At 40.4% G+C, this 144,179-nt stretch overlaps 1 protein-coding gene and 1 non-coding gene across 4 annotated transcripts; one reads left to right on the forward strand and one right to left on the reverse strand.

The window, feature by feature from the left end:
• Positions 1–713: 713 nt before the first annotated feature.
• EPSTI1 (epithelial stromal interaction 1) lies at positions 714–101,403 on the forward strand. 3 transcript variants are annotated; one of them, XM_032611036.1, is made up of 10 exons: positions 719–1,038; positions 17,626–17,684; positions 20,282–20,365; positions 24,273–24,346; positions 32,350–32,433; positions 49,552–49,625; positions 64,380–64,473; positions 89,435–89,508; positions 93,660–93,759; positions 100,649–101,403. In XM_032611036.1, exons 1-10 carry the CDS (start codon positions 860–862, stop codon positions 100,655–100,657), a joined length of 831 nt encoding a protein of 276 aa, XP_032466927.1. In that variant the 5' UTR covers positions 719–859; the 3' UTR covers positions 100,658–101,403. The 3 variants fall into 3 exon arrangements, with proteins under 3 accessions (XP_032466928.1, XP_032466927.1, XP_032466929.1); XM_032611038.1 differs by lacking the exon at positions 719–1,038 and adding an exon at positions 15,773–16,198; XM_032611037.1 differs by lacking the exons at positions 89,435–89,508; positions 93,660–93,759; positions 100,649–101,403 and adding an exon at positions 75,462–75,628 and having other exon boundaries at positions 714–1,038.
• A 26,406-nt stretch (positions 101,404–127,809) lies between these two features.
• LOC116743361 lies at positions 127,810–127,916 on the reverse strand. Its single transcript, XR_004346749.1, has one exon. It is a non-coding gene; the product is annotated as a U6 spliceosomal RNA (small nuclear RNA).
• Positions 127,917–144,179: the final 16,263 nt, after the last annotated feature.

Genomic DNA, 144,179 nt, shown 5'->3' on the forward strand with positions numbered 1-144,179 from the left:
GCCACGGAGCAACTAAGCCCTGTGCGCCACAACTACTAAGCCTGTGCTCTAGAGCCCGTGAGCCACGACTACTGAGCCTGCGTGCTGCAACTAATGAAGCCCACGCGTCTAGAGCCCATGCTCCACAACAAGATAAAGCTACCACAATGAGAAGCCTGAGCACCGCAACAAAGAGTAGCCCCTGCTTGCTGCAACTAGAGAAAGCCCGCGCGCAGCAACAAAGACCCAACGGCAGCCAAAATAATAATAATAAATAAATAAAATTTTTTTAAAAATTTAAAAAAAGAAAATACTTGGCAAAAACCAAACAGCAGTCAAAACTGATAAAAGGCCAAATTTTGTTTAGATAATTTTAATTATTGACCTAATCTCTGGAATCTGAAGGTTAATATATTGTTCACCGTCTCAAATATCCTGCAGAAACCTCAAATTAGGGTGACCTGTTAAATAGTGCTAAGTTGTCTTTCAGGATTTCAGTTACCTGGTGGCTACTCCCTACTCCCTGCTTGCATGAGGTCTCCGTGATTGATCATAGATAACTTTCTCACCCTTTAAGGTGGCTGTGAGACCTCAAACCAACTCACCTCTAGCTGGCCAGGCGCGCTCCATTCAACATCCCAGGCGGGGCGCGCGGCCGGCGCTGTCATCTGCGATCAGGTCAGAGGGCGCCAGGGAGGAGCAAGGTCGGGGAAGTCCTGGGGGGCGGGGCAGCCCGCGGGTGGTAGCAGGAATCGAAACTCAGCTGCTAAACCCGCCGCTCCCGCTCTTCGGAATCGCATCTCGAGACCCGCGAAGCGTCTCAGCTCGGCCCTCATCCTTCCCGCAGCGGCGGCGGCCCGGGCCCCGCGGGCTCTGGACCATGTACACTCGCAGTGGGGTGCAGGGCTCCCGGTTCGGAGCCCCCGCCGCCTCCCGCCCGGCCCGGGACCCCGCTGCGTGGCGCGGGGAGCTGGGTCCGCCGCAGGGCCCCAGGCGGGGTTTGGAGGAGGCTCCCGAGAGCCCTTCGCGGGAGAGCCCGGAGCACGCGGGCCGGAGGTTGTAAGTATTTAATCACCGGTCCTGCGGGGCGGAAGCCCAGACCCCAAACAGGCGCCCAGGCTCTTCTCAGATCACCTAAGTTTGAACCACAGGGGCCCCATTACAGGGTCTCTAAGAAAATGCAGGCTCGTTTGTCTAAACAATAGCAGACACGAATTACCTTATAAACTGAGTGTGCCGGTCCGGGATCCTTACTGAACATCCGACCGAGCCCGCGTTCCTTTTGAGGACACTACCTTCCTGATTCTTCAAGGCCGGCTACAGGACTAGGCTACTACTGGGTGTGTAGTAACTGGCTAGGCTTCTTAACTAATTTTCCAGATATCTCCAGAACTCATGCGATTTTTTTTTTTTTTTTTTTTTTGGCGGTACGCGGACCTCTCACTGTTGTGGCCTCTCCCGTTGCAGAGCACAGGCTCCAGACGCGCAGGCTCAGGGGTCATAGCTCACGGGCCCAGCCGCTCCACAGCATGTGGGATCTTCCCGGACCGGGGCATGAACCTGTTTCCCCTGCATCGGCAGGCGGACTCTCAACCACTGCGCCACCAGGGAAGCCCCAGAACTCATGCTCTTAAATAGTATGAAAATATTTTCTTCCCTTCCTATCTTTAAAAAAAACTGATGCCCTAAATAGTATCTTCACATCAGCTGGGAGGGTAAGGGTGAAAAGAGAATGTGTTATTGGGTAGAAATGCAAATGATGCCTCTAGGAGCCTGCATTCCAACAAAACTCCCGGATAAAGTAGCCTCTTAGGACCAGAGGACTGAGCCTGAGAGGAAGTGAGTGGGTGTAGTGTTTCTTGCCACGGGTGTTGATAAGTGCTCTACATAGGAACAGGTAGTAGCCTTTATTCCTGGTCTTTGCTTCAGGGACCACAGTTACTATCCTGGAAACATTTATTATGTAAAGTGTCAGTGATCCTTTTCCACCAATGGAATGAGATGCTTTAATCCAACAGTAGGGTTTGTAAAGACATTACTGCTTTTGAAGTGCTGCTTCTGTGAACTGGAACTTTCCAGATGGTTTCATTTTCAGTTCCCCCTTTTCATCAACTTCTAGTTACATGAAAGACAAACGTTGGTTTCTAAGGAACAGTATATAACCTTATGCCCAATAAACAGATTTTCTTTCAGCCCTTAACTTTTGAAAGAATTCATAAGTACCAGGCTTTTAAATATTATTCAGCTTTGGGTTGCCCTTAGGTGGTGTGGGTGATTTCAATTAGAGATTGCTGCATTTCTTTCCTACTCAGAATGGGTGTTGGGGGGGGCGGGGCGGAGCGGAATTCCCCAGCGGTCCAGTGGTTAGGACTCAGCGCGCTCACTGCTAGGGCGGGTTCAAGTTTGATCCATGGTGGGGAACTAAGATACTGCAAGCCGAGCGGTGCGGCCCAAAGAAGAAGGGGGGGGATATCTGGCCATAATGGAAGTCCTTTAATTCTGAGTATATCTCTGTAAGCTGTAGCATTTGATGTAACAGAGGTCACGGATGTATGGTTTCACGTTGATGATGAATACCCTCTATGTGCCTTTTTTTTCTATTTTAAAGATCTACTTAGACATAATCATTTAATTGCAAGCTCATAACATCTCATAAACACTAGCAGTTGCATCTGTCTGTTTTCTTATTTGTAAATTAATTGTAAATTACCCCAGAATCTTGCTGGACTAAATTACTCAGAAAGGGGCAGTTTTCTAATTAATTTTCCAGGCCTCAGTATCTGAAGACCTCACTACATTTTGTGATTTCTAATTTGCCAGTAGACCATGAAAGAATACATGGGTGAGTTCAGTGGTGTTTCACAGAACTCATTATTTTCACGTGAACCAGTTGCAATAAGCAGAACATTATAAGATACCTTTCCTTCTATGTATATAACAAGTAAGATCCTGTTTGGACCACTCTGAATTCTTCTTACATCTCCAGTAGTCACTTACATCTACTGTTTATTCTTGCTTGTCTCCTTTAACGGAAGCAGGAAACCAAGGAAAATTGTTGCATGGCAAATAACATCTCAGTAAAACTGACCAAAAAATGCCGTTAAGATTTATTTTCTTGGAGAGAAATTAGAAGCATTTTCTGATAGAAAATTAAGAAAAAGGAAGGATAGAGTTAAGTGCTTAATAGTGAAACTTCATTTGTTCACTTTCAATATGAGCTTATTTATATGCTAAAGGGTTGAACTTTGACCTTGTTTTGTGCGCATCCTTCCACTTATTCATTAGGGAAGCCCCAACGTGGGAAAAGGAGGAGCTTTGATGCCAGGCAGACTTGGGTTCAAGTTCTGATTCTGCCATTACTTACTCTCTGAACTTCAGCTACTTTATGTCTCAGTGTCCTCACTGGGTGAAGTGAGATAATACCAACCTCTCAGGGTCTGTGTATGTGTGTGTCTGTGTATCCATAAAACAATTTCATGCCTGGCAGAAAACAAGTATCCAGTAAATGTTGGGTGCTGATAGCCTTGAATTCACTTAACAAATGTTTATTGACCAAGTACTGTGCTGTCACCCTGAAGTGTTTATGCCTTGTAAAAACATACTGATTTAAAACGCTGACTTACATGTAAATATAGAGAGACTTTAAGGCAAGTTGTTAGAATGATTCCTGAGGACCTCTAATAGAATCTAAGGCAAGGCTGAGCCCTTAACTATATTTGGATTTAAGTAAAGTGTTTACTAATAAATATTGGATTTCCTAATTCTTTTCAGTTCGTGATTTTATCTTAAATATTGTAAGCTATTTATACAGATTTAAAGAGAAAAAAAGTTTACACAAACTTCTAATCCAAAGTAATCCTTTACCCTTCCCCCAAACTCTAGATAAATATGACTAAGGCATGGGTTTTTCTGGAAGGGAATTTTACCTCATTTTACCCAATTCTGGGCAAAAGGCACTTGCCTATGATAGCAATACAGGCAAGGTTCACTTTGTTCAGATACTTGTCTATAACCGTACCTAAAGGTGGTCCTCTAGCTTGATGCTGTTTGAAGGAAATATAAAGATATTCTGAAAATGAACCCGTAATGTGGAATTTCACTATACAGTTAACTTTAACATAATTTGTATACAAACTCAGTTTACCTTAACGTATTTGTGGCCAACTTTATAGCAAAAACTGTAGAGACTTAAAGATTAGCAATAATAACGGCAAGCACTTATGTATGTATGTTTGTGAAAGTGCATTGCATATGTTAACTCTTTTTTTAAAAAAAGTATTTATTATTTATTTTTGGCTGCATCGGGTCTGTTGCTGTGCGCGGGCTTTCTCTAGTTGCGGCAAGCGGGGGCTGCTCTTTGTTGTGGTGCACGGGCTTCTCATTGTGGTGGCTTCTCTTTTGCGGAGCACGGACTCTAGGCACGCAGGCTTCAGTAGTTGCAGCACGTGGGCTCAGTAGTTGTGGCTCGCGGGCTCTAGAGCGCAGGCTCAGTAGTTGTGGCGCATGGGCTTAGTTGCTCTGAGGCATGTGGGATCTTCCCGGACCAGGGCTCGAACCTGTGTCCTCTGCTGTGGCAGGTGGATTCTTAACCACTGTGCCACCAGGGAAGCCCCGTACATATGTTAACTCTTTGAATCTTCACAACAACCCTATAAAAAGAGGGTTTCTAGCTCTGGATATTTAATTAGAAATACAGGAAAAAATAACTACTCAATGAAAGACAAGCCCTTGTGTAGCTTACAGTCTAATTGATGGGGCAGACAGTTATCAGATAATTACATGAGTAACTCTTTATGTGCACTGTGAAGGAAAGCCAGGGCCTGAGCTAGTCTTGGGAGCAGGAAAAGTGTTCCCAAGAGGTGATGTTTGAACTGTGATCTATAGGATAATTAGGAGTTGTGAGCGTTTTTGGTTTTTGTTTTGTTTTTTTCTGGCAAATTTGTTGTTGCAACACCAGTTATCTCTAATTCAATTCATTTCTGACACTACTCACAGCTGCTGCAGATGCCACAGGTTAAGGGCTCAGTCCCACAGGCCTGCTCCCACTTTAGGAGTAAGCCACAAGGGGGGCCCCAGGCTACCCACATCTCTGACTACAGATTTGGGGGTTCCCATGACCTCCCCCCGTGCCCAGGTTTGATAATTCACTAGAATGACTCCCAGAACTCATGGCAACCACTATACTTACAATTACAGTTTTATTATAAAGGATACGGCCCTGGAACAGCCAAATGGAAGATATGGGGAGGGGGTTTGCACAGAGTCTCCATACCCTTTCTGGGTGGGTCACCCTCCTAGCACCTGGATGTCTTCACTAATTTGGAAGCTCCCCAAACCTCATTGTTTGAGGATTTTTATTTAGGTTTCATCACATAGGCATAATTGATTAAATTGTTGGCCCTTGGTGATTGAACTCAATCTCCAGCCCCTCTCCCCTTCCCAGAGCTGGGGGAGAGGTGGACCTGAAAGTTCTAACCCTCTAATCACATGGTTGTTTTTTATGGCAAACAGCTCCCATCCCGAAGCTATCTACGGCCCCCACCAGGAATCATCTCTTTAGCATATAATTGACATTCTTTTTTTTTTTGGCTGCTTGGGTCTTCGTTGCTGCACGCGGGCTTTCTCTAGTTGCGGTGAGCAGGGGCTACTCTTCGTTGTGGTGCATGGGCTTCTCATTGTGGTGGCTTCTCTTGTTGAGGGAGCGTGGGCTCTAGGCACGGGGGCTTCAGTAGTTGTGGCACGCAGGCTCAGTAGTTGTGGCTCACGGGCGTAGTTGCTCCGTGGCATGTGGCATCTTCCGGAACCAGGGATCAAACCCGTGTCCCCTGCATTAGCAGGTGGATTCTTAACCACTGCGCCACCAGGGAAGTCCTGACATTCTTATAACTTAGAATTCCGAGGATTTTAAGGAGCTCTGAGCCAGGAACCAGGGACAGTGATTGAATACTTAAACTTTATTATACCATGGTAGTTTAAATAGCCTCTATGGCAGCCAGGGAAGCTTGCTATTCAGATCTTCAAAAGACTGTACTGTGGGGGGCATAGTCAACTGACAGCTCTAGTTGCCATCCTTATGAATCCATTGTACCCTTTGCTCTGAGAGCACTTTCATTCTGCACTCTTCCCACCAGTGTCTGAGCATTCCAGGTGGGACTCCTTTATGGGGCAGCTTTTGCCAGAAGACTCCCCACTGACCTATCCAAGATTTTATCAGAACCGTATACCAGTCTGAGGCTCTTCCTACTCAATCCTCCCTCTCTCCCTTCACAGGTGTCAGACCTACTCATGTTCTTAAGGCCTTTCCTGCCTACTGCTGCTTGCTCACCTTTTATCCTTCACAAGCCTTCCTCCCAGTAAATCTCTTGCTTGTCTAATCTCATCTTGGTGTCTACTCCTCCGAGGACCCAAATTGACACAGCCTTTAAGATACACCATACCCCTGACAACAGCAGCTTAGACACCATGGCTGTTGGGAGTGCTCTATGTCCTGGGGAAATCCACTCCTTTTCCTTATTTCGTCCCTTGGGGCTCAGGGGACATTCCCTGGTTTCCTTCCTCTAACTTCAATACTTTGCCCAGTTTGTTGTGCTCCAGGGAAGAAATTAACCCTGGTAACTGATACATTTTTTTCCCCCTTCATCCTCAAACTCTCAAGGGAGAGTGAAGGGAGAATAAAGAATGACTTGGGGGCTTCCCGGGCTTCCCTGGTGGCGCAGTGGTTGAGAATCTGCCTGCCAGTGCAGGGGACACGGGTTCGAGCCCTGGTCTGGGAGGATCCCACATGCCACGGAGCAACTAGGCCCGTGAGCCACAATTACTGAGTCTGCGCATCTGGAGTTTGTGCTCTGAAACAAGAGAGGCCGCGATAGTGAGAGGCCCGCGCGCCGCGATGAAGAGTGGCCCCCGCTTGCCACAACTAGAGAAAGCCCTCGCACAGAAACGAAGACCCAACACAGCCATAAATAAAATAAAATAAATGTATTTAAAAAGAATGGCTTGGTAAGCCCACTTATTAATGGCCAATTCCTGATTTTTCTCTCTTAAAGAACACTGTGTTATTATTATTATTTTTTTTTTGCGGTACACGCGCCTCTCACTGTTGTGGCCTCTCCCGTTGCGGAGCACAGGCTCCGGACGCGCAGGCTCAGCGGCCATGGCTCACGGGCCCAGCCGCTCCGCGGCATGTGGGATCTTCCCGGACCGGGGCACAAACGCGTGTTCCCTGCATCGGCAGGTGGACTCTCAGCCACCGGGCCACCAGGGAAGCCCTACTATGTTATTTTAGTATTAAACATTTTGTAAATGTAAGATGAGATATAAGATGGGAAAAATGATAACATAGTCATTAAGTTATAGCATTAGTTCCATTTTTATAAACATCACTGTTTAATCATTGTTGAGTATACTCTTAATCCTGATGTATAATTTATACCCAAGACAGACCATCAAAAACTTAAGTCATTCTTGACTCAGCTTACTTGAATCTGAACTAGCCACAGAAAATAGTCTTAAATGAAGTGCAAGTTTTTACAAACTTATGAGAGCCTACAGGAACTGCTTTCCCTATTTTTTCTTCACTGCAAATGCCCCAGATTTCTCTTCTGTCTCCTCTTACGGCAGTGAGAAAATAAGCTTTTGCCTGTAGTTGTTAAATGGCATGAAAGCATCAGGCTATTACCCCTCCTTGGAGATGGAGAACTGAATAATGCCTGAGTTCCTTTTAGTGCTCTGAAATAATGGTACCTAGGAAGAGAAAAATCTCTGATTGATTCTAATGAGAAATCTTCTTGATGGCTGAATATAGATAGCTATTCATTAGGGAACTATTTAACTCAGTCTCCAGGCAAGGCTCGTAAGCATTCAGCAAGTTTGTAAAACAACAGACAGTGTTTAACTCAATGATAATTTTATGACTCAGTGAGCTGGGTAGGTGTCTCTATGGCCAGATTCTACTACCAAACTAATCAGTAGAGCTCTCCTTATTTGACTGCTTTTAGGTCTCACGCTCTTTGGAAGCCTCTGTTTGACTGCTTTTAGAATTAAGAAATGTGACAAAGCACTGCAGTACTGTGGTAGCAGAAAGGAAATTAGTTATGACCTAGAATAGTTAAACTGGGTACTCCGAGGGACTAAAACCGAAATAACAGTCAGTACCTTGAACTTTTATGTCTTGAACTTATAACCACGTGCTAGACCCTGTGCTACACGCATCATATAATTCATTTTTCTCTTCATAGTAAACACTTGGCCCCATTATTGTTGAAGAAACTGAGTCTTGAGAGAGTGTATGATTTCCTAAGGTCTCATGGCTTTTTTTTTAGTCACAGAACCAGCCCTCAGACCTGAGTCTATCTACCAAAGTCTGGATCCTGAACATGATGGGGCTGGAGGAGGGAGGGAATTTCCTATCAGTGGTCCTATTTTCACATCAAGAAAATAGAATTCCGGTAGACTGAAGAGAGTGGTGCTATAGAATCAGCAATGTGACATTTATTTACAGTTTTAAAATGATTTGGATAGAGAAGTAGTTTGTAGGAGCAAAGTTTCTGTGGTGATCCTGTTTTCTCTGCTGCTTTTCTTCATGACAGCTTGGTTGGCTTACATTAGAACAGTTTTCTCACTGTCACTGTTTCTGAGCAACCTAAACCACATACGGCCTTCCAGAGATCTTTCACACTCTGACCACAGCCTAAAGTTAGCAGTGCATTTGACATTCATGACCTAGTACATGTATGGGTCTAGGTCATATGTGAGTTTATATATAACTGAAAAAATGTCATTAAACAGTTCTCACCCTTACTATATGTGATGGACTTTGACTTTTTCTATTCTTTTTTTTTTTTTTTTTTGCGGTACGCAGGCCTCTCACTGTTGTAGCCTCTCCCGTTGCAGAGCACAGGCTCCGGATGCGCAGGCTCAGCGGCCATGGCTCATGGGCCCAGCCGCTCCGTGGCATGTGGGATCTTCCCGGACTGGGGCACGAACCCGTGTCCCCTGCAAAGGCAGACGGACTCTCAACCACTGCGCCACCAGGGAAGCCCGACATTTTCTATTCTTATTCATTAAAAATAAACCCATTAAGTTGATTTCATGGCCCATTAGTGGGTTACCACCTACAGTGTGAAAAGCAAAGCATTGTTCTTTGCATGGCAGAAGAGATTGTTGGAATGGATGGAAAGAAAAGACATTTTGGTTTGATTAGGTCAAATTTACCTTCCTGTTCATACAGGAGGGGAGAAATTATGGTCCGGTTAGGGTGAATTTCCAACTTTTCTGCACTAGATTCCACTCCTTAATGTGGTATGCATTTGAATTCTGCTAAGTCTTGGGGAGCAATCATTTTTGTTCAAATACAATATCAAAAATGAGTGGGCATTTCTCAAAAAGTGTGACACCTGAAACAGTGAAGCAATAAATCAACAGGATGATGAAAGCTTGAAAACACATAATACCTATAATAATCGTTTAGAAGCATAGCAGAAATGAGAAAAAAGAAACTTAGCTCAATTACACAGTAAGGTTACTTACTTCAAAGTCAGTAGAGTGCTGTAAGGTTATACTCTTGTTAAGATTAATTGCATCTATTCAGAATGTATTTGAATCTGAAACAAAACCTTAACAGGAAAAATACCATCAAAAGGAGAAGACTGCATTTGAAGGGTCTTCTATATCAGAGAATCAGCCAATGATGGTTCCTTTGTTCTGTAATGTTTGTAATTCACCCTCCCCCCCACTATGAACACTTAAAAGGCAATTTATTAAAGTCCTGTAGAAAAACTGAAGACATTTCCCATCGTTAAAACTCAAGGGCTGGTATTGCCCAGTGTTTGTTTTGCTAGGGGACCAGTGAGAGCAGAAATCCTGTGCTACCTAGTCCTGTAAGAAACTCTGAACCCCTGATTTAAGAAATCTTTATTTTAAATATTTTCTCATTTAATACTCCTTGGAATATTTTTTCATGATTATAAAAGTAAAGTCATATCTGCTTGTTATAAAAATCTAAACATTACATTGGGAATCCCCTGGTGGTCCAGTGGTTAGGACTGAGCACTTACAGTGCCGTAGCCCAGGTTCAATTCCTGGTCGGGGAACTAGGATCCCACAAGCCATGCAGCGCGGCCAAAAACCCCAAAAAACTAAACATTACAAAACTAATACAGAAAGGAAAAGTCCCCTGCAATTCAGATCCTTAGAAATAAACACTTCAAGCTGTTTGATATAAGGACCTCTTTATCTTTAAAGTGTAAGTTGTTCTTTTTGACTTTTAATCCAAGTAGAAAGACTTAGAGCCATTATGCCCTTCAATTTCTACTGCCAATAGAAGGTGACAATAATAATAAGTGTCTTATACATAATATGTTATATATAATTATTATAATAAAATAGATATCTCCAAATAGGTGTCTTAAGCATAGATGGCTTTGTTTCTTTCCTATAAAGTAAGTCTGAAGGTAGGTAGTCTGGGGCTGATATAGTACAAATAATAGGCAATCATAATAGAACATTTGTTATTTCCTAGCCTTGTTCTAAGCACTTCATACTCTGAGAGATAGATATTTGTTATCCCCATTTTACAGGTGAAAGAATGGAAAAACTAATTTGCTCAAAGTTATAGTTAGGAAGTAACAGAATTAGGGTTCAAAGCAGGGCAGTTTGGCAATAGATTACCACTAGTGTGGTAGTCTTACAGATTGCTTCTTTCTGCTCTGCTGTTTCTGATGCATGTCTTACATATTCAAGTTGCCTCACTGACCAAGATGGTTGCTTGAGCACCAGCTTACACTTCAACCTTCCAGGAGGGGGGGAGGGCAACCAAAAAGCTTTTCCTGTCCATCTGTCTGTCTTCATTTAATGGAGCTTTCCTAGAAATCCTTCTCAATGGCTTCCCCTTATATCTCAATTTGCCAAACTTAATCACACAGTCATATTTGGCTATAAAGAAGGTTGGGGACTATAGTCTTAATGGAGCACATTGTTAACCTGAATAATATAGGAGTGCTTTTAGTAAGGAGGTGGTGAGAATGAATGGTTAGGTAGGCCAGCATCTATTCTGGTTTAGGAATTGAGGAGAGTCAAGCATAAGAGCAGAAATTAATCATATGATCAAACTGTCACTGGAGCTTTGGAAATGCAAATGGGATATCTACGGAAGAAAATTTTAAATGTAGTCCACATTCCTGTTCAGAGTATTGATTTTAGAGGACTATTAAGGGTTTTCTTCTGGATACTGTTCTGCGCAATCTTTGTTTTATGCTTTGCACATCCTGCAGGATTGTTTATAATAGTGAACAATTGAAACAACTGAAATGGTTAAGTGAGTGGTTATATTAATGGTGCATTGATGTTGTGAAATATTATGTAGCCATTTAATATTAAGCTTGTTACGTGCATAATTGGGAAAACCACTCATAAGTGAAAGCAGCATATAAAATTGGACTTAATATATGATTGCAACTGTGTAATATGTACAGAATATAGATTGAACTGAAATTCACCCAAATAACACTGTAATTGAGATCTCTGAGGAGTGGGGTTATGAGTGACTTTTAAATGTTTTAAAGATAATTTTCTGCATTTTCTTATGTGAGCATATGTTTATTTCAAAATCAGGATGAATTTCATTTTTAAATATTCTATGTAGATATTTAGATATAAATACCTTATGTCTTGCATTTCTAGTTTTCTCCTTTAAGTTACAGATGGCCTTGAGGAGCAGTGCTTAAGACATGTGGACATATTCAGAGCTTAGCCTAATGATAACAATAATAATAAGAGGAATAATAATAATAATAATAGAAAATGTATAACAATTTGATAAGTGTTTTTATGCAAATGCCAATTTTCTTATCACTAAGCCATTCTTAAATATTCTCTTGTTGGAAAAGATAGTCCTCCTTGGGCCTCTTGCACTCTAGATGTCTTTCTGGGTATGCCAAGATTGCATACCTGACTACTCTAACCTGGACTATTTCTTAGGGTTGTTGTGTAGCTGGGAACCTTGAGAGATGAGGTACATTCTCCCCAGAACAAAGACCAGGCTTGCTTACTATCTGCTATAAAAATGGTGGATTCCACAATTCAGTGTTCCTCAGCTGCAATGCAAACACACTGTGTGTGCAGCATCCATCATGTTGACTTGGGGCCAGAGAGGACAGACATAAATATGCTGATGCCATGCCATGAGTAATAAAGTCTACCAGCATCCATGAGATAGTAACAGCCTAACTATTAGGCTAACTTTAGCTTGCAAGTAGGTTCAAATCACATCCTAGACCTGACATCTTTATGTTCTGAAAATATGAATTCCTTGTAGTTACATTTACTGAGGAAGCAATTTAATCCATTTTGAAAGTATACTTACCAATTGGTCCCCATCTCTACTTCCATCACTGTTTTTTGCCCTCATAAATATGGTGACCCTCTATGATATTATATTTCATATATATTCTTTGTATCTTTGCAGTGAATCTTTCTTGCTGTTTTTTTAATAGATGAACTTATTTTTATTTATTTATTTTTTTAAGGCGATTGTGATCGACACATATACACTATCTTTAATTTATTTAATTTATTTATTTTTGGCTGCGTGGGGTCTTCGTTTCTGCGCACAGGCTTTCTCTAGCTGTGGTGAGCAGCGGCTACGCTTTGTTGCAGTGCACAGGCTTCTCTTTGCGGTGGTTTCTCTTGTTGCGGAGCATGGGCTTTAGGCACTGGGGCTTCACTAGTTGTGGCTCTCAGGCTCTAGAGCGCAGGCTCAGTAGTCGTGGCACACGGGCTTAGTTGCTCCGCGGCATGTGGGATCTTCCTGGACCAGCAGGGCTCGTACCCGTGTCCCCTGCACTGGGAGGCAGATTCTTAACCACTGCACCACCAGGGAAACGCTCTTGCTTCTTTTTTCATAGCTTGTATCATTTACATGTATGTGTTTCAAGTGAAGAAGCACATCTTTCAGGTCTATCCTGTATGATTGTGCCAGTTGGTAACTATACAGACTTTCCTGGCTAAGGTAGTAATTTGAAGCTGAAATACGTACCAAATCATTTGCCTTAGTGTGGGGTTACCTCCACCTGGCAGAAGGGGCACTTTTTTCTAATTTGCATAAATTTACCACCTCTCACTAAACCATGGGCCTATGTGAGGATCCTGGGATGGATGTGTGTGTGTGTGTGTGTGTGTGTGTGTGTGTGTGTGTGTGTGTGTGTATACCTCTTTCTACTTTCCATAAAGGTATCCTATGAACAAAGGCCCTGATGACCTGGTGGTCTCTTGTTTGTCTTTTCCTTCTGGGTGTCTGTTTAGCCCTCTGGGCATCTATTCCGCCCTCCAACAGAAGCTGTGAGTTATAGAACTAACCAGCTTCACATCAGTCTCTTGGGCGTGCAGACTATGTCTGGGGCTCTGCAGGCTCTGAGACCAAAGAGAATTCATTAGTCCTTCCGCACCAGAGATGTGGAATGCAGGATCAGGGCTGCTGTGACGGGCTTAGGGGACAAGGATGATTTACTCAGTCTGATCTTGGTATTTTTTCTCTTAGGAATATGGTCTGTTTATAAAGAAGTTTTGCAAACCTGAGTGCCTCATAAGGTTTGATTCATGTTGGTTAAAAACAGTAAGCTTCAGAGTCCTATGTTGAAGACAGTATTAAAAAAAACAATATAGAAAAACATATCTAGAATCTAAATCTCTATCCAGTGCCTTTGATTAACCAGAAATTTTCCTTTGTTTCAATTACACCCAAGGATAAGATTTTCTTGAACTATGAAAACCTCAAACCAATCTTTTGTAGGACAGTAGACTTTATGTGTCTGCTATTCTGCTTGAAATTATCTGTTTGTCACTTAATCTCTTTCTGAATTTTTGCTCTTGAGTACATTTCTTTTTTACTCAAACCAGGGTTGTTCCTAATTAGAAATTTAAATTACATCTGCTGCAGTTTGTACACACCAGGATGTATTTATGTGATACTTTCAGCCGGCCGAGATATTTTTCATGACTCCACATACCATTTTTTTCATAGAGTGCTTACTGATGAGACCTTATAAAAATGCACAAGAATGTGCACAGAGAGGCAGTTGTGTGGCTCAGGAGAGACCTCACAAGGAAGAGATTTCTTAAATATATATAGTTAAGAAATATATGGTACAGAAAAACACTTCTCCCTCTGTCTTACGCTGTTCTTTATACGTTCTCCCTTAGTGTATCTCATGGATGTGTGCTGTTGGAAAGTGAAAATAATCGTACAAATGGACATATTGCATTAAATTTCAATGAGGTGATTAAGGAAACTCATTTTCAAAGATATACGTTGATTTCGGTGGCTTGCATGTTGCTTAATCAGGAAATGACCAGAATACTAAATACAGGTAGGTTGGGCTTGTTTCCATCAGTAGCTTTGAGAGTCAGGCTGGGGGCTTCCCTGGTGGCGCAGTGGTTGAGAGTCCGCCTGCTGATTCAGGGGACACCGGTTCGTGCCCCGGTCCGGGAAGATCCCACATGCCGCGGAGCGGCTGGCCCCGTGAGCCATGGCCGCTGAGCCTGCGCGTCCGGAGCCTGTGCTCCGCAACGGGAGAGGCCACAGCAGTGAGAGGCCCGTGTACCGGAAAAAAAAAAAAAAGAGAGTCAGGCTGTTGAAAGGAATGACATGGAGGTTAAAACAGCAGAGGCCCTTGCTGTGGGTGGAAACTACTTGGCTGAAAGCATGAATAACAAGTATAACAAGTTATACTTGTTATTCATGTCAAGGGAAAGCTAAGAGAGAAGGGATGAATATTTGTATCTACCCAGGCATTATGTACTGCTACAGGATATTAAAAAATAAAAAGCCGATCCTGAGACTTAAGCTCCTCTTCCTATAGGAAGGAAGAGGAATAGAGGCTCCATTATTTGACAATGCTTTCTTCTGAATATTATATTTCAGATTTGACCTTTTCAGCCAATAAAATATCGCTAAGAAGGTTGCTAGGGAATTCTCTAACATAAAACATTTATTACTGGGACCACTGTCCTTGAGCCTGGGGTTACGTTTAAATGTTTTCGATTAAAAGCCTCTGATTTCAAGGCTAGATAATTCTCCCGCTTTTTTCACGGCCCTGTATTGTCTGGGTACTTGTCGGCTACACATGTTGGCCATAGATTGACCACAGAACTATTCCTAAGAAGAAAGATTCTAGTGTGATATTGTCACACTTAATCAGATTAGATATTGCAGAATAAAATCTTTTACAAACTTTTTTCTTTTCAAACCTTTCCTGATATTTTCGTAAGAGAGATTCATGGAACTTGGAAAATTCTCTGTGAAGCTTCTCTTAGCAAAGTGCTAGCACAGAAACCCTTTTTGCCACTTGAGATCCTATCCTTTAAGCCTCAACTTGCTATTCTCTGAAATTTTCTACTCCTCTGGGGTCTCACTGACTCCCTTCCACCTTGCATCTCTGACTACTTCCATCATCCCACTTTGAGGCTTGTTTGAATATCCTTGTGGTCTGCTCTGGTGGTTTTATGAATTGTTCCTAATTAAAGTGTAAGCTCTGTTAAAGGGGTTGGTGTCTGTTTTTTTGTATCTCCCCTCATGCCTCATAAGCCCCTAACATAACAAGTCCATAATGGGGTGCTTGGCTAAGTAGATTTACTTTGTTTGGAAGTCTGTTAAGAGGCCGAAGTTAAGGACAGTCATATTTTATGTTTTCTACATTGAGCTGAATACTTAGCTCCAGACACCCACCTGGTCTAAGTCAGAAGTGCTTGGTTTGAGTCTCAGCACTATTGCTTAATTAACCTCATGATCTTTGGCATACGATTTAACATCTGTGTCTTTATCAATGATTTATTAATCCCTCAATTCCCTTTTAGTCCAGATGTTTGAAGACAGCTTGATTGATCTACAGCACTGGTTCTCAAAGTGTGGTCCCCAGGTCAAGAGTATCATCATCTGGGAACTGTTAAAAATGCAAGTTAGAGATGCCCCCCGTCCCACACCTACTGAATCAGAAACTCAACATTTTACAAGCCCTCCAAGTGATTCTGATGCGTGCTGAAGTTTAAGAACTACTGATTTGCCGTGTAGTCAAATCCCTGGTATGGTGAGAAGCTCCATACCACAATGTTAATGGACATCGATGATTCTGCAGTCATTTTATGGTTGGCATTTAAATCCAGTGTCTCGTTTCATCTTTAAGCCTCTGAAGAATGGCTCACTATTGCATGATACTCAAGTTTGCAGGTACTACCCACAGAACTGAAGCTCCTAAGCTTCTATAAACTGTGGACAATTGAGGGGTGAAAAATCTTTCTGAGGGTGAACAAAGAATATGCAGTGGACGGGGGATTAATTTCCAGCGGCAGCCTCCTAATTTTGTATTCATCCCGTTGTACGCGTGCTAGGCTACACATGCAAAGTCTGCTGATATACGTTCGGTAATTGGGCATCCAGCAGCCCTGTTTGCATGCAGAGGTGGTCGCACACCTCCCATGTGCAACTTGAAAATCAAAGCCCAGTTTGAAGCTGGCTGAAGGCTTACTGCTAGGAAAATGACATAAGGAAGAAATGGCTTCTGTTAATCAGAGCTTTTGGCCTCTACTGTTCAATCTTTGCTAATTTGTCCTTTGAAACTGTATGTTCCATGTGGGACAAAGACTTCTAAGAGTATCTGGGATTTTTTTAAAAAGACCTACATTTATAAGCTGATTGTATTTATCCGTAACGTTTCCCCTCACACTGTACCTACATGTACGCTGCAGTCTTGCTGTGCTTATGTTTCTGCTCTATGAAGTATTCATACTTCTGTGGGACTACGTGTAACATCACAAAGAGCCACCCCCCAGCACAGACTCATGGACTGGGTCTCTGGCATCATTTCATTTCAATTCAGCCCACATTCATCAAGCAGCTACTTTGTGCCAGGGGCTGGGCATATATGGATCCCTCAAGCACCGTTTCTGCCCTCAAAAGCTCACAATATTGTAACAACTTCTTGAACCTTAGTGGTGAATATTTTTGCTTAAGTGAAGTCTTCCCTGGTCCCCGCTCCCCACCCCCCCCCACCCCAGAGGATTGAAGTGACTCCTTACTTCTCTGAACTCCTGATTATGCTCGACCCGTGTCCCCAGGAGAATGAGGGGCCCAGCAGACCCCTGCCTAGAAGTCAAAGCCCCAAAACACAAGACTGTGGCCATCTGGCCACTCAGATGGGTCATCAGGAGGAGGTGGCTGCATTGCATTGCATTGCAAATGGCCCCTACGCCCAGTGTGTGGGAGCCAAAAATGTGTGAGTGTTTCCTGTACTCCTGTAGTGGGTGACATGGAAGAGAAGGCCAGTCATCTCAAAGGGATGTGCCCATGAGCGCCACCTGGAGGCATAGCGGATCCCTACAAAGACAGTTTACCAAGAGCTGACCCTGAAGAAGTCACTTGTCATTCTCCATCAACTGCTTTATATTTCCATATGTGGCCGTGTGCACTTGTTTTAGTTTACCAGATAGATTGTAAGCTCCTGGAGAACACACCTGGGTCTTAAAAGGAATATTATCTTTCCTAGTACCTATTTGATGGTGATGATCATAAATACAGTATATTATCAGAAAGAATGTATGGTGCTTTATACGCATTAATAATTTCTCAAGATAATCCAATTTTTCTCTTCATTCTAGCACAGGTGCATATACCTTGATAATACCAAACGAAAAACGAAGAAATGAGATGCAACGGAGTATGTATATTATTTACCATTCAAAATACTTCCCATTTTCTTTTTTTTTGTTTTTAAACTACAGTTTTTGTTACTTTATTCATAATTTTTTTTTAAATTTATTTTTGGCTGCGTTGGGTCTTCGTTGCTGCACGTGGGCTTTCTCTAGCTGCAGAGAGCGGGGGTTACGCTTCGTTGCGGTGCGTGGGCTTCTCACTACGGTGGCTTCTCTTGTCACGGAACACGGGCTCTAGGCACGCGGGCTTCAGTAGTTGTGGCTCACGGGCTTAGTTGCTCCCCAGCATGTGGGATCTTCCCAGACCAGGGCTCGAACCCGTGTCCCCTGCATTAGCAGGTGGATTCTTAAGCACTGTGCCACCAGGGAAGCCCAACTTTGGCAGTTTTAATTATACCTTTTAAAATTATTCTATTTTAGTGCTTCTAAATTTGTTTCTCTGTGTTAATAGCAGAGCTCATTGCATGGTTATAACCTGAGGTTTCTGTTGGGCTTAAACAGTTTCACAGCTATCAAGTTCCTGTAAAATTCAGCTCACTGCAGATGTCCTTACAGGACTTGGAACACTTTTGAAAGAGACAAGTCATATATGAAATAGATTATAAAATAATCTGTCTCTTTCTAGACCTGTCCCATTCCTTTTTAATAAATTTTTAGTTTTGGCTGCGTTGAGTCTTTGTTGCTGTGAGTGGGCTTTCTCTACTTGCGGTGAGCTGGGGCTACTCTTTGTTGCGGTTCCTGGGCTTCTCATTGGGTGGCTTCTCTTGTTGCAGAGCATGGGCTCTAGGTGTGGGCTTCAGTAGTTGTGGCACATGGGCTCAGTAGTTGTGGCTCGTGGTCTCTAGAGCTCAGGCTCAGTAGTTGTGGCGCATGGGCTTAGTTGCTCCACAGGATCTTCCTGGACCAGGGCTCGAACCTGTGTCCCTTGCATTGGCAGGCGGATTCTTAACCACTGCGCCACCAGGGAAGTCCCTGTCCCATTCCTTCTTAATGGAATATTTTTTGTCAGTTTCTGTGTTCCCATAATTTTGTAACTATCAGAGTCTACCCTCAGCTGTTTTTATTCGTGACTTCACTTTCCTTCTTTAGATTATAAGCTCTTTGAGGGCAGGGGCTACATCTTACTTGTTTTTGTGCTCCTTGTACCTACTGGGCATATAGCATGCTTAACTGAAGTTGTACAGTAAAATAAATGCTACCCTTTAAAGTTACAGTATTATACCTTAGAGTTGGAAGGAGAACTAAAGTTCATTTAATTCACAAAGAAGTTCTGAGGCTTGTTCAAGTCAACCGTGGGGCTAGCACTGAGATTCTGTGCTCTCCTATCTTGAACTTAATAGGAAATTTAATTTTGTAATGACCAATGGACATAGGGCACAGCAGGAAAGCAGCTCTGTAAAGGTCTCCACTGGACAGGTAGGCCCCTGGGTGGTACATCGGAGTCTGTGCAGAGTATGACAATCACAGCTATGCTAACACAGTGACTGTGGGCGCTGCCTGCAGGTGACCAACGGAATCCCAAAGATTCTGGCATTTTACAAGTTTTTGATTTAAATAGTTAACAGGAATTTAAGCCTCAGTGCAGTCTGGATTTTTGAGATGTTTCAGAAAGTTTTTTTCCCCTCTAATAATTAAAAAATATTATAAATGGACGTTTGAAATAATCACTTCTAATGAGATTCGGGCACACATTGGAAGAACAGAACTAGTATCTCTGGCGCCCCCTGCTGCCAGTCAGTGTGTATTTGGGGAATGAGCACTGCTCTACATGGAGTAGGCTCAGCCTAGTGTTTCCAAGTGCCAGGAATCTGAGAGGCCTCGTTCCTCGTGGTTACATTAAGCTTGGGGAATATTTAAAATAAAGTGAATACGGACATTAGAATTTTATGGGGATTTGTGTTTACTGTGTGTGAAAAGTTCTTATTGACACATGAATGTTTTGCACACACTCTCTATAGGAAACTTTTAACATTAAATGATATAGGGTTTGAAAAATGCCAGAGTGGGAGGAAAAACTGAACTTCTTTATTTAGTAGGAGTTCAGGTTGTTTTCAATTTTTAAAAAAAATTTATTTATTTTTGGCTACGTTGGGTCTTTGCTGCTGCGCGCAGACATTCTTTAGTTGCGGTGAGCGGGGGCTACGAGCGGGGGCTACTCTTCATTGTGGTGTGCGGGCTTCTCATTTCAGTGGCTTCTCTTGTTGCGGAGCACGGGCTCTAGGCGCAAGGGCTCTAGGTGCATGGGCTTCAGTAGTTGTGGCGCACGGACTTAGTTGCTCCGTGGCACGTGGGATCTTCCCGGACCAGGGCTTGAACCCATGTCCCCTGCATTGGCAGGTGGATTCTTAACCCCTGTGCCACCAGGGAAGCCCCTGTTTTCAAATTTGAATCTTCTGTGCAGACTCTTGGAGAGAAAGTGCCTTAGGGTGACTCCAAGGGGTGAGGACTGGGTGGGTGGTGTCTTCCTTTCCTGGATATCTCGTCCACTCATGCTTGCATGTAGTTAATTGTCCATCTGATGGTGGTTTGTTATGCTTTCAAGGGAGCATTTCCCTTTTCATGCTCCAATAATTGATGATTTGATATTTCTCACCTGGCTTAGTGGCTGCAAAAGAGCTGGAGGACCTGAAGAGGTGGAAGGAGCAACAAAGGACGAAGCCCATTAACCTGGCACCCATGCAGCTAGGTAAGCCAGCAAGCCAGTTGCTTGAATGCGGAAGGACAGGGCCACCCAAGGATCCTGTTAGCACCTTGCCCACATCTGTCTTTCAATGTACGTTATAGGTCATTGGACCATTGTGCTGCTTGAAATGGAATGCATTTAATGTCGAAACATGCACTTAAAGTCAAAAGTATGCAGGTATACTGTTGTCTCTGATTTTCTGCAAGTAGCAAACGGATGATGCCACAGTTATGTGGGCGTAGAAGGATGGCTTAATTGCCAAATAATTTAGAGCCTCTTAGTTGATCAGCTCTGAAGAAATCTTACCTGGGGCGCTGCATATGCCCTGTCGTAGCTTTTGTTCCCATCCTGATTAGTGCTATCACAAGCATATAAATCATGGCAGTTAACTGGTTATGGGAAAAAGAATGAATGGAGAGTCAATTCCAACACGTAAGATGCGAGTGGGCTGGGGACACAGGGTGGGTATAAAGAGAACATCGCCTGTGTTTTAATTCGCAAATAGAGACTTTTGGGCCTCTGGAACACGTGGCAGTGTGATGAATTGTCTGTGCTGCCTTTGCCTGGTGTTTGAATAATTCAACAGGGAAGCCCTCTAATGGGAATCATTCACATCTTCTCTTTTCTCTTCCAGTAGCAGCTGAGAGCTTAAAGGGCTAGACACACAGTTCCCACAGATTTAGTTCACACAAATGTGTTACGAGTCAGAGGCCACTTACTCTCACAGTGTTTTTTATCTATTTATTTATTTTTTTGGCTGTACTGTGTGGCATGCGGGATCTTAGTTTCCCTACCAGGAATTGAACCCACACCCCCTGCAGTGGAAGTGCAGAGTCTTAACCACTGGACTGCCAGGGAAGTCCCTCATAGTAGTTGTCAAGAAGTATTTTTTCCAAGATGTAGGTAAAAATAACCTAATTTGGTAATCATTTAGTGAGTGCAAGTAATAGTAGTATCATCACCATCCCACTGTATTTCATTAGAGGGGTTAATCTCGTGTCACCTTTTTGCTGAGTAAGCTGCATTTGAGGGGTGCAACCTGGAGACAGCTTTGTCCTTCCTAACTGGCCCCCTCACATCAGCTATGTGGGTCTACTTTTTCTTATGTTCTTTGGATGAAATTAGATTTTTTTGGTATTTCTCAAACAATAAAGTTGTCCAGCTAATTCTAGGCATAAAAACAGTGTCATTTCAGTAATTAAGTTTAGTCCTAAATACTGATCAAAACTCTGTTACTGATAGAGATTAAAGCTTCTTCCCTGCTCCAGCCCAGGTCTGTTTTGGATAGAAAGTGGGCAAAGGAAATGGGGTGTGGCTGAATTTTTCACTATTGACTCCACTGTTCCCACATTCTGACCCCTCATGGGTGAAAGGGAGAAGGAGAGGTTAGGGTCCATAGTGCACCAATCCAAGTTTCTTCAAGTTTTGGTGTGTGTTTACTGTGCATCTCATCCCTGGGGTTCTTGGAGTTCTTCAGAGTCCCTCCTTGCCCGCCAGCCATCTCTCACCTGGACTTCCTTGATAGATATGATACTTTTTCCTGCTGGCAGTGCTTGGCTTCACCGCTGGCTCTTGGTAGCTGGACCATCTCTGTAGAGCTCCATTGTACCTCTGGGTGGCCCACATGGGCAAGGCCCTTTTTAAGTTTTTTGGCCATGCCGTGCGGCATGCAGGATCTTAGTCCCCCAACCAGGGATCGAACCCGCGCCCCCTGCAGTGGAAGTGCAGAGTCTTAACCACTGGACTGCCGGGAAATCCAGGGCAAGTCCCTTTAAGATGACGTTAGATTGGCATTCTCTTTCATGACAACCAGATTGGGAGTGCAGGAAACACTTGTGCATTCTTCCCACAAACTCTGGGAATACAGGCCACTTGCCCTGCAGCCATCTTTTCTTTATGACCAGTCTGAGTAGCCATATGACAACAGCCGTGTGCCTTTTTGTTCTGACCTTCCTAAGCATGGGTCCACGAGGTCCCTCAGTCTCTTGGGGACACAGATTGAGCCCTTCAAGTGATTTTCATTAAACCTCTCTTACTTACATTGATGTGAAGATTCCTCCTTCCCCAAACACATACACAGAGAAGATGAAATTCACAAAGACATCTTTTCTCTGATTTCTACCTTTCTTTGACGTAGCTAACCTCTTTTATAGACTAAAGGTAGTTGCCAATTAAGGTTCCCCAAACTGGTTTTCAGTTATACCCTTGCAGGTCCTGCCTAGGGAGCCAAGTACTTGCCTTGGGGGTTTGGAGTTGTTGGTGCCTACTGTCTTGGGGCCTTAACCAAAAAAGAGCAGGAGTTCTGCTATATGGTGTACCTAGGAATGGTCAAGGGGGAAGAGGGTAGCAAGTAGAAAAGAATTCTAGAATGTTTTAAACTTTGAGATGAGTTTTAAAGAAAACCTACAAATGCGTATCCATCTTTCTCCATTTTTATTTTTTAATTTAATTTTTAAATTTTTTGGCCACACCACGTGGCATGTGGGATCTTAGTTCCCTGACAAGGGATTGAACCCGTGCCCCCTTCAGTGGAAGCATGGAGTCTTAACCACTGGACCGCCAGGAACGTCCAACTGTCTCCATTTTTAAATTCTCAACTCCTCCTCTATTCCTCTACCCCGTAAAATATTGGAATGGTTCTAGGAGATACTGAAAGTGCCTGTAACATTAGACAAAAGCCTCAATAGCCCTCACTGTTTCTTTCCTTAGGGCCAAGACCAAACAGGTATTATAGAGCTTTTGGGACTCAGAAGTCTCTGTGGTGTCTTTATCTGTTCAATTATAGCAACTATGATGAATGCAGTTGTTTTACTGCATCTTCTGTGCAAGTGAATCTTTCAGAGAACTGACAATTTTAGTGACCAATTCACCGGAGAATTATTTCAAAGGAATCTTTAAAATATGCACGCCAAGCTTGCATAAACACTGAGAAATCCCTAAACAGTAATTCTTAGATGATTGTCAAATTGCAAGGATTTCTGGCCCCCAGTTATTATAGGTTTAAGAGAGAGCAGACGAATGACCTAACATCCATATTTTTCTCTTGAACACCTAAAGAAAAGAACAATAAATAGTATGGATTGACAATCAATTTTAATTAGAATATTCCCATTGTACTTTTAAAAACTGCGTTATAAAGACTGTATACTCGTCTCATGGCAAGACCTCTGAGGCTTTCCTGAGCTTTCGTTACTTGAATACAGGGCAATAGAGTCAGAAGAAGAAAAACATTGGAAGCATCACTGATCATCATCTTTATTAGGTTAAGGAATGGTCATACTCTAGCAGAAAGAATGTTCTGGAATTTCCAGAGCACTATCTCTTATTATTTAGCATGGACCTTCAGGTGTGATTTCAGTCTAAAGAAAAACTGGAATACCTACGTGGTTGAAAAACCTTAGTAGCATTGTCCTCTTCTTGGGGGAATATGGCCTTATCTTTCTGTCCAGCTCTTTCTCTTTTATGCATGGCTGTGTGCTCATGGCCATCACGTGGTTACATCTTCCATTTGATGTTGGTTTTAGCATCTGTAAAACAACTCAGGAAATGTGCATCAGGTACTATTCTCTAGGTACTTCAGGGAGGAGCTAAAGCAGAGGATACAGGAGAGGGGTCTGTCCCGGGAAGAACCCATAGGGTCTTGCTCAGTTACAGTTCCCCCTTTTCTTTGATACTCCTTAACCTTGAGGAGAACAGGTGTTGGACAAGAAAGGGAGTAACGTTTTGGGTGGAGAGGTTAATCATAAACTCAGCAGAGGAACTCGGTTTCAGTTATGTCCTTATTTCCAGGGGTATGACAATGTTAAAGAAACTCATGGTGTAGACTTATCATGTATTTAATTAGTCTTTGATGGCTGACAATTCAGCTTAACGTTCATGTTTCACCTTCATGACTTTTTTTTTCCCTTAGGTGGAAACCAGTCAGAGGTTGAAGTCAGGCAGAGACAACAACTTGAACTGATACAATCTAAATACCAGAAAAAGGTCAGAATCCATCTCTTTTAGCTTAAATTTGGCAAGAAATTAGAGTACCAGCACTTTGAAAGTAACCATGAAATAACACAGTAACTTTACCAAAAGCATAAAACCTTCAAACAAACTGCAAAAGAAAGTCTCAGATATCAAAGAAGTCAGGATGTGAGAAGTGAAGGGATAAATACTGCAAATTCTCACCCAAGCTGTCTATCAGTCAGTGAGACCTTTGGTAAAGGGTTTTTTTTCCCCCCTAGTTTAAGTCTCTACTATGTTTAGAATATTCACTTTCCAAGAACATGGATTTGTTTACTCCATTCCAGTCCTGAAAGTACTACAAAAATTTTTAATATTCCATCAATTTTTTTTTAAACAGTAAACTCTGAGTTTTATAATTAGCAAAAAGTATCTGCCCTTTCTTCTCTTCAACCTGGTGGAGGTGGGTTGGGGACAGAGGAGACAGAAAGACGGAGACCAAGGAAGAAACACAAAAAATTTCATGGGCAGCAAATGTGTCCTGACCATCCGCTGTGATCTAAGTAGCTTGAAGAACAACCTATAATCATGGCGCGCTATAGCACAAAAAATACTGTAATTTGCCTTTCATCATAATTTTTTTTAACATCTTTATTGGAGTATAACTGCTTTACAATGGTGGGTTAGTTTCTGCTTTATAACAAAGTGAATCAGTTATACATATACATATATCCCCATATCTCTTCCCTCTAGCATCTCCCTCCCATTCTCCCTATCCCAACCTCTAGGTGGTCACAAAGCACCAAGCTGATCTCCCTGTGCTATGCGGCTGCTTCCCACTAGCTATCTATTTTACGTTTGGTAGTGTATATATGTTCATGCCACTCTCTCACTTTGTCCCATCTTACCCTTCGCCCTCCCCATATCCTCAAGTCCATTCTCCAGTAGGTTTGTGTCTTTATTCCCATGTTGTACCTAGGTTCTTCATGGCCATTTTTTTTTTTTTTTAGATTCCATATATATGTGTTAGCATGTGGTATTTGTTTTTCTCTTTCTGACTCACTTCACTCTGTATGACAGACTCTAGGTCCATCCACCTCACTACAAATAACTCAATTTTGTTTCTTTTTATGGCTGAGTAATATTCCATTGTATATATGTGCCACATCTTCTTTATCCATTCATCTGCTGATGGACACTTAGGCTGCTTCCATGTCCTGGCTATTGTAAATAGAGCTGCAATGAATATTGTGGTACATGACTCTTTTTGAATTATGGTTTTCTCAGGGTATACGCCCAGTAGTGGGATTGCTGGGTCGTATGGTAGTTTTATTTTTAGTTTTTTTTTTTTTTTTTTGCGGTAAGTGGGCTTCTCACTGGTGTGGCCTCTCCCGCTGCGGAGCACAGGCTCTGGACGTGCAGGCTCAGTGGCCATGGCTTACGGGCCTAGCCGCTCCGTGGCATGTGGGATCTTCCCGGACCGGGGCACGAACCAGTGTCCCCTGCATCTGCAGGCGGACTCTTAACCACTGTGCCACCAGGGAAGCCCTATTTTTAGTTTTTTAAGGAACCTCCATACTGTTCTCCATTGTGGCTGTATCAATTTACATTCCCACCAACAGTGCAACAGGATTCCCTTTTCTCCACACCCTCTCCAGCATTTATTGTTTGTAGATTTTTTGATGATGGCCATTCTGGCTGGTGTGAGATGATATCTCATTGTAGTTTTGATTTGCATTTCTCTAATGATTAGTGATGTTGAGCATTCTTTCATGTGTTCGTTGGCAATCTGTATATCTTCTTTGGAGAAATGTCTATTGAGGTCTTCTGCCCATTTTTGGATTGACTTGTTTGTTTTTTTGATATTGAGCTGCATGAGCTGCTTGTAAACTTTGGAGATTAATCCTTTGTCAGTTGCTTCATTTGCAAATATTTTCTCCCATTCTGAGGGTTGTTTTTTCGTCTTGTTTATGATTTCCTTTGCTGTGCAAGACCTTGTAAGTTTCATTAGGTCCCATTTGTTTATTTTTATTTCCATTTCTCCAGGAGGTGGGTCAAAAAGGATCTTGCTGTGATTTATGTCATAGAGTGTTCTGCCTATGTTTTCCTGTAAGAGTTTGATAGTGTCTGGCCTTACATTTAGGTGTTTAATCCATTTTGAGTGTTAGGGAGTGTTCTAATTTCATTCTTTTACATGTAGCTGTTCAGTTTTCCCAGCACCATTTATTGAAGAGGCTGTCTTTTCTCCATTGTATATTCTTGCCTCCTTTATCAAGGATAAGGTGACCATATGTGCATGGGTTTGTCTCTGGGCTTTCTATCCTGTTCCATTGATCTATATTTCTGTTTTTGTGCCAGTACCACACTGTCTCGATTACTGTAGCTTTGTAATATAGTCTGAAGTCCAGGAGCCTGATTCCTCCAGTTCCATTTTTCTTTCTCAAGATTGCTTTGGCTATTCGGGGTCTTTTGTGTTTCCATATAAATTGTGAATTTTTTTGTTCTAGTTCTGTGAAAAATGCCAGTGGTAGTTTGATAGGGATTGCATTGAATCTGTAGATTGCTTTGGGTAGTATAGTCATTTTCACAATGTTGATTCTTCCAATCTAAGAACATGGTATGTCTCTCCATCTATTTGTATCATCTTTAATTTCTTTCATCAGTGTCTTACAATTTTCTGCATACAGGTCTTTTGTCTCCTTAGGTAGGTTTATTCCTAGGTATTTTATTATTTTTTTGTTGCAATGGTAAATGGGAGTGTTTTCTTGATTTCACTTTCAGATTTTTCATCATTAGTGTATAGGAATGCAGGAGATTTCTGTGCATAAATTTTGTATCCTGCTACTTTACCAAATTCATTGATTAGCTTTAGTAGTTTTCTGGTAGCATCTTTAGGATTCTATATGTGTAGTATCATGTCATCTGCAAACAGTGACAGCGTACTTCTTCTTTTCCAATTTGGATTCCTTTTATTTCTTTTTCTTCTCTGATTGCTGTGGCTAAAACTTCCAAAACTATGTTGAATAATAGTGCTGAGAGTGGGCAACCTTGTCTTGTTCCTGATTTTAGAGGAAATGGTTTCAGTTCTTCACGATTGAGAACGATGTTGCCTGTGGGTTTGTCATATATGGCCTTTATTATGTTGAGGTAAGTTCCCTCTATGACTGCTTTCTGGAGGTTTTCTCATAAATGGGTGTTGAATTTTGTCAAAAGCTTTCTCTGCATGTATTGAGATGATCATATGGTTTTTCTCCTCAGTTTGTTAATATGGTGTATCACATTGATTGACTTGGCGTATATCGAAGAATCCTTGCATTCCTGGGATAAACCCCAGTTGATCATGGTGTATGATCCTTTTAATGTGCTGTTGGATTCTGTTTGCTAGTATTTTGTTGAGGATTTTTGCATGTATGTTCATCAGTGATATAGGCCTGTAGTTTTCTTTCTTTGTGACGTCTTTGTCTGGCTTTGGTATCAGGGTGATGATGGCCTCGTAGAATGAGTTTGGGAGTGTTCGTACCTCTGCTATATTTTGGAAGAGTTTGAGAAGGATAGGTGTTAGCTTTCTGTAAATGTTTGATAGAATTTGCCTGTGAAGCCGTCTGGTCCTGGGCTTTTGTTTCTTGGAAGATTTTTAATCATAGTTTTAATTTCAGTGCTTGTGATTGGTCTGTTCATATTTTCTGTTTCTTTCTGGTTCAGTCTCAGAAGGTTGTGCGTTTCTAAGAATTTGTCCATTTCTTCCAGGTTGTCCATTTTATTGGCATAGGGTTTCTTGTAGTAATCTCTCATAATCCTTCTTATTTCTGCAGTGTCAGTTGCTACTTCTCCTTTTTCATTTCTAATTCTATTGATTTGACTCTTCTCCCTTTTTTTCTTGATGAGTCTGGCTAATGGTTTATCAATTTTATCTTCTCAAAGAACCAGCCTTTTAGTTTTATTGATCTTTGCTATCATTTCCTTCATTTCTTTTTCATTTATTTCTGATCGGATCTTTATGATTTCTTTCCTTCTGCTAACTTTGGGGTGTTTTTGTTTTTCTTTCTCTAATTGCTTTAGGTGTATGGTTAGGTTGTTTATTTGAGATGTTTCTTCTTTCTTAAGCTAGGCTTGTATTGCTATAAACTTCCCTCTTAGAACTGCTTTTGCTGCATCCCATAGGTTTTGGGTCTTCATGTTTTCATTGTCATTTATTTCTAGGTATTTTTTGATTTCCTCTTTGATTTCTTCAGTGATCTCTTGGTTATTACATAGTGTATTGTTTAGCCTCCATGTGTTTGTATTTTTTACAGAGTTTTTTCTGTAATTGACATCTAGTCACATAGCGTTGTGGTTGGAAAAGATACTTGATACGATTTCAATTTTTGTAAATTTACCAAGGCTTGATTTCTGACCCAAGATATGATCTGTCCTGGAGAATGTTCCATGAGCACTTGAGAAGAAAGTGTATTCTGTTGTTTTTGGATGGAATAGCCTATAAATATCAATTTAGTCCATCTTGTTTAATGTATCATTTAAAGCTTGTGTTTCCTTATTTATTTTCATTTTGGATGATCTGTCCATTGGTGAAAGTGGGGTGTTAAAGTCCCCTACTATGACTGTGTTACTGTTGATTTCACCTTTTATGTCTGTTAGTATTTGCCTTATGTACTGTGGTGCTCCTGTGTTGGGTGCATAAATACTTACAATTGTTATATATTCTTCTTGGATTGATCCCTTGATCATTATGTAGTGTCCTTCTTTGTCTCTTGTAATAGTCACTGTTTTAAAGTCTATTTTGTCTGATATGAGAATTGCTTCTCCAGCTTTCTTTTGATTTCCATTTGCATGGAATATCTTTTTCCATCTCCTCACTTTCAGTCTTATGTGTCCCTAGGTCTGAAGTGGGTCTCTTGTAGACAGCATATATATGGGTCTTGTTTTTGTATCCATTCAGCCAGTCTATGTCTTTTGGTTGGAGCATTTACATTTAAGGTCGTTATCAATATATATGTTCCCATTACCATTTTCTTAATTGTTTTGGGTTTGTTATTGTAGGTCTTTTCCTTTTCTTGTGTTTCCTGCTTAGAGAAGTTCCTTTAGCATTTGTTGTCAACCTGGTTTGGTGGTGCTGAACTCTCTTAGCTTTTGCTTGGCTGCAAAGGTTTTAATTTCTCTGTCAAATCTGAATGAGATTCTTGCTGGGTATAGTAATCCTGGTTGTAGGTTTTCCCCCTTCATCACTTTAAAGATGTCCTGCCAGTCCCTTCTGGCTTGCAGAGTTTCTGCTGAAAGATCAGCTGTTAACCTTATGGGGATTCCCTTGTATGTTATTTGTTGTTTTTCCCTTGCTGCTTTTAATATTTTTTCTTTGTATTTAATTTTTGATAGTTTAATTAATATGTGTCTTGGTGTGTTTCTTCTTGGATTTATCCTGTATGGGACTCTCTGTACTTCCTGGACTTGGTTAACTATTTTCTTTCCCATATTAAGGAACTTTTCACCTATAATCTCTTCAAATATTTTCTCAGTCCCTTTCTCTTTGTCTTCTTCTTCTGGGACCCCTATAATTCGAATGTTGCTGCATTTAATGTCTCAGAGACCGTCGTAGAGACTGTCCTCAATTGTTTTCATTTTTTTTCTTTATTCTGCTCTGCAGTAGTTATTTCTACTATTTTGTCTTCCAGGTCACGTATCCGTTCTTCTGCCTCAGTTATTCTGCTATTGATCCCTTCTAGAGAATTTTAATTTCATTTACTGTGTTGTTCATCACTGTTTGTTTTCTCTTTAGTTCTTCTAGGTCCTTGTTAAACGTTTCTTGTATTTTGTCCATTCTACTTCCAAGATTTTGCATCATCTTTCCTATCATTATTCTGAATTCTTTTTCAGGTAGACTGCCTATTTCCTCTTCATTTGTTAGGTCTGCTGGGTGTTTACCTTGCTCCTTCATCTGTTGTGTGTTTCTCTTTCTTCTGCTTTTGCTTAACTTACTGTGTTTGGGGTCTCCTTTTCACAGGCTGCAGGTTCGTAGTTCCTGTTGTTTTTGGTGTCTGTCCCCAGTGGCTAAGGTTGGTTCAGTGTGTTGTGTAGGCTTCCTGGTAGAGGGGACTGGTGCCTGTGTTCTGGTGTATGAGGCGGGATCTTGTCTTTCTGGTGGGCAGGACCATGTCTGGTGGTGTGTTTTGGGGTGTCTGTAACCTTATTATGATTTTAGGCAGCCTCTCTGCTAATGGGTGGGGTTGTGTTCCTGTCTTGCTAGTTGTTTGGCATAGGGTGTCCAGCACTGTAGCTTGCTGGTCGTTGAGTGAAGCTGGGTGTTGGCATTGAGATGCAGATCTCTGGGAGATTTTCGCCATTTGATATTATGTGCAGCTGGGAGGTCTCTTGTGGACCAATGTCCTGAAGTTGGCTCTCTCACCTCAGAGGCACAGCCCTGACACCTGGCTGGAGCACCAAGAGCCTGTCATCCACATGGCTCAGAATAAAAGGGAGAAAAAGAAAGAAAGAGAGAAAGAAAGAAAGAAAGAAAGAAGATAAAATAAAATTAAAAGTTATTAAAATAAAAAATAATTAAAAATATATTTTTTAAAGTAATAAAAAGAAAGATCAACCTAACCAAAACACAAATCCACCAATAATAACAAGTGCTAAAAACTATACTATATATAAAAAAAAAGATGGAGAGACCGAACCCTAGGACAAATGGTAAAAGCAAAGCTGTACAGACAAAATCACACTCAGAAGCATACACATACACACTCACAAAAAGAGGAAAAGGGAAAAGAAAAATATACCGTTGCTTCCAAAGTTCACCTCCTCAATTTGGGGTGATTCGTTGTCTCTTCAGGTATTCCACAGATGCAGGGTACATCAAGTTGATTGTGGAGATTTAATTCGCTGCTCCTGAGGCTGCTGGTAGAGATTCTCCTTTCTCTTCTTTATTCGCACAGCTCCCAGGGTTCAGCTTTGGATTTGGCCCCGCCTCTGCGTGTAGGTCGCCTGAGGGCGTCTGTTCTTTGCTCAGACAGGACGGGGTTAAAGGAGCAGCTGATTCGGGGGCTCTGGCTCACTCAGGCCGCGGGGGAGGGAGGGGCACGGAGTGCGGGGCGGGCCTGTGGCAGAGGCCGTCGTGCGTTCTACCGGGGAAGTTGACCCTGGATCCCGGGACCCTGGCAGTGGCGGGCTGCACAGGCTCCTGGGAGGGGAGGTGTGGATAGTGACCTGTGCTCGCACACAGTCTTCTTGGTGGCTGCAGGAGCAGCCTTAGCATCTCATGCCCGTCTCTGGGGTCTGCGCTGATAGCCGCGGCTCCTCCCCGTTGCTGGAGCTCCTTTAAGCAGCGCTCTTAATCCCCTCTCCTCACACACCAGGAAACAAAGAGGGAAGAAAAAGTCTCTTTCCTCTTCGGCAGCTCCAGACATTTTCCCGGACTCCCTCCTGTCTAGCCGTGGCGCACTAGCCCCTTCAGGCTGTGTTCACGCAGCCAACCCCAGTCCTCTCCCTGCGCTCCAACCAAAGCCCGAGCCTCAGCTCCCAGCCCCGCCTGCCCCCGCAGGTGAGCAGACAAGCCTCTCGGGCTGGTGAGTGCTGGTTGGCACCAATCCTCTGTGCGGGGATCTCTCCGCCTTGCCCCCTGCACCCCGGTTTCTGCGCTCTCCTCTGTGGCTCCGAAGCTTCCCCCCTCCACCACCCGCAGTCTCCACCCGCGAAGGGGCTTCTAGTGTGTGGAAACCTTTCCTCCTTCTCAGCTCCCTCCTGCTGGTGCAGGTCCCATCCGTATTCATTTGTCTCTCTTTTTTCTTTTGCCCTACCCAGGTACGTGGGGAGTTTCTTGCCTTTTGGGAGGTCTGAGGTCTTCTGCCAGCATTCAGTAGGTGTTCTGTAGGAGTTGTTCCACATGTAGATGTATTTCTGATGTATTTGTGGGGAGGAAGGTGATCTCCACGTCTTACTCTTCTGCCATCTTGGAGCTCTTCCTTTCATCATAATTTTGTGTTCCATTGGTTCAGACTGAAAAATAGTAACTGCTTTTTGTCTTCTGTAATCTCAATACAATTTAGCTTAAAAGAGAAGAATGTATAAGAATCAAGAGGGAAGCTGAAGAAGCCGAAATCCAAAAAATGAAGGCAGTTCAGAGACAAAAGGTAAGACATTGGAGAGAATGGTGAGTCAGCATTTACTGAGGGCTTCTGATGTGCCAGGTTATCTCCTAGACACTGTTCATATACAAAGTATTTAATCCTCACAAGAGCCTATGAAGTGTATAATATTCTTATTACCCAAGTTTGCAAATGAAACTGACAGAGGTTTAGATAACTTGCCCAAGGACTCGTAGCCAGTAAATAGACGTAGGGTTTGAATCCAGTCTGACTGATTTCAGAGCTAGAGTTCTTTGTCATCACACTCTCTCGCCTCCCAGGTAAGTGATCAAAGGAGTAGCTGTGTATTTGGCCGGAAGGCACAGCAGTTAGTAACAATGGCCACCAGTGGTACACCATCATATTTATATCCAAATATTGAATTTTCCAGGGTGAGTGTTAAATAGGTGAACATACGTCTCTCACTGATAAAGAAAAAGCATGCATTTACATTTCAGTATTAGTGATATGATCTATTTCAAACCTCAAACTGATGTTTTTAGTTTTGATACTCTTTCTGGGGCTTGGGGGGAAAATCTCTTAAAAATGCTCAACTGCTAGAGAAGGAAGAATGTACTGTTCTTCTATCCCTATTACCCCCCCTCCTGCTCTCATCCCCCACAAAGTCCTAAGCTATAGTAGGTTTTAAGTGTTGGAGGTCTGGGGGCAAGAGGTTGACTCATGGTACCTTTGACCAAGTATGACATCTGCTGCAGGTTTAAGTCATGAAAACACAATTCTTTTTCTTGCTGTCCGTATCTCTCTTCATCCTTCTCTTTCTTTTTTTCCTCTTAAAGATTGAGTGTTGGTCAAAATTTAAACCTGGTTACCAAGCAATAGATATTTTTACTAGAGTTAGTGAAGCCCAAAGCTGATGGCTTGTGGAATGTGCAAGAGTGTTAGTCTTTTCTTTCCCTGAGGAGCTCTCTACCTGGCTGGGGAGCAAACTAAGTCTTTCTTGCAAGGTGTCCTGTTGTGCTGTGTGACCTTAGACAGGCCCCTACCCCTCTCTGAACTATTCCTGTAAAATGAGTCTGTAAGCCCCACCTCCTTGTCTCTCAAGGCAGGGAACATGTGTAGATGTAGAGATGCTACATCTGTAAAGATGTAGGCTCTGGGGTGGAGATAAGACTGGACTTATACATGAGGAATTGAAATGCTGGAGGTATAAAAAAAAAGAGTATAGGCACTTTGTTTACTAAATTTGACTCAGCAGTTCACTTCCAAGTCATCAGCTATTATACCTTCACTGAAAAAATTCTCATAATAACTTTTCAAAACCTGTCTTTCTCTCTCTTTCTACCTCTCTATTCCTCACTCTTTTCCATTCAACCCCACACCTGCCCCATTTTTTCCTGCAAAGGAAGGTTCACACTTCAGTCTTGTGATTGTAGAGAAGGTATTCTCTTTATATAGCATAATCATTCTGTATTTCAGGTGCAACTAAGAAAGTCATCAAATTTAATTAAGGGGCTTGCAGATCCTAAAGAATTGTGTTGTAGACTCTTATCCTAAAAGTGATTTATTCGTTGTCATTTAATACCCATTATTAGCTGGCTTGTGGGTCATTTATATCTCATTTTTTCTTTGGTCAAGTTATGTATACTATTCAGAAATGTTAGTGGCTGAAACAGTTTTCTTTAACATTGAGTAAAAGCAGCATTCCCTCCCTTTCCAAGTTATACTATAACACCAGATGTACATCAATCATTAACTACAGAAATCTTAACTGGGTTGGCTTTTCTAACCTGACAAGTGTAATGATTATTGGTATAAATTTGTCCAAAAGTGAGAGGTAGGGAGAGGGCGTTGCTACGTATAGATCCATCCCATTCAAAATGTGGTCCTTGAACCAGCAGCCTTGATATCACTTATTAGACATATAGAATCTCAAATCCCACCCCAGGCCTTCTGAAACAGAACCTGCATTTTAACAAGCTCCCCAGGTGATTCTTGTATACATACCGGTTTGAGGAGCATTAATCTAAATTGCCTTACAAGAGAAGCAGCAGCCCACTCTGGTCCTTCCACAGACTTGATTTCTCTGGCTAATTGGCCCGGACTGCCACCCTGACCTAGCTCTCCCTGTTGTATATAAATCTGTTGCCTTTCATACGAAACGTGAGCCCATTTAATAGCTTGTGTCAGATAAAAGAAAAATGGACATTAGCCACCTAGAAATAGCATACTTCACATTGCCAGTGTGAAAATGGCCGAGGGAAGCGATAATGGCTGTGCTTATGGAGCATTTATTCCTTAAAATGCACAGCAAACACACACATGGACACCAGCTTACAAAATACCACTGTCCCCCTCAGGCAAATGGCTGCTGTCCAGGAACTATTAGCCAAGTCGAATCCAAGAGCCTGTTGCCACCCGAGAACCTCTAACTTGGCCTCTTGATCTTAATCCCCCTTGACCTTCAGTTTGTCCTCTCCCAGGAGGGGTCACCAGGGAACACTGGGTCTCTTTCTGATTGGTCACCACCTGTGTGTGGGTGCGGGGAGAGTAAACTGTACTCCCTGCCAGCACATATGGGTCCTTAATACGCACAAAGGTATGAAAGGCAGCCAGCTCTTTAGCCTCTGACCGTGTCAGTGGGATCCAGGATGTTAACCCTGTGGGTTAAGGGGAACTTTGGAGAGGGCACTGGGATGCTTCAGTTAAACTTGTATTCCCTACATTAGAGTACGTTGATGTTATGTATTCTTCCAGTGGTGTCCTGGGGCCTCCTTGTACTGGCTCATGAGAGTGGATTGTTCTATTCTGTGGGCTAGCGGAGTTCATGTTGGTAGACTGAAACTGAGCACGAGGAGTATTTTCACCACAGAAATTGGTAAATGCTGCAAATCAACCTCCCCTCCTCCTCCCTGCTAGAGCTGGTTGGTAAGCTTATCAGCATGCCACTGCTTTGCCCCGAAAGGAAAGAGGTCCTCCTTTCACTGCCTCCGCCCCCGGCCCTGCCGCATTCCCAAACCAAGCTTCAGAGGGCTTGGCAGCGAGGGCAAGGATTTTATGAATTATCCGGCACATTATGCGTCTGATACTTACTGATTTAAAAATAGATTACGACCCATGTGGTAGGCAGAAAAATGCCCCCTCTCCTCCTCTTCCACATTCTAATCCCTGGAACCTAGGGAGATGTTCTGTCACATGGCAAAGGGGAGCTAAGTTTGCAGGTGGAATTGACGTTGCTAATCAACTTACTTTCAAGTAGAGAGAGTGTATCCTGCATTATTCAGGTGGGTCCAGTGTTATCATAAGGGTCCTTAACTCGGAAGAGGGAGAGAAAAGATTGAGAGCATGAAGAGGTACAGCAGTAGAAAGACTCAGCCTGCCATTGTTGGCTTGAAGCAGAGAAAAGCCGTTGGATAAAAGAGACTAAACCTATGGGTAGGAGCTACAAAACCATAGCTATGGTACCCCTAACTTCTACACTGAACAAATAGATGACTGACATCTTAGGATAGCAGAGCATGCAAACAGAAGATGTGATTCTGGAAATAGAGTCCTTATTGTGGGGGTAGGAAGAAGTAAAGACCCTGCTGTAGTCTTGGGAGGGGACTTATATTGCTAGCTACCTAAAAGCCTTGTGGACATAACAGCTGCTACTGGTACTGGAGTCTGCCAATTTCCCTCAACATCAATATATTATTTTAGCCCCGTTAGACCCGTTTTGGACTTCTGACCTCCAGAACTGTAAGATTATTAACAAATTTATGTTGTTTTAAGCTATTAAGTTCATGGTTGTTATAGCAGCAATAGAAAACTAATACAACTCATGTGGTTTTATAGTGTGTTAATTTCTCTTCCTGGAGATCTGTATGGCAGACTAATAATTTGATTTTTTTTCCAGACTTTCATAATGCCCACGAGCTTAAAAAATAAAAATCTCCAATTCCATGTCAGAGACCCTCCCTACCTCCTGGATTCATCTTCTTCTGCCTTTGACCCTCATATGTTTGAAATCATATTATATAGGGCTATATAGTTTACAAATTCTTTCATTTGATTCTCCCAACCTCTTAGGGTATCATAACCTCAGAAAGGGCAAGAAATCAGCTAGGGATCTGAGTGGCAAACGAAGCCTTTCCTTGTTCTTTCCAGTAAACTATAAAGCCATAAAGCTGATGAAGTTATGTGGAGCCCTGGAGGTCACGGTGTATTACGTAGACACTGAGAAGCATCATTAGTTCGTTTTAATGTTATAAAATGAAGTAGGAGCTACTTTGTACCTACTTCATTTCCTATTAGCATAGAAAACAAGGTATGCATATTAGATGCAGAGATGCATCCATATACATGTTTTTTTTTTTAATTAATTAATTGATTTTTGGCTGCGTTGGGTCTTTGTTGCTGTGCGCAGGTTTTCTCTAGTTGCAGCGAGTGGGGGCTACTCTTCATTGTTGTTTGCAGGCTTCTCATTGTGGTGACTTCTCTTGTGGAGAACGGCTCTAGGCGCATGGGCTTCAGTAGCTGTGGCTCATGGGCTTAGTAGTTGTGGCTCTATAGCGCGGGCTCAGTAGTTGTGGTGCACGGGCTTAGTTGCTCCGTGGCATGTGGGATCTTCCCGGACCAGGGCTCAAACCCATGTACCCTGCATTGGCAGGCGGATTCTTAACCACTGCACCACCAGGGAGGCCCCATATACATGTTTTTAAGAAATCACACTTGTTGCTTATTTCTAGGAAACAAGTACTAGCGAGGGCTAACGGTTTAAGAACAGTTTTAGGAATAAAACTCAACATGAAGGAAATTATTTCAATATTGTTTTTATAAACTGGGAAAAGTTTCCATTTCTGAAAACTTTCAAGGAACAAAACAAAACTTTCAGGTATTTCCCAGAAATATGGTTCCTACATCATGCATTTCTTTGTGGATGAACTGGTGTGGGCATTAAGCCTCTGGTTGTTGGAATGCAGTAGGGTCCCATTAATTGACACCATTAATTAATCCCATAATTTGGGGATGTTAATGATATCTCTGAAATGCAGATGTAGTACTAAAAGGGTAAGCTAGGGCTTCCCTGGTGGCGCAGTGGTTGAGAGTCCGCCTGCTGATGCAGGGGACAGGGGTTCGTGCCCCGGTCCAGGAAGATCCCACATGCCGTGGAGAGGCTGGGCCCGTGAGCCATGGCCGCTGAGCCTGCGCGTCCAGAGCCTGTGCTTTGCAACGGGAGAGGCCACAACAGTGAGAGGCCCGCGTACTGCAAAAAAAAAAAAAAAAAAAAGGGTGAGCTGTAAGCTTCTTTACGTTTCACTTTCCTTAGCTGTAAAATGGGTATAATAATGGGACTGGTGGGATTAAAGGATACAATAGGTGCAAATCTCTTTGTACAATGGGTAGCGCTCAGTAAGCAGTGAAAAAGGGTGCCCTGACCTAATTATACATGTAAAGAAGTGCCCTAATTCATTTGACTCTACTATTATATCAACCTCTTGTGTGGAAGGCAGAGAGGATTTTTATTTTACACATGAATTGGATTGGTTTAATTTATTTCTAAATTAAATAAACCCACATGAACTGGGTTGCTGGAGAAAAAACACACTGGCTCTTCCTGTCAAACGAGATTGCTGGGCTTCCCTCCCAGCTGGGTCTTTAACAATTCCTAGTGCACAGCACTTTCCTTTGCAGTCTAGGCTCATCTCTAATTACCGACATCTTCCTCCTTTCACATTCTTCTTATCGTCACCTTTCGTTTTCAGCACATGACCTCATTTCCCACCTTGTAGTGAATAAAGACCACAAGGCTGGAAGTACCTATATTTTTCTGTTTCCTTACTCTTCCTTTGCTGTTTCTGCCCCCGTCTCATCTCAGCAGGAATAAGAGAGTGCTCTCCCTTCTTGCTATGATGGATTCTCCCACCTGTGCTTCCCATCCCATCTTTCCTCCATCTCCCCGGGAACATTGCTGCTCCATCCGTTAACCCTCCTTTTCTCCTGTAGCTTTTTTTTTTTTTTTGCGGTATGCGGGCCTCTCACTGTTGTGGTCTCTCCCGCCGCGGAGCACAGGCTCCGGATGCGCAGGCTCAGCGGCCATGGCTCACGGGCCACGTGGGATCTTCCCGGACCGGGGCACGAACCCGTGTCCCCTGCATCGGCAGGCGGACTCTCAACCACTGCGCCACCAGGGAAGCCCTCTCCTGTAGCTTTCTTGTTGTTTCTGTTTTTCTCTCTTGGGGTATAATCATACTGAAATCTCTCATCTTAAAAACAAAGTGTCTCTGTTCTGGTTTGCTTTCAACTCCTCCCTCCTAAGCATCACAGCTAGATGTGCCACAGTGTATCTCAAATCCAGTAGGTTCAAAACTGACCTCATATTCATTCTGATGCTCTTAAATGATAGTCACCAGTAATCTTCCCCCCTTCTTTGACTCATTCTATATTAATATAGCCTACCTCCTACTATTTCTTGTAACTCTCTTATTTCTGTCCTCCACGTTTTTGTAGAATTTGTCCTTTCTTTTCTGTCCCTGTTGTCTTAATTTGGAACTCATAATTTATGGCCTGGATTACCGTGAGAACCACACCATTGGTTTTTTTTTTTTTTTTTAAACATCTTTATTGGGGTATAATTGCTTTACAATGGTGTGTTAGTTTCTGCTTTATAACAAAGTGAATCAGCTATACATATACATATGTTCCCATATGTCTTCCCTCTTGCGTCTCCCTCCCTCCCACTCTCCCCATCCCACACTTCCAGGCTGTCACAAAGCACCGAGCTAATATCCCTGTGCCTTGCGGCTGCTTCCCCCCAGCTATCTACCTTACTACGTTTGTTAGTGTGTATATGTCCATGACTCTCTCTCGCCCTGTCAAAACTCACCCCTCCCCCTCCCCATATCCTCAAGTCCGTTCTCCAGTAGGTCTGCGTCTTTATTCCTATCTTACCCCTAGGTTCTTCATGACATTTTTTTCCCTTAAATTCCATATATATGTGTTAGCATACGGTATTTGTCTTTTTCTTTCTGACTTACTTCACTCTGTATGACAGACTCTAGGTCTATCCATCTCATTACAAATAGCTCAATTTCATTTCTTTTTAAGGCTGAGTAATATTCCATTGTGTATATGTGCCACATCTTCTTTATCCATTCACCCGATGATGGGCGCTTAGGTTGTTTCCATGTCCTGGCTATTGTAAATAGAGCTGCAATGAACATTTTGGTACATGAGTCTTTTTGAATTTTGGTTTTCTCAGGGTATATGCCAAGTAGTGGGATTGCTGGGTCATATGGTAATTCTATTTGTAGTTTTTTAAAGAACCTCCATACTGTTCTCCACAGTGGCTGAACCAATTCACATTCCCACCAGCAGTGCAAGAGTGTCCCCTTTTCTCCACACCCTCTCCAGCATTTATTGTTTCTAGATTTTTTGATGATGGCCATTCTGACTGGTGTGAGATGATATCTCATTGTAGTTTTGATTTGCATTTCTCTAATGATTAACGATGTTGAGCATTCTTTCATGTGTTTGTTGGCATTCTGTATATCTTCTTTGGAGAAATGTCTATTTAGGTCTTCTGCCCATTTTTGGATGGGGTTGTTTGTTTTTTTGTTATTGAGCTGCATGAGCTGCTTGTAAATTTTGGAGATTAATCCTTTGTCAGTTGCTTCATTTGCAAATGTTTTCTCCCATTCTGAGGGTTGTCTTTTGGTCTTGGTTATGGTTTCCTTTGCTGTGCAAAAGCTTTGAAGTTTCATTAGGTCCCATTTGTTTATTTTTGTTTTTATTTCCATTACTCTAGGAGGTGGGTCAGAAAGGATCTTGCTGTGATTTATGTCATAGAGTGTTCTTCCTATGTTTTCTTCTAAGAGTTTGATAGTTTCTGGCCTTACATTTAGGTCTTTAATCCATTTTGAGCTTATTTTTGTGTATGGTGTTAGGGAGTGATCTAATCTCATACTTTTACATGTACCTGTCCAGTTTTCCCAGCACCATTTATTGAAGAGGTTGTCCTTTCTCCACTGTACATTCCTGCCTCCTTTATCAAAGATAAGGTGTCCATATGTGCGTGGGTTTATCTCTGGGCTTTCTATCCTGTTCCACTGATCTATCTTTCTGTTTTTGTGCCAGTACCATACTGTCTTGATTACTGTTGCTTTGTAATATAGTCTAAAGTCAGGGAGCCTTATTCCTCCAGCTCCTTTTTTCGTTCTCAAGATTGCTGTGGCTATTCGGGGTCTTTTGTGTTTCCATACAAATTGCGAAATTTTTTGTTCTAGTTCTGTGAAAAATGCCAGTGGTAGTTTGATAGGGATTGCATTGAATCTGTAGATTGCTTTGGGTAGTAGAGTCATTTTCACAATGTTGATTCTTCCCATCCAAGAACATGGTATATCTCTCCATCTATTTGTATCATCTTTAATTTCTTTCATCAGTGTCTTATAATTTTCTGCATACAGGTCTTTCGTATCCTTAGGTAGGTTTATTCCTAGATATTTTATTCTTTTTGTTGCAATGGTAAATGGGAGTGTTTTCTTGATTTCACTTTCAGATTTTTCATCATTAGTATATAGGAATGCCAGAGATTTCTGTGCATTAATTTTGTATCCTGCTACTTTACCAAATTCATTGATTAGTTCTAGTAGTTTTCTGGTAGCATCTTTAGGATTCTCTATGTATAGTATCATGTCATCTGCAAACAGTGACAGCTTTACTTCTTCTTTTCCGATTTGGATTCCTTTTATTTCCTTTTCTTCTCTGATTGCTGTGGCTAAAACTTCCAAAACTATGTTGAATAAGAGTGGTGAGAGTGGGCAACCTTGTCTTGTTCCTGATCTTAGTGGAAATGCTTTCAGTTTTTCACCATTGAGGATGATGTTTGCTGTGGGCTTGTCATATATGGCCTTTATTATGTTGAGGAAAGTTCCCTCTATGCCTACTTTCTGGAGGGTTTTTATCATAAATGGGTGTTGAATTTTGTCGAAAGCTTTCTCTGCATCTATTGAGATGATCATATGGTTTTTCTCCTTCAATTTGTTAATATGGTTTATCACATTGATAGATTTGCGTATATTGAAGAATCCTTGCATTCCTGGAATAAACCCCACTTGATCATGGTGTATGATCCTTTTAATGTGCTTTTGGATTCTGTTTGCTAGTATTTTGTTGAGGATTTTTGCATCTATGTTCATCAGTGATATTGGCCTGTAGTTTTCTTTCTTTGTGACATCCTTGTCTGGTTTTGGTATCAAGGTGATGGTGGCTTCGTAGAAGGAATTTGGGAGTGTTCCTCCCTCTGCTATATTTTGGAAGAGTTTGAGAAGGATAGGTGTTAGCTCTTCTCTAAACGTTTGATAGAATTCACCTGTGAAGCCATCTGGTCCTGGGCTTTTGTTTGTTGGAAGGTTTTTAATCACAGTTTCAATTTCAGTGCTTGTGATTGGTCTGTTCATATTTTCTATTTCTTCCTGATTCAGTCTTGGCAGGTTGTGCATTTCTAAGAATTTGTCCATTTCTTCCAGATTGTCCATTTTATTGGCATAGAGTTGCTTGTAGTAATCTCTCATGATTTTTTTTATTTCTGCAGTGTCAGTTGTTACTTCTCCTTTTTCATTTCTAATTCTATTGATTTGAGTCTTCTCCCTTTTTTTCTTGATGAGTCTGGCTAGTGGTTTATCTATTTTGTTTATCTTCTCAAAGAACCAGCTTTTAGTTTTATTGATCTTTGCTATTGTTTCCTTCATTTCTTTTTCACTTATTTCTGATCTGATTTTTATGATTTCTTTCCTTCTGCTAGCTTTGGGGTTTTTTTGTTCTTCTTTCTCTAATTGCTTGAGGTGCAAGGTTAGGCTGTTTATTCGAGATGTTTCCTGCTTCTTAAGGTGGGCTTGTATTGCTATAAACTTCCCCCTTAGAACTGCTTTTGCTGCATCCCATAGGTTTTGGGTCGTTGTGTCTCCATTGTCATTTGTTTCTAGGTATTTTTTTATTTCCTCTTTGATTTCTTCAGTGATCACTTCATTATTAAGTAGTGTATTGTTTAGCCTCCATGTGTTTGTATTTTTTACAGATCTTTTCCTGTAATTGATATCTAGTCTCATGGCGTTGTGGTCGGAAAAGATACTTGATACAATTTCAGTTTTCTTAAATTTACCAAGGCTTGATTTGTGACCCAAGATATGATCTATCCTGGAGAATGTTCCATGAGCACTTGAGAAAAATGTGTATTCTGTTGTTTTTGGATGGAGTGTCCTATAAATATCAATTAAGTCCATCTTGTTTAATGTATCATTTAAAGCTTGTGTTTCCTTATTTATTTTCATTTTGGATGATCTGTCCATGGGTGAAAGTGGGGTGTTAAAGTCCCCTACTATGAATGTGTTACTGTTGATCTCCCCTTTTATGGTTGTTAGTATTTGCCTTATGTATTGAGGTGCTCCTATGTTGGGTGCATAAATATTTACAATTGTTATATCTTCTTCTTGGATCGATCCCTTGATCATTATGTAGTGTCCTTCTTTGTCCCTTTTAATAGTCCTTATTTTAAAGTCTATTTTGTCTGATATGAGAATTGCTACTCCAGCTTTCTTTTGGTTTCCATTTGCATGGAATATCTTTTTCCATCCCCTTACTTTCAGTCTGTATGTGTCTCCAGTTCTGAAGTGGGTCTCTTGTAGACAGCATATATAAGGGTCTTGTTTTTGTATCCATTCAGCCAATCTGTGTCTTTTGGTGGGAGCATTTAGTCCATTTACATTTAAGGTAATTATCGATATGTATGTTCCTATTTCCATTTTATATATTGTTTTGGGTTCGCTACTATAGGTCATTTCCTTCTCTTGTGTTTCGTGTCTAGAGAAGTTCCTTTAGCATTTGTTGTAAAGCTGGTTTGGTGGTGCTGAACTCTCTCAGCTTTTGCTTGTCTGTAAAGGTTTTAATTTCTCCATCAAATGTGAATGAGATCCTTGCTGGGTAGAGTAGTCTTGGTTGCAGGCTATTCTCCTTCATCACTTTCAGTATGTCCTGCCACTCCCTTCTGGCTTGTAGGGTTTCTGCTGAGAGATCAGCTGTTAACCTTATGGGGATTCCCTTGTGTGTTATTTGTTGTTTTTCCCTTGCTGCTTTTAATATGCTTTCTTTGTATTTAATTTTTGACAGTTTGATTAATATGTGTCTTGGCGTGTTTCTCCTTGTATTTATCCTGTATGGGACCCTCTGTGCTTCCTGGACTTGATTAACTATTTCCTTTCCCATATTAGGGAAGTTTTCAACTATAATCTCTTCAAATATTTTCTCAGTCCCTTTCTTTCTTTCTTCTTCTTCTGGAGCCCCTATAATTCGAATGTTGGTGCGTTTCATGTTGTCCCAGAGGTCTCTGAGACTGTCCTCAGTTCTTTTCATTCTTTTTTCTTTATTCTGCTCTGCAGTAGTTATTTCCACTACTTTATCTTCCAGGTCACTTATCCGTTCTTCTGCCTCAGTTATTCTGCTATTGATCCTATCTAGAGTGATTTTAATTTCATTTATTGCATTGTTCATCGTTGCTTGTTTCATCTTTAGTTCTTGTAGGTCCTTGTTAACTGTTTCTTGCATTTTGTCCATTCTACTTCCAAGATTTCGGATCATCCTTACTATCATTATTCTGAATTCTTTTTCAGGTAGATTGCCTATTTCCTCTTCATTTGTTAGGTCTGGTGGGTTTTTATCTTGCTCCTTCATCTGCTGTGTGTTTTTCTGTCTTCTCATTTTGCTTATCTTACTGTGTTTGGGGTCTCCTTTTTGCAGGCTGCACTTTCGTAGTTCCCGTTGTTTTTGATGTCTGTCTCCAGTGGCTAAGGTTGTTTCAGTGGGTTGTGTAGGCTTCCCGGTGGAGGGGACTAGTGCCTGTGTTGTGCTGGATGAGGCTGGATCTTGTCTCTCTAGTGGGCAGGTTCACGTCTGGTGGTGTGTTTTGGGGTGTCTGTGGCCTTATTATGATTTTAGGCAGCCTCTCTGCTAATGGGTGGGGTTGTGTTCCTGTTTTGCTAGTTGTTTGGCATAGGTTGTCCAGCACTGTGGCTTGCTGGTCGTTGAATGAAGCTGGGTGCTGGTGTTAAGATGGAGGTCTCTGGGATATTTCCACCGTTTAATATTATGTGGAGCTGGGAGGTCTCTTGTTGACCAGTGTCCTGAAGTTGGCTCTCCTACCTCAGAGGCAGAGCCCTGACTCCTGGCTGGAGCACCAAGAGCCTTTCATCCACACAGCTCAGAATAAAAGGGAGAAAAAGTAGGGAGAATTAGTAGAAGTATGAGTAAAGAAAGAAGGAAAGGAGGAAAGGAAGGAAGGAAGAAAGAAGCAAAGAAGGAAAGAAAGGAGGGAGGGAGGGAGGGAGGGAGGAAGGAAGGAGGGAAAGAAGGAAAAAAGACAGAAAGAAAGATGATACAGTAAAAATAAAATAAAGTATAATATAGTTATTTAATTAAAAAATATTTAGAAAAAAAAAAAGGGACGGATAGAACCTTAGGACAAATGTTGGAAGCAAAGCTATACAGAGAAAATCTTACACAGAAGCATACACATAAACCTTCACAAAAAGAGGTAAAGGGGGAAAAATCATAAATCCTGCTCCCTGAGACCACCTCCTCAATTTGGGGTGATTCGTTGTCTAAAGGAGGGAAGGAAGGAAGGAAAGAAAGAAAGAACGAAGGTAAAGTATAATAAAGTTATTACAATTAAACTTAATTATTAAGAAAAAGAATTTTTAAAAAAAAGTCATGGACGGATAGAGCCCTAGGACAAATGGTGGAAGCAAGAGTATACAGACAAGATCTCACACAGAAGCATACACGTACACATTCACAAAAAGAGGAAAAGGGAAAAAAATCATAGATCTCGCTCCTAAATTCCACCTCTTCAATTTGGGATCATTCCTTGTCTATTCAGGTATTCCACAGATGCAGGGTATATCAAGTTGATTGTGGAGCTTTAATCCGCTGCTTCTGTGGCTGCTGGGAGAGATTTCCCTTTCTCTTCTTTGTTCTCACAGCTCACAGGAGCTCAGCTTTGGATTTGGCCCTGCCTCTGCGTGTAGGTCGCTGGAGGGCGTCTGTTTTTTCGCTCAGACAGGACGGGGTTAAAGGAGCCGCTGATTCGGGGCCTCCGGCTCACTCAGGCCGGGGGTTGGGGGATGGGGGAAGGAGGGGCACTGCGTGCGGGGCGGGCCTGCGGCGGCAGAGGCAGCGTGACGTTGCGGCAGAGGCCGGCGTGACGTTGCACAAGCCTGAGGCCCGCCGTGCGTACTCCCGGGCAAGTTGTCCCTGGATCCCGGGAACCTGGCAGTGGCGGGCTGCACAGGCTCCGCGGAAGAGGGGGGCGGAGAGTGACCTGTGCTCGCACACAGCCCCCCTGGTGGCGGCAGCAGCAGCCCCAGCGTCTCCCGCCCGTCTCTGGGGTCCGCGGTTTCAGCCGCGGCTCGCGCCCGTCTCTGGGGCTCGCGCTTCCAGCCGCGGCTCGCGCCCGTCTCTGGGGTTCGCGCTTTTAGCCGCGGCTCGCGCCCGTCTCTGGAGTTCCTTTAAGCAGCGCTCTTAAACCCCTCTCCTCGCGCACCAGGAAACAAAGAGGGAAGAAAAAGTCTCTTGCCTCTTCGGCCGGTGCAGGGTTTTCCCCGAACTCCCTCCCGGCTAGTCGTGGTGCACTAACCCCTTCAGGCTATGTTCAAGCCGCCAACCCCAGTCCTCTCCCTGAGCTCCGTCCAAAAGCAAAACCCGAGCCTCAGCTCGCAGCCCCGCCCGCCCCGGCGGGTGAGCAGACAAGCCTCTCGGGTTGGTGAGTGCCGGTCGGCACCGATCGTCTGTGCAGGAATCTCCCCGCTTTGCCCTCCGCACCCGTCGCTGTGCACTACTCCGCGGTCCCGAAACTCCCCCCTCTGCCTCCCGCAGTCTCCGCCCGCGGAGGGGCTTCCTAGTGTGTGGAAACTTTTCCTCCTTCACAGCTCCCTCCCACTGGTGCAGGTGCCGTCCTTATTCTTTTGTCTCTGTTTTTTCTTTTGCCCTACCCAGTTACGTGGGGAGTTTCTTGCCTTTTGGGAGGTCTGAGGTCTTCTGCCAGCCTTCAGTAGGAGTTCTGTAGGAGTTGTTCCACGTGTGGATGTATTTCTGGTGTATCCGTGGAGAGGAAGGCGATCTCCGCGTCTTACTCTTCCGCCATCTTCAAGGTCCCCCCCCACACCATTGGTTTTTATATTTGTGGTCCTTTCTGCGGCTTATCCTTCGTGTTGCTTTCAGGGTGAGCTGCTTACTATCCTGCTTAAAATAACATAATGGCTCATCATTGCCTTTAATGAAGTCCAAACTCCTTTACTTGGCATATGAATTTCTTTATAATTGCCTCTTCCTACTTTCTCAACCTTGTCCTCCACGCATCTCACTACATACCCCTTTGAATTTATCCACAAGCTTCTTGGGGTTTCCTGAACTGGCATATTCTCTTGTGCCTTTCTATATTGAAAATATTGTATGTTATAGGAATGCCCTTTTCCTAGTCAGGGCCACTACTATCCCATCATTGCCTTTGTGCAAATTAGAAACAGATTCTTCATCCAGGCAGTCAGTTCTGTGGGTGCTCAGATTGGTGACCGATGGTACTTTTGTGAGAAATAGAAGAAGACACCTCTGCTGTGCTGAAACACCCCATGCTGGGATGCAAGCCTTGGTAAGCTGAATGCTGCCTCTGTTTCAGCCTTTTTAACCTCTCTGCTAGGCCTCTGGGCAGTAAGAAGCCATACAGTGGAGTGCAGTAGCCTTGCTCCCATCACCTCCTTTTCCTCCTGGAAAGTTCTTGCTTAAGATCGGTCTCTATCTAGAATTTCTACCTCTCATTAGACCCATGGTTCTTATCCTTTTATTTGGTCATCAGCCCCTAGGGAAATCTGAAGAAAGCTATGGACTCACGCTCCACAAAAATGAGAATACTCCTATCAGACAGCTTATTCATGAACCCGAGGTTAGAAGCCATATTCCAAATGTTATTCAAATTTTGGCTAACCTTAACCCTAACCCTAACCCAGGATGGGGTCTCCCCACACAGAAGGCACTGAATGAATGTCTGTGGAACTGTTGAAAGCATTTCCCAATTGCCCACTTCTGTGCTTTTTCTTTGTATTCATATTACATACTTGCAAACCTCTATTCCCTAATATATTTTACACACTGCCATCATGGCTTTCTTGTCTGTGTTCCCAGCTAGCTTCTGAAACTTTCCAGAGTAGGCACTGCTCTGCTTTTATTCCCAGCATCTAACAGAACATAGTACTGAGCATATAATAGGCATTTGATAAATGTTTGTCGAATACGTGAGATTCAGTGATATTAAATGACTTGTTTAAGGTCACTCAGTGATGGTGGACCTAGAACTCAGTCCATATTTTTTCTTCTGGACCTCACGTTCTTAGATCTTTTATATTATGTATTTGTATATGTATAAGTATGGTTAGGTGATTCCTTAACTCACTGTTAAATGGAAAGAAATAAGTAGTCTGACTAAATCTAAGTATTTGGATTAGTGTATTAAAACAGCTACCACAGTGGTAGGTATTGAATACTTAAATACTCCAGTATTTTGCAAAATACTTCTCCATCAACTCTTGAGGGATAAACAGACCTTTGTTGGATAGAATTTAGCTACTGAGTAATTGTTTTTTAAGTTGAGTCCAATGATAATCTATTAGTGAAGAGATGAAAATCCATGTTCCAATTTCTGACCTTGCTAAAGGAACCCAGCCCTGGTCTCTAAATGCTTGTGTGATTTTCTCACTGTTCTCTAAGTAGCATTCCTAATCCTGGTTTAATCAATACCTACTGCTTGCTTGCTTGCTGTGTTTTACCTCCGAGCCCCCTTTTCTTCCCCCAGAGATGTGGGGAACTCATCACAATTGACTACTTTTGGTTTCATGAGTCAGGATTTTTTTCTAGATTGAGATCATGTTTATTCAGTTGTACAACTTTGTTAGTTTGCTTCTTAGAACTGTGATTCATTAATAATCCAATTGCCTTGTATTATAATTGAATTACAGTTGAATTGTATTACAATTCTCTTGGATTGTAGTAAATTTCCTTTATGTTTTTTCTGAAACTGAAATCATCCATTTTACCTTTCAAAATGGGATGAGTAAATAGTTCTGTGTGAATGAAGACTTTCATGGAAATGAACAATATGAACGGTTTTTTCCTCTCTTTGGAAGATGGAGCTAAACTTATGTTAGAGTTTGGAAGTGACGATCTCTATTATTCCCTTTTCACAGGTCTTCCTAAGGGACAAGTCCATTTTTTTTTTTTAAAGCAAATCCAGCTGCTTGACTTCTCCCTTGGATTCAATGAAAACTTCAAGTCTCTCCTGTATTGTAGAACTTGTTTCAACTCCCCATTAAGTAGTCTAGGAAGTCTACTTGTTTTTCACAGGCAAATTTAAAAAAATGAAAGTTGTATCATAGTAAAAAAACACAAGTGTTTCTGGGTTATTAAGTTGGATTAAAATATGCCAGAGCCATGGTGACAATAATATCAAATGTGAAGTTCTTTATCTCTAGACTCTCCAAACAACTAATTTAAAAAATGAGACGATTCTTCTATTCAAGTAGATGGCTTTTTTTGGACATTTGCTGTTCAGTCTCTCAACAGCTTTTAGTATCTCATTCTAAGTCAGAAGGGAATTGAATTGGCTTATTGAAAATCTTTTCCTGAATGCTTTATTGTAATGTGGAGATATATATGTAGTATCAACTATTTAACCATTTATATATATATATATACATATTTTGTATCATCTATTTAATCATTTATTATAATTTTAATTTAACATGATTGGTGTGGAAATTTCATGTTTTCCTTAGAACATTTTGAAAACACTGCTTAAGATATAAATGTTGCTATCATCTGAACTAAGGTAAAAATGTGAAATATTGATTCTGTGATTAAACCAATCAAGTTGGGAGAGGGGAGCCATGGAAAGAACTTGGAGCCCCTGGCTTTCAGTGTAGGGCACATGGGTTGTGAGAGGGTTATCACCTTGGAAGCCCTGGTAGGTACCATATTGGACTACTGAGGCCACTTGAGCCTAAAGATTTTGGACCTTGGGTAACTTTAACATCATGATTCTGCTTAAAGCTTTCCTAATAGATTACATTTTGATACTTGAAATTTCAGAGCAATAAACTAGAGGAGAAAAAGAGACTTCAAGAAAACCTCAGAAGAGAAGCTTTTAGAGAACATCAGCAATGGTAAGTTTATATTTTCAGAACTTTGTACCTTTTATAGACATGTTATTCATTGTGCTTTTAAATTCTAGGTGATAGTAACTATTCAAAACATCTGGTGTTGGATTGTTGACTTTTAATTATGTAATTGAACTCCAGAAGTGAGGTTCTAAGTTTGGAGATAATCTATACTCATTAAAGTATTCTTTGACAGTCAACAGATTAGAAAGAATACTGCCAAATTTGAGAAATTCCCCATTCTAAATAACTTGGAGGGCTTGCTTTTTGGTGATCCAGGTTACTTTTGATTATGAAGACTTCCAAAACACCAATATAAGGAAGATGTTGTTTGAAAGAAGTACGCAAGCAGAATCTAAACTAACTAGGGATTTACCTAATGGACTGAGGACTTATATTATTGTAAACAAGAATTGAGAAATAATTTCGCAATTATCAGCAAAGCTCCCAATTGGTGGTCATACATCAAGGTACTTTTTCCAGTATAACTTGTGAATTACAGCAGCTAACATGTATAGGGCAACTACTATGTGCTTTATAATGTAGATAATCTACTCTCTTATACAAGCTTGAAAGATAAGTTTGTGTTCAGCTCTAAGTAGCTAGGTTACTTGCACACTGCTTAAAAGAATAGACAAGACCAAAGAACCATATTTCTGTCCCTAGGTTAATTCCAAATATGGTAGAATTAAAACCAAGCAGATTTGGGTTCAAAATCCTAGCTCCATTCTCCAGCTGTGACCTTGGACAAACTACTAAACCTCTTTAAAGCTTAGTTTTTCTAAAAATAATTAGGGTTGGTAATATCTCTCCCATTGGCCATTTGTAAGGATTAAATAAAGTATCTTATATACGGCTTCCCTGGTGGTGCAGTGGTTAAGAATCCGCCTGCCAGTGCAGGGTACATGGGTTTGAGCCCTGGTCCGGGAAGATACCACATGCCGTGGAGCAAGTAAGCCTGTGCGCCACAACTACTGAGCCTGTGCTCTAGAGCCCGCGAGCCACGATTACTGAGCCCGCATGCCGCAACTACTGAAGCCTGCAGCCCTAGAGCCCGTGCTCTGCAACAAGAGAAGCCACCACCATGAGAAGCCCATGTACCGCAACGAAGACCCAACGCAGCCAAAAATAAATATAAATAAAATAAATAAATTTATTTAAAAAATCTTATAAAGGGCTTCCCTGGTGGCGCAGTGGTTGGGAGTCTGTCTGCCGTTGCAGGGGACACGGGTTTGTGCCCCGGTCCGGGAGGGTCCTGCATGCCGCGGAGTGGCTGGGCCCGTGACCCATGGCTGCTGGGCCTGCGCGTCCGGAGCCTGTGCTCCGCAACGGGAGAGGCTTGTGTACCACAAAAAAAAAAAAAAAAAAAATCTTATAAAAAATTTATTTAAAAAAATGGTACATAAGTGACTGAATTTCATGGGGACTTGATATGTAACTTCTTACAGAGGTTCTTGTTGAATGGGATCAGACAGCTTATTTTCTAGAGACTGTTCAGAGATTTCTGGTTCCACCAGAACTAGTCATTGGTCTCCCACTTTCTGATGGACTGTACTGACTGCCTCCACTTATCTATTCTCGTCGTTACACCTCATTTGTAGAATTTAAGATCATTTTAATGTTGGGGTGAGCATATGTGACACCCTAAAGTGTGTCCCTCCTCCAAGTACAGCATCCTCTGGTTTTCTCATTCCGCTGAGATTCTCCTGCCTCTACTGTAAGCAACAGCTCCTTGCTTTAAGACTCAGAGGTTGGAATGTAAAAGAAGTTTCTCAGCACTTCACTTTGCCCATTAGCAAGTTGGGTACCTGGCCTCCGCTACCCAGACCAGGAAAAGAGTGGGAGATAGAATGGGGTTGGGTGGAAGTGCTAATGAATGATGTTATCTTTCCCCACTTTTGTCTAAGGCAGACATGGGGGTAAGGAAGCTGGTGTGAAGCTAAACACCAGGAGAAGTTGGCTGTCTTAGAGAGAGATACAGGGCGGCAGGTAATAGATTAAGGGTTAAGGTATTATTGCCTCACCCTTCTTTGGTAGAGAATGGATGAGAGTTGATTTCTCGGCCAATCAGAGGAGTTGAATGCCCCCAGATGCCATGGGGGCATTTGTAGCCTGGAGACACAATAAGAACAAATGTATTTATCTTGTGGCATCCTTGTTTACACTGGAAAAGGGAAGACCAGCTTACGAATGAGGGGTCTTAGGTACAGGACTGGGAAGTGGAACAAGTCCATCCTCTGGGGAGTTTTAAACATGATAAAGTGAAGGATGAGAGATTCTTGGAGTTTTAAAGGATGTGGGAGATTGTGTCATCAAACCTTTTTTTTCTAGTCCTCCAGCTTCTTGAGTTTGTGTTTTACTGAATACTAGAGATCATCCTTTTTCTGTAAAGAAAGAAGAGTTCTACCCTCAGGCACCTCACACACTATCAGTGGAGCTGAATTCAATTACATGCACATTTCACTCTTGACCTTTCTTCTGATTATCATAAAAGTCCCAGTTAACCAAGAAAAAGAGAAGTTGGCTAAAAATGAGAAGTATCTCAAATTGACTGTTAAAGCCTATCGAGAAACACAAGAAGAAGTATATGTGTGTGTTTTTTAAATGTATTTTGTTTTGAAGTACTTTTGATATTAAAAGACCAATAGCTAATGAAATGAATGACCATTATATAGCTAGAAATATGAAAGAAACTTCTTGTATAAGATGGATCCTCTGTATAACAAGCCTTTATCATATTTTCTTAGAATCAGTTTATGGTGGAAGAACTGTATAGGAGAGCTATTAGAAATTTTTTTTAACAACTTTATTGGAGTATAATTGCTTTACAATGGTGTTAGTTTCTGCTGTCTAACATTTAATTTTTATTTATTTATTTATTTTTGGCTGCGTTGGGTCTCTGTTGCTGCGTGCAGGCTTTCCCTAGTTGCAGCGAGCAGGAGCTACTCTTCATTGCGGTGCGCGGACTTCTCATTGCGGTGGCTTCTCTTGTTGTGGAGCACATGTTCTAGGCTTGCGGGCTCAGTAGTTGTGGCTCGCGGGCTCTAGAGTGCAGGCTCAGTAGTTGTGGCTCATGGGCTTAGTTGCTCCGCAGCATGTGGGATCTTCCTGGACCAGGGCTCAAACCCGTGTCCCCTGCATTGGCAGGCAGATTCTTAACCCCTGTGCCACCAGGGAGGTCCGAGAGCTCTTAGAATTTTAACAGCACAAAGTTTTCACTAGACCAACCAGGCTGTTCCCTATTCCATCCCCTTCACCAAAAAATTAGGTTCTCCTGAAGCTGTCAAACTAAGGATCACAGAATAGAAACACAAATAAGGAATTCTTTCAATGCTGTGATATGTGTTTCAAATAGCAGACTAGGAGTGGTGTTCTTTGTTTTGTTTTGTTTTCTGTAGAGAAGGGCAACCATGGACTTGAGCAGACTGTAAACCCAAGTTGCTGGAGCAAAAGCTCATGATATCATCCTGGGGCACCACCATGAGAATCTTAATGTATTCTTTCTTACCACCTTGTTCCCGACTTCGTTCATTTGCTTCTGATTATTTTTAGTGTTGTCAATTATTTAGCTAACAGGCAGAAAACTAGGCTTTTATTGACATCCAGAGGGACTCTCCTGAGTGTAATAGTGAAAGCAGTTTATTGAATGCCTGTGGGGTTGCTTTCTAATTGTACGCATTAATTTGCCCAAGCAAGCTGGCTGAAAATACACAAGCAGATTGCATGTGCAGATGGAGCACACGGGATGGTTTTTATGAAAAGACCTCTGGAATGTACTTCTGCAGTACTGTCTTTTCCTTAAAAATCAAATGACTGTGACTATTTCAATTGGTGGCTGAGAACAGACCAGATTAATGGTGCATTAAGTCTGCTACTCTGGCTGGGGACAGACTCGAATTTCACAGTGTAGAGTTAGTTCTAGGATTTTTTTTTTTTTTTGCGGTACGCGGGCCTCCCACTGCCATGGCCTCTCCCGTTGCGGAGCACAGGCTCCGAGGCCACGGCTCACGGGCCAGCCGCTCCGCGGCACGCGGGATCTTCCCGGACCAGGGCACGAACCCATGTCCCCTGCATCGGCAGGCAGACTCTCAACCACTGCGCCACCAGGGAAGTCCAGTTCTAGGATTCTTCAGCATGAAGGTGAAGGGTAGAAATAGGCTTCTAACCTTGGCATAGTTTTCACCATTATTTTACTCTGTCATTCCTTACTACTTATAAAAAGACAAATGTGACCTTTCAGGATGGCCTTTTTAATTAGTCAATATTGCTGGTAGATTTGAGGATTTGAAGTAACAGTTAATAAACCTTTGTGTGTGTGTGTGTGTGTGTTTTGTTATAATCAAAGAAAGGATGTTGTGATTTAGGTTATTTAAATTTCAGCATTTGAAATTTAAATGGTAATTTATTTTCAGTCATAGTCATCTTTCTCACCATGTGGTTTTTGGATGGATGTCGAGACAGATTTGAATTTTGAGCCCATGTAATGAGTTATGGGGGTTAGGGTAAGATGTGAATGGGGCAATCAGATGCATTTTGGGTGCAGGTGTTAGGAAAAACAATGTTCTCTTAAGGATTTGCTGGAGAGGTGAGAATTGGGTATATTTTAAGCATTTACAACTTTAACTTATATCTAATAAATTTAATCTAATAGATTGTACATTTAATCTAATAAATTTAATCTAATAGATTGTACATTTGTATAGTTTTAAAAATATACAAAGTGCTTGGCTCTTTTAAATGTTATTTCAAAGTAATAAGCTGCTGTATTACTGAGAACCTATGGAGTGTCAGCGGTGTTAGGCATAGTATATACATTTTTTCATTTAATGTTTAGATCAACCCTATTAGGGATATATCATCTTCATTTTACAGGTGGAGGGTTGAGTAATTCAAAGTCACATAGTGACTTTGTGAGCAATCCAGCCAAATCTTGGTCTTGAGATTTGGAGGACCAGGGATAATGAGTAATTCACAGGTGTGCTGTACTCACAAGGTCAGGATTATCAGGCTAGGGTGGGGGTGACAAGCCCTGTAGCTACACGGGGCGGGGGGGGGGGGGCCTGTGGAGAAGACTATAGAATAGGTCAGTTCAGAGATAAAGACTTGGGCAGAACTGACTTCTGATTCTTCCAAGGAAGATCTAAATTTTGCCTGCAAGAAGCAAAAGAAAAACTGAGGAAGAATGTCTGCTTTCTCTGATTTTCCTCAGACCCGAAGGACATCCTTTTCCAGGTCCAACACTGGATTAACTCCACAGTTAAGCTTCCTGTAGGGTACATGGGCTTTTGTGAGCTCTCCTGGCTGGACTGTACTCCTAGGTACCAATATTTCCAGGGGAGAAGAGCTCAGTTCTTAAAACCTTGGTTGAAAAAGCCCTTGGAACCAAGCTCATTCCAAAGTAGGACCTTCCTATTTCCAAATTGCCAAGCACCACCATGAGCTCAGCCTGCCGATGGTAATGCTGGGAAGTTTTCTTCATTCCCGCCATTGGAACCAGGCATCTCTTTAATTTCCATTTGAATGATAGTGTGATTAGTTCCTAGGAGGCACGTCTTCATCTGTTTTAGTTTCCTAGAACTGAGGATCCAGGCAGGTCTGCTGAATATGCACGCTTAGGTTCCAAGTTTGTCTTCTAATATGCTCACTAAACTTCTAATGCCCTTCGTGGGAGCTTCCAAAAGACACTTAAGGGCTAAATCGATCCCTTATCCATATGGTAGGCTTAAATCCAGCCTCACATTTTATAATCCCAGTAAGGTGAACTGAAAGTCATCCTATTCATAACTTTCTATCTTATGCTAATGAAGTGAACTTACAGGTACAAAAATCCTCTATTTGTTCAGAATGAGACTGAACAGTTTATCAGAAATCTGAGAGAATCCCTGTCTACTGAATGTTAAATCATGTTGATGGTTAAAATTTCTAGCCACTATCAATTTTTCCTGCAGATGTCCTATGAATGTTAACTCATTTTCATACCCACTGCCACCACCTTCATATAGGTATTTATCACATGCCACTTGCATTATGGCTTCTGTCTCCTAGTCATCCTCTGAGTTACTGGAATGGCTTTCTTAGCTCTCTTTGCCAACGGTCTCTTTTCTCGATTGTCTTATATGTTTGTCAGATTTCATTTTCTACAGCACAGCTTTTGTCATGTCACTATCCTATTCCAAAAGCCTTGATTACTTCCCATTGCTTATGAAGTAAATTCCAAATTCTCTAGCCGCACGATGGGGGAATTGTGAGCCGCCTTAGTAAGATGTCAGAAAGGACTGATTGGGTTTGGGCCTCTGTCGGGTTGATTTCGGGAGAGGGTTTGAGGAAGCAGGGTTTTGTTCTGGGTTGGCTGTTATCAGGAAGCAGGGGTAATAGTGATTAGGTATCAGGTATCTTTTTTTTTTTTTTCGGTACGCGGGCCTCTCACCGTTGTGGCCTCTCCCGTAGCGGAGCACAGGCTCCGGACGTGCAGGCTCAGCGGCCACGGCTCACGGGCCCAGCCGCTCCACGGCATGTGGGATCTTCCCAGACCGAGGCACGAACCCGTGTCCCCTGCATCGGCAGGCGGACTCTCAACCACTGCGCCACCAGGGAAGACCTCTTTTTTTTTTTAACTTTTTTTTATATTGGAGTACAGTTGATTAACAATGTTGTGTTAGTTTCAGATGTAGAGCAAAGTAGGTATCAGGTATCTTAATCTTATTTAAAAGGAGGGAAGATACTTTTAATTAATTAATACTGTACTTGATAAATAAGCAGTAGTCACTCCTATTAGCCAAAATTTTGGGGTGTTTGGTCACTTTTGTGGTTTAGACAAGATTCATGTATCTTTCTTTGTTCAGACATATCATGGAGTGGTCTTTTTTTTCATGATTCATCGCCATCATAAAGTGACCTCCTCTGATACTGATATTGTATGAAATTACTTTCAATAGGAGAACACCAAGGCTTAGCTGTGAATGCCAGGGCAGCTCCTGGATGTCAGGAACAGCTTCTGTCTTTTTCAGGATGTAGGTAATAGTTGGTTAAAGATAAAAGTTGACTGGTGCCTTATTTACAAAATTGTTTCACTTAAGTATCTCATCACTGGAACCTGGTACCATCAGTGCTCCTCTTGGGAGGGTAGATCTAGGATCAGACTGCCTGCCTGGTCTCAAACTTTAACCTCTCTCCTAACATTGAGCCTAGGTTTCCTCATATATAGCATGGGGTGGGGCTAATATTTGCGAACTCGAAGATTAATCAATATAACCCATGTAAGAAATCTAGCATAGTGCTTGGAGGGAGAAGGTAGAGTATAAAGGAACTCCAAACAAGGATAGCAGAGGAAGAAGTAAGAGAGAGGGACCAGCTGACTCTGGCCTTTATCTCCAAGGGTAGAGCCTAAGAACTTTTGGACACACGAGAAGACCCTGGGGCCTGGAAAGTGCTCCTGGTAAATGTACTATACCTGGGGGAATATGTGCCCCCCCGCACCGCCATCCTGGAGACAAGCTGCCTGCACAGCCAGCCAACTTTATCACTTTTGTGTGAGTTCTAAGATCTTTACTGAAAAAAACTGCCAGAAAATAAACTCTGGTCAAACAAATAAGGACTCCAAGAAAGAGGAAGATGTAAGTTGTCAGAACAATTATGAATAAAGAAGACAATGACATTTATAGCCAAATATATGATTAGCTTTTTTCTTTTTCCTTTTTATTATTAAGAATCAACATGATGAAATTAAAATCATGGAGGATTTCAGTGCTATGGAAGAGGCACAAGGGAGAGAGAAGGATAGCAAGTAAAACAATTATTATTGTTTTTGCACGAGTGAATGCTAGTGAATTCCAGATATTGATAGAAAAAATAAGTAATTATGTGTTTATTATATGTTTAATTGTATTGTATGTACAAATAGGATATATAACAAAAATGTAAGAAGAAAAAAATCAAATGAAAAATTGATAATTACAACAAAAGGCAGAAAAGAGGGTGGAAGTTTTATAAGCAACAAGACAGCAATCACAAAAAAGGTATATAGGCTAAATTTCCTTATTTAAAAAAAAGTTCCTGGATTGCAAAAAAAAAAAAAAAAAAAAAGCAAAATTCTAGCTATATGCTACTCTAAGAGATATCTATAAAACAAAAGAGTTGGAAAACAAAGGCATGGAACATATATCCATAAATGCTAGTAAAAGAAGGCAGATGTAGCAATATTAATAGGAGACAAAGTTGAATGCAAGATGAAAAGCATTCAACAGGATAAAGAATATTTTATACACATAAAATATGTAATCCCAAAGATAACGTGAACTGTAAATATCAATATAGATTTGAAATATATGAAACAAAAACTGCTGAAGTCTGTAATATAGATTATGGGTTTGTCAAATTTTCCTTTTATTCTCCGTAGAAATTAACAGGTCATCACGTGAACCAAAAGACTTCATAAGGAATAGAGGATATGAATAACAGCGACTTGGCACGATAACATAGACATAGTTACAAAGTGTTGTACCTAGTTTATGAAAATACCTATTCTTTACAAATATGACTTAACTACCATTGGCCATGACTAAGGCCTCAAAGACTCTCAGTAAGTTCCAAAAATACCCCCAAATCCTATAAAGCCACTATTCCTAAGAAAAATGTAATAAAATTAGAAATTAAGCAATAAGAAATTTTAAAGTCTATCCACTTAAAAATTTTTTCCTAATTACCTTTTTAAAGGATTGTTAGGTTACCATCTGTCACCACACTAGACTTAATGCAGTGATCATTTCATAATGTATAAAAATATCAGGTCACTATGTTTTATACCTGAAACTAATATAATATTGTGTGTTAATTATTCAATTAAAAAATAAAAAAATTAAAGATTCAGGTTCCCTGGGAGGATGGGGGGAGACTATTAGGATAAAAAATTTTGAAACCAAAACTGAAATTACAAATTACTTTGGAATAAGAGAATATAAATTTTCAAGTATTCCACGTTAAAATCCATGGGATGTGACTACAAAATTATTTAGAAGATGCAGAAGTTTAAAAGCTTTTAGAAAAAATGGAAATAAAATAACTAAGCATTTTACTAAGATAAGATTATAGCCATAAAATAAATACAAATAGAAGGGAGGAATAAATAAAGGGGAAAAAGTTGAATAGAAAAATTTATCATCACTAAATTAAACCAAAAACTAGGTTTATTTGGAAAATTCTGGTAAAATAGATAAACTTTTGACTTGTCTGAGTAAGGAATAAGGAAGAACTCCAAGGATAAGAAAGGAAGTATAACCAAAATTCGAGAAGAGAAATACTATGTCCTACTTCTGTTAATTTTTTTTAACCCAGATTTCCTCATTTATTTCCTAGGAAAATATATGCTATTAGACTTGACACCTGAATAGAATAAAAACTCTAAATGGAAGGGAAAATGTAGTTTGATCTCACCTAAAAAAGACAATAGGCCCAGTTGGTTTGAAAACAGAAGAAGAAGGTAACTTTCTCAGTAAAGTCTGGAACAGGATAAGAAGGGCATTTGCTATTTATCACTGATACTGATTTTTAGATAGAAAATTAGAGTTTCTATTTCTAACAAAGAAAGAATTTAAATATTGGAAAGGAAGAGATATAAGTGCCTCTGATTGCTCACCTAAAACCTCTCAAGGAAATCAACTAAAAAATTATTAGAACTAATACAAATAGTTTGACTATCATGAATGAATCTAAAATCAATATGCAAACACTTCTGTCTTTGCACCATCAGACACACCATCAAAACCTCATTATAAAATATAATTGAAAGAAAAATTTCATTTACAATAATCATCTACACTGTAAAACAGGTGAGTGTAAGTCTAATAGACCTATACATAAAATAAAATACCTAAAATAAAATGAAAATATTAAATGTAGATCATCTATTTACTATAGAAGGGAAAAAAATCAACATTGTAAAGATAATTCCACTCTTATTTATATATAAATTAAACAGGACCTTTTGTGAAATTTGATAAAACATTTTTAAAGAGAAAATATTAAAAAAAAATAGACAAACCTGAAAAACTGAAGGGACAGGGAGAAGCTTGTACCAGGTATCGTATACAACATAGGTATGGTAGTAATAACAAAGTGTTATTGGCATTGTAATAAATAAACTTAGTGAATGGGAGAGAGTCTACAAATAGACCCATGGGTATATGGGAATTTAGTATTTAGGACTTTAGCTATTGATAAAGGTATTTGTTCAATCAGTGTCAAAAGGACAGATAATTTGACAACTTGTACTAATTCAGCACAATTAGAATGTAATGGAGAATGCTTTTATAATTTTGTGGTAAAACTCCTTTCTACGCTATATACACAACTTGGAAGCCATAAGAAAAAAAATACAGATTTGACTACAGAAAAAAACCTATGATAGATGATGTAATGAACTACGTTACAAGTAAGTGATAGTCTAGGAGAAACTATTTGCCTCAAAAATAATGGGCAAAGGCTTAATTTCACAAAGAAGCCTTACAAATTAATAAGAAAAAGGCAACTCTAGAAAAATTGGTAAAGGGCTTGAATCAAATAGTTAAAAGAGAAGAAATATAAATAAATGAAATATTCAGCTTCACTAATCAGAGAAACACAATTTTTTAATTTATTACACTGGTAAAAATATAAATGTATTGATAATATCTCACATTAGGAAATGTGCTTTCATTTATTCAACAATATGTACCTGGTATGTGTCAAGCACTATACTAGGTTAGTATATACTAGGTTAGTAAGTTCCTGGTATGTACTGTGAATATCACTGAGTTGCGCTCCCGTTGCCCTCCCTCCATGTAGGCCCACTTCACTCATTTATATCACCGTCTGCACCATGCAGTCATTGTCATTTGTGCGTCAGCTGACAGAAGGTGAGAGAAGGAAAAACTGCCCCATTCACTCCCAGCAAGATATAAAGAACCAGGGAGATATTTGTCACTGGTATCTTTTCAGTGAGTGTACCTTTTAAATTATGACTAGCTTTAAAATCGGTAGTTTAACATTTTTATTAGTATGTTCTTTTTTTTTTTGATGTGGACTATTTTTTTAAAAAAATCTTTATTGAATTTGTTACAATATTGCTTCTGTTTTATGTTTTGGATTTTTTGGCCGCAAGGCATGTGGGATCTTAGCTCCCTGACTAAGGATTGAACCCATACCCCCTGCATTGGAAGGCAAAGTCTTAACCACTGGACCGCCAGGGAAAGTCCCTATTAGTGTGTTCTTATGTGTCTTGTCATGGTGCAAAGTTGGTAGTTACCTGGTGTGTAACCAGGTAGAGGAAGGTGCGTAGCACCTTGTAGCCCTGGGGTGTGATTAGTGGCAGGAGCCTGATTCACAAGCTCCTACAGATCTAAGTGAATGTTTTTAAGCATATTCTTTTTTAAAATCCTTGCTGTTTATCTGTTTTATATATGGTCCTGTGCATCTGTTAATCCCATACTCCCAATTTATCCCTCTCCCCGCTTCCCCTTTGGTAACCAAAAGTTTGTTTTTCATGTAAACTGATTCTTCCATGAACGTTAGAAACCCTAGTTGTCTTTTCTATTTTTTTTAAGAGCCTTGTAGGAATTATCTTTGCATTTCTGTCCTATTTAAATGAGCCAACAGACACACATTTCACTCTCTGTGGCCTTTCCCGTATATTTTATCCTTTCAAAAAAGTCAAAAACATTTTGATTGATGAATCTCCATTAATATTCCATCATATTGCAATATAACCAGCCATATCCCTTTCCTTCCCTGACTTTCTCACCCTCAGTTTCTCCTTCCAAACCCCTACCTGTCCTCAAACTACTGGGATAAATGAGTACACGTTTTTATACTCTGGGCCTAGGCGGCTCCTAGACCTGATACCAAGACAGCTTAAGGATGGGTGGGTTCCTCCCCTTTCCCACATTCTCCTCCCCTGACTAAGGTTCTGAAATAACTAAGATGCCTAGCTTAATCCTTGAGAATTCTGTTCTTCTACTGTTCCTCAGCTCTTCTTGGCCTCTTCTTATGTACTACTTGTGGAACTGATGACCTAAATTGAGAGAATTCTCTTGTATATGTAAATTTATGTTGTATTACTAGGGTTGGCTAATCGCTGTGATCAACAGACCTCAAAATAAATAGTTGGTTGAGCATTTTTTTTTTCTCATGTAAGACATGGGTGAACAGGTTTGAGAGGAGACCCCCTCCACTCAGATATTGAGGCACCAAAAACTGTTGGCAGTGCTACCACCTTCAATACACAAACGACTTCCAACTTAGTGCTGGGGTTTGCCTCTATTCCAGACAGCCAGAAGGAGGAGGAAAATGTATGGGGGTGTATGCGTAGGAAACTTATTATTAGCTCATCCTGGAAGTGGTGTGTATCACTTCCTCATTCCATTAGTCAAAACTCAACCACATGGCCAGCCTTAGCAGTAAGGGAGGCTAGGAAATGTAGTCAGGTTGTATGACTAGAAGAGGAGAACTTCCATTTTGATGGATATTTAGCAGTCTCTGCTACAATGGAATTATGCCCAGGTGATGCTACCCTAAAGAGGCATTTTAGGATAAGCCATAGGCATCACCCTAAGAACAAGTGTCATAAGTTGAAGATGAGTTAAGTAAATCTTCAAAACCAGTCTGTTATTGGTGGTCCATCCTCAGTTGTTCTATGGAGAATAAAGGAAGGGATCCTGTATTTATGCCTGGGTCAAAGTGATAAAGTGGGAGAGGATCACCCCCCTCAGTAGGTGGCAGAAGAACCCCCATGAAAAGGTGACTCAGTGCTAGAGTCCAGGGTTCTTAGTTTTGTTGGATTTCCCGTCCAGTAGATCTTCCTCCTTTTGCCCCTCAAGGAGGTTCATATATTTTTTTATTAAATACGACCATAACTACCTACAGGAATTCCAATCCAGTTCAGCCAATGTGTGGAATTTACAGTATTGATAGTAGAAAAATGCCATTTAGCCTGGTAACTTGGAACTTGTCTTGTTTTGTATAGTTAATCACTTGGGAGTTATCCACCATTCTTCACAGGCCCCTACTTGTATGCCTCTGACAGTCCTGTGGCCCTGTCATTATGATTGTGGCATGAGTGGGGCAGTGATCGTTGGCACAAAGGCCATGCCTGGTGGTTAGCAACCCAGCCAGCTTAGTGCTTGGCATTGGCAGGTAAGAAGCAACTGTTGGAACACAATGCAGGGCTGCCAGCCTACTTGGTCTGAAGCTCCTTATTTGCTTATTATCATGGTGCTTCTTTTTCACTGCTTTCTCCCACGGTCTGCTCTCAGCTAAGGATATTCAGAAATCTTAACCAAACTTCTGGCAATACTCTTCTTTTTGCACTTTTGACTGATGGCTTCATAAAGCCCCAGACAATGGGGCAGCTTCCAGCCTCTGCGACTTCATTAGTCTCCTTGTCTATTCTGGGCAAGATAAGCAATCCTAGACAAATGGAAAACCTGCTTGTCTCAGCTGCTGAAGCCTTGTGTTTCTCAGGGTTATGTTTGTCACTTAACTTTCAGCTCTTCCTTTCCCAGCTCAAGCTTCTGACCTTGTTCAAGTGCCATGTTCTACCTAAGTAATTATTTGAAGTGATGTTGGCATCTCTTTAACTTCTTATTCCTTTTTTGATTCCCCCCTGCCTCACTGGATACCATTTATTTTTACCAGACCATTTGTGTCTCCTTTGATGCCCATGCCCTAAATGCTTGATAAAGTGGATCTTAGCATCAGCCTAAAGTATTAGCGGGAAGCAGAGGGATGACAAAGAAGGAAGCAGAAGGGAAGCAGGGTGCAAGGGTCTGGTGCAGTGTAAGTCTGGCCTTGCTGAGCTATTTGATTGTGAATATTGGAGTAATGGGATCAAAATCCCACAAATTACATGGGGAAAGGACAAAGGAACAGAAATTCATCACTGGTAAGCAGAATGGGGCAGTTGTTACAGTAAGGACTGGGAAACAATTCCAATATTCGTGCCTGACATACATGAGGGGAGGAACTGGGATGATGGGGTGGATTTTTAAGGAAAAAGTAACTTATTAAGACAGAGGATTCGTCTAGGTCCATCTATCACAGTCTCTTAGAGCTAAATAGAGATGCCAGAAATACAGACCAGAACTGACAGCACTTCTTACCTTCCGTGGAAGGTACAAACCAAGTATAAAGGTGTGTGTGTGTGTGTGTGTGTACGTGTGTGTGTAGGGAGAGGGTCTGTTTCTGCGTTCAGAATTCCAAAGGGTCCATGACTCATAAATGGTTAAGAGTTATGGATTAGCAGCTCTGTGTGTGCTGAGAGTAGTCAAAGCACGAGGGCAGTGAGATGACTAGGAGAGAGAGCCCTGGAGGGTGAAGGGCCTAATATGACACCAGTGTGGAGTGAGGTGCTGTAGGGGAGGGATATTCCACAGCCCTACAGTGAAGTCTGAGTGTCACGCTTTAAATGTTCAGATAGGAAATTAGGGCCCCATACTGTGGAATCAGAGAGGACATTTATCTCCATGTCAAAGTACACGAAGCAGAAAAAAATGAAATCATAGGTTCATATTCCACAAACCTAGTTTTACGTTTTTCAAACTATGAATGCAGCCTTGCAATAGCATTTTGTTTTGATTTTCTACTCTACCGCGTCCGCAAACTCACCTTTTGTTCTACCTAGGACACTTTTAGTCGTCCCCCAATAAAAGTCTAGGCTAGTACCCAAAGGCACAATAAATAATGATAGTTCTACTTTGATGAAGGCACTAACACCTATTTGGATTGTGCTAGCAAAACTGCTGAGTTCTTGAGAAGACTCGACACACAGTCGCCACACAGAGGTACCTGTCCAGTGGCTGTTTGCGACCCACAATCTTCAGCTTGGGTAAGTGGAACGTCATTCAGGGTGCCATCTGGCACTTTGTAAAGTGGATGAAGATTAAGGCCAGAGAGTGACCTGTACAGCATAGAATTTTGGAAGTAAAGGCAGGTGATCTGAGCTGAAACTTTGACCTCAACTATTGTCTCAGCTGTAAAACAATGCTTGTACTTGTTGCCAACATTATGGACTGAGCATCAGCCTCTGAAAAACCTTTGATCTCACCCAGTCATCCGTCCATCTATCCATCCCTCAAATTTTTATGTTTATATAAGGTCTACCAAGCACATACAGTTTCTGCCTGGAAGGACCTTAGTCAAGTGAAGGAGAGAACCAGGTATAAAGCAGAGTGGTGAGTGCAGAGCATGTAGCAGTTGGAAAGCTGAAGCTTAAAAGATGAGTCAGAAGAGAGTCATTCCAGGTGTCAGAAATTAGAAGCAAGAATTAAGGTATAATGGCAAGAAAAAGCATGGCTGTGTTAGGGATGAGTTTTGTGTAGCCACAGTCTAGAAGGGCAAGCTAGAAGGCTGGAGAAGAAATCAGTAGCCATGAGGAGAGTTTCTCATTTGTGGCAGTCTGGGATGGTTCATTGTGTGGGCTGTCTTGGGTAGTGCAGGATTTGTAGCATCCCTGACCCCGGGTACAAGATGCTATCACCAACTCCCGGACACTGAGGTTCCAGAGATGCCCCACACAGGAAGCTCATGGTGCTTCTGGTAGAACACCACCGCAGACATGTATATGCCACATTGGAAAACTTGAACCTCATTCTGTCAGTACTGAAGGTACTGAAAAGTTTTGAACAGGAAAGCCTCAAGGTCAGATTTGCATTTTCGCTGGATCACTGGTAACCAGGTGAAGGATGGGTCTGAAGTAATAGAGAGGTCTCTGAGGCTTCTATATTAGCCTCGGCAAGCAACGATGAAGACTTGAAGGAAGGTGGTGGGTGAGAGGATGGAGATGAGAATGCAGGTCAGAGAACCACTTAGGAGGTGAACGAGGCAGGGCTTGGTTACTGACTGACCAACTGGAGGCAAGGAAGTAGTGTCATTAAGGATGACCATTCGAAAGCCTTGTAGTTGAAAGAAAAGATTGGTTTAAGTTTTAAAAAGTCTTAGTTTTTCAGGGTATGGGCAGGTAAATGAGAGGTTGTTAGAGACATCTGACCTTCCTCTCCACCCAGCGCCTTTTCTCTTTAGTGACCACATTTTAAAATGTCGGGAAGACATTAGGACACTCCCTGGGAAAAAGTCATTCTCCTCTTACCTACAAACCTCTAAATGCTTCTTCTTTTTTCCGTGCTTCTAAGGTGGTGTTCCAAAGTCCAAATTTACTAGTGTGGGCTCCACAAGTCACATCAAATCCATCATCCCTCTCCCCTCATTGCAGGGCACTGGAGGAAGGAGTTGAGAAGCTGTAGGTAGTAGAATTAAACCCCGTGTAGAGATGCTCCATGACATCTGTCTGGATAGCCTTTTCATGATGGGGGAGGGGAGGGAAAGCAGGAGTTGGCTAGCTTTACCACCTGGGTGTTTGGCTGGCAGGATGGTCTTGATTTCTGTTTGAGGGCTTCTTGAATTCTGTGGTTGAAACACCTGTGTGCTTGCTCTATTGATTTTGGCTCATTTCTTCAATTTAACAAGATCATCCTGGAATTTTAATAGTGTCTTCCAAGGCATTAGTAATCTCTCCCAGAGCTGCATTTTCTGTGGATTGATTAGTGCCTTAGTCATAAGATCCTCAGAGCTATTAATAGGAAATATGGAGCAGTATTGGCTCCTTACCAACAGCATTCAATAGCTGCTCCCGTTTTGACACCAAACTATTAGTAATTTGTGGGTGTTCAATATATTTAACTGACTTTTTACCCATATTGTATTCTTCTCATACTGTCTAATCCATATGCATAGAAGTCCTCAGAGAATGCACTGCAGAACCATTTCTTAATGCTTTAGGAAAATCAAGTATGTACACGACACTTCTGCGAAGTTAAAAGAAGACACCTGCGGTTTGCCTTAACTGTGGTCAGTACACAGAAGGTGAGCACTGCATGGTCTCCATCTAGGTGGGGCCTGAGGAGCCGCAGTGTCTCAAGTGTTTTTTTTTTTTTTTTTTTTTTTTTTTTTTTTTTTTTTTGCGGTTTGCGGGCCTCTCACTGTTGTGGCCTCTCCCCCCCGTTGCGGAGCACAGGCTCCGGACGCGCAGGCTCAGCGGCCATGGCTCACGGGCCCAGCCGCTAGGCGGTATGTGGGATCTTCCCGGACCGGGGCACAAACCTGTGTCCCCTGCATCGGCAGGCGGACTCTCAACCACTGCGCCACCAGGGAAGCCCTCAAGTGTTTTTAAACACAATTTAAATTTTACTATATAATGCAACTTTCCTGAGAAAATTGTTCTTCTTACACTTATTTAAATGTGGGGCTGCCATGGCAGATGGGAATTTAATAAATGCCATATGACGATGTCAGTGAAAAAAAAAAGAAGATTCCTGTGGGTGTCACACAGGAGAACTTCAGACAAGAAGAACTTACAGTGTCCACTCACACATGGATGGATATAGTTCTCTGTACTGGGGGTGGGTGTGGAAGCAGAAGTACCAGCAGCATCATACCCTCCCCAGTCCTGATCACTGAATGTTTCCAGTTGTACAATTAATGTACAGCCCGTCTCTGGTTTGCTTCCCCCTGCCTCTTCTACAGGGACTAGTAATTTTTAAAAAACCTCATCCTGTTGTTCCACTGCCCAGTGGCTCCCTATATCTTCAGGGATCAAGTCAAAATAGCTTAGCTTAAGCACAAAGCCCTCTCTGCCCTCTGTCCTCCTGTGCCTCCATTCTCCCCTACCTCCCACAACTCACCTCTCTGCGGTCCTGCAGTCTAGGTCTCTGCTGCTCCAAGTGTGCTCCAGGTACCAGCAGTATAAGCATCACCTGGGAGCTCCACACCTGAATCAGCCTGCATTTTTTTTCAAAAATTCACCAAATTTTTTTAAAATCAATTTTTATTTATTTTTGCTGTGTTGGGTCTTCGTTTCTGTATGAGGGCTTTCTCTAGTTGTGGCAAGCGGGGGCCACTCTTCGTCGCAGTGCGCAGGCCTCTCACTGTCGCGGCCTCTCTTGTTGCGGAGCACAGGCTCCAGACGCGCAGGCTCAGTAGTTGTGGCTCACGGGCCTAGTTGCTCCGCGGCATGTGGGATCTTCCCAGGCCAGGGCTCGAACCCATGTCCCCTACATTGGCAGGCAGATTCCCAACCACTGCGCCACCAGGGAAGCCCTAGCCTGCATTTTAACACGGTCCACGGGTGATTTGTGTGCACCTTAATGTTTGAGGAGCACTGCTCTCTAATTCCCGCCTGTCTGGCCATATCCTCTCACTTCCACTATTCTGAACACTCAGTGCAGTTTGCTTTAATTTTTTACCCATGTGTCACGTGACCTTTAAAAAGTCAACACTGAAAGGCATACGTCCCTTGCATCCCTTCAATCCTACCTCCATTTCAATTCTTTAAACTCCTTGTATTACTTTTCCATTGCTGCTGTAATGATTTTTTGCCAATTTAGTGGCTTAAAACAACACACATGTATTCTCTCATAGTTCTGGAGGTCAGAAGTCAGACATGAGGATGAAGGGACTGAGGTCAGGGTGTCAGTAGGGCTGGTTCCTTCTGGAGGCTCGAGGGGAAATCAGTTCCTTGCCTCTTCCAGCGTCTCTGGGCTGCCACCATTCTTTGGCTCCTTGGCACGTGGATCACTTTAATCTTGACGTTTCATCCTCACCTCACCTTCTCTCCACATTGACCTTCTCGCCTTCCTCTCATAATGACCATTGTGATTATATATTGGTTCCACCTGGATCACACAGGCCCATATCCTGGTCTCCAGATCCTCAATTTCTGCAGAGTCCCTTTTGCCATATAAAGTATAACATCGACAACTTCCAGGGATTGGGACGCGGACATCTTTGGGGGCCACTATTCATCCTGCCAGATTCCCTTAGCTGTGTCTTTTGTTATTTGGCTCTAAATATCTGTTAACGTGTATATTGCTGTCTCTTGATTAATCAATGTTAGATCTTACTCATTTCTTTCCCCCGTTCGCCCCATATAATCATTCAGTATTTCAAGGCTTTCCTTTATTATGACTCTGAAAATATTTTCTCACTGCCAAGCCAGTTATACTCTACATTTTTTTCCTTTCAGAACTTTGAAAAAATTTCATTTTATTTTTGCATTTTCTTAGTTTCCTTTGAACATCTGATGGCCTTCCTTTAGCTTTTGTGACTGTTCTACAAAGTGCCTCTTGATGAAAATTTCCACACAATTTTCCATTTTGTGCCTGTCAGAGAACTTGTCAATTTCAGGTTTCTTTCCCTTCTGGAAATGTCCGTCCTCTCTTCCTCCTCCCTCCTGACTTAACCTGTGCTGGTTGTTCTTTTAAGCCTCGTACACAGCTGTGGTTCTGGGACTATCCTTTCACGGAATGATTCCCAACCTCATCTGCACATTGGAATCACTGGGTGGGGGGGCGGCTTTAAAGTTCCCTGATGCCTGGGTCAGAACCCCCTGAGCTCCTGCTGTATTGTGGCCTGGGCTTTAGGCTTTTAAAGCTCCCCAGGTAATTCTACTCTGCAGCTAAGGATGAGAATCACTGCTGTAACATCATCTGGGGAGTTGCTCTTGTTGCTTTTCTGTGTTGGGTTCCCTGATTTCTGGTTCTCTATTTTTAAAATTTATTTCTTTGTTTTGGTGGAGCATATTATTTAGTAGCTTGCCAAGAGAAGATGTATGATCAAGCCCTTGCACGTCTGAAACTGTCTTTATTCAGCCCTCACACCTAGCTTGCAATTTTCTGTTAAGTATTTCAAATTGCAAATAAGTTTCCTTTAGTGTTTTGAAGGCATTGCTGTTCTAACTTTGAGTTATTTGTTCCTGAGAAACCCAAGGCCATCTGAATTTGAGTTCTTACATGAGGTCTTTTCTGTGCTTCCCCTGGAAGTAATTTAATACCTCCTTTTTTCTGATATTCTGTAATTTCATATTGTGCCTTAGTGGGACGGTCATTTTTATTCATTTTAAGTCTGGAAACTTATCTCTAGTTTTAGATGATTTTCTTGTGTTATTTCTTTGATTTATTTCCCTTCATTTTCTCTTTATGGGATTCTTATTATTTAAATCTTAGGCCTCCTTGATTTATCTTCTTCTTTTTTGTAAAAATTTTTTCTCCTCTAATTTACCTTTGACTACTTTTTTCCCCTTACTTCCTGGCATATTGAGCTAGAAAAAACCCCAGTCCTTTCTCTCCTGAGTGTCTCCTTTACTCCTGCCCCACTGACACACACACACAACACTTCTGAGGCCAGGTGTGTGTGGTGTTTTCCCCACCAAGCAGTCCTGCAACACCAGCTGGGTGTCCTACCATTCAACTCAGTTCTGACACTCTGTGCCTGGTGATAGCGTCAGATTCCACAGGGTAAGGACTCAGTCCCACGAGACAGCTCCCCACTTCAGTTGCCAGTCGCAAGTGGTAGGTCCCCAAGGTACCCACAACTTCTGTCCAACTTGGCCACAAATCACAAGTTCCCACAACCTGCACCTGGGGTTTACTTAATTTACTAGAGCCACTCACAGAACTCATACTACTATATACTTACTTATGTTTACCAGTTTATTAAGGGGTGGATACAGATGAAGAGATACATAGGGTGAGGTCAGGGAGGGTCCCGAGTGCAGGAACTTCTGTCCCTGTGGAGTTGGGGTCTGGTCACCCTCCTGGTATATGGATATGTTCACCTACCTGACAGTACCCTGAACCCCCATGCCTCTGGGACTTTTATGGAGGCTTCCTCATGCAGGCATTATCAATTATTAATTCCATTTCCAGCTCCTTTTTCCTCTCTGGAGGATGGGGGTTTGAGACTGAAAATTACAAACTTCTAATCATGGCTCAGTCTTTCTGGTGACCAGCCCCCGTGCAGGAGTCATCCAGGAGCCCACATGGAGTTGCCTCAGTAGAACAAAAGATGCTCATTATGCTTTAACCACTTAGGAAATTATGAGGATTTTAAGGAGCCCTGAGTCAGGGATGGGGTCAGAGACGAAATATTAGAACAAGAGACGCTCCTAAAGCTCTTACCATTTAGGAAATTACAAAGGTTTTAGGACCTCTATGCCAGGAACTTGGGACAGATATATGTGTATATATATATATATACACACACACACACACACACATATATATAGTCATTAGTCTCATTAATCTTTTTGTCTGGCTTCCACACTAGGCTATAAGCACTTGAGGTCTGGGGTCATGTCTGACCACAGTGCTTGTGCATAGGAGGCTGAAATATTGCTTATTGAATTAATATATTATAAGCATAGCTTGTGGGGGAGGATGACTAAAGGTGTATATTTTAGCTGAATAACAAAAAATTTATTATTAATATGTTAGATCAATATTTTATGATAGAAAAATAATGTGAATATGACATAGAAATTTCTGGGACTTAGAACTAAGAAAAATAGTGATCAAAAGTTTTTTTCCCCCTATTTTTGAACAGAAACTTCCTGTCCTGCCCAGGGATCACAGCAAGCATTAGGACTGCAAGTAACTTTGAACTCTTTGTAGTTGAGATGCCATGTGACTTCCTAGTTTCTGTGGCCTTTTCATTGACACTTTATGTGTCTAACCGTTTTCTTTTCTGACTCAAAAACTAGGACCCATATTTTGATAAAAGAACAGCAAAGTGGTTAAAAGAAAGGTATACAAATAGGTTCCTCAATAAAGTCATCATATCTGCTTTAACTATCTTACTCCTCCTTTTAGTCCCTTGAATATAAGATGTGCCCCCGGCCCCCTTCCCACCTTTCAGATCTTGTATGGGATATTTGTGATAAAAACTAACCTTCTCTAATATAAAAAGAAGGGGTCATTGGAGAATGACTCCCCCTCCTTTATATCTTATCACAGTCCCCTTGTTTTCAGGATATGGATACAACAAAGTCCTAGGATATGTGTGCCTGTCTAACGTAGCAGGGTTTGGATATATGTGGGCTTTCTGAACACATCTGGAGCTCCACCTTCCTAATGGGCAGCACTATAGCTGATACAGTTCAGAGAGCCTCGCTCCGTTTCCGGCAAGTGCTTCTTATTATTTGATGGAATATGGGCTTTATAGTGACAGAAATGGGGGAATGAATTAAGAAGCGCTTGAGAAAAATTATGGCAAGAGAAAAGGGGGGATCAGGCTACATAAACTTTATGGATTATTAGTCCAAAGAACTAGGCCTGAAATATGTCACCTGCTGCCATGATGCTGCTGGTAGTTTTATGAGAACAATGGATTTCCTACGCATTAGCTTATCAGGCTGGCCTCTCTGCCTTACAGAGGGTGGGCTACAAATCAATGTGAGGGAGAGAAAGTGACATGAACAGATAGGATACTTGAAGTCTCATAAATTCCAGCACACATGGTCTCTGTGCCCATGGGGGGAACACTGACGTGGAGGGTCACTGGGACTGAAGGACATCTTACCGTGTGTGCTGGCTCTTCCGAGGTTCCCCCTTGAGGTCCTAATTCAGCCAGAAATGTTGGCTCCTGTGCTCCTGAACAGGCTTTGCTTCCCCTCTCAGGAAGAGAAGTGAACTTCAGGTACAGATTAGGGACGCAAAGACCTAGAGAGAAAGGCATCTCTGGGATTACATGGCATCAATCAGCAGCTGACACGCTGTTTAAAGGGATAGCATTAATGAGCAGTAGACACGTCAGTGCTTCTGTAGTCAGTGTCACCATTGCTTGCCTCTGATATTTAACAGCTAGTTGGAATATTCTTGAAAAATATATTTAACTTTCCTCTGATTCAAACCCTTCTCATTAGAAAGAATAAACTATGTCGATTATCTCTGAGGGGATATTTTTAAAGCTTAATGAAACAAACATTTAGATCATCCTTTAAAATGTGCTGGATGACTGTGCTTATACTCACCTTCTTTTTGTATATCCCAAGGGGCATCTGCAGACATATGCATAAATCACTCAGTAAGCAACTGTATATGGAGAGCTTACTACATGCTTAGCATGAGGTTAATTTGTTAGAACCAGACCCATGATAGGCAGACCAGTACATTGTTGTGATGCTTTTTTCCCATGATTTCTGTTTTTTTTTTTGCGGTACGCGGGCCTCTCACTGCTGTGGCCTCTCCCGTTGTGGAGCACAGGCTCCGGACGCGCAGGCCCAGCGGCCATGGCTCACGGGCCCAGCCGCTCCGCGGCATGTGGGATCTTCCCGGACCGGGGCACAAACCCATGTCCCCTGCATTGGCAGGCGGACTCTCAACCACTGTGCCACCAGGGAAGCCCCTTTCCCATGATTTTTTTTCCTATACCATTACAGGCCAGAAGACAGGCTTATATGGATTCTATAAGGGAAGGAACTAAAATATTGCAAAAGATGAAGGACGAACATGGCCAGAAGGTATTCAAAGACCCAATTAGCCACTGCTAATTATTTGCTTGGGGTACTAGATAATTTTGAAGGGTTTCGGAACAGAAATTCTTACATACATGAAAATTCCGAAAAATAAAAAAAACCCACAGGTGTTAAAAATGGTGAGATGTGAATGTGTTTTAAGAGTATGGTGGTGTGGTGGCTCCTTCTGGTCAAAACTCTTGTGATACTTAGCCTCATAGGGGCTACAGTGTGTCTGCTGTAGTTGGTGCCAGCATCTCATGGAGAAGATGACAGAACACTTGGGAACTTATGATCTACAAAACATAACCAATGCCACTGCCATTTTTTAAACCAAAGATATATGATATTGCAAATAGTGTCCAGAGACTACTATAATGCATAACAAACAAAGCAGGCGTACAAAATCATGAAACTGGCTTAAATGTTCATCTAAAAATATACATAGAATGAAAAGTAAGGATACTCTACACATATACAAATATGTGAGGCATTCCAAACAAAACATAAAATTCCAAATAAAACGAGCAAGAGGAATCAGCGAAATGAATACAGAACCTCCTAAGAAAAGTACTTCAAGGGTAATCCTTATTAGAATATGAAATTTCTGGCATGTAACTAAAAACAGTGTTGTGACTTGATGGTCATACCTGCCTTTGATACGTAGGCTCAGTGGTGCCAGGGGCTCCTCAACAAGAGCTGGGAGTGATGGGGAAGATGGGAGTCAGCTCCAAGGAGCCACTTCATTTCAGGTCCTTTAAAAGAGCAAAATAAATTATTCAGCTAGTTGAAGACCATTATATTCCCCATCATTTTTATTTTCCAGCTTTTTTCTTGCTGTGTTTATGGTGATATCCTGTCATTTCTTCCAGAATATCTTTTTTTAAAAATAAATTTATTTATTTTTTTATTTATGGCTGTGTTGGGTCTTTGTTGCTGTGCGCAGGCTTTCTCTAGTTGTGGTGAGCGGGGGCTACTCTTCATTGTGGTGCGTGGGCTTCTCATTGTGGTGGCTTCTCTTGTTGTGGAGCACAGGCTTTAGGTGCGTGGGCTTCAGTAGTTGTGGCACATGGGCTCAGTAATTGTGGCTCGCGGGCTCCAGAGCACAGGCTCAGTAGTTGTGGCACACGAGCTTAGCTGCTCCATGGCATGTGGGATCTTCCCGGGCCAGGGATCGAACCCGTGTCCCCTATATTGGCAGGCGGATTCTTAACCACTGTGGCACCAGGGAAGCCCTCTTCCAGAATGTCTCTTAAATCTGTTTCTTCAATTATACAATTAACTGAATTCTAACTCCCATTCTGAGTTCCTTGATTTCGTTTAATTTGGTTATTTTCCATTATGTCTTTGTTGCACAAGGTAACTTATTATAGCAATTGTGGGTGGAAATCATATTATGAAATATGTACTAATTGTCGTTGCTCTAATTTGACCCTTTTTTTTTTTTTTGCCGTACGCGGGTTGCTGTATGCGGGCCTCTCACTGTTGTGGCCTCTCCCGTTGCGGAGCACAGGCTCCGGACGCGCAGCCTCAGCGGCCATGGCTCACGGGCCCAGCTGCTCCGCGGCATGTGGGATCTTCCCAGACCGGGGCACGATCCCATGTCCCCTGCATCGGCAGGCGGACTCTCAACCACTGCACCACCAGGGAAGCCCAATTTGACCCTTTTGAGTGCTACGCTCCTCCCAGAAGTGGCCAACTTCTTACTCTTTCATAATTTCATCCAGCATATGATATGAATGACTGTGTCGCTGAGCTGTTTTGTGCATAGTACGTAGTAATTAAATTGTTGAAAGAAATAATGTAAGTTGCCAATTTAGTTATTAAGCTACTATATAAGCAATAAGGAAACCATGAAACATTTTTATCCCGTGGTGTTTAACAATTTTTTTTTCTTCTGACAAAGGCCTCATATTGAAATCCACAATTAAAGAAGCAATGTTTTAGTAAGATTCTAGTAATTAGCATGTGGAAACTAAATCTGGTATACACTCATGTTGTATTTTCAGTAATGTCTGTTAAATCACATGAAGTGTTTCTGTGATCTTTTATCTTATTCCTAGGTCCTGAGGGACTTAGATACCGAGGGGAGTGTTGTGAAATCATTGTAGATACGATTTACTTTAAAATAACTTTTAGTGAGTTTTAAATAGTATTTTATAAAGTTTGGTGTATATATTCAAAATGTGAAAACCATTAAAAGTAGAACATTTTATAAAGAGAATGCTCAACAGATTAGAAAATCAGATCTGGGATTTAATTTTCGGGTTGAGCAGTTACTTTAGACAGTGAAAATTAAGCTTTTTATTTCTTAATCTTGTTTTTCTTATGGAGTTAGACAAATATTGATACATACATATTTTCTGGTTATTGATTAAATTTTTTTTACATAAATTATTCCCCTTTACTTACTGAAGCTTTCAGTAAAATGAAGTGCGAGCGTATAGATAATTCCATCACTAGGGACTTCAATAAGGGTAGAATATATAAGGATATTTACCTTTTTTTTGCTTGTCTCCCTTTTTGCTCAGTCTGTCATTGTTGGAAAATGTCCCCTGGAGGCATTTCCTGGCTGGCAGAGTCTGTTACTCCTTATCACTTCAATGGTTTACCTTAAGAAAACGAGAAGAATCATGTTTATGATAGGAAGATACAGAAAATAACACATTCAAATAAACCTATCTAGGGAGACAAAAGACCTGTATGCAGAAAACTATAAGACACTGATGAAAGAAATTAAAGATGATACCAACAGATGGAGAGATATACCATGTTCTTGGATTGGAAGAACCAATACTGTGAAAATGACTATACTACCGAAAGCAGTCTACAGATTCGATGCAATCCCTATCAAATTACCAATGGCATTTTTTACAGAACTAGAACAAAAATATGTTAAGATTTGTATGGAGACACAAAAGACCCCGAAAAGCCAAAGCAGTCTTGAGGGAAAAAAACAGAGCTGGAGGAATCAGACTCCCTGACTTCAGACTATACTGCAAAGCTACAGTAATCAAGACAATATGGTACTGGCACAAAAATAGAAATATAGATCGATGGAACAAGATAGAAAGCCCAGAGATAAACCCACGCACCTGTGGTCAACTAATGTATGACAAAGGAGGCAAGGATATACAATGGAGAAAAGACAGTCTCTTCAATAAGTGGTGCTGGGAAAACGGGACAACTACATATAAAAGAATGAAGTTAGAACACTCCCTAACACCATACACAAAAATAAACTTAAAATGGATTAAAAACCTAAATGTAAGACCAGACACTATCAAACTCTTAGAGGAAAACGTAGGCAGAACACTCTATGACATAAATCACAGCAAGATCTTTTCTGATCCACATCCTAGAGTAATGGAAATAAAAGCAAAAATAAACAAATGGGACCTAATGAAACTTCAAAGCTTTTGCACAGCAAAGGAAACCATAAACAAGACGAAAAGACAATCTTCAGAATGGGAGAAAATATTTGGAAATGAATCAATGGACAAAGGATTAATTTCCAAAATATATAAACAGCTCATGCAGCTCAATATTAAATAAACAAACAACCCAATCCAAAAATGGGCAGAAGACCTAAATAGACATTTCTCCAAAGAAGACATACAGATGGCCAAGAAGCACATGAAAAGCTGCTCAACATCACTAATTATTAGAGAAATGCAAATCAAAACTACAGTGAGGTATCACACCAGTTAGAATGGGCATCATCAGAAAATCTACAAACAGCAAATGCTGGAGAGGGTGTGGAGGAAAGGGAACCCTCTTGCACTGTTGGTGGGCATGTAAATTGATACAGCCACTATGGAGAACAGTACGGAGGTTCCTTAAAAAAGTAAAAACAGAATTACCATATGATCCAGCAATCCCACTACTGGGTGTATACCCAGAGAAAACAATAATTCAAAAAGACACATGCACCCCAGTGTTCACTGCAGCACTATTTACAACAGCCAGGTCATGGAAGCAACCTAAATGCCCATCAACAGATGAATGGATAAAGAAGTTGTGGTACATATATACAATGGAATATTATGCAGCCATAAAAAGAATGAAATTAGGTCATTTGTTGAGACGTGGATGGATCTAGAGACTGTCATACGGAGTGAAGTAAGTTAGAAAGAGAAAAGTAAATATTGTATATTAATGCATATATGTGGAACCTAGAAAAATGGTACAGATGAACCGGTTTGCAGGGCAGAAATAGAGACACAGATGTAGAGAACCAACGTATGGACACCAAGTGGGGAAAGCCACGGGGGGGTGGGCATGGTGGTGTGATGGATTGTGCGATTGGGATTGACATGTATACACAGAAGTGTATAAAATTGATGACTAATAAGAAAAAGTAAATATATAAAAAGTAAATAAAAAGTATAAAAAGTAAATAAAACAAAATTCAAAAAAAAGAATCACGTTTATGGTAGGAAGATACAGAAAATAATACATTTGTATCATTGCGTCTATTCATGTTTGTTCATTCCATTCATTCAACAAGTATTTATTGAACACCTCCTGTGGAGTTGGAGAGTAGATTCTCTAGGTTAAGTTGAGGTGACAGCACATTGATCCTGCCCTGTATGTCCCTGACTTTCACATTCTTACATTACTCTGGTCTCTGGTGACAGTAGGTTCTTCCTTAAGTTTAACTTCTCAGTATTTTACATTTGATTCAATTCCCTCTTCTAGAAATTTAGTTACAATTCCTTTTCCAAACTATACCTTCAGTATATTCTTCTCCACTGACTACTACATTTTTTGTCAACAAACATGCTGACTCTTGCCATTCTAAATAAAGAAGCCAACCCACTCCTTCCTTGATTCTGCTATCCTCAGAGCTAACACCTTTTCTGCCTCTACCAAAACAAACAAACAAAAAGGACAAAGGTAATATTACTGTAATCATACCTTTACTGCCCACTTTGTCCTTAATGCTTTATGTTCTGGTTTATATTCATAAATGTTCTTACTGAAACTGCTCTCTAAAGGTAAAATCCCTTCTGAACATTCAATGTAGTGGTCTTTTTGCAATCCCTCTATCCCTGTAACTCTGACATTATTTAACACCATATAAAGCTTTCCTTTTCTGGCTTTTTTTTTTTTTTTTTGGTACGCGGGCCTCTCACTGCTGTGGTCTCTCCCGTTGCAGAGTACAGGCTCCGGATGCGCAAGATCAGCAGCCATGGCTCACGGGCCCAGCCGCTCCACGGCACGTGGGATCTTCCCCGACTGGGGCACGAACCTGTGTCCCCTGCATCGGCAGGCAGACACTCAACCACTGCGCCACCAGGGAAGCCCTTTTTTTTTTTTTCCACTTTATTATTCTGGTTGATCTATCTCAGAGTAATCCATCCCAGTATTCATCCATCCATCCATCCATCCTGTCAACAAACATGTATTGAGCTCCAATTATGTACTGAGCCTTCTGCAAGATGCTGGAGCTCCAATTAGAAACAGGATAGACAAGGTCCCTGCTCTCCTGAATTTTACTTTTTCATGGAGAAGATGGACAAAAGGAGACAAAAAACATTGCACTTTTATTTTATAGTGATTAATCATTTGGTAGTAATTAATGCTATACAAGAAAAAATTGTGTGTTGTGATAACTTGCGTGGTGTACAAAATATTGTCGATTGCCTAATTCTCTCCTAAAACCTTGTTTTTTTCCTTCATGTATTCATCCTATTTACCATGGCCTGTATTTCCAAGAAGTCAGAAGAAATCAGTCCAGGGATCCATTTGCAAATGGTCTAACTGATCATGGAAATTCTAGTCTCCTTAACTATGATTGGTTCAGCCATTGATATGGGAAGTAGTTCCAACCAATGAGACTTATGAGAAGCCTACCTTTTAGTACAGATTTTTATTAATATGTAATATACTACTCTTCCCATTTAGTGATTTTTAGCTTTATGTTTTTGGTCTTTTAATTTTGTATGATTCTAATATATTTTTCTGCCATCCTTCTTGTTAGAATTTATGTGGCAATTTCTTTTTCCATCACTTAACCCCTGTGTGTCACTTGGCTTAAATTAGATTTCTAGTGACAAAAATGGCTGATTTTCATTTTACCCAATTTCATAGTCTCTTTTAATATATTCTCATTTATTGTGATTGCTAGTGTATTTGCACATATTCTTGCTACATAATTTACTTTTTTCCCCTAATATCTTTATCGGAGTATAATTACTTTACAGTGTTAGTTTCTGCTGTATAACAAAGTGAATCAGCTGTATGCATACGTATATCCCCATATCCCCTCCCTCTTGCGTCTCCCTCCCACCCTCCTTATCCCACCTCTCTAGGTGGTCGCAAAGCACTGAGCTGATCTCCCTGTGCTATGCAGCTGCTTCCCACTAGCTATTTTACATTTGGTAGTGTACATATGTCCATGCCACTCTCTCACTTCGTCTCAGCTTACCCTTCCCCCTCCCTGTGTCCTCAAGTCCATTCTCTACGTCTGTGTCTTTATTCCTGCCCTGCCCCTAGGTTCATCGGAACCATTTTTTTTTTTTAGATTCCATATATATGTGTTAGCATACGGTATTTGTTTTTCTCTTTCTGACTTACTTCACTCTGTATGACAGACTCTATGACTTCTTTATATGGCTGAGTAATATTCCATTATATATATGTGTGCCACACTTCTTTATCCATTCATTTGTCGATGGACTCTTAGGTTGCTTCCATGTCCTGGCTATTGTAAATAGTGATGCAGTGAACATTGTGGTACATGACTGTTTTTGAATTATGGTTTTCTCAGTGTATATGCCCAGTAGTGGGACTGCTGGGTCATATGGTAGTTCTATTTTTAGTTTATTAAGAAACCTCCATAATTTTCTCCATAGTGGCGGTATCAGTTTCCACGAAAGGTGCAAGAGGGTTCCCTTTCTTCCACAGCCTCTCCAGCATTTATAGTTTGTAGATTTTTTGATGATGGCCATTCTCACCGGTGTGAGGTGATACCTCATTGTAGTTTTGATTTGCATTTCTCTAATGATTAGTGATGTTGAGCATCTTTTCATGAGTGAGTTGGCAATCTGTATATCTTCTGTGGAGAAATGTCTGTTTAGGTCTTCTGCCCATTTTTGGATTGGGTTGTTTGTTTTTTTGATACTGAGCTGCATGAGCTGTTTGTATATTTTGGAGATTCTTTGTCAGTTGCTTCGTTTGCAAATATTTTCTCCCATTCTGGGGATTGTCTTTTTGTCTTTTTTATGGTTTCCTTTGCTGTGCAAAAGCTTTGAAGTTTCGTTAGGTCCCATTTGTTTTTTTTGTTTTTATTTCTATTTCTCTAGGAGGTGGGTCAAAAAGGATCTTGCTGTGATTTATGTCATAGAGTGTTTTGCCTATGTTTTCCTCTAAGAGTTTTATAGTGCCTGGCCTTACATTTAGGTCTTTAATCCATTTTGAGTTTATTTTTGTGTATGGTGTTAGGTGGTGTTCTAATTTCATTCTTTTACATGTAGCTGTCCAGTTTTCCCAGCCACTTATTGAAGAGGCTGTCTTTTTTCTATTGTATACTCTTGCCTCCTTTGTCAAATATAAGGTGACCATATGTTCGTGGGTTTATCTCTGGGCTTTCTATCCTGTTCCATTGATCTATATTTCTGTTTTTGTGCTAGTACCATACTGTCTTGATTACTGTAGCTTTGTAGTATAGTCTGAGGTCTGGGAGCCTGATTCCTCCAGCTCCACTTTTCTTTCTCAAGATTGCTTTGGCTATTCGGGGTCTTCTGTTTTTCCTTGCAAATTTGAAGTTTTTTGTTCTAATTCTGTGAAAAATGCCATTGGTCGTTTGATAGGGATTGCTTTGAATTTGTAGATTGTTTTGGGTAGTATAGTCATTTTCACAATGTTGATTCTTCCAGTTCAAGACATAGTATATCTCTCCATCTGTTTGTGTCATCTTTAATTTCTTTCATCAGTGTCTTATAGTTTTCTGCATACAAGTCTTTTGTCTTCTTAGGTAGATTTATTCCTAGGTATTTTATTCTTTTTGTTGTAATGGTAAATGGGAGTGTTTCCTTAATGTCTGTTTCAGATTTTTCATCATTAGTGTATAGGAATGCAAGAGATTTCTGTGCATTAATTTTGTATCCTGCTACTTTACCAAATTCATTGATTAGCTCTGGTAGTTTTCTGGTAGCATCTTTAGGATTCTCTATGTAAAGTATCATGTCATCTGCAAATAGTGACAGTTTTACTTCTTCTTTTCTGATCTGGATTCCTTTTATTTCTTCTCTTCTCTGATTGCCGTGGCAAAAACTTCCAAAACTATGTTGAATAACAGTGGTGAGAGTGGGAAACCTTGTCTTGTTCCTCATCTTAGGGGAAATGGTTTCAGTTTTTCACCATTGAGAATGATGTTGGCTGTGGGTTTGTCATATATGGCTTTAATTATGTTGAGGTAAGTCCCCTCTATTTCTACTTTCTGGAGGGTTTTTATCATAAATGGGTGTTGAATTTTGTCACAACCTTTTCCTGCATCTATTGAGATGATCATATGGTTTTTCTCCTTCAATTTGTTAATATGGTGTGTCACATCAATTGATTTGCGTATATTGAAGAATCCTGGCATTCCTGGGATAAACCCCACTTGATCATAGTGTATGATCCTTTTAATGTGCTGTTGGATTCTGTTTGCTAGTATTTTGTTGAGGAATGTTACATCTATGTTCATCAGTGATATTGGCTTGTAGTTTTCTTTGTTTGTAACATCTTTGTCTGGTTTTGTATCAGGGTGATGCTGACCTCGTAGAATGAGTTTGGGAGTGTTCCTCCCTCTGCTATATTTTGGAAGAGTTTGAGAAGGATAGGTGTTAGCTCTTCTCTAAATGTTTGATAGAATTTACCTGTGAAGCCGTCTGGTCCTGGGCTTTTGTTTGTTGGAAGATTTTTTTTTTTTTTTTTTTTGCAGTATGCGGGCTTCTCACTGTTGTGGCCTCTCCCGTTGCGGAGCACAGGCTCCGGACGCGCAGGCTCAACGGCCATGGCTCCCAGGCCCAGCCACTCTGTGGCATGTGGGATCCTCCCGGACCGGGGCACGAATCTGTGTCCCTTGCATCGGCAGGCAGACTCTCAACCATTGCACCACCAGGGAAGCCCTCCCTTTTTTTCTTGATGAGTCTGGCTAATGGTTTATCAATTTTGTTTATCTTCTCAAAGAACCAGCTTTTAGTATTATTGATCTTTGCTACCATTTCCTTCATTTCATTTTCATTTATTTCTGATCGGATCTTTATGATTTCTTTCCTTCTGCTAACTTTGGGTTTTTTTTTTTGTTCTTTCTCTAATTGCTTTCGGTGTAAGGTTAGGTTGTTTGAGATGTTTCTTGTTTCTTTAGATAGGATTGCATCGCTATAAGCTTCCCTCTTAGAACTGCTTTTACTGCATCCCATAGGGTTTGGGTCGTTGTGTTTTCATTGTCATTTGTTTCTAGGTATTTTTTATTTCTTCTTTGATTTCTTCAGTGATCTCTTGGTTATTTAGTAGCGTATTGCTTGGCCTCCATGTGTTTGTACTTTTTACAATTTTTTTCCTGTAATTGATATCTAGTCTCATAGAGTTGTGGTCAGAAAAGTTACTTGACACGATTTCAATTTTCTTAAATTTAACAAGGCTTGATTTGTGACCCAAGATATGGTCTATCCTGGAGAACGTTCCATGAGCACTTGAGAAGAAAGTGTATTCTGTTGTTTTTGGATGGAATGTCCTATAAATATCAATTAAATGCATCTTGTTTAATGTGTCATTTGAAGCTTGTGTTTCCTGTGTTTTTTTCATTTTGGATGATATGTCCATTGGCGAAAGTTGGGTGTTAAAGTCCCTTACTACGCTTGTGTTACTATCGATTTCCCCTTCTATGGCTGTTAGCATCTGCCTTATGTATTGAGGTGGTCCCGTGTTGGGTACATAAATATTTACAATTTTTCTATCTTCTTCTTGGATTGATCTGTTGTTCATTATGTAATGTCCCTGTTTGTCTCTTGTAATAGTCTTTATTTTAAAGTCTATTTTGTCTGATATGAGAATTGCTACTCAAGCTTTTTTTTTTTTTTTTTTTTTTTTGCGGTACGCGGGCCTCTCACTGTTGTGGCCTCTCCCGTTGTGAAGCACAGGCTCCAGATGTGCAGGCTCAGCAGCCATGGCTCACGGGACCAGCCGCTCCGCGGCATGTGGGATCTTCCGGGACCGGGGCATGAACCCGTGTCCCCTGCATTGGCAGGCAGACTCTCAACCACTGTGCCACCAGGGAAGCCCCCAGCTTTCTTTTGATTTCCATTTGTATGGAATATCTTTTTCCACCCCCTCACTTTCAGTCTGTATGTGTCCCTAGGTCTGAAGTGGGTAGACAGCATATGTATGGGTCTTGTTTATGTATCCATTCAGCCAGTCTATGTCTTTTGGTTGGTGCTTTTAATCCATTTACATTTAAGGTCATTATCCATATGTATGTTCCTATTACCATTTTCTTAATTGCTTCGGGTTTGTTTTTGTAGGTCTTTTCGTTCTCTTATGTTTCTTGCGTAGAGAAGTTCCTTTAGCATTTGTTGTAAAGCTGGTTTGGTGGTGCTGAATTCTCTTAGCTTTTGCTTGTCTGTAAAGGTTTTAATATCTCTGTATAATCTGAATGAGATCCTTTCTGTGTAAGGTAATCTTGGTTGTTGGTTCTTCCCTTTCATCACTTTAAATATGTCCTGCCACTCCCTTCTGGCTTGCAGAGTTTCTGCTGAAAGTTCAGCTGTTAACCTTATGGGGATTCCCGTGTATGTTATTTGTTGCTTTTCCCTTGCTGCTTTTAACATTTTTTCTTTGTATTTAATTTTTGATAGTTTGATTAATATGTGTCTCAGTGTGTGTCTCTTTGGGTTTATCCTTATGGAAGTCTCTGCGCGTCTTGGAATTGACTATTTACTTTTCCACGTTGGGGAAGTTTTTGACTATAACTCTTCAAATATATTCTCAGACCCTTTCTTTTTGTCTTCGTCTTCTGGGACCCCTATAATTTGAATGTTGGTGTGTTTAATGTTGTCCCAGAGGTCTCTGAGACTGTCCTCAATTCTTCTCATTCTTTTTTGTTTTTTTTAATTCTGCTGGAATTTATTTCCACCCTTTTATCTTCCAGGTCAATTATCCATTCTTCTGCCTCAGTTATTCTGTTATTGATTCCTTCTAGGGTATTTTTTCACTCTCCTACTTTACCCATGAGTATTTACTTCCTTGGATTTGGTTGGTCTCCTCTTGATATTTTGAGGTCATTTCCACTTTTTCCCATAGCCAAGGACATCTTTGTTCTTCTGGGCAAAGTTACTACTGTGGGGAACCACAGAACCAAGACTCCTCTAAGCTGTCCCCGGCCCCAAACTCTTCTCCTGTTTTAAAAATCATTCAAAGTAGGGGTTCTTGAACTTCATGGCATTAACTCTCCTGCTTCTACTATGCTTTTCCTCTTGTTGAGTTGAGAGAACACTCTCTCCTGGGAGAAGTATGTCCTGTCCGTGTGATGGCACTTTCATGTTTACATAAAGCAGTCAAGCTGAACCATGTCAGAACACGTCCCACCGGAATTCAAACATGATTTTAAAATGACCCTATCCTAGTCTCCAGTTACTACAGCCTTGCTTTGGAACACGCCTTTAAACTCATCAGCTTTCTCAAGCATCCAGCCTTGAACACACTTGTTCGTTGTATAGTTGAGCCTTTGGTAAACTGCAACACAGAGAAGTGATTTCTATAACCTCTAGCAGGAGATGGTGACCCTTTTCCTTCTTGCTGTTAGCTTGGGCCCCCAGCACTGATCCCTGGCAGCCCTTCCTCCAGTGAGAGCAATCCTGGCAGGGTGGGCACAGAAATTGGCACCGTTTGCAGTGTTGTCCTCATTGACCAGTGTTTGCAGGAGGTTCTGCTCTTGGCATCTCCAAGATGATATTTTGTTTTTCCTAGTACTTAAGTACCTTCTCTGTATGGAGCTCTGTCTGAATGCAGGGAGATGAGCAGAGCAGTGAGAAGACACACACTCTTTCCCCTGGGAGCCTTCATGGATGCACTTAAAACGTCGAACATTCAGGAACATTTATTCCTTGTCTCTCATTTGCATCCCTTCCTTCGTATTCCTGTGTCATGTTGCTTGAACTTGTATTCAGTAATGCATCTTTTTGTTTTGTATCACAGTTGTTTCTGGGTCTGTCTCTCTCATTATACTGTGATTTCCTTCAGGTTGGAGCTGGGTCTTCCTTGCTTCTGTACCTTCAGCCTGAATCCAGGTGTCTGGAAAACGGTTGGTGCTTCACAAATTTGTGTTGAGTGAGATAAGATTTGACAGTGTCTCAGATGCTGTGCGTCATGTCCCTCTGGCTTAGAGTGTTTTGATTTTCTTAATGTCCAAAGCTCAGTCCTTGGAACAGGAATGACTTATTTTGTATCTATCTAACGGGGTATTGCACTTATGTGTGAGAGCTGCATCAATGAACCAGGAATACGCTTATAAAGCATGCAGATGCAGCTGCAGTGGCTGTCAGTTCAGCAGAACAAATTAATTAGTTGAAATAATCCTTTGCGGCACCAAAGGAAAACCAGCCTCTCCCTAGTAAATATGGTTTGCTGCTTATAGAATAATCATCCTGAGTGCAGTGGAGCTAGAGCCCCCCCCTTCTGCCACCTGGAGCAGGGGTCTTGCATGATGATGGCTCATTGGTTCCCTTACCCTTCCCTCCTGCTCTGTTTTCTCCTCTCCCCTGTCCTTGCCTTCTCTTCCAGTCCTCTTTACTTCTTCCCTGACAGTCCTTGGCTTCATGATGTAGTATTTTGCTCTTTTACATTTTTACATATTAAAAACTGTATATCCGCTGGGATTTTTAAATAAAGGAAAGCATAAAGAAACAGAAATGGTCTCCCACACAGATAAACCTTCTTGATGGTTTGAGGACGTAATATATTCGCATGGTTCAAAAATTTTTTAAAAAAACCACTACTTATGATATTAAAGTTTCCTTTCTCTGCCTATCTACTCGCTATGCTTTTATCTCCAGTGATAGTTATAGTTAGCATCTTAGTATGTGGTTTACCATAAAAATGTCTAAAATATGATGTACACCAGCATATGAGTTAAAATGGATGTATGTGTATCTTTTCTGTTTACATGGAAGAGTCCCCCACAAAACTGCTCTAAATTGACTTTTATTATTTAATGTGTCTTAGAGATCTTGCCATAGGCACCCCCCTCAGTCTATCTAATTCTCTGTAACTGCTGCATAGTACTCTGTTGTGTGGACGGTCTGCCTTCCTGGGCCAGGTCCTTGTTAATGTGCATTAAGACTTTCTCCTGAACTTTTACTGTTTCAATAATACAAGTATGCCTCTCCTTTTTTTTTTTTTTTTTTGCCTCTCCTTTTATACATATCTTTGAACACTTCTGGAAAGGATATGTACATTTTACATATCAATGTTTATTGCTCTCCAAAAACTAGTTTTTATTAACTTCGACACTCCACCAGAGTGCTGGGATGTACCTGATTCTCCATCAAACTTTTCTAGTTTCTCTCACTGTGATAGAAGAAAAATTTTATCTCATTGTTTTGATTTATATTTCTTTGACTTTGTGTGAAGATGATGACTATTTTTAATTTACAGGCAGTCTGTAGTTTACCTGCCAACTTCCTCCTCCTATCCTTGGTCTTTTTCTGTTTGGTGGTTGTGTTTTCCTTGTTGGTTTATATAAGGTCTTTAGCTACCTCCTCAGGCCTTCACTGAGACTCCATCTAAAATAGGAACTGAGCCACTGAGCCTCACGACAGTGTGTTTAATCCTCTGCATAGGATTACGGGCGGGTATTTTTCTCACTTATTCTTGGGCTTCCTTTTTTCCAGAATATAAACTCTTAAGGAGCAAGGATCTCATCTGTCTTGTTCATTATCATTTCTCCGTCATGTAGATCCAAGCCTGCCTCGTAATAAGCACTCAGATATTGTTGAATGACTGAATAAAAGAATAATTGAATTAGCCTATGTATGTCATAAACATTTTTTTAAGTTTTTTTTTTCCCCAATTGAAGCTTTGAATTTTCATACAGCCAAATTTATTAATCCTTTTCCTTTATGATTTCTGGACCTTCCTCATTCCAAGTTTATAAATAAACTTACCCATGCCTACTTTGGAAACTTCTGTGGTTCCATCTTTTAGATTCAAATCCTAGGGCTCTATAAAATTTATTTTGATATAAAAATAAAGGATCTTGTCCTAATTTTCTCACAGTAGTTGGCTAGTCCATCATCATTCATTGAACTATCTCTCCTGCAAGGGTTTAGCACAACAACTTATGGTAAACTGTGTTTCCATGTAGTAAGTCTTTACTTGGACTCAATCAGATTGTTTTAATTACTGTAGTTTCATGATATGTTTTAATATTTGGGGAAGCTGGTTTTCCCTCATTTCTTTTTTATTTTTTTTCGGTACGCGGGCCTCTCACTGTTGTGGCCTCTCCCGTTGCGGAGCACAGGCTCCGGACGCACAGGCTCAGCGGCCATGGCTCCCGGGCCCAGCCGCTCCACGGCATGTGGGATCTTCCCGGACCCGGGCATGAACCCGTGTCCCCTGCATCGGCAGGCGGACTCTCAACCACTGCGCCACCAGGGAAGCCCACGAAATGTTTTTTAAAAAGGCACAATAAGCCAGTATGTAGAACAAAAGAACAGGCCAGGAGGCTGGAGCAAAAAAAAAAACAAACAAACCAGGATATCAGCACAGTTTCAAGCTGGAAAGTAGAGCAGGAAAAGGCAGAACTCATTTTCAAGAAGTGGTAACACTGAAGTTGAAGCAGTCCCGATACAAGTGTGGAATTGGAGGCAGCTGGTATCACTGAGGGCTAGGGTTGAAAGAAGGATGACTTGGAAATCTAACTCAGGAATGGTAAGATCCCTAGGACCCTTCCCCCACCTCACTGAAAGTTTAAAAAAAAAAAGTTGTAAGGATGAGGGATGAGGATGGTTGTGTACCAGGAAGGGAAGTTGGAATTGGGATGGATGTAGTAATAGAGATATAAATCTTCTCCATGGTAGGAAGCCAAAAAAGAATACTATTTTTTTTAAATTAAGAAATAGAATATTCATGCTTTGAAGGAGATAAATGACGGATGAAACCACACACAAAAATTGAACATGATTGTGTGGGTGAGGGAGAGGACTGGAGCTTCTTTTATTTTAATATAAGCCTAGTATAAGTAGTACTGTTGCTTGGTAGACTTTTAAACTATGTTCATATGGCGACAAAAATTAAAATGAAAGACTTTATGCCATTGTAGAGAATGAGTCTCTAGCACAAGGCTTGGCATCTAGGTATTTAATAAGTACTTGTGAAGTGGCTAAATGAATATTATTCAGTTATTTAGGAAAGTCTCCAATTTTACCCTTGTCATTGGTGCTTGGTAGAAATTAGAATTAAATAATGTGCTTTAGGGATTAATGAGTAGCATATTTGGATTATCATAGTATAAGAAACCAGTCTTTTTATTCTGGAGACTATAGAATATTGGAAGGCCTTTGAATATAGTTAAAAGAATAAAATGTCAATCTGAACTTTGAATTTATTTTATACTTTTCATCATGGAAGTTTGGGGGTTAAAAAGTACATGTGTTCGTATGTGTTTATCAAGAGGTGACAATATTTTGTCTCTCAGAAAACCTCTTTGACTTAGGCACTAACTTATGACATGGGCCTGATAACTTCCCTCTGCTTTTTTCTGTCTTTGACATGAGGTTATAACTTGGTCTGCCTCAAGAGGTACGCAGTTGAGTATTGAGATTCTCTGGCACCTAGTTCTTTGGTTTAATACTGTAAACACAGTAACTGAGTGTGGAAGTTGTTGCCTCTTCCAAGAATATAATCAGAATGTCAGAAACTAGAGATTTAGTTTTAGTAACATGATCTCCTATTTGAAGCAAAGTATCCTCTTCAGGGAGTCCAAAGTTCTGCTAGTATATGAAGTAACCAGTCAATGATAGGTGAGTATTATTCTGCAGAATGGAAAGTGTTTTTGGAATTGCTCTACAGAATCAAGTCCAATATATATTTGTAAGTAGCCATGAATTTGTTGGGAAAAAGAAGCTTTTTTTAGAGAAATTACCAAGAAATAGTATTGTGTAACATTCGTTAAGGAACTGATTTGTTTTGTTTTTCTTTGTAAGACACAGGTGAGTTTGGCTCACATTGTGTTTTCCTCTGTGTTACGTTGTACTGAATGGTCTAATATCTTGAACATGCACATTGGCTTTTTAATCTCACAATTTTACACTCACAGAGTTGTTATTTGACTAAGGCACAATTATTTTTGCTACCTGGTTATGTAAGAAAATAATTTCACATGGAAATGGTACTCAAGTAAAAGTTTCAAAAATGAAATATTGTATCAGCTAAGGTCAAATACTTAATTGATTTGGGTGTCTTCTGTACAACCATGTTAATTGAAAACCACATTTTAAAATTTCATTGTTCCTAGAGTGAATTACCGGAATTTAAACGAGAGCAAGAGGAGGAAGAAAGAGCCAAAATCCACCAGGCTGAACACAGGAGGTATTAATGGCAAAAAAATGAGCATCCTTGGTTAAGACACTACCTATAAAGTTTTTTCAATGTTTTGGGGAAACACTAAAGTAATATTGAATACAGTTTTGGAATGTATATTACCTTTTAATCTTTATATTATTGGGGTGTGGTATGTGTGAGGATGCCAGCTGCTATGCGTGCACACACACATACACGTACAATATCCAATTCTTCTGAACTGGTGGCATAAATTGACACTAGAAAGTGAAATCGGCTCTCAAGCTATATGTTTATTTAGGTCATACTTAATTTTCCCTCCATGGAACAAAGCATATTAATCCTTTGATATGATGCTTTACCATTTGTAGACTACTTTAGAATGATTGAACTAGTACAGATGGCAAGATACTTATACTTGAATATAAAAGCTCAGACAAGAACTACCATTAAAATTGTTTTATGTTGACTAATATATTAGGGAAAAAATCTTAAAATAGAACCAGTAAGTAATTTTTAATAGTGGAAATAGTCTCTATCTTATTTCTAATGTCAGGCAGTAAGAGTACCCAGAATATCATGTTGATGTTGGACCAGTGCTAATAACTACCATAGATATCATTATTCTAGATTTTCCTAGGGAGCAGCTGGGTTATTTGAGTTTACTGCAGTGTGATTGTCTCAGGAGAAGAATTTAATGTAAAGGCTTTTATGATTTAAAGGAGCTGTGGATGTGTACTCATATTATTTTGACTGGATTTTTCTGCTTCTATAGCCCAGTCAGAACAGTTTTAAAATATCAAATGTGAATTTATGTGTTCTTCTCTAGTTATAAGGAAACATAAAAACTGATACACTGGTTAGACTATTTTGTTGGGTAAAGGGGAAACGTTACTGCTACCTATTTTATAATAAAGTAGGTCATGAATTAGTTTAGTCTTTTACTTTTTTTCTCTTTAAAAGTCTTCCTATTAAAAAACCTGATATTGTATTTCTATAACACTGGTTAGTAGTAGCCAGTTATTTCTCTGAATTTCTGAGAATTGGATTATAAAGCTTTAAGCATTTTAAAGATAGTGGTATGTCACATTAATAGGTCCCATTGCTAAGAAATTAATCTTCAATGGACACCCAATAAAAATGCGGTATTTGATTAGAGGTGGAAAAGATTACTTTTTTTGTTACAGGAACCTTGACCCTTATTCTTTATTTCCTTATTGCTGAATACCTAAATATTGGTGGCACTATTTATTTCCTACATCTCCTATTCTTTCTATTGATTCTAGTTAAATATAGATCCAAATTTAATCCAATAGGAAATCTCTCTGGATAATAAACTCAGTAATCAGTTCTGAAACAACTGATCAAGTCTTTAAACATATTTTATGCTCTCTATCAGCTCTTGATAAAAGCTTATGTTTGTATTGTCCTTTGGAGTTTATAGTGAGCTTTTCTATGTTATATGAAAATACTCCTTCAGTTGTCTCTTAATGCATAAAATAGCTGTGTCCATTCCTGATGAGGGCAACAATACAGACTATGTAGTTTGAGCATACGGGACATAAGTTAGGTTTTCTCCAGGGACATAATTTTATTGGAGACAAAAAGACAATGTGTTTCCTACTGTTTGGAAGTTCACATAGCAGAAAGTGCAGCCCTGAGTTTTATAATAGAAAGCTTGTAGATTCCTAATAAGCTTTACAATGAATCCCATAAGATTGAACCTGATTGCACCTGAACCTGACCCAGTGTAACTTTTTGAGTAAGAGAAGAAAGTTGAAGCTCCAGTGGGAAAAGACAGAGCACTGTGGTCAAGGACTTGAAAGGATCTGGGCCACAAGCTGGAAACTGGAATGAACTGAACTGATTTATTGAAACTTGAACCATCCTTGAACAATAGTTTTTATCCTTAGAAGAAAATTCAGAGCACTAGCTTGACAGCAATGAAATGTATGTATTTTCTAACACCATATGAAGCACAGGAACAAAAGCAAAGGCCCCAAGTCAGGAATGAGCTTGGTCTTTCTGAGTCCCAAATGATTTGATTATAGATGGTGAGGAAGAGAATAATACAACATGAGGTAAGAAAGGTACGCAGGAAATAGAAGATTCTGTAAGCCAATGATTTTATTCTAAGACTAATAGGAGTCATGGGAGGGTTTTTTTTTTTTTTTGCGGTATGCGGGCCTCTCACAGTTGTGGCCTCTCCCGTTGCGGAGCACCGGCTCCGGACACGCAGGCTCAGCGGCCATGGCTCACGGGCCCAGCCGCTCCACGGCATGTGGGATCTTCCCAGACCGGGGCATGAACCTGTGTCCCCTGCATCGGCAGGCGGACTCTCAACCACAGCGCCACCAGGGAAGCCCATGGGAGGGTTTTAAACAAAATTCTGGAAGGCACGATCCCTTTTATAATTTAGTAAGGTGGTTGTATGGAGAACAGATTGCAGAGGGCAGGAGTGGAGGCAGAAGCAAGATGAGAGACGACAGGGATTTGTACTAGAATGGTGGTCATCAAAAGAAATGGGTGATTTAGGATGTGTCTAGTGGGTGGAGCCAACAAGAATTCTAGTGGATTGGATGTGGGGTGGGATGGGGGATATTGAGGGAAAGCCCATCTTTGCTACTGACAAAAAGACTGGATAAAAACAGCCCCAGGCGTATGGACCATCCAGCATACCATTGGTTGTGTAGTTTTAGGGGGATCAAGGTCAGTTCTGTCTTCCTTAATATTCAAGTCTCCAGCTCAAGTATCTTACTTAGACCTGCATGCTGAGAGGTCTAGAAAAGGTGACTTAAACATTCAGTTCTGCAGTGAACCAGGCTGACCAGAATATGGCACCTGGGTAGATTTTATGGTGAGAGATTAAAAAAAGTCTTCTGATAACTAAGATGTGACCACTGCCAGACGCGGCTTGGAGTTGAGGAGAAAACAGCAACCCCATAAGCCAGAGACTAAAGTGGGTCAACATGCAGTTGGCATTTTAGCTGGCACACTGAGCAAGACCGCTAGGCAAACCCCCAGCCTCTGACTTTGCCACTCAGCAGTCATTACCCTCAAAGTTCCCAAATCTCCCACAGTCGCTGACTTACAGCCACCCACCATGACCACATTCGCTAAACTTCATGACTAAAAAGGAGGCTAACTTGACTGGGTCCTGCCTAGCCTCCCTGCCACAAGCATGGATTGAGTGGTTGCTGTGCTCCAGGCACTCTGTTTCTGCTGAGAAGCTTATGGTCTTCATGACACTGTTCCTCAATAACCCGTTCACATCATAGGGTACCTGTTACAATGCTATTTCTCCAGCCACCACGTCCCTGACTCTACTCAGCCATACATGGGCAACTCAGAGCATGGTGTGGCCTTTTTCTTTTTTAACTTCAAAAAGTGTAAGATATAACACACAGAAAGTCCATGAAATGAATATTTAGGATGATTAATTATAAAATGGACATCCAGGTAACCAGCTCCAGGAATAGAATATAACCATCATCCTATAGGTAACCTTATCCTGACCCTTATATGATCACTTCTTGCCTTTATCGTTTTACCTCCTATATGTTAAACTTAATTTCTGAAATTGGTTGCTGCAAGTATGTCCGAACATCAGGGAAAAATGTACCCCTCCCTTCTTTTGAAAGTTTGGGCTTCCTTCTTCTGATATTTCCCTTTTCCCACACTCTCTTCCTATTTTCCTTCTACTTTTCACTAATGGGATTTACCTTAGCAAGACTGGCAATGGGGTACAGGATATATGGGAGGGACATCTGTCTTGTAAAAACAACACCACAGAGCTATGTTTGGTTTCTCTTTATGTTTTAGTTCTTGCTGAAGCTCCCATCTTTCCTCAGCTTCTGGGGTTCACTCCTGGCATGGCCCTGAGGGGTGTGGTTGCTTGGGTGACCAAGGCTCTTGTGGAACTGGTAGAGGTGGGTAAGTGAAACTCTGAAGTTAAGAATTTATGCCCCTTTTGGTCTGAGCCAAGACTGGCACCGGCTCCACCAAAGGACCGTTCACAGCATGTCATATGGTTAATGTGAAACGAAGTGTCTGTAGATTTCTTCTGAGCTGAATGGGGGCAGCAGTCCCCACAGTCAGTTCAGACAGCACATTAGGTTCTCAGAAATCTCTCAGCCCTGCAGCAACCTTTCCACTTACACACATTTTTCATTGTTTTAAAGGGTAAATAATGCTTTTCTGGACCGACTCCAAGGTGAAAGTCAACCAGGTGGCCTCCAGCACTTTGGAGGCTATTGGAATATGAATAGTGGTAACAGCTGGGTGAGTTTTATTTTTATTTTTTCTAAAAAAAATCTTTCAAAGTTGAAGAATAAAAACAATGAGAGTTTTAAAAATATGTTGTGGCCTTCTCCCCAGATACTATTTTTTTTTGGCGTGCTATTCAGCTGTGTGATGGGCAGTCAGCCAGGGTGATTACTGTAAATTCCACAATAGCTTCTGAGAGATGGAGAAGGTCCTGATTTCAGCTCCAGTCAATGCCAATCACAATAAAAAAATGACACCTGCCCTTTGTTTGCTGTGTGATTGCCTGGACTGCAAGACTTTTTAAAAAATCACCCTTTGCCCAGACCTAAAACAAAAACAAATGAACATTTTTTTTCAGGAAGATTTTCAGTGACATATGGTTATAAAAATAGTAAGCATTCTCTTGTAATATATTCTTTCACTGAAACTAGCACGTCAAAGAAACCAGCGTTTAATTTTTCACTACAAAATGATTTTTAAAAACCCCTACAGCAAAATGCACTTTTTGAAAATGAAATGTTCTTACAGATTTCCGTGAAGAAAACCTTGCAACTGTGTTGTAATATGTGTGTAATGTGTGCACAATATATTATTGAAACAGCGCCAAAGCTTTGGAATGTATGGGATTGTGGGGTTTGCAATGTGTACAGAATCAAAACTAACTACAGTGGGTTTTACAATTTAATTGAAGCCCAAGTGTATATGTGCCTACTCAAAAAAAACCAGAATGGATAGAAACCTTTAAACTGGTAAAATACAACAAAGTAATCAAATGCTTGCTGACCTGGAAACTCTAGAGGAGATCACCCCTTAACAAATACTTGATGGACAAAAGATCATTTTTGAGAAGACAATCTGTTAGAAATCTTATATGCATGTTTCCTTGGAATGCATCTAGTGGTTAAAATTTATGGATAGATTTCAAAAATGTATATATATATTGAAGATAATTAAGTGTAGACAGATTTGTAGAGAATGCACGGTGGATGTGTCTGTTTATAAGGTATGCTCATGTGTATCACTATGGCATTCAGAATAGGGACAATGTACAAGAGAGAAAAAAGAATCAAAACACAGTATCTTTGCATCTTGTGTGAAATTGACATATTACTGACTTATAAGAATACACGAGTAAGAGTCATGTGGAAAATAGGGCATTGTGAATTTAAGACTATCCAAGTTTATAGAATTTATAAGTTGTGAAATGTGATTGAAACTCAGCTTTTGGACAGGACTTGGAAACTTGCTGTACATTTTCTTCTCTACTTAATAATTCCTCCACCACCACCACCACCAATTTAGAAGGTACATATACACAGAAAAATACCTGGGATTGAAGGGAAGATGATGGGAGAGAGTAAATGAAGACTGCATGGGCTGCTGTTAGGAGAATGAGGATATGGGAGTCTGGCTCACCACTGACTATTGGTAGGTCTTAGGTAAGTGAGCTGTGAATCTCCACTTAGGTTCCTCACAGATAAAAAGAGAGGAACATTGCTTTCTCGCGATGTGATGTGAGTGAGGATGATTGAAGATTCCTTAGTAAGATAGGCATATCCAAGTCCAAAGTGTATATTGGCTTCTCCCTTGCGTGAAAGAAGCAGTGACACAAAGGTAAGAACTTGCTCAGTCTCCCATCTCCACCTCACTTACCTACACACATCTCTTCCTCTATGTCTGCTTTTCCTTATGGACCAGATTCTATCTCCTCCACCTACTGGGGGACTTTGTTCTAACAATGTTCTTCTCTCTCTCCTGAACTGTCAGCTGTCATCTTGACTAGAAAATTCTCACCAGCAGAAAACTTAAATAAATATACATTATATATTGAAGCCCCTTTCCCTTTTGCTACTGTCCTGTTTCTTTGTTCCCCTTTAGAGAAGAACTTTGAGGTATCTATCCTGTCTCCAATTTCTTTCCTCCCTTTTCTCTTAAACCCAGTCTAATCGGAATTTAGACCATATCTGTCTAACCACAGTGTTCTTCTCATGGTTACTGACATCGTCTACATTACAAAATCAAATGGTTATTTCTCAATTTTCATCTTTTGACCGATCAGCATCATTTGTCATGGTGAATCACTGCCTCCTCTTTGAACCTCTTTTTTACTTGGCTTCTGGGACACTGTACTCTCCTGGGTTTCCACCTATTTCAGTGGCCACTCCTTTCTGTTCTCCTTTGCTGAATCCCCTGTATCTTTCTGTCCTCTTAACAGTGGAGTGCCTCAGGGATCCACCTTGGACCATCTTCTTTACATTCATTTAATACCTTCATGGCCTCATTCATTCTCATGAAATTAAATACCAGTATGCTCTGTACTCCCAAATTTCAATTTCCAGCCTAGACCTCTTCCTCTAGACTTGCAGATCCATTTGTCTACCTAACATCCCTACTTGCATGTCTAATAGACATTTCAACCTTAATATGTCTAAAACTTCACCTTTGATCCTCTTTACCCCAATGCTCTATCTGCACTTTTTCCTGTTTGCATAACAGTACAACCCATCTCTCACATCCTCACAGCTGACCCATCATCAAATCTTCTTGACTCTTCCTTCAAAATAGATCCCAACCTCTATCACTGCTCATCTCAATTCTTGAAATAGTCTCCTCGATGCTTCCTTGCTTCCACACTTACCCACCTAGAGTCTTTTCTCAATATGAGACTGAAAAATAAGTCAGACCCTGTCACTCCTCTGCTCAAAGCCCTCCAATGGCTCTGATAACTCTCCAAATGTTTGGAGTAAAAGCCAAAGTCCTTAGAGTAAAAGCCAGAGGATTTCTATTTACTAACCCTTACAGGGGCTCCATGATCTAGACCCCACTCTACTCCTCTGGCACTCTCCTCCTACTGCCCTTCTTCCTCATTCCTCCCAGCCATGCCAGCTTTCTGGCTGTTCTTTGAAAACTTAAGAACTGGCTGCTCCCTCTGTACTCTTCTCCAAAGTGTCCAAATGATTTGTTCTCTTTTCAAGTATTTTCTTGGGTTCCAAGAATTCCTTGGCCATTCATTTAATGCTGCCACCTGTGCCCTTACCCCAGGCTCTTGTCATTCTCTTTGCAGTCTCCATTTCTTTATCCAGTAGCACTCTGCAACTTCTAGCCTAATTTTCTAACATCATTTTCTTAGATGTTTTGTTGACTAATTACTCTTATTCTCTCCCTGTGGTAATTTATGTTCCATCTTCCATCAGAGCAGGGCCCTTTGACTGTTCTGTTCACTGATATAGCCCAAGCATAACACAGTGACTGGAACTTACCACAAGCACAGGGAAACATGTGGTTGTGGCTGAGGTCACCAAAATGACAGAGATTTAGAACCAAATGATTTGTTATAATAAAATGATTAGATACTGAATTTAAAATAACTATGTATAAAACATTTGATGGAATAGATATTGGATTTGAAACGATGAGCAAAAACAAGAGATACAGACAACCAGGAAGATTTTCAAAGAGAGCAAAACAGAACTTCTAGGAATAAAAAAAATACAATCTTTGAAATTAAAGCACCCAATGAATTTATAACAAAAAGAATACAAATTAAGAATTAAACCAAATATCATTTTCATCTATTATTTGGCAAAGCACAAGAGACTGACAACATACTCTGTTGGCAAGATGGGGGAAACAGTTTCTTTCACACCTTTGTCGGTGGGAATTCAAAATGACTTAAACCATATCTAGATTAGTTTACTGTCTTCCATAAAATAAAAACCAGGCCTACACATATTACAGAAAAGTTTTACTAAATGTTCAAGAAACAGATTATTCCAAATGTCTAGAATGTTTTCCCAGATAAATGAAAAAGGAGGGAGTATTCTTCCAAAGGATTAAGCAGGTGAATGTAACTATGAATCAAAGTCAAAGACTATATAGAAAATAAATTATAGGCCAGTCTCACTCATAAACATAGATTAAAAAAATCACAACAAAATTTTGACAGATTCAATTATGAATTTCTTTAAAAAAGCATAGTATATCCTTATCAAATTATATTCATCCCAGAAATACAAGCTTGGCTTATCACAAATAAACAAAAAAAACCCCAAAAAATCTCCGAGATAATTTACCTCATAAATTATAGGAGAAACACCATATGATCATCTCAATAGATACAGAGAAAGCACTTGATAAGTTTCAATACTCATTTGCAGTAAAAACTTCTAGCAAACTAGGAATAGAAAAGAAATTTCTTTAGCTAATACAGGGATCGAAGTTCTATAATAAAAACACATCAAAAGCTTTTCTTTTGAATCAGATATAATCATTGAAAAGGAAAATATTTATAAATCACAGATGATACAATTATCTACTGAGAAAATCCAAATGAATTTATATTAAAATTATTAGAATAAACAAGGGCCTAGCCATGTTGGTAGATAGAGGATCAATATATAAGAACTAAGTTTGTCTCTACGCGTAGAGAATCAACAAAAAAACCTAATAAAAAGGTAAAACCAAAGATGTATATTACCCTTTAAAAATACATATACAATTTTATAGAAAGACATTAAGGAATAAATAAATGGTGTTTTACCTTGTTAATGGATACGAATGAGGTCTCAAATAATCCATTGATTTAGTTAAATTCTAATCAGAGCAAAGAACCAAGAATAGCCAATTCACTCCTAAAAATATAGAAGTACATATGGGACTTAATAAAATATTTAATATGGTATAGAATTGGCACAGGCGGACCCAACTATTTCTAGAATTTTGTTGTATGACAAAAGGTAGAGCCCATCATAAGGGGAAAATGGACTCTTCAACAAATGCTGTTGGGACAATTGAGTACCCACATGAAATCATTAAAAAAATCAATTCCAGGTAGGGTAAAGCTTATAAATAGAAAGGAAGACTTTTTAAATTCTAGAAGAAAATAGAGTATTTATAAAATTGAGCTAGGGAGGATTTCATAAGACCCAAGGTATAAACTAAAAAGAAATGATAAATATACATTAAAATAAAACATCTGTTCATCAAAGGACACGATACAAAAATAAGAAAAGTTATAAACTAAACTTTTAGTGTGGATATGCTTTATAAATAACAAGTGGACAAGAGGTTAGTATACAGAATATATTTAGAATGTGGCATTTGTTTAGAAGTTGGTAGATGACAATTAAGCTCCTACAAGGAATGAGAGAGGGAGGGCTCACAGATGGGGCTTGGAGGATATGCTGGAATCAGTAAAAAGCCAAAGACAGAGAAAGAAAGGAGGAAGGCAGAAAATATGATAAAACTGATGAAAGCCAAAGGAAGAAAGACTTGTTTCTTGAAACATCATATGGACACTTAAGTAGTAGGCCTTTGATCAGCATATTTTGGGTAGAAAAATTAGACCGATCCTTATTTTTAAAGCTTTTTCTAATTTAAATCACATTCTTTTCAGGTTACTTAATACATATTTGTTATTTGATTATTTATTTATAATTTTTATTTTTTAAAAATTTTATTGGAGTATAGTTGATTTACAATGTTGTGTTAGTTTCAGGTGTACAGCAAAATGATTGTTATACCTATACATGTATTCATTCTTATTCAGATTCTTTTCTCATATAGATTATCACAGAATATTGAGTAGAGTTCCCTGTGTTATACAGTAGGTCCTTGTTGGTTATCTATCTTATATATAGTAGTGTGTGTTAATCCCATGCTCCTGATTTATCCCTTCCCCTCCCTCTGGTAACCATAAATTTGTTTTAGATATCTATAAGTTGGCTTCTGTCCTTGTAAGTAAGTTCATTTGTATTATTTTTTAAAAATTAGATTCCATATATGAGTGATATCATATGATATTTGTCTTTGTCTGACTTATTTCACTTAGCATGATAATCTCTAGGTCCATCCATGTTGCTGCAAATGGCATTATTTCATTCTTTTTTATGGCTGAGTAATATTCCATTGTATATACGTACCACATCTTCTTTATCCATTTCTCTGTCGATGGGCATTTAGGTTGCTTCCGTGTCTTGGCTATTGTAATAGTGCTACAGTGAACACTGGGGTGCATGTATCTTTTCAAATTATAGTTTTCTCCGATATATGCCCAGGAGTGGGATTCCTGGATCATATGTAATTCTATTTTTTAGTTTTTTAAGGATTCTCTAGACTGTTCTCCATAGTACCATATTCTTTGATAATTTAAAAATTGCTTTTATATTAAAAAATTGTTTCTGGTCTTCTAGAGTCCTTTATTACTTTTCATGATGCATCTAGGGTAGGATGTTTAAAGAATCACTTCAAATGATCCCTCCTCTGATACCAGTAGGCGAGACCCTTCGAGATGCTGTGGCAACGCTGACTCCAGTGTCTTCAAAGGCGGTTAAGCATTTGCCATGACCCACGAGGCAACCTGAAATTTTAGTTTCCCAGAATGTTAGAGCACCAATAGTCTGACTCCCAGGTGTACCTTGGCCCAGCAGTCTGGGAGGCCTGATGGAGATGTCATGACTGTTTGCACATAGTGGGGGGAGGGGACTCATTTAAGTCTGTCTCCTTTCCTCCACGTCCCCTTAGAAGTCACCTTCCTGCTGTATGATACAGTGTGCCTCTACTCCACACAGTTCCATTTAAATTGCTCTGCTCCGTACTACATTTGCCCTGTCCTTGCTGTAACTATGGAGGTGGGTGACAATATTTGTGAACACTATTAGTTGTGACCCGTGTTAGCCTATCTCTCAGAACACAGCTGATGAGCTGTCATTCAATAAGCCATTACATTGTTGACAGAGACCATTTTGTGACTCAAAATGGAACTTGAAAATTAAATCATTTCACTGGGACTTGAAATCATTAAAAAAATAGTCAGGTAGAGTGTTTTTTGGAGGAACTTCATTTTGGATTTACAAAGGCTTTGAATTTTGTTGCTGTACTAATTTTTGTTTTCTTTTTCTTCCAGGATATATGAGAAATATTTGCTTACAACTGGCCTTTGTCAACTGACCTTGAAAAACCACACGAGATGCTTTTCCTTCTTGCAGTTTTGTTCAGCCTCACTGTTTTTACCTTGACTTCAACTGCCCACCCACTCAGCTGAGCAGCTGGGGATGACTGGTTTCTCCCTGTCGTTATTTATGCATGTTTGTAGGAGCTGATTACTGAACTCAAATTTAATCTCTACTGCCAGTGAAATGCTGCATTATTTTTCTAATTGGTTTCACCTCGTATTGGAAGTATAATTATAGACGTGTTAGTAAGATAGAAAAGGAGGGAATCATTTGATGCTTTCAGGTTAGTGAGAGCTGTGGGTGCTGCATGCCTGTCTCTCTAAACAGCTAATTCTTATCTAATTCTCAGATCAGGTTTGGGGAAGCTTTGGCACCTTTAAATTTTTTTTTTTTTTTTTTTTTTTTTAATTTTTTGTGGTACGCGGGCCTCTCACTGCTGTGGCCTCTCCCGTTGCAGAGCACAGGCTCCGGACGCGCAGGCCCAGCGGCCATGGCTCACGGGCCCAGCCGCTCCGCGGCACGAACCCGCGTCCCCTGCATCGGCAGGCGGACTCCCGACCACTGCGCCACCAGGGAAGCCCTTTGGCACCTTTAGATTTGAATCCCTACTTTCTTAATTCAGGGCACAAATGTGAGCAAAAGAAAAAAATAAATCTTTTATATGCTTGTAAACAAATTTATAAATAAAATTTGAACTGCTTCTGTATAAATGGCTTTTGGTTTTTAATGAAAAGCTCTTGAGGGGTCTCATTCTTATATTCTCCTCTACAGTCCATAGAGATCAAATGTAGTACTATAATCACTATTGGAGTTGGCTTTGGTCTTGACTGACTTACTAATACTGTTCTTCTGGTTTTTCAGAGTGGGATAGTTCATTTCCTGAAAGGCCATGAAAAAAATTGGCTAGACACAGATACCACGTGTGGTTTGTAGGTATTTTGGAAACTTGTCTTTGCTCATGCAACCTATTTCCTATTACTAATTCAGTAGGCTTTCCTGTTCTACTTTTATGAACTTGAACCAGTTTATAGACACTAGTGTGAGAATATTGGTTTTCCACACTGTATGGTCTGGCCACCCCCATCCCCCCACGTTATGTAGGCGAAGCGCTAGCATTGCATTTAATCTTAGAAGGAAGGTTGGAAGAGTAGATAAGTTTTGCAGCTGGACACGAGTAGACAACACTTTGCAGCATTTAAGAGATCTTCTGTGTTACCAACTGCTCTGTCGTAAGTAACTTTCTAAACGTATATTTAGGGCAAGACTGGGATTTCAGGTCCTTGGGCCGAGATTGAGGGAGCTCACAGAAGTGGGGTGAGGGTGTGGTACAGAAAGAGCTGCACTGGGTGGTGGTGATGGTGGTGGTGGCTGACAGCATATGGTGCTCAGCTCGTTTCTTTGGAGTAAATAATACAGACACTCTTGGTTTCCCTCTCTTCTGCCAGCTGAACCTACGTTAGTGCCGTTGACAGTAATATAAAATGTTTGGTCCATCTAAATCTTTGTCACTGCCTAATATGGGGAAAATGAAATCCCTCAGCCTGGGTTGGAAACACCGCCAAACTGATTGTAGGTGTGTGGATGTCACAGGCATTTTACTGCTGTGGCATGCAGCCATTTCAGTCCTACACCTGCCAGCCTGGCTACCTCACAGTCCATGGTCATGTTCTGGTTTTTGTGTCTACGCTTGGCATTCCTCACTTGCCGCTATTTTCCAGTGTGTAACCTGGAGTCAATGTAGGGGAAAGAGATGCTTTCTTACTTTGGGGAATCTTAGGAAAGTTGGTGTCAATTTCCTTTCTACTGCCTGCCATATCCTGCATTCCCAAAGATTTTGTTCAGGTGTCTGGTCTCATAAAAAAAAATCATTGTGCAGGTATGGAAAATTGTGACTTTATGGCCCAAATTATCTCAACTACATATGGGATGGTAAACATCTTCCTTGAACAATTCTCTGTGTAGGTAGAAGTAACCAGAAATGAAGCAAGAGTTGCTGTGTAAGGGAGCCTACCATTTTGCTTTTCATATTTAATCTGCTCTTGATTGGAATACAGTTTGACTTTTGGGTAACCCTGGATAGGAATCCCAAAGTTCCAATCACCTTTTCTATGCTTTTAAAGTACATTTTCTGAAAAAGAGAATAAAAATGAGACAAACTGTTACAAAAGTAAGTTTTTGTTACAGACACTTGAGACATACAGATGAGTAATAAAAAGGAAAAAAATTGGTGATTTTTTTTTTCAGGTTTTATTTGTTGATCTTCACACCTTAGTATTTTGGTATGCGTCCTTCCAGATATTTTTATCTGTATGTATATCAAAATCCCTGCAATAAAGTCCTTACAGATACTTGTCTAATGATTGGATGAGGACAAATACCTTGAATTAGAACTTTTTTTTTTTTTTTTTTCGGTATGCGGGCCTCTCACTGTTGTGGCCTCTCCCATTGCAGAGCACAGGCTCCGGACGCGCAGGCTCAGTGGCCATGGCTCATGGGCCCAGCCACTCTGCGGCATGTGGGATCCTCCCGGACTGGGGCACGAACCCGTGTCCCCTGCATCGGCAGGCAGACTCTCAACCACTGTGCCACCAGGGAAGCCCAGAACTGGTGGTTTTAAGGAAATCCACATTTATAGGGGTTTTAATATATGTAGTTAAATTACTTTCCCCAAAGTTGACATCAGTATTTACTGCCACCAGAAGTATGCTCTATACCCTCCCTCATCCTGTTACTATTTTTTAAAAATCTTCGCTTATAGACATAGAGAATGGACTTGAGGACACGGGGAGGGGGAAGGTTAAGCTGGGATGAAGTGAGAGAGTGGCATGGACTTATATATACTACCAAATGTAAAATAGATAGCTAGTGGGAAGCAGCCGCATAGCACAGGGAGATCAGCTAAGTGCTTTGTGACCACCTAGAGGGGTGGGATAGGGAGGGTGGGAGGGAGACGCAAGAGGGAGGAGATACATATACATATGTATATGTATAGCTGATTCACTTTGTTATAAAGCAGAAACTAACACACCATTGTAAAGCAATTATACTCCAACAAAGATGTAAAAAAAAAAAACTTCCCTTACATGTTGAGTGAAAAATGTCATTTGGAGAGCTTAATCCCTCTTTTCTTTTTCCTTAGGTCTACTCGTCATTTTTTATCTTCTTTTGTGTGCGTGCATGTGTGCGTGTGTGTGTGTGTGTGTGTGTGTGTATAGTTGATTTGTAAAAGATTTCTCTGTTGAGATATTACGTTGTAAACATTTTAATTTTTATAAATCTTTTAATTTAGTATTTAATTTAGTATTGGGTTTTAAATATTTGTGTATGGGGATGTATCATTCTTTTTCCTTTGTGGTTTCTTCTTGGTGTTATGTTGATAGATTTTAAAATGTGCAGCAAGGCAGCAACCCACCCAATGAGAAAATTAAGGCCTTCTCCTAGGTGTAGTTATGGGTGATATGGGGCAGAAGATCTTACACCGTTCATAGCATAGACCTGAGCTCACAGGTTTGTTTTATGTATTTTTACACTGAAGAAATATTTCCTGTGGTCCCTAAACACTTTGTTTAGGTTGAAAAAAATTAGATTCCTTCCATAGATTGATTTTGTTAAACATTTAAAAAATTCTCTAAGCTGATTTTTAACTTGAAGATTTGTTTGTCTTTTAGAAAGTATCTTTATGAAATTACATTATAGTTATAGTAAACATAGAAATATTTCCTTCCAAAATAAAGCACTTGGCATTTATAAAAATGAAAACTTCAAGTTAAAATTCAAAGTTTTGATAACCCTAGCTAAAAATTTTTAATTGATTTTAGGAAACATAAATCATAGAGACAGTGCCTGCAGGCTGAATTTTAACTTCCAGAATATGAAACAGATGGGCTGCGATTAGCTGGACCTTCTCCTGTGAAAGGGCATGTTGGGAGCTGTGGCTGCCAGAGGAGGAAACAGACATTGTGTTTGAACTATTAATAGGTAGAAGAAAATAGTAAGAAGGCTGTGGGCTTTTTGTTTTTAATTCTATGAACCAATGTACCTAGTAGGTAGCTCTGGGCCAATGTCCATGAAATAAGATTGGAGTGATGAATAATATACTTACATGAGGAAGAAAAAATATGCCTTTCAAGTTACTGTAAGGATTACAGAGAGAATTAGTACACGTTAGGAATTTCAGGTAGAGGCTCTGTGTTGCACCCCTTTTCTTTTTGAATAGTCCATTGTTTAACAGTGGCATTTAAAAAGGATCATAGACAGAGGATTTTTTTTTTCCTCACAGAATCATATGCTCAAAACGGAGGGTTTTTAAGGCATATAAAGGCAAATGGCAGAAAAATTTTATTACATGTTATTGTGCCATCTGCTGGGGCAGAGGATACAGGGAGACCTGCGCTGTAACACTCACTTCCCCTAGTAAGCTGATTATTATAATCCCTTTGCCCTACCACTCAGAGCTTCACACCCATGCTCCAGCCTCCCTTACTTCCCCGAAGAGCACTGCTACAGCTGAGCTGGAGGAATTGTTCACTCAGTCATCAGAGGATAGACATCTCATTCTCCACAAAATGTTACGTGAGTGATCAACCCTGGACTATGAACTGGTTAGAAATTTTAATTTTTATATTTTAGAAACCAGAATTGTGCCAAAATGGAGCAGAAAGTGTGCTTTAGTAATGAGACAGCAGAAACAGATGAGAGAGATATATCTGAAATTGCACATTGTGAATTATTTAAATACAATATTTATAGTCTTTTTTTAAGTTTTTTTTTTTTTTATGTGGACCATCTTTAAAGTCTTCATTGAATTTGTTACAATACTGCTTCTGTTTTATGTTTTGGTTTTTTGGCTGCGAGGCATGTGGGATCTTAGCTCCCCGACCAGGGATCGAACCTGCAACCCCTGCACTGGAAGGCGAAGTCTTAACCACTGGACCGCCAGGGAAGTCCCCTCTAGTCTGTTTTGAATATGGCATCACGGAGACACAAAGATACATGGTACCGTTCCTGTCCTGAGGGAATGGAGTGGTCAGGATAGACAAGGCTTTGCGACCGACCTTAGTAAATCCCCGTATCTCAGTGGATTGGTAGTATTTGTTTCTTGATTATGCTACACTTCAAGTATAGGTGAGCAAGAGGCTTTGCTCATCTTTGTCCCTCAAGGGCCCGAGCTGATGAAGCCTCCATTTCCCTGTGTGCTTCCCCGACAGCAAGGGGAAGAGATAGTAGCAGTATCTTCTATTGGGTAATTAAATGTTTTCCCAGGAAATAGTGCACGCTATTATTGTTCATATTTCATTGGCCAGAACAAATCACGTGGCTATCCCCAACTTTAAAGGGAGTGGGAAATACAATTCTACAATGTTCCCAGAAGGAAGAAGAGAACAGGACCATTTGTAAATAGTTCTAATGACTACCCCCAAAAATGCACTGTAAGGTTGAAGAAGAAACACCCATGAAAACTTAAGACATACATATAGATGCAAAACAACAGTAGAAACCCAGTCCAGTTAAAAATTTATTAAGGGGATACTATATGCCAGGTACTGTGCTAGGCATGAAGACTACAAAGATGTCCAAACCAGCCATGAAAAAACTCTGAGTTAGGGACACAGACACACACAGAGAACTTAGGAAAAAAATGAGATAGGAACTATGTAAAGCAATGAGGCAAGAAGTGTAAGACATGATGGAAGTCGAAGGGCTTTGTGTACCATATCAAGTAGCTTGGGCTTTTGAAGGGTTATGAGCAGAGAATGGACCTGATTAGATTTTTGTTTTAAATAAATCATGAGAGATCTCATGGAAGGCAGATTTCAGGGAGACAAGACCAGAGGCAGAGCAACTGGTTAGAGGTGACTGCTTCAGTCCAAATGACCCATGATGAGAGTCCTAAGCTAGAGCACTGAGTAGAGATGGGGAGAACAGAATAGGCATGTGGAATTCTTAGGATATAAAAAACCAGGACTTTGTTAGTGACTGAATATAGATGGAGAGTGACAAGTGAGAGATAAGTTTCATATTTCTAGCCTGGGTCTCTAGTTAAGGGGAGAGAGACCAAGATGGCAGAGTAAGAGGACATGGAGCTCACCTCCCACCCATGAACATATTTCTAGCCTGGATGAATGTGTTGATGGTGATGTGACCACAAAGACAAAATCTGTGGTATTTCAGAGGACAGGGAGCCCTGGTGTGATCAATAAAGAGTTTTAAAGACTATAGGTTTAAACCTGGTGAGCTCAGGGACTTTGTCTTGTTCAATGCTGTATTCCCAGTGCCTTGAATGGTGCCTAGCACATAATAGGGATTCAGTGAATATTTGGTAAGTGAATAGGAGTTAAGATTTTCAAAGATTAAGAGAAGTAAGTATGATGGTGGTTGGCAGAGGACTGGGTGCAGGGACATTTAGGGCAAGTAACCCACAGCAAGGCAGTGGTTGTGGTTAAGTGTGTGGGAGGGGAGGACAGGAGGGAGAAGCAGAAGTGGGGGAAGGGGGGCAAAAGAGAGAGAAAAAGAGTGAGTGAGGGGAAAGCTATGTTAGGGGACTAATACAGTTGTTGCTCAGTGTGAAAGGAAGTGGGAAGATCAGAATTATGAGAGGAGAAACACTCTGAAAGAACTTCTCTTGATGCTTTGGGATTTCTCATAGCTAACTGACCAACCCCAAGTGTGGCAGCCAAGGTTGGAAAGATTCTTGGGACGAGGCTACCAGACTAAGCTAGTCCGTTCAGCCCCTGCCACTGGCAGCTGCTGGCACAAACCAGTGCTGGCTTTGCCTATTTGTAATTCAAAAAGGATGCTGGTGATGCCTGTCCTTTAATGCCTACAGATCATGAGCAATGCCATGAGCCATAGCATCTGGGAAAAAGAAAGGAGAACCACTCAGGAGATGTGAGAGTCTAGCTCTGTCAGCCACTGATGTTTAAACCCTGGACTACTCTCTTACCTCCATGTCTCCTTCACAGGACAGTTTTTGGACTGGATGGGCTAAGTGCTCTTAAAAGGTAAAGAAGTGTACAAGGTAAGGGAATGGCAAATGCTAAATTAGTATTAAATAGAAAAAGGCTCTCTCAACCCTTGCTCTTCAATATTAAAAGGGTTCGCTCTTGGGCTTCCCTGGTGGCGCAGTGGTTGAGAGTCCGCCTGCCGATGCAGGGGACATGGGTTCGTGCCCCGGTCCGAGAAGATCCCACATGCAGCGGAGCCGCTGGGCCCGTGAGCCATGGCCGCTGAGCCTGCGCGTCCGGAGCCTGTGCTCCGCAACGGGAGAGGCCACGACAGTGAGAGGCCCGCGTACCGCAAAAAAAAAAAGTGTTCGCTCTTCTTCCTCCCTACTTTATCACCATCCTACAGAACACCATCGACTCTTGCAGGACTCAGCCGTCTTTTTTCCCCTCTCATCCATGCATAACTTACTGCCAAGGGTTATCAGTTCGACTTCCACAATATCTCTAGCAGTTGTACCCTTTCTTTCAATTTACTGCCATCCACTCGACTTGGTCCCTCAGTATGTCTTTTTTTTTTTTTTTTGCGGTACGCGGGCCTCTCACTGTTGTGGCCTCTCCCGTTGCGGAGCACAGGCTCCGGATGTGCAGGCTCAGCGGCCATGGCTCACGGGCCCAGCCGCTCCGCGGCATGTGGGATCTTCGCGGACCGGGACGTGTCCCCTGCATCGGCAGGCAGACTCTCAACCACTACGCCACCAGGGAAGCCCACTCGGTGTCTTAAAGAGGCCATTGTCAGAAAGAACTACCTGGTCCTCCTGCCTCCTGCACCTCACTTCCATGGTATTACGGAAGCGGTGGGAATCTTGTAAGGAAGCGACTGTGGCATTTTAGGATCTCTGCTAGCCCAGCAGAGGCTGTAAGTGCGCGGATGTCTCCGGTTCTGAATGGATTACAGTGCAAGGCTCTGAGCAACGTGCGCATTTGTTGACTCACCTAACTCCCCTAAGCAGGGAGACCTTTTGACAGTCAGTCTCCCCCCCGCCCCGCCCCCTGGCACGCAGTGAGGACTACCGCGACGAGGTGGTACCCAGCCCCACGAGGGGGACAGCCGTGCCTCCCTTACTGTCTCAACCCCCCCATGAGAGCTGCTCACCGGAAGCACAGCCGCAGTGGGGATCCGAAGGGCTCACAGGGAACAGGATACGACGCTACCGCTTGGTCTCCAGCACCTGAACGCCGACCTGGAGCGCTCCAGGCACACCGCCAAGGGCCAGCCAGGACGTACTCCGGCACCGAGGGACGCATCCCGCCGCCTCGGCCCCAGCTAAACCCCACCTCGGCGCTTGGTTCTCGCGAGACGCGCTGAGGCGGCGTAGCGAGAGTTGCAGAGGACGCCTGCCCGCCCAGGCTCTGAGGCTGGGGTTGGGAGACTGGGGTTCTGGCCGGACGCCGCACCCCTGCCTTCCCACACCACCGACCGGCGCGGAGGAGAGGCGAGGGGCACCGGGCAGAACGAGAAGGGCGGCCCAGTTTGCCATGAACGTCCGTCCATCGTCTGGCGCGGCCTAGGCCCGGCCCCGGTGAGCGGGACGGCACCACATCCATCGATCGACCTCAAAGTAAACTTTTAAAACTTTTTTTTTCATAGTTAAAAGTCAATATTAAAAAGGAATCAGAATAGTTAACCCCCCTTTTAATGAGTTTCTTAAAACACATGTATCTCAAATACCATGCTACTTTATTTTTCTGAAGAATGTGGTTTTCTTTCCCCCATGTGGTCTTGCTGTGTTAAATTTTTAAAGAAAATTACCTGAAATTTTCTTTGAAGTTACATTTTGTGGCTAAGAAATTTGAAACGCACCCTCACTGGACCACTGTAGACCATATTATGTTGGAGAATATACTCTCTAGTCTACTTCATAGGATCAGAACAAATTCTAAGTGGATGATATTCTCAATTCTAATGTATTTTCAAGGGTAGTTTTTACCTCCATTCAGAATACCTTCCTTCAGAAAGTTTTTTTGCAAGGCAAAGCTTGTCAAATGAGTTTTCTCTATTTTGCCAAGTTTATATTTTGCAAAATTTAGTTCTCAATTTTCCCCTAGTCTGGTACAGGAAAGATAGGAGCTGTATTTTTTTTTTAAAAAAACATTCTTTCTACAATGTATTTGATATTCCAAAGTGCAGTTATAGAATTTCAGAATTATATCTTGCACATCATTTGAGCTGTCACCATTTTTTTTTATTTTTGGAAACTTAAAAATATTTATTAATTTATAATAAGAATCAACCTATTACGTGTCAGCATAAATCACGTTTTTAACAGAAAATATCTATATTTTCCAAAACGAGAAAATATGTGAGAAGAGTGGCGTCGTTTTACATTAAGTTCTTTTTACATAAATTTACATCACATTTTTTTTCATTCAAACAGAAAGTCACAAAAATTATAATCATCCTCATCAGTTCGCTCAGTCCCATGTAATTAATTTTGTTTTACATCTTGATCTTTGTTAACACTTTTATGAATTCATCAGTTTTCCATTAGAGTTCTGAAAATGCTTATTCATTCAGTTCAGCCATATAGTCAGTTACCAGAAACCTGTACTTGTCAGAGTCTTTTCCATGAATTCCTTGAAGATGAAATCCTTTTATAGGAACATTTTTGCAAAAGCATCAGAGTACACCCAGAACTGTCTGTAAATGACAAAAGACTTAAAAATGACCACGGTTAAATATTTGATGAAAGTTCATAATAATGCAATTGACAAGGAAATTTAGTTATTTCTGAGATATACATTTTAAATAACTAGAATTATGACTTATAACTTTATACCAGAACATATAAGATTTTTAGGAATTTCATGGAATGTCTGAAACATTTATATTAACATATTTCCATACAAATAACCCAAAGAAAGTTTAGTATTAGGTTTTTTAAAAAAATTTTTGAATTGTATTTTATTTATTGTTTTATACAGCAGGTTCTTATTAGTCATCAATTTTATACACACCAGAGTATACATGTCAATCCCAGTTGCCCAATTCATCCCCCCCTCCGCCCGCCCCACCCTGTGGCTTTCCTCCCTTGGTGTCCATATGTTTGTTCTCTACATCTGTGTCTCAACTTCTGCCCTGCAAACTGGTTCAGAGAAAACCATAATTCCAGTAGTGGGATTTCTGGATCATATGGTAGTTCTATTTTTAGTTTTTTAAGGAACCTCCGTACTGTTCTCCATAGTGGCTGTATCAATTTACATTCCCACCAACAGTGCGAGAGGATTCCCTTTTCTCCACACCCTCTCCAGCATTTGTTGTTTGTAGATTTTCTGATAATGCCCATTCTAACTGGTGTGAGGTGGTAACTCATTGTAGTTTTGATTTGCATTTCTCTAATAATTAGTGATTTTGAGCAGTTTTTCATGTGCTTCTTGGCCATCTGTATGTCATCTGTGGAGAAATGTCTATTTAGGTATTCTGCCCATTTTTGGATTGGGTTGGTTGTTTGTTTTTTTTAGATGTTGGGGGTAGGAGTTAATTAATTAATTAATTAATTTTTGCTGTGTTGGGTCTTCATTTCTGTGCGAGGGCTCTCTCCAGCTGTGGCAAGCGAGGGCCACTCTTCATCGCAGTGCGCGGGCCTCTCACTGTCGTGGCCTCTCTTGTTGCAGAGCACAGGCTCCAGACACGCAGGCTCAGCAGTTGTGGCTCACGGGCCTAGTTGCTCCACGGCATGTGGGATCCTCCCAGACCAGGGCTCTAACCCGTGTCCCCTGCATTAGCAGGCAGACTCTCAACCACTGCACCACCAGGGAAGCCCTTTTTTTTTTTTTAATATTGAGCTGCATGAGCTGTTTATATATATTGGAGATTAATCCTTTGTCTGTTGATTTGTTTGCAAATATTTTCTCCCTATCTGAGGGTTGTCTTTTCTTGTTGTTTATGGTTTCCTTTGCTGTGAAAAAGCTTTTAAGTTTCATTAGGTCCCATTTGTTTATTTCTGTTTTTATTTCCATTACTCTAGGAGGTGGATCAGAAAAGATCTTGCTGCGATTGATGTCAGAGTGTTCTTCCTATGTTTACCTCTAAGGGTTTTATAGTGTCTGGTCTTACATTTAGGTCTCGAATCCATTTTGAGTTTATTTTTGTGTATGGTGTTAGGGAGTGTTCTAATTTCATTCTTTTACATGTAGCTGTCCAGTTTTCCCAGCACCGCTTATTGAAGAGACTGTCTTTTCTCCATTGTATATCCTTGCCTTCTTTGTCATAGATTAGTTGACCGTAGGTGCATGGGTTTATCTCTGGGCTTTCTATCTTGTTCCATTGATCTATGTTCCTGTTTTTGTGCCAGTACCGTATTGTCTTGATTACTGCAGCTCTGTAGTATAGTCTGAAGTCCAGGAGCCTGATTCCTCCAACTCCGTTTTTTTCCCTTAAGACTGCTTTGGCTATTTGGCGTCTTTTGTGTCTCCATACAAATTTTAAGATTTTTTGTTGTAGTTCTGTGAAAAATGCCATTGGTAATTTGATAGGGATTGCATTGAATCTGTAGATTGCTTTGGGTAGTGTAGTCATTTTCACAATATTGATTCTTCCAATCCAAGAACATGGTGTATCTCTCCATCTGCTGGTATCATCTTTAATTTCTTTCATCAGTGTCTTATAGTTTTCTGCATACAGGTCTTTTGTCTCCCTAGGTAGGTTAATTCCTAGGTATTTTATTCTTTTTGTTGCAGTGGTAAATGGGAGTGTTTCCTTAATTTCTCTTTCAGATTTTTGGTCATTAGTATATAGGAATGCAAGAGATTTCTGTGCATTAATTTTGTATCCTGTGACTTTACCACATTCATTGATTAGCTCTAGTAGTTTTCTGGTGGCATCTTTAGGATTCTCTATGTATAGTATCATGTCATCTGCAAACTATGAGAGTTTTACTTCTTCTTTCCAATTTGTATTCCTTTTATTTCTTTTTCTTCTCTGAATACTGTGGCTAGGACTTCCAAAACTATGTTGAATAATAGTGGTGAGAGTGGACATCCTTGTCTTGTTCCTGATCTTAGAGGAAATGCTTTCACTTTTTCACCATTGAGAATGATGTCTGCTGTGGGCTTGTTGTACATGGCCTTTATTATGTTGAGGTAGGTTCCCTCTGTGTCCACTTTCTGGAGAGTTTTTGTCATAAATGGGTGTTGAATTTTGTCAAAAGCTTTTTCTGCATCTATTGAGATGATCATATGGTTTTTATTCTTCAATTTGTTAATATGGTATATCACATTGATTGATTTGCATATACTGAAGAATCCTTGAATCCCTGGGATAAATCCCACTTGATCATGGTGTATGATCCTTTTAATGTGTTGTTGGATTCCGTTTGGTAGTATTTTGTTGAGGATTTTTGCATCTATATTCATCAGTGATATTGGTCTGTAATTTTCTTTTTTTGTACTATCTTCGTCTGGGTTGGTATCAGGGTGATGGTGGCCTCATAGAATGAGTTTGGGAGTGTTCCTTCCTATGCAAGTTTTTGGAAGAGTTTGAGAAGGATGGGTGTTAGCTCTTCTCTAAATGTTTGATAGAATTCACCTGTGAAGCCATCTGGTCCTGGACTCTTGTTTGTTGGAAGGTTTTTTAATCACAGTTTCAATTCCGTTACTTGTGATTGTTCTGTTCATATTTTCTCTTTCTTCCTGGTTCAGTCTTGGAAGGTTATACCTTTCTAAGAATTTGTCCATTTCTTCCAGGTTGTCCATTTTATTGGCATAGAGTTGCTTGTAGTAGTCTCTTAGGATGCTTTGTATTTCTGTGGTGTCTGTTGTAACTTCTCCTATTTCATTTCTAGTTTTATTGATTTGAGTCCTCTCCCTCATTTTCTTGGTGAGTCTGGCTAATGGTTTATCAATTTTGTTTATCTTCTCAAAGAACCAACTTTTAGTTTTATTGATCTTTGCTATTGTTTTCTTTGTTTCTATTTCATTTATTTGTGCTCTGATCTTTATGATTTCTTTCCTTCTGCTAACTTTGGGTTTTGTTTGGTCTTCTTTCTCTAGTTCCTTTAGGCGTAAGATTAGGTTGTTTATTTGAGATGTTTCTTGTTTCTTGAGGTAGGATTGTATTGCTATAAACTTCCCTCTTAGAACTGCTTTTGCTGCATCCCATAGGTTTTGGGTCGTCGTGTCTCCATTGCCATTTGTTTCTAGGTATTTTTTGATTTCCTCTTTGATTTCTTCAGTGATCTCTTGGTTATTTAGTAACGTGTTGCTTAGCCTCCATGTGTTTTACTTTTTTTCCCTATAATTAATTTCTAATCTCATAGCGTTGTGGTCAGAAAAGATGCTTGATATGATTTCAGTTTTCTTAAATTTACTGAGGCTTGATTTGTGGCCCAAGATGTGATCTATCCTAGAGAATGTTCCATGTGCACTTGAGAAGAAACTGTAATCTGCTCTTTTTGTAAGGAATGTCCTATAATTATCAATTAAATCTGTCTGGTCTATTGTGTCATTTAAAGCTTCTCTTTCCTTATTTATTTTTATTTTGGATGAGCTGTCCATTGGTGTAAGTGAGTTGTTAACGTCCCCCACTATTATTGTGCTACTGTCGATTTCCTCTTTTATAGCTGTTAGCAGGTGCCTTATGTATTGAGGTGCTCCTATGTTGGGTGCATATATATTTATAATTGTTATATCTTCTTCTTGGATTGATCCCTTGATCATTATGTAGTGTCCTTCCTTGTCTCTTGTAACATTCTTTATTTTAAAGTCTATTTTATCTGATATGAGTGTTGCTTTCTTTTGATTTGCATTTGCATGGAATATCTTTTTCCATCCCCTCACTTTCAGTCTGTATGTGTCCCTAGGTCTCAAGTGGGTCTCTTGTAGACAGCATATATATGGGTCTTGTTTTTGTATCCATTCAGCAAGCCTGTGTCTTTTGGTTGGAGCATTTAATCCAATCACGTTTAAGGTAATTATCGATATGTATGTTCGTGACCATTTTCTTAATCGTTTTGGGTTTGTTTTTGTAGGTCCTTTTCTTCTCTTGTGTTTCCCACTTAGAGAAGTTCCTTTAGCATTTGTTGTAGAGCTGGTTTGGTAGTGCTGAATTCTCTTAGCTTTTGCTTGTCTGTAAACTTTTGATTTCTCCATGGAATCTGAATGAGATCCTTGCTGGGTAGGTTAATCTTGGTTGTAGGTTCTTCCCTTTCATCACTCTAAGTATATCGTGCCACTCCCTTCTGGCTTGTAGAGTTTCTGCTGAGAAATCAGCTGTTAACCTTATGGGAATTCCCTTGTATGTTATTTGTCGTTTTTCACTTGCTGCTTTCAATAATTTTTCTTTTTCTTTAATTTTTGCCAATTTGACTACTATGTGTCTTGGCATGTTTCTCCTTGGGTTTATCCTGTATGGGACTCTCTGTGCTTCCTGGACTTGGGTGGCTATTTCCTTTCCCATGTTAGGGTAGTTTTCGACTATAATCTCTTCAAATATTTTCGCTGGTCCTTTCTCTCTCTCTTCTCCTTCTGGGACCGCTATAAAGCGAATGTTATTGTGTTTAATGTTGTCCCAGAGTTCTCTTAGGCTGTCTTCATTTCTTTTCATTGTTTTTTCTTTATTCTGTTCTGCAGCAGTGAATTCCACCATTCTGTCTTCCAGGTCACGTATCTGTTCTTCTGCCTCAGTTATTCTGCTATTGATTCCTTCTAGTGTAGTTTTCATTTCAGTTATTGTATTGTTCATCTCTGTTTGTTTGCTCTTTAATTCTTCTAGGTCTTTGTTAAACATTTCTTGCATCTTCTCGATCTTGCCTGCATTCTTTTTCTGAGGTCCTGGATCATCTTCACTATGATTATTCTGAATTCTTTTTCTGGAAGGTTGCCTATCTCCACTTCACTTAGTTGTTTTTCTGGGGTTTTATCTTGTTCCTTCATCTAGTACAGAGCCCTCTGCCTTTTCATCTTGTCTATCTTTCTGTGAATGTGGTTTTTGTTCCACAGGCTGCAGGATTGTAGTTCTTCTTGCTTCTGCTGTCTGCCCTCTGGTGGATTAGGCTATCTACGAGGCTTGTGTAAGTTTCCTGATGGGAGGGACTGGTGGTGGGCAGAGCTGGCTGTTGCTCTGGTGGGCAGAGCTCAGTAAAACTTTAATCCATTTGACTGTTGATGGGTGGGGCTTGGTTCCCTCCCTGTTGGTTGTTTGGCCTGAGGCAACCCAACACTGGAGCCTACCTGGGCTCTTTGGTGGGGCTAGTGACAGACTCTGGGAGGGCTCATGCCAAGGAGTACTTCCCAGAACTTCTGCTGCCAGTGTCCTTGTCCCCACGGTGAGCCACAGCTGCCTCCCGCCTCTGCAGGAGACCCTCCAACACTAGCAGATAGGTCTGGTTCAGTATACCCTGGGGTCACTGCTCCTTCCCCTGGGTCCTGATGCACACACTACTTTGTGTGTGCCCTCCAAGAGTGGAGTCTCTGTTTTCCCCAGTCCTGTAGAAGTCCTGCAATCAAATCCCACTAGGCTTCAAAGTCTGGTTGTCTAGGAATTCCTCCTCCCGTTCCCGGACCCCCAGGTTGGGAAGCCTGACGTGCGGCTCAGAACCTTCACTCCAGTGGGTGGACTTCTGTGTTATAAGTGTTCTCCAGTTTGTGAGTCTCCCACCCAGCAGTTATGGGATTTGATTTTATTGTGATTGCACCCCTCCTACCATCTCATTGAGGCTTCTCCTTTGTCTTTGGATGTGGGGTATCTTTTTTGGTGAGTTCCAGTGTCCTCCTGTCAGTGATTGTCCAGCAGCTAGTTGTGATTCTTGTGTTCTCACAAGAGGGAGTGAGAGCACGTCCTTCTACTGCACCATCTTGTTTCCTCTACCGAGCTGTCACCATTTAATTTGTTCAGTTCCTTTCTTTATGGGGACCAATTTTAGTGTCTTGCTGTTTTTAATACCTTGTTACCAATAATCCCCATTTTCTGAAAGTCTGGAAAACTGGAGCTTTTTGATCTTTCATTCATTGAAAATGTGGATAAGAAATTTTCCAAAACTATTTTGGAAAAATATAGCCCAAATTTAGAAGGCTCATTTATAAAGAGTTCAATACCATTATAGGGCACTTAGATTCATTTATAAATTATTTCTTCAAAGGCTCAAATATCTCTAATCCTACTTATGGCAGCCAGCAAGGAGAAAAACACATACTGCTTTGTATTCAAAATCAGGTTGTTTCACAAAAAAAGTGTAGTTCAGTTATTCTAACTATGTATATGTTATAATATTTATAAATTTTTATAGCTACTGCTACTATTTGACAACTTGAGTGCAAAGATAAATTATGTTGCAGCACACCCAATGCCAAGCACATTTCTACTCCATAAATTTCTTTAGAAAGAACATGGTTTTACCATGGCACTATGCTCCATCAAAATTTGTATTTATATTGTTATGCAAGGATAACTTTAGTTTGAACATTTTAAACACTGAATTTACAGTAACACTGATTCATTTAACTGAGTTTATAATGGCATCTCGCTCTAGGAATGTCAAAGTTTTACTTTCAGCAGGATGAAATTCCAAATACTTTACTTTGGTACCATGACATTTAAAAAATTGAATCATTATTGAAAAATAATCGTTTTCCAATATGCAGTGCCTGATTACACTGATGTAAAAGTGGCATCATTTAATTGTGTTTCTGCGTTGGAACCAGTGCATTAACAGCTACACTTTTGGTATGTGCACAAGAAAAATGGAATAAAGTTAATGTTATAAATTAATTAATATTTAGAATAAAATGAATTTAGAGAAACAGTTATTTGGTCTAAATGCAAAGTCTTGCTTTGCCGCATGCTTTCCAAAACTGTATGTGTTAGGTCATTATCTTCAGGCACAATCTTTGGAAGCTGGTGTTGATGCTTCAGCATTTTTGTGTCTTCTGAATTTTGTGGAATCAGTGGTATTATATGGTCCCCATGGTAGGTCGTCAGTGTTGATAAACATTTTGAAATGTATAGGTTTGTCATCAACTTTCTCATGAACGGAGTATTTGTTGATTAAACAGTCCCTTTCATTTTTTTGAGCCCATTAATGTGAAAATATTTGTTGCCAATTTTAAAAGTGTTACCAAATAAATACAGAATAGTTGTAGATTTATGCAGCATACCACTGTAGCAGGAGCAGTTATATTACTTTCTGTTTTCTATGGGACAGAGGACTACTCAGTCTTTATTGTCCGTAAATATTTCACATGTACCTAGACTTGTTTTCCACAGACTGCACGAATGGTGGCCTGCTGATAGCAGGCATCTCTCAAATTAAAACAGTGTTCTCTCCACAACTGGCTAGTATCCCAGGGGCCAGCAGAGGCAGCAACACCAAATCTTCTTTCTCCATTTCCCAGATGGGAAGGAGCTGTTCCTAGCTGCTAGTTTCCTAACACACTTTCTTTGTTAAGTGAACACCCCATAAGCTGTCCTGAAAAGAGAGGTGTTGTGTTGCAGATTGAATTATCCAGAAGCAGCTGCTGAGAGGAAGTTTGGGGTTCAAGATGTTTATTTGGGAACAACACCCACGAAAGGAAGAGGGAAAAGCAAGACTGGGCAGAGGGAGCTGTCCAACTTCAATGCAGGCTTGACGATGCCTTGGCTAACCTGGCTGGGAGTTCTGGAATGAGTGTGGCCCATCAGAGGTGTCCCATATAGGGCCCAAGTGGCTGGATCTTTATATGCACACCTCACCTGGTCACCAAGTATGGGCTGTCCTGGAAGGGGCATGACATTTGGTGGGGCCACTCTCTGCAGCTGAGTCACACCCTGAAGAAGCTAACAGCTAGAAGCCGTCTTGCTCACTGCACTGCCCACAGCTAGGCAGCACATCCTTCTTTGAAGAGCCATCTGGGCATCACTTTGTCCATCATGTGTTGTGGCTGAATAAGATTGGGAAAAGTGAGATAGGTTATCTCAGCATCCTTGGATTTAACCAGAGTGAGAACACACTATCTGTGTCTCATATACTACTAGGCAAGTCCATGGTAGGAAGTAAAATCACCAAGTGGTGATTGCCAGAGGCTGTGGCCTGCTGAGATGGAAATTGGGGTGCAGGAGTTTGTTAGGGAGTGCTCTTGGGACCATAGGCTCGGAAAAGACAGGAGGATTGGGCAGAAGGAGAAGCTGGCTTATGAGGCAGCCTCAACATGGGCCAACCCCGTAGGGAGCTCTGAAGTTGGGTGAGGGGGCTGGACATTTGTACTTTCACATAAACCAGTCATTGGGCGTGGGTACCCTGGGAAGGGGGTGTGGCCTCATGGGGCTTTCTGCCAGAAGCCCCTCCTGGCAGTTAGGGAATAGTCTTTCAGTTCTGATGGGAGCTCTGAGAGTCACATCACAGCATCTCACTGGAAGTCTACTAGGCCCATCCTGGCTAACTTTAATGCAAATAATAATAATAGTGCTAATAATAATACTTTGTTTAAAAAATCCGGAACTGGTGCTGAAAAAGATAAACCTGACACACTGATATAAACTAAGACTGTCTCTAAGCAAATTTTTAAAAAAGTCACCCTATGTCTAATGAAGTTAAAGGAATGATTTCTAGGAAGAAAGAGCAACTTACATTTAGCCGCCTTGAAGGTAAGCTGCTGATCCAGAAATCTTTTGAGCTGACTTACTTGAATTTTCACTCAAGTGCAAAAGGATTTAAGTGGATTCTTTAATCCATTTTGTTTAGAGTGTAGTACGGCTGTGCTTTTTATTTTGCAGTGTCTTCTTTCATTTTCAACAGTCCCTGTTTAAGCGTTGTGTCTGCTGCCCCGTCTTGATCACTCAGCAGACCCCACTGCCATCCAGGGTCATCTGGCTACAGGTTCCAGCGTGCCCAGTGCCTGATGATTTGGCCCCCACTCTATGCATGGCCTTGCTCTCTCTTAGGCTGTGAGCAGAGGAATTTTCACAACAATCGTAAAACATCAAAACTCATCCCCACCAATCCTTACAAAGAGCCCAGGGAGGCCAAGCTGTTTCAAATGAGATGCTTCTGCCAAAAGAGCATGGGGAGAGCGACCCTGGCTACCAGAGGGAGGCTGGCGCATTTCATTTCATTATGAACTCAAACCAGGGTCTAGAGGAGGTTAAAATACCTTTATTTAGCTCTCAGTCATTGTCATGCCTGGCACACGGTGCTCTAGAATTGTGAGGGAGGAAGACAGAGCAGAGGAGCTCTGAATGTGACACCAGGAGGCTGCCTTCGGTCCCTTTCAGCCCCTGATGTTCTGATTCTCCGTGGATCAGGTCTTAACTCATCTTATTCCCATTGCCTAGGAAAGTGTTGGGTTCACAGTGCATGCTCAGAAGTGTGTGCTTTTGTTTTTTGGGTTCCCCCTGGATGTAACTTTTGGAAAGAAAGAATAAAATAGGTATGGAACAAAGTTAAGGAATTATAAAAGTTTCCATCTCATGCTGCACGTGTCTCTACCCCCCACCACCCAAAGCACAATACCCTGATTCTGACATTGTACCTTGCAATCCAGTGAAAAGTTCTTAAATCTCCCAACATCATATATCTACCCTAAGGAGATACTCTATTTAGACATGTTTCAACATATCCTCACCCTCGGGCCAAACTTTGTGTCCAGGAGAATAGAGTCCTGTGAGTAGTCAGACCTAAATATTGCTTTTTCACCATTCTCTCTTATTATCCTACTGGATATATGTTAAACCTTTTTTTCTAGTCTTTGTTTCTTACTCCCTCCTGCAGATTGTATATTCCTTTCTATTTATGCTGTATTTTGTATAATTTCCTCAAATGTATTTGGAGTTAACTAATTTTGTCTTGAACTGATTCTTCTATAACCTGTTCAGTGAATTTAAAAATTTTAATGAATAATTTCTTGGTTATAAAATCATTTAGTAAGATGTAGATGTGTCCCTAAAATTTTTTACTGTGCTAAAAAAACACATAACATGAAATCTTCTCTCTTAGCAAATTTTTTTTTCTCTTAGCAAATTTTTAAGTGTACAGCACAGTACTTCTAGTTTTATGTGCAATGTTACACAGTAGATCTCTAGAACTTTTTCATCTTTTATCAAGTTTTTCATAGACTGAAACTCTATACCCATTGAACAATAACTCCTCATTTCTTCCCCTGCCCCCAACCACTGGCAACCACCATTCTACTTTCTGCTTCCATGAGTTTGACTACTTTAGATACCTCATATGATTGGAATCATGCAGTATTTGCCCTTCTTGTTGACTTGCTTATTGCACTTAGCATTGTGTCCTCAAAGTTTATTCATGCTGTAGTAAATGATGATAGGATTTCTTTCTTTTTAAAGGCCGAATAGTACTCTGCTGCATGTATATACCATATTTTCTTTATTCTTTCATTTGTCCATGGACAATTTATTCTTTCATTTGTCCATGAAACAACAAGAGGTTGTTTCCACCTCTTGGCTATTGTGAATAATGCTGCTGTGAACATGGGAGTGCAGATGCTTCTTTGAGATCCCGATTTCATTTTTTTTTTTTGATGAATATCCTGAAGTGTGATCACTTGATCATATGATAGTTCTATTTTTAATTTTTTGAGGAACTTCCACTCTGTTTTCCATAGTGGCTGCACCAATTTACATTTCCTCCAACAGTGCACAACTTTCCAGTTTCTCCACGTCCAATGCTTGTTAACTTTTTGTTGTTTTGTTTTGCTTTGTTTTTTGAGAATGGCCATCCAAACAGGTGTGAGGTGATACTGCGTTGTTCTTTTGATTTGCATTTCCCTGATGATTAATGATGAGAATCTTTTCATGTACCTATTGGGTACATGTATGTCTTCTTTGGAGAAATGTCTATTCAAGTCCTTTGCCCATTAAAAAAAAAGACATTGTTTTTTGCTCTTGAGTTGTAGGAGTTCTTATATATTTTGGATATTAACTCCTTATCAGATATATAGTTTACAAATATTTTCTCTCATTCTGTGGATTGTTTTTTTGCTCTGTTGATAGTTTCCTTTGCTGCACAAAAGCTTTTTAGTTATGTAGTCCCACTTGTCTGTTTTTTCTTTTGTTATCATGTCCAAGAAATCATTGCTGACCCCAATGTTATGAAGCTTTCCCTGTGTTTTATTCTAGGAGTTTTATAGTTGCATCTCTTGCATTTAAATATTTCATCTATTTTGAATTTATTTTTTGTATATGGTGTAGATTAAGGGTCCAATATCATTCTTTTGTCTGTGGATATCCAGTTTTCCAGGCATATTTGTTGAAGAGACTATCCTTTCCCCATTGCATAGTCTTGGCACCCTTATCACAGATCATTTGACCATAGATGTGTAGGTCTACTTCTAAGCTGTTTTGTTCCATTGGTTTAATATGTCTGTCTTTATGCCAGAACCATACTGCTTTAATTACTGCAGCTTTGTAATATGTTTTTTAAAAATGTATTTATTTTTAAGTTTTTTATATAGCAGGTTCTTATTAGTTATCCATTTTATACATATTAGTGTATGTATGTTAATCCTAACCTCCCAGTTCATCACACCACCACTCCCCTCCCCTGGCCACTTTCCCCCCTTGGTGTCCATACGTTTGTTCTCTACATCTGGGTCTCTATTTCTGCCCTGCAAACCGGTTCATCTGTATCATTTTTCTGTGTTCCACATATATGCATTAATATATGATATTTGTTTTTCTCTTTCTGACTTACTTCACTCTGTATGACAGTCTCTAGAATCATCCACGTCTCTACAAATGACCCAATTTCATTCCTTTTTATGGCTGAGTAATATTCCAGTATATATATGTACCACATCCTTTTTTTTTTTTTTGCGGTATGCGGGCCTTTTTTTTTTGTTTTGTGGTACACGGGCCTCTCACTGCCATGGCCTCTCCTGTTGCAGAGCACAGGCTCAGATGCGCAATCCCAGCATCCATGGCTGATGGACCCAGCCACTCCACGGCATGTGGGATCTTCCCAGACCGGGGCACAAACCCATGTCCCCTGCATTGGCAGGCGGACTCTCAACCACTGTGCCACCAGGGAAGTCCCCACATCTTCTTTATCCATTCGTCTGTCAATGGGCATTTAGGTTGCTTCCATGTCCTGGCTATTGTAAATAGTGCTGCAGTGAACATTGGGGTGCATGTGTCTTTTGAATTATGGTTTTCTGTGGGTATATGCCCAGTAGTGGGATTGCTGGGTCATATGGTAATTCTATTTTTAGTTTTTTAAGGAACCTCCATACTGTTCTCCAGAGTGGTTGTATCAATTTACATTTCTACCAACAGTGCAAGAGGGTTAACTTTTCTCCACACCCTCTCCAGCATTTGTTGTTTGTAGATTTTCTGATGATGCCCATTCTGACTGGTGTGAGGTGATACCTCATTGTAATTTTGATTGGCATTTCTCTAATAATTAGTGATATGGAGCAGCTTTTCATGTGCTTCTTGGCCATCTGTATGTCTTCTTTGGAGAAATGTCTATTTACGTCTTCTGCCCATTTTTGGATTGGGTTGTTTTTTTTTTTGACATTGAGCTGCATGAGCTGTTTATATATTTTGGAGATTAATCCTTTGTCCACTAATTTGTTTGCAAATATTTTCTCCCATTCTGAGGGTTGTCTTTTCGTCTTGATTGTAGTTTCCTTTGCTTTGCAAAAGCTTTTAAGTTTCATTAGGTCCCATTTGTTTATTTTTGTTTTTATTTCCATGACTCTAGGAGGTGGATCAGAAAAGATCTTGCTGTGATTTATGTCAAAGAGTGTCCTGCCTATGTTGTCCTCTAAGAATTTTATAGTATCCAATCTTACATTTAGGTCTCTAATCTATTTTGAGTTTATTTTTGTTTATGGTGTTAGGGAGTGTTCTAATTTCATTCTTTTACATGTAGCTGTCCAGTTTTCCCAGCACCGCTTATTGAAGAGACTGTCTTTTCTCCATTGTATATCCTTGCCTCCTTTGTCATACATTAGTTGACCATAGGTGCGTGGATTTATCTCTGGGCTTTCTATCCTGTTCCATTGATCTATATTTCTGTTTTTGTGCCAGTACCATACTGTCTTGATTACTGTAGCTTTGTAGTATAGTCTGAAGTCTGGGAGCCTGATTCCTCCAGCTCTGTTTTTTTCCCTCGAGACTGCTTTGGTTATTCGGGGTCTTTGTGTGTTTCCATACAAACTGTGAAATTTTTTGTTGTAGTTCTGTGAAAAATGCCATTGGTAATTTGATAGGGATTGCATTGAATCTGTAGATTGTTTTGGGTAGTGTAGTCATTTTCACAATTTTGATTCTTCCAATCCAAGAACATGGTATATCTCTCCATCTGTTGGTATCATCTTTAATTTCTTTCATCAGTGTCTTATAGTTTTCTGCATACAGGTCTTTTGTCTCCCTAGGTAGGTTAATTCCTAGGTATTTTATTATTTTTGTTGCAGTGGTAACTGGGAGTGTTTCCTAATTTCTCTTTCAGATTTTTCATCATTAGTGTATAGGATGCAAGAGATTTCTGTGCATTCATTTTGTATCCTGCAACTTTACCAAATTCATTGATTAGCTCTAGTAGTTTTCTGTTGGCATCTTTAGGATTCTCTATGTATAGTATCATGTCATCTGCAAACAGTGACAATTTTACTTCTATTCTAATTTGTATTCCTTTTATTTCTTTTTCTTCTCTGATTGCCATGGCCAGGATTTCCAAAACTATGTTGAATAATAGTGGTGAGTGTGGACATCCTTGTCTTGTTCCTGATCTTAGAGGAAATGCTTTCAGTTTTTCACCATTGAGAATGATGTTTGCTGTGGGTTTGTCTTATATGGCCTGTATTATGTTGAGGTAGGATCCCTCTGTGTCCACTTTCTGTAGAGTTTTTATCATAAATGGGTTTTCAATTTTGTCGAAAGCTTTTTCTGCATCTATTGAGATGATCATTTGGTTTTTATTCTTCAATTTGTTAATATGGTATATCACATTGATTGATTTGCGTATATTGAAGAATCCTTGTATCCCTGGATAAATCCCACTTGAACATGGTGTATGATCCTTTTAATGTGTTGTTGGGTTCTGTTTGCTAATATTTTGTTGAATGTTTTTGCATCTATATTCATCAGTGATATTGGTCTGTAATTTTTTTGTTTGGTGGTACCTTAGTCTGGTTTTGGTATCAGGATGATGGTGACCTCATAGAATGAGTTTGGGAGTGTTCCTTCCTCTGCAGTTTTTTGGAAGAGTTTGAGAAGGATGAGTGTTAACTCTTCTCCAAATGTTTGATAGAATTCACCTGTGAAGCCATCTGGTCCTGGACTTTTGTTTGTTGGAAGATTTTTAATCATAATTTCAGTTTCATTACTTGTGATTGTTCTGTTCATATTTTCTCTTTCTTCCTGGTTCAGTCTTGGAAGGTTATACCTTTCTAAGAATTTGTCCATTTCTTCCAGGTTGTCCATTTTATTGGCATAGAGTTGCTTTAGTAGTCTCTAAGGATGCTTTGTATTTCTGTGGTGTCTGTTGCAACTTCTCCTTTTTCATTTCTAATTTTATTGATTTGAGTCCTCTCCCTGTTTTCCTTGATGAGTCTGGCTAATGGTTTATCAATTTTGTTTATCTTCTCAAAGAACCAGCTTTTAGTTTTATTTATCTTTGCTATTGTTTTCTTTGCTTCTATTTCATTTATTTGTGCTCTGATCTTTATGATTTCTTTCCTTCTGCTAACTTTGGGTTTTGTTTGGTCTTCTTTCTCTAGTTCCTTTAGCTGTAAGGTTAGATTGTTTATTTGAAACTTTTCTTGTTTCTTGAGGTAGGCTTGTATTGCTGTAAACTTCCCTCTTAGAACTGCTTTTGCTGCATCCCATAGGTTTTGGATCATCATGTTTTCATTGTCATTTGTCTCTAGGTATTTTTTGATTTCCTCTTTGATTTCCTCAGTGATCTCTTGGTTATTTAGTAATGTATTGTTTAGCCTCCATGTGTTTGTAGTTTTTACAGATTTTTTCCTGTAATTGATATCTAGTCTCATAGTGTTGTGGTCGGAAAAGATACTTGATACGATTTCAGTTTTCTTAAATTTCCCAAGGCTTGTTTTGTGACCGAAGATATGATCTCTCCTGGAACATGTTCCATGAGCACTTGAGAAGAAAGTGTAGTCTGCTGTTTTTGGATGGAATGTCCTATAAACATCAATTAAATCTGTCTGGTCTATTGTGTCATTTAAAGCTTGTGTTTCCTTGTAAATTGTTTGGATGATCTGTCCATTGGTGTGAGGTGTTAAAATCCCCCACTATTATTGTGTTACTGTCAATTTCTTCTTTTCTAGCTGTTAGCAGTTGCCTTATGTACTGAGGTGCTCTATGTTGGGTGCATATATATTCATAAATGTTGTATCTTCTTCTTGGATTGATCCCTTTATCATTATGTAGTGTCCGTCTCTTGTAACATTCTTTATATTAAAGTCTACTTTATCTCATACGAGTATTGCTATTCCAGCTTTCTTTTGATTTCCATTTGCATGGCATATCTTTTTCCATCTCCCCACCTCACTTTCAGTCTGTATGTGTCCCTAGGTCTCAAGTGGGTCTGTTGTAGATAGCATATATATGGGTCTTGTTTTTGTATCCATTCAGCAAGCCTGTGTCTTTTGGTTGGAGCATTTAATCCAATCACGTTTAAGGTAATTATCGATATGTATGTTCCTGTTACCATTTTCCTAATTGTTTTAGGTTTGTTTTTGTAGGTCCTTTTCTTCTCTTGTGTTTCCCACTTAGAGAAGTTCCTTTAGCATTTGTTGTACATCTGGTTTGGTGGTCCTGAATTCTCCTAGCTTTTGCTTTTCTGTAAAGCTTTTGGTTTTTCTGTCGAATCTGAATGAGATCCTTGCTGGGTAGAGTAATCTTGGTTGTAGGTTCTTCCCTTTCATCACTTTAAATATATCATGCCACTCCCATCTGGCTTGTAGAGTTTCTGCTGAGAAATCAGCTTTTAACCTTATGGGAGTTCCCTTGTATGTTATTTGTCGTTTTTCCCTTGTTGCTTTCAATAATTTTTTTTGTCTTTAATTTTTGTCAATTTGATTACTGCGTGTCTCCGCATGTTTCTACTTGGGTTTATCCTGCCTGGGACTCTCTGCACTTCCTGGAGTTGGGTGCCTATTTCCTTTCCCATGTTAGGGAAGTTTTCAACTATAATCTCTTTAAATATTTTCTCGGGTCCTTTCTCTCTCTCTTCTCCTTCTGGCACCCTTATAATGTAAATGTTGTCACGTTTAATGTTGTCCCAAAGATCTCTTAGGCTGTCTTCATTTCTTTTCATTCTTTTTTCTTTACTCAGTTCTGTGGCGGTGAATTCCACCATTCTGTCTTCCAGTTCACTTATCCATTCTTCTGCCTCAATTATTCTGCTATTGATTCCTTCAAGTGTATTATTATTACTTTTTTTTGCGGTACATGGGCCTCTCACTACTGTGGCCTCTCTGGTTGTGGAGCACAGGCTCCGGATGCGCAGGCTCAGCGGCCATGGCTCACGGGCCCAGCCACTCCACGGCATGTGGGATCTTCCTGCACCGGGGCACGAACCCGTGTCTCCTGCATCGACAGGCGGACTCCCAAGCACTGTGCCACCAGGGAAGCCCTGTTTCAAGTGTATTTTTCATTTCAGTTATTGTATTGTTCATTTCTGTTTGTTTGTTCTTTAATTCTTCTAGGTGTTTGTTCTTTAATTCTTCTATGTCTTTGTTAAACATTTCTTGCATCTTCTTGATCTTTGCCTCCATTCTTTTCCCGAGGTCCTGGATCATCTTCACTATCATTATTCTGATTTCTTTTTCTGGAAGGTTGCCTATCTCCACTTCATTTAGTTGTTTTTCTGGGGTTTTATCTCGTTCCTTCATCTGGTACATAGCTCTCTGCCTTTTCATCTTGTCTATCTTTCTGTGAATGTTGAGGTTAGTCTCTGATTTGAGGAAGAACAGTATGGCTGGTTGCTGTGAGGAAGATGAGAGAAGAGTAAGAGTTGAAGCAGGAGGTCACGGAGGAAATGCAGAAGGTGATGGGCTGTGGGTGGGTGGACCTGTTAGTGTCGGAGGGTCACCTGTGAAGGCAGGGGGGTCGCTGTGGCTCACTGTGAGGTCTGGGACACTGGCAGCTCTGGCAACTGATCATTGTCGTGGTCCGTTTAGGATGCTGCTCTCTTCTCGCTAAGGCCTGGAAAAACATGGAACGCTTCACTAATTTGTGTGTCATCCTTGCACAGGGGCCATGCTAATCTTCTCTGTATCATTCCAGTTTTAGTATATGTGCTGCCATAGCGAGCACTGTAATATGTTTTGAAGTCAGGAAGTGTGAGACCTCCGTCTTTGTGCTTCTTTCTTAAGATTGTTATGGCATAAGTAATTTGTTTAATGTTTAAAGCAGTATGTGTTTGGTTTTTGTTTTCAACTTGTCTCTTCTTTTTCCTAGTGCCAGCTCTTTGATTTTAGTTTCCATTCTTATTTTATAATCTCTTTCAGATTTTGTCAACTACTCTACAATGTGTGGTATTAAGTCTATTAATGGTTGTGTCTGCTCTTCTCCTTCAAATGGTTTTATTTCTTGTGTGGTTTGTAATTTTTTATTGTGAACGCTTGTTAAACTGGGGTTGTTTTCCCCATGTAAGTCAAGCACTCCCTTGTGGCTCAATTTTGCATTCACTTTTGCTTGGGCTTCAGGGGTTCAGCAGTAGTAGAGAAATTTTTATAATATCCTCTTGGCTTGAGTTTATTACACTCCCTATGCATTGTAACTTCTGATGCCCTTTCTCGTGTGGGGTTTCAATTTCACGAAAGATTTTATTTGTTTTCCATTTAAATTCCCAGCAATTTGTAAGCTTCCTTTTCTCTTCCCTGAGCTGATGGGTGGAGCTCTTCTAGTCCTCTTTATCCAGACAGGGAAATTCTTTCAGGAACTTTGCTCCGTGCAGGAATTTTTTCCTACCTCACACTGCCCCTGGGCCATATCTCCTTTTCCTACCTTCAGGGTAGAACACACCCCTCCTACGACCCCTCTCCCACCGCCATCTGACTCTGTTCCCAGCTCTAGCATCCAGGGCTGATATCCATACCCATGCCGCCTTGGGCTTCTCAACAGTTATTAGAATTACCACTCAGTGTTTGAGTTCTTTTTTCATCTTGGTTTCTTAAGGCTTTTCTCTTCCTTGCTCTCCTTTTCTTTCCTTCCTTCTTCTGAGTTGATTATGTATTCTCTATTATTGCTCTGTGCTTTTACACAGCATTTCTGTGTGTTTTCAGTTGGATCAATAGTATCTGTGTGTGGAAGTGATGGTAATGGAAGGAAGCAACTGAATTCAGCTAATGTTGTCTGTAGGATCTTGAGTGATCTTCTAAAATAAAATATATCTTGTCATCCCCAGGTTAAAGCCTGCTGATGACTTGCTATTGCACTTGGGTAGGTAAACTCCAAAGTCCTTATTTTTGGCTTAAAGGTCCCATAGGAGTTGACTCCTATCTCCCTTTGCAACCAGAGGTTATGGTACTTTCCCCCTCATTCAAAGCAGCCTTCTTTCTTTCCTGAGAGTTGCTGCTTCTGCCTGGAATGGACGTCTCCATCCAGATGTCCAGATGACAGAATTTTCAACCTTCCTAAAGAGGCTTTCCCTGGGACTTCCCTGGTGGTCCAGTGGTTAAGAATCCACCCTCCAGTGCAAGGGACACGGGTTCAATCCCTGGTTGGGGAACTAAGATCCCACATGCCATTGGGGCAACTAAACCTGTGCGCCACAACTAGAGAGCCTGCGAGCCACAACTAGATAGCCCATGCACCACAACTACAGAGCCCATGCGCTCTGCAGCCCACCACGCTACAACTAGAGAGAAGCTGTGCACTGCAACAAAGAGCCCGCACGCTGCGATGAAGATCCCGTGTGCCACAACTAAGACCCGATGCAGCCAAAATAAATATTTTTTTAAAAAGGCTTTCCCTGACTACCCTACCAAAAGTACAACCCACTCCTTCCTCTAATATCACCCCGATTCATAGTCTTCATGACACTTATCACTATGTTAATTAATATTAATTTAAGTTTTTACTTGTTCATTATTCATTTTGGAGGCCAGTTTGGACAGCAGTTGCTGATGGAGAAGCAAAGAAATAATCAAGGATGAATCCTAGATCTGGGGCTTGAGCAAGTGAGCAGATGCTTGTGAGAAAAATAGGTATTAGGATGGAAATCAAGAGTTGTTTTTTAAAAGGCTCATGTTTGAGATTTCTATTCATCATCCTAATTGATACATCAAGTGGGAAGTTGCATATAAAAGTCTGGAAGTCAAGCGAAAAATCAGGGATGGAGATTTGCGATTCGGGCATCATCAGCATACAGATAATATTTTAAAATCGTTATTAGACAGTAGTTACCCAGGGGAAAGAGTGAAGAGTCATTAGAAAAGAGAAGGTAACACATCTTTTAAAGCAATCACCAGTGTGGCATAGTTAGAGCCGCAAGGTAATTCCATTGAACAAATATGCACCAAACAAGGGAGGGCCTTTTTGATGAAGAAATTAAGCAGCATGTTCCAACTTTATTTAATTAGCTTACCTCTTACTCTTGTCAGTGGGAAGTTTGTGTGCATGGAAGCTCCAGTGATGGTCACTGTAGATTTCCAAAGGAGGAGAGATGAACTTTCTTGACTCTGTCTCCAACAGAACTTGACCAAATGTAACAAGGATTTCATGAATATTGATTCGTTTCCTTCTCTTTCCATAGGAATTGGTGTGGATATTCTGACAGAGATGACACATGGTTTTTGTCCAACACAAACAGTTATGTTAGAAACCTCTGGGAAGCTTTATCTTAGCAGTATCCCTGAAGGCTAGAGAATGGACCAGAAGAGAATTTTCTTCTCTCCTTATTTTGGGGAGACTAAATTGTACAGTTAAGCAAGTTATTTGGACCCTTGAGAGGAGCAGAGTTGAAGTAGTACTAAATTTCTCAGACAATTTAGTTCAAGGTGGGAATTATGCTCTGTTGTTTTGAGATATGTGATAAGGTTTGAAAAATTGTCAACTGTGGTCCTGGTAATAGAATGAACAGGCTCTCTTTCTGCTCTGAATTCCTTGAGCTACAGATCAAATCTTGCTTTTAAATCTAACTTACTTACTCCTCTCATTGTCTTCTAGACTTATTTAGGCTATAAAAGGTTTGCTTAGAGATATGGATTGTTTTATGCATATGGTGTGGCTTGCAACTTGCAGTATATCCATGCCTTTGCTTTATGATTTCAGTCAAAACAAAATTAAAGAATCCATAATCACCCGTGTTCAGGAATAGTAATGAGGAATATTTTTAAAGTTCATGTTTTCATAGATCTTTTGTCAAGAATTAGGACTGAAGTTCCAAATGAGATGCATTTTCTATAATGCATGTGGTGGCCCGTCTGAAATAGCTATTGTTTTTGTCATTCTGATTTGTTGGGAAGACAGTTGAATATTAAACAATAAAAAATAAGTTTTTTGTACATGACATTTCATTTTTTGGATAACCAGCAACCAAAATTCTCAGGCATTGGGGTTAGTATATTCATCTCCCTGGGTGTCCAGAAATGAAATGAAATGTCACCTAAAGCAGTAGACACACTTCATTGCTATTATACCCCAAATTTCCTCCAGTAAAATATTTTATTAAAATTAAATGAAAAACCAAAAGCTGCACGATGGTTGTTCCAGCAGCTTTAATGGGTTTTAGGATGGAGCACACCCCCTGCAATTCTACAGTGGCTATTTATTATGCACAAGACAGTTATTCTGAGAATATTATACTATTCTTTTCCTCATGTTTTTGGCTGTGTATTGAATCAACTAAATTGCCACTTATAAATTTCTGCTTAAAATCTCTGGAAAATAGCTTTTGTTTCTATTTATAGGTGCGGTATATACTTCCTGAAAATGTTTTCCCTCTCTCCTAATCATTTCTCTCCTTTCTCATCATCTAGTTGTTCATTTAGCAAATATTTATTTATGTGCTGTGTTCATTTTTAGGGATAATCAAAGTTCCTAGGCCCTTATGGAGCTTATAATTTAGCCAAGTAGTCACATGACAACAAAACAACAGTGACAGAAACAGCTTGTTATACTTATTAAATGTTTACTATTTGCCAGATATTATTCTAGGTGAGGTCATGTATTAAATCACATAATCATTACTGTAAGATGTGGGAAAGTCCTATGAGATAGGTTCCATTTTTATCCCCATTTTATGGAAAAGGAAACACAGCTACAGGGAAGTTTTAAGTAACTTACCCAAGGTCACATGGCTAGAAGTGGCACTAACGATACAAGGTAATGAGACATAGGATGTTACGGATATTGTGAAGATCTGATATAGAGGCTTCTGACCTGGTGTCTTAGTCTGCTCAGGCTGCCATAACAAAATACCATAGGTTGGGTGTGGGTGTGAAACAACAGAGATTTATTTTCTCACAGTTCTGGAAGCTGGAAAGTCCAAGATCAAGCTTTGGCAGGGCTCAGTTTCTGATAAGGGCTTTCTCCTCTGGCTTGTAGATGGCTACCTTCTTCTTGTGTCCTCACATAGGAGAAAGAGAGCAAGCTTTCCGAGACTCTTCTTTTAAGGGCACTAATCCCATCCTGAGGGCCCCCTCCTCATAACCTCATCGAAACCTAATTGCCTCCCAAAGGCTCCAGCTCCAGATACTATCACATTGGAGGTTAGGGCTTCAACACATGAATTTGGGGGGGACATAATTCAGCCATAGCACCAGGTAGTAGAAGTTTTCCAGGTCAAGGATTACAGACCCCTCTCCAGATGAGAAATAATGTTTAACAGCTATGAATAAGACTATTTAAAAAATATCTATCTTTGCTAGATCCCAAAAGAATTATAATGGGTTGCTATGTGGATTAGCTTTTTAAGGCCTTTAAGCTTTGGTTTTTTCATCTATAATTTGGGAGGAGAGTTGTATACTTACATATCTACAGCATTTCTATATGTTAACAGTATATATTTCCATATATGAATATATATGTGAATGGTAAGGTGTGCATGTATGTGTGTGGGGCAGTCAGCGATCTTTTTTGGTATTTTCATATGTGAAGCACTTTTTAAAAAAATAAATTTATTTATTCATTTATTTACTTTTGGCTGTGTTGGGTCTTTGTTGCTACACCCAAGCTTTCTCTAGTTGTGAGTGGGGGCTATGCTTTGTTGCGGTGTGTGGGCTTCTCATTGCGGTGGCTTCTCTTGTTGCAGAGCATGGACTCTAGGTGTACGGGCTTCAGTAGTTGTGGCACGTGGGCTCAGTAGTTGTGGCTTGCGGGCTCTAGAGAGCAGGCTCAGTAGTTGTGGTGCACGGGCTTAGTTGCTCCACTGCATGTGGGATCTTCCTGGACCAGGGCTTGAACCCATGTCCCCAGCATTGGCAGGCAGATTCCTAACCCCTGCGCCACCAGGGAAGTCCTCATGTGTGCAGCACTTTTTAAAGTGCTTTTTAAAGGACTTGGTAAAGTAAATGTGTTTTATCTCACCTGATCATCACAAGTGAGGTGTTATTTTTATTGCCATTTTTACATGTGTAGAAATCTAAGCTAAGAGATCAAGTTTCTTTCCTTTTCAAGGTCTTGCATGCAGTTGGTACGTGGCCAAGCCAAGGTAAGGTACAAGCCGCAGACTTCTGATTCTGGGTCAGCACTTTTCGTCTGCCCCACGGCTGCCTGGTGCTGGAGTACATTTTGCCTGACACCTGGGCTCTGAAAAAGATATTTATTCTCTCGTATGCTCAGCTGACATTTCATTTTGCTTCCTTGCCATCCACGACTACACCACAGTGTTCAGCGTTTCAGTACATTTTTGAAGTATTGATTTTCAGCTGGCCCCCATCTCAAAGACCCTACCACACACCCATTTCTATTTGCCTCACTTGAGCTCACCATATATCGTTACTAAGAGTTCCTGGTTTATTCTTGCTCAGTTTACATGCAAACTTGCAGAGTTTTACCACAACTCCAGTACTAGGAAAACAGCCGAGTTTCAGAAATGGGAGCAGGTTTTGCTGATTTTTAAGGTTAAAATAATCCTCTTTATACATGTAGAAATATATGCATTTAAATCGTTTCATAAAATCTATATATTGGGTAATATAATACCTTTTTTTAAGTGAAATATTTTTTCTTTATTTGCCCTTACCTACTTTCCTGACCCATGTCAGCCTCCACCCCCAGCTAGTCCATGTGTATAATCTAGCATGTGCCCTTCCAAATAATTCTCAGTGCTCAGCTTGTAAAGTCACATGTTTATATATGTGTGTGTTTTACAAAAACAGGTCATTGCTCTACAAAAATGGGTTCATATTATTATTCTTACATGCATTTTACATCTTCTTGCTTTTTTCTTTCAACATGAGATCGTGGAAAATGCTCCAGGTCAACTGTCAGAACTCTAGTTATTCTTTCATTATTTTAAAATTCAAACTGGAAAATTAAGACATATACAAAGATAGAGAAAATAATATGTTGAATCCCCATTGCCCATCAGCTGGCTTCAACAACTATTGGCATTTTGTTAATCTTATTTCATCTATTCTGCCTGACTTAATTTTTTTTTCATTTATTTTTTGCTGGAATATTTTTTTAAGCAAACCTAGACTTTGTTATTTTTATGCAGTAAACACTTCTGTATTTTTTACTAATAGAGATGTTTTAAAAAACATAACCATATACCATTATCAGTTAAAATTTATAATGGTTCTTTAAAATCATCTATTATCCAGTTCATGTTCAAATCCCCCCAATTGCCTCAAAAATATCTTCTTTCAGTAGTTGGTTTGCTTGAGGATTCGAATGCCAAACATTGCATTTTCCTGATAAGTCTTATGAATCGCTTTTAAATTTATGACAGTTTTCCCTTCCCCTCCCCCTTTAATGCCCCAATTATTGAAGAAACCAGGTTATTTTCTTTGTAGAACTTCCCACCTTCTAGATTTGGCTTATTGTATCCTTATGGTGTCAATAACACATTCTTGTACCACGTTTTTCCTTTACATACTTACTTGAATATAGAGGATTGACTAGATTCAGGTTCAGTTCTTTATTTTTTTATTAACTTATTTTTATTTTTGGCTCTTTTGGGTCTGTTGCTGCGCGCAGGCTTTCTCTAGTTGCAGTGAGCAGGGGCTACTCTTTGTTGCGGTGCAGGGGCTTCTCATTGTGGTTTCTTCTCTTGTTGCAGAGCACAGGCTCTAGGCGTGCAGGCTTCAGTAGTTGTGGCACATGGGTTCAGTAGTTGTGGCTCGCAGGCTCTAGAGCGCAGACTCAGTAGTTGTGGCTCACGGGCTTAGTTGCTCTGCAGCATATGGGGTCTTCCTGGACCAGCGCTCGAACCCGTGTTTCGTGCATTGGCAGGTGGATTCTTAACCACTGCACCACCAGGGAAGTCCAAGTTCAGTTCTTTTAGCAAGAACACTTAATAGCTAGTGCTGTCTGTGTGCTTCCTCTTGCATCAGCATTGGGAAGAATAGAACATTGGCTGGCCTGCTTTAAGTAACATTGAAATACATCAGTGGGTTCAAATGTGGTTAGCTTCCTCTCCCGTATAAACTTCCTCATTAACCTTTCCTAATGGTTTTAGCATTCAGAATTGAACATTAGTTACATCCATTATTTCACTCAGAGTTGAAAAATGATTTTCTAAATCTATTAATATTTTTATGCATTTATTCTCTGGAATTATTCTATGAAGACCTCTCCCTTGTCAATCGTTGGTAATCCCCAAAAGCAGTTGTATAGGAAAGGCAGAATAAAGGCTTGATCCTTTCCTTTTATTTGTCAATTTTATGAAAAATGAGTTGGTGCTTTAACAACCCCCAGTGATAGTCAGTTACATTTTTGGACTTGCAGATTTTCATATCTATATGTTTTATTTGAAGCTATTATTTTATTTGATGTCCAAATGGTTCCATCCTTGGCCAATGGAAAGCCCTCAGATTTTCTCCTTTTGTCCTCTTTTAATAAAACCCCAGTAATTCATGAGGTTTTCCATGCTTTCTGGCACAATAAGGTATACTAGACTTAGTACATTTTCTACACCAGATCTAGATTGAGTCATTTCTCCAAGGAGGAATGTTCCCTTTTAGTGGAAAATGGTATTTAGAGACCACAATCTTGGTTCTAGAAGTAAATTTATTATCTTTTTAATGGGTCTGTGATACTCCGTGACATACCGTGATATATTTAACCATTCTCTATTGCTGGCATTCACCTTTACCCCAGTTTTGTTGGATTCTGCCATTCAATTGCAAAGCCGTATAGAAGATACAAGAAAACTGTTTAAGAAACTTGCTATGGTCCTTGTATCATTAACAGAAGTTGAAAAATTGAAAACCAATGCTAGGAGAGTTGAAATTCTTAACAGAAATCCGGTAACCAAACACTTCTTGGGCATTATGTGAGGACTAAAGGAAAATAACACTTCTTCTGGTAGGTAAAGAATTTCTTCTCTACTTCCTGGAGCTGATCTTTAACAAGATGAGAAGCTGATACTCTTCTCTCCTTTCCTCTCTTGGAGAAGAATTTTCCTTCCTTCCCTCAGGGATCTTAGTGGAAACATATTTTCTGTTTGCTTTTTCTAACTGTGCTTCTGGCAAAGGGATGCACACTAGCTCTCCAAGTCACGAAGCAGCTTGGACCCCTCATCAGCCCCATACAACTTTGGATGGAGGTGCGGCTGTGTGCCATATTGGCAGTACATTTTATTCTTGCAGAGGGCATTATAGCTTTTTTGATTCTATGTTTTATTTCTTTGCCAATCATCAGACGGTGTGCAGTGGAGGAAACAAAATTTATTGAGAGCTTTAGGCTCTGTGACTAGGAATAACCATTCCTGGCTGGTTACAGAGTTCCCCAGATGCACCATGGTATATAACCCTGACTTTCTAGTTCATTGTAAAATCACAACACTATACTAACTCTGCCAGCTGGCCTTCTTTTCAGTATCTACATAAAAAAGAAAGGTATTGGTAACACTCTTCTGATAATAAAGCTTTTGATAATACTGATTGACTTTACAAAAAAACTTTTATGGTACTATAATATACATTACAGAAAATTACACATAAAGTACAGCTTCTTCAAACTGAACACACTCATATAATCAGCATTTGGATCAAAAAATAGTTCATTATAAGCACCCCCAAAGCCTTGTTATGTTCATTTCAGTATCTCTCCTTCTACTTCCAAGGACAGCTATCATCCTGATCCCTAAAAGCATAGATTACTTTTTGCTGGCATTGTACTTATGTAAATGGAATAGTATAGTATATACTCTTTTGCATCTGGCTTATTTCTCTAAACATTTATAAGATTCAACCATATGAATATGTGTAATTGTAGATCGTTCATTTTAACTGTCACATGGGATTCTGTTGTGTGTCTCTACTACAATTCAGGTATCCATCTTCTGTTTATGAGCATTTGGGTAGTTTCCAACTTGGGGCTATTAAAATAGTGTTGCTGTCAGCATTCTAGTATGTGCCTTTGCTGAACATACATGTGCATTTCTGTTGGATCTACACCTAGAAGGGAAAGTTATGGTCACAGTGTATGCAGTATGTTCTGCTTTATTAGATAATGCCAAATAGTTTTCCAAAGCGGTTGAACCAGATCAAACACCCATCAGCAGTGTGTGAGACCTCACTGAGACTTGGTATTTTCCACCTTTTTCATTTATATGTATATTTTTTTTCCTTTTTAAAATTTTATTTTTTATTGAATGGAAGATTCTTTAAATTCTACAGTGTTTTACAATTTTCAAAGGTTTCTCACACATGATTTCATATGATCCCATAATAACCCCCTTTTTTCCCCTACTCCTATATTGCCCCTCCCCACTGTAACCACTGGTTTATTCTCTATATCTGTGAGTCTGCTTCTTTTTTGTTTTGTTCACTAGTTTTTTGTACTTTTTTAGATTCTACCCATAAGTGGTATCACACAGTATTTGTCTTTCCCTCTCTGACTTATTTCACTTAGCATAGTGCCCTCCATGTCTATTCATGTTGCAAATGGCAAAATTTCATTCTTTTTTATGGCTGAATAATATTCCATTGTATATATGTGTGTGTGTGTGTGTGTGTGTGTGTGTGTGTGTGTGTGTGTGTATATATATATATGCCACGTCTTCTTTATCCATTGATCTGTTGATGGACACTTAGGTTGCTTCCATACCATGGCAATTGCAAATAATGCTGCTATGAACATTGGGGTGCATGTGTGTTTTCAAATTAGTGTTTTTATTTTTTTCAGGTATATACCCAGGAGTGGAATTGTTGGGTCATATGGTAGCTCTATTTTTAGTTTTTTGAGAAACCTTAATTTATTTATATATATATATATGTGTATGTATGTATGTATGTATATACTTCTGAGTGGAAAGAAGATTCCCAGAGTAGAGAAGACTTTCTAATACCAACCTCCCGGTTCTGTCTGAAGTGTAGCAATAGTTATGGGGTAGTTTAGGCTGGGTCTCTGACAACACTATAATTTATCTCATTGATGATGAAGTATGGGCCAGATGGGTACAAACAGCTTTTGAATACCATCAAGGAGAAGAAGCCTATGAATTTACTGACTTTAGAGAGCAGTCAACTGTTACCTTCCGTTTATTATTATTATTATTTTTTTAAACATCTTTATTGGGGTATAATTGCTTTACAATGGTGTGTTAGTTTCTGCTTTATAACAAAGTGAATCAGCTATACATATACATATGTTCCCATATGTCTTCCCTCTTGCGTCTCCCTCCCTCCCACTCTCCCCATCCCACCCTTCCAGGCTGTCACAAAGCACCGAGCTAATATCCCTGTGCCTTGCGGCTGCTTCCCCCCAGCTATCTACCTCACTACGTTTGTTAGTGTGTATATGTCCATGACTCTCTCTCGCCCTGTCAAAACTCACCCCTCCCCCTCCCCATACCCTCAAGTCCGTTCTCCAGTAGGTCTGCATCTTTATTCCTATCTTACCCCTAGGTTCTTCATGACATTTTTTTCCCTTAAATTCCATATATATGTGTTAGCATACGGTATTTGTCTTTTTCTTTCTGACTTACTTCACTCTGTATGACAGACTCTAGGTCTATCCATCTCATTACAAATAGCTCAATTTCATTTCTTTTTAAGGCTGAGTAATATTCCATTGTGTATATGTGCCACATCTTCTTTATCCATTCATCCGATGATGGGCGCTTAGGTTGTTTCCATGTCCTGGCTATTGTAAATAGAGCTGCAATGAACATTTTGGTACATGACTCTTTTTGAATTTTGGTTTTCTCAGGGTATATGCCAAGTAGTGGGATTGCTGGGTCATATGGTAATTCTATTTGTAGTTTTTTAAGGAACCTCCATACTGTTCTCCACAGTGGCTGAACCAATTCACATTCCCACCAGCAGTGCAAGAGTGTCCCCTTTTCTCCACACCCTCTCCAGCATTTATTGTTTCTAGATTTTTTGATGATGGCCATTCTGACTGGTGTGAGATGATATCTCATTGTAGTTTTGATTTGCATTTCTCTAATGATTAATGATGTTGAGCATTCTTTCATGTGTTTGTTGGCATTCTGTATATCTTCTTTGGAGAAATGTCTATTTAGGTCTTCTGCCCATTTTTGGATGGGGTTGTTTGTTTTTTTGTTATTGAGCTGCATGAGCTGCTTGTAAATTTTGGAGATTAATCCTTTGTCAGTTGCTTCATTTGCAAATGTTCTCTCCCATTCTGAGGGCTGTCTTTTGGTCTTGGTTATGGTTTCCTTTGCTGTGCAAAAGCTTTGAAGTTTCATTAGGTCCCATTTGTTTATTTTTGTTTTTATTTCCATTACTCTAGGAGGTGGGTCAGAAAGGATCTTGCTGTGATTTATGTCATAGATTGTTCTTCCTATGTTTTCTTCTAAGAGTTTGATAGTGTCTGGCCTTACATTTAGGTCTTTAATCCATTTTGAGCTTATTTTTGTGTATGGTGTTAGGGAGTGATCTAATCTCATACTTTTACATGTACCTGTCCAGTTTTCCCAGCACCATTTATTGAAGAGGCTGTCCTTTCTCCACTGTACATTCCTGCCTCCTTTATCAAAGATAAGGTGTCCATATGTGCGTGGGTTTATCTCTGGGCTTTCTATCCTGTTCCACTGATCTATCTTTCTGTTTTTGTGCCAGTACCATACTGTCTTGATTACTGTGGCTTTGTAATATAGTCTGAAGTCAGGGAGCCTTATTCCTCCAGCTCCTTTTTTCGTTCTCAAGATTGCTTTGGCTATTCGGGGTCTTTTGTGTTTCCATACAAATTGCGAAATTTTTTGTTCTAGTTCTGTGAAAAATGCCAGTGGTAGTTTGATAGGGATTGCATTGAATCTGTAGATTGCTTTGGGTAGTAGAGTCATTTTCACAATGTTGATTCTTCCCATCCAAGAACATGGTATATCTCTCCATCTATTTGTATCATCTTTAATTTCTTTCATCAGTGTCTTATAATTTTCTGCATACAGGTCTTTCGTATCCTTAGGTAGGTTTATTCCTAGATATTTTATTCTTTTTGTTGCAATGGTAAATGGGAGTGTTTTCTTGATTTCACTTTCAGATTTTTCATCATTAGTATATAGGAATGCCAGAGATTTCTGTGCATTAATTTTGTATCCTGCTACTTTACCAAATTCATTGATTAGCTCTAGTAGTTTTCTGGTAGCATCTTTAGGATTCTCTATGTATAGTATCATGTCATCTGCAAACAGTGACAGCTTTACTTCTTCTTTTCCGATTTGGATTCCTTTTATTTCCTTTTCTTCTCTGATTGCTGTGGCTAAAACTTCCAAAACTATGTTGAATAAGAGTGGTGAGAGTGGGCAACCTTGTCTTGTTCCTGATCTTAGTGGAAATGCTTTCAGTTTTTCACCATTGAGGATGATGTTTGCTGTGGGCTTGTCATATATGGCTTTTATTATGTTTAGGAAAGTTCCCTCTATGCCTACTTTCTGGAGGGTTTTTATCATAAATGGGTGTTGAATTTTGTCGGAAGCTTTCTCTGCATCTATTGAGATGATCATATGGTTTTTCTCCTTCAATTTGTTAATATGGTTTATCACATTGATAGATTTGCGTATATTGAAGAATCCTTGCATTCCTGGAATAAACCCCACTTGATCATGGTGTATGATCCTTTTAATGTGCTGTTGGATTCTGTTTGCTAGTATTTTGTTGAGGATTTTTGCATCTATGTTCATCAGTGATATTGGCCTGTGGTTTTCTTTCTTTGTGACATCCTTGTCTGGTTTTGGTATCAAGGTGATGGTGGCTTCGTAGAAGGAATTTGGGAGTGTTCCTCCCTCTGCTATATTTTGGAAGAGTTTGAGAAGGATAGGTGTTAGCTCTTCTCTAAACGTTTGATAGAATTCACCTGTGAAGCCATCTGGTCCTGGGCTTTTGTTTGTTGGAAGGTTTTTAATCACAGTTTCAATTTCAGTGCTTGTGATTGGTCTGTTCATATTTTCTATTTCTTCCTGATTCAGTCTTGGCAGGTTGTGCATTTCTAAGAATTTGTCCATTTCTTCCAGATTGTCCATTTTATTGGCATAGAGTTGCTTGTAGTAATCTCTCATGATTTTTTTTATTTCTGCAGTGTCAGTTGTTACTTCTCCTTTTTCATTTCTAATTCTATTGATTTGAGTCTTCTCCCTTTTTTTCTTGATGAGTCTGGCTAGCGGTTTATCTATTTTGTTTATCTTCTCAAAGAACCAGCTTTTAGTTTTATTGATCTTTGCTATTGTTTCCTTAATTTCTTTTTCATTTATTTCTGATCTGATTTTTATGATTTCTTTCCTTCTGCTAGCTTTGGGGTTTTTTTGTTCTTCTTTCTCTAATTGCTTGAGGTGCAAGGTTAGGTTGTTTATTCGAGATGTTTCCTGCTTCTTAAGGTGGGCTTGTATTGCTATAAACTTCCCCCTTAGAACTGCTTTTGCTGCATCCCATAGGTTTTGGGTCGTTGTGTCTCCATTGTCATTTGTTTCTAGGTATTTTTTTATTTCCTCTTTGATTTCTTCAGTGATCACTTCATTATTAAGTAGTGTATTGTTTAGCCTCCATGTGTTTGTATTTTTTAAAGATCTTTTCCTGTAATTGATATCTAGTCTCATGGCGTTGTGGTCAGAAAAGATACTTGATACAATTTCAGTTTTCTTAAATTTACCAAGGCTTGATTTGTGACCCAAGATATGATCTATCCTGGAGAATGTTCCATGAGCACTTGAGAAAAATGTGTATTCTGTTGTTTTTGGATGGAGTGTCCTATAAATATCAATTAAGTCCATCTTGTTTAATGTATCATTTAAAGCTTGTGTTTCCTTATTTATTTTCATTTTGGATGATCTGTCCATGGGTGAAAGTGGGGTGTTAAAGTCCCCTACTATGAATGTGTTACTGTTGATCTCCCCTTTTATGGTTGTTAGTATTTGCCTTATGTATTGAGGTGCTCCTCTGTTGGGTGCATAAATATTTACAATTGTTATATCTTCTTCTTGGATCGATCCCTTGATCATTATGTAGTGTCCTTCTTTGTCCCTTTTAATAGTCCTTATTTTAATATCAGTCTATTTTGTCTGATATGAGAATTGCTACTCCAGCTTTCTTTTGGTTTCCATTTGCATGGAATATCTTTTTCCATCCCCTTACTTTCAGTCTGTATGTGTCTCTAGGTCTGAAGTGGGTCTCTTGTAGACAGCATATATAAGGGTCTTGTTTTTGTATCCATTCAGCCAATCTGTGTCTTTTGGTGGGAGCATTTAGTCCATTTACATTTAAGGTAATTATCGATATGTATGTTCCTATTTCCATTTTATATATTGTTTTGGGTTCGCTACTATAGGTCATTTCTTTCTCTTGTGTTTCGTGTCTAGAGAAGTTCCTTTAGCATTTGTTGTAAAGCTGGTTTGGTGGTGCTGAACTCTCTCAGCTTTTGCTTGTCTGTAAAGGTTTTAATTTCTCCATCAAATGTGAATGAGATCCTTGCTGGGTAGAGTAGTCTTGGTTGCAGGCTATTCTCCTTCATCACTTTCAGTATGTCCTGCCACTCCCTTCTGGCTTGTAGGGTTTCTGCTGAGAGATCAGCTGTTAACCTTATGGGGATTCCCTTGTGTGTTATTTGTTGTTTTTCCCTTGCTGCTTTTAATATGCTTTCTTTGTATTTAATTTTTGACAGTTTGATTAATATGTGTCTTGGCGTGTTTCTCCTTGTATTTATCCTGTATGGGACCCTCTGTGCTTCCTGGACTTGATTAACTATTTCCTTTCCCATATTAGGGAAGTTTTCAACTATAATCTCTTCAAATATTTTCTCAGTCCCTTTCTTTCTTTCTTCTTCTTCTGGAGCCCCTATAATTCGAATGTTGGTGCGTTTCATGTTGTCCCAGAGGTCTCTGAGACTGTCCTCAGTTCTTTTCATTCTTTTTTCTTTATTCTGCTCTGCAGTAGTTATTTCCACTACTTTATCTTCCAGGTCACTTATCCGTTCTTCTGCCTCAGTTATTCTGCTATTGATCCTATCTAGAGTGATTTTAATTTCATTTATTGCATTGTTCATCGTTGCTTGTTTCATCTTTAGTTCTTGTAGGTCCTTGTTAACTGTTTCTTGCATTTTGTCCATTCTACTTCCAAGATTTCGGATCATCCTTACTATCATTATTCTGAATTCTTTTTCAGGTAGATTGCCTATTTCCTCTTCATTTGTTAGGTCTGGTGGGTTTTTATCTTGCTCCTTCATCTGCTGTGTGTTTTTCTGTCTTCTCATTTTGCTTATCTTACTGTGTTTGGGGTCTCCTTTTTGCAGGCTGCACTTTCGTAGTTCCCGTTGTTTTTGATGTCTGTCTCCAGTGGCTAAGGTTGTTTCAGTGGGTTGTGTAGGCTTCCCGGTGGAGGGGACTAGTGCCTGTGTTGTGCTGGATGAGGCTGGATCTTGTCTCTCTAGTGGGCAGGTTCACGTCTGGTGGTGTGTTTTGGGGTGTCTGTGGCCTTATTATGATTTTAGGCAGCCTCTCTGCTAATGGGTGGGGTTGTGTTCCTGTTTTGCTAGTTGTTTGGCATAGGTTGTCCAGCACTGTGGCTTGCTGGTCGTTGAGTGAAGCTGGGTGCTGGTGTTAAGATGGAGGTCTCTGGGATATTTCCACCGTTTAATATTATGTGGAGCTGGGAGGTCTCTTGTTGACCAGTGTCCTGAAGTTGGCTCTCCTACCTCAGAGGCAGAGCCCTGACTCCTGGCTGGAGCACCAAGAGCCTTTCATCCACACAGCTCAGAATAAAAGGGAGAAAAAGTAGGGAGAATTAGTAGAAGTATGAGTAAAGAAAGAAGGAAAGGAGGAAAGGAAGGAAGGAAGAAAGAAGCAAAGAAGGAAAGAAAGGAGGGAGGGAGGGAGGGAGGGAGGAAGGAAGGAAGGAGGGAAAGAAGGAAAAAAGACAGAAAGAAAGATGATACAGTAAAAATAAAATAAAGTATAATATAGTTATTGAATTAAAAAGTATTTAGAAAAAAAAAAAAAGGGACGGATAG

The sequence above is a fragment of the Phocoena sinus genome, chromosome 18 (genome assembly GCF_008692025.1).
Source record: "Phocoena sinus isolate mPhoSin1 chromosome 18, mPhoSin1.pri, whole genome shotgun sequence".
In the NCBI taxonomy this organism is placed as follows: Eukaryota; Metazoa; Chordata; class Mammalia; order Artiodactyla; family Phocoenidae; genus Phocoena; species Phocoena sinus.

Bases quoted from the DNA above. Each gene is read 5' to 3' on its own strand.
- EPSTI1 (XM_032611036.1), top strand. From the start codon at position 860: ATGTACACTCGCAGTGGGGTGCAGGGCTCCCGGTTCGGAGCCCCCGCC. The intron at 1,039-17,625 runs GTAAGTATTTAA...TCTTCATTCTAG, and splicing joins GAGCACGCGGGCCGGAGGTT to CACAGGTGCATATACCTTGA. The intron at 20,366-24,272 runs GTAAGCCAGCAA...TTTTTCCCTTAG, and splicing joins CCTGGCACCCATGCAGCTAG to GTGGAAACCAGTCAGAGGTT.